At 38.1% G+C, this 127,748-nt stretch overlaps 5 protein-coding genes across 12 annotated transcripts; all 5 read right to left on the minus strand.

The window, feature by feature from the left end:
- Positions 1 to 2,541: 2,541 nt before the first annotated feature.
- atf7b (activating transcription factor 7b) lies at positions 2,542 to 19,427 on the minus strand. 5 transcript variants are annotated; one of them, XM_038275252.1, is made up of 12 exons: positions 19,314 to 19,427; positions 15,756 to 15,816; positions 13,688 to 13,784; positions 13,446 to 13,573; positions 13,209 to 13,334; positions 12,959 to 13,116; positions 12,717 to 12,813; positions 12,496 to 12,615; positions 9,445 to 9,594; positions 5,321 to 5,494; positions 5,117 to 5,222; positions 2,542 to 4,974 (listed from the first exon to the last, which is right to left on the minus strand). In XM_038275252.1, the coding sequence occupies exons 2-12, from the start codon at positions 15,801 to 15,803 to the stop codon at positions 4,739 to 4,741; spliced, it is 1,440 nt and encodes a 479-aa protein (XP_038131180.1). In that variant the 5' UTR covers positions 15,804 to 15,816; positions 19,314 to 19,427; the 3' UTR covers positions 2,542 to 4,738. The 5 variants fall into 5 exon arrangements, with proteins under 5 accessions (XP_038131180.1, XP_038131179.1, XP_038131182.1 ...); XM_038275251.1 differs by having other exon boundaries at positions 5,321 to 5,509; XM_038275255.1 differs by having other exon boundaries at positions 4,831 to 5,001; positions 5,321 to 5,509; positions 19,314 to 19,426.
- A 342-nt stretch (positions 19,428 to 19,769) lies between these two features.
- On the minus strand, positions 19,770 to 32,144 carry larp4ab (La ribonucleoprotein 4Ab). 3 transcript variants are annotated; one of them, XM_038275250.1, is made up of 15 exons: positions 31,753 to 32,144; positions 29,483 to 29,606; positions 28,978 to 29,206; positions 28,494 to 28,630; positions 27,019 to 27,122; positions 26,642 to 26,752; positions 26,161 to 26,214; positions 24,693 to 24,887; positions 24,348 to 24,451; positions 23,653 to 23,835; positions 23,314 to 23,365; positions 23,067 to 23,228; positions 22,835 to 22,968; positions 22,594 to 22,753; positions 19,770 to 22,415 (listed from the first exon to the last, which is right to left on the minus strand). In XM_038275250.1, exons 1-15 carry the CDS (start codon positions 31,753 to 31,755, stop codon positions 22,047 to 22,049), a joined length of 2,121 nt encoding a protein of 706 aa, XP_038131178.1. In that variant the 5' UTR covers positions 31,756 to 32,144; the 3' UTR covers positions 19,770 to 22,046. The 3 variants fall into 3 exon arrangements, with proteins under 3 accessions (XP_038131178.1, XP_038131177.1, XP_038131176.1); XM_038275249.1 differs by having other exon boundaries at positions 29,468 to 29,606; XM_038275248.1 differs by lacking the exon at positions 31,753 to 32,144 and having other exon boundaries at positions 19,770 to 22,412; positions 29,468 to 29,612.
- Positions 32,145 to 36,355: 4,211 nt separating this feature from the next.
- On the minus strand, positions 36,356 to 39,466 carry pfdn5 (prefoldin 5). Its single transcript, XM_038275256.1, has 6 exons — positions 39,306 to 39,466; positions 39,019 to 39,121; positions 38,845 to 38,876; positions 37,374 to 37,448; positions 37,183 to 37,288; positions 36,356 to 36,609 (listed from the first exon to the last, which is right to left on the minus strand). The coding sequence occupies exons 1-6, from the start codon at positions 39,414 to 39,416 to the stop codon at positions 36,524 to 36,526; spliced, it is 513 nt and encodes a 170-aa protein (XP_038131184.1). The 5' UTR covers positions 39,417 to 39,466; the 3' UTR covers positions 36,356 to 36,523.
- Positions 39,467 to 41,788: 2,322 nt separating this feature from the next.
- Positions 41,789 to 60,065, minus strand: espl1 (extra spindle pole bodies like 1, separase). Of its 2 annotated transcripts, none has more exons than XM_038275223.1 (32): positions 59,904 to 60,065; positions 59,680 to 59,768; positions 59,231 to 59,533; positions 56,654 to 57,409; positions 56,456 to 56,557; positions 55,288 to 55,399; positions 55,037 to 55,164; positions 54,762 to 54,955; positions 53,998 to 54,240; positions 53,750 to 53,894; positions 52,754 to 52,913; positions 52,452 to 52,591; positions 51,943 to 52,077; positions 51,744 to 51,860; positions 51,498 to 51,669; positions 50,774 to 50,902; positions 50,515 to 50,671; positions 50,276 to 50,385; positions 48,147 to 49,279; positions 47,543 to 47,936; positions 47,249 to 47,377; positions 46,874 to 47,087; positions 46,578 to 46,783; positions 46,363 to 46,490; positions 44,861 to 44,983; positions 44,507 to 44,656; positions 44,243 to 44,410; positions 44,058 to 44,162; positions 43,867 to 43,979; positions 43,703 to 43,786; positions 43,229 to 43,393; positions 41,789 to 42,508 (listed from the first exon to the last, which is right to left on the minus strand). In XM_038275223.1, exons 2-32 carry the CDS (start codon positions 59,758 to 59,760, stop codon positions 42,307 to 42,309), a joined length of 6,498 nt encoding a protein of 2,165 aa, XP_038131151.1. In that variant the 5' UTR covers positions 59,761 to 59,768; positions 59,904 to 60,065; the 3' UTR covers positions 41,789 to 42,306. The 2 variants fall into 2 exon arrangements, with proteins under 2 accessions (XP_038131151.1, XP_038131150.1); XM_038275222.1 differs by having other exon boundaries at positions 47,534 to 47,936.
- Positions 60,066 to 61,890: 1,825 nt separating this feature from the next.
- On the minus strand, positions 61,891 to 76,874 carry pfkmb (phosphofructokinase, muscle b). Its single transcript, XM_038275261.1, has 22 exons — positions 76,630 to 76,874; positions 72,519 to 72,592; positions 72,129 to 72,206; positions 71,685 to 71,874; positions 71,426 to 71,591; positions 71,290 to 71,334; positions 68,208 to 68,316; positions 68,037 to 68,132; positions 67,868 to 67,960; positions 67,651 to 67,776; positions 66,883 to 66,947; positions 66,735 to 66,798; positions 66,498 to 66,644; positions 66,203 to 66,273; positions 65,977 to 66,064; positions 64,391 to 64,543; positions 64,120 to 64,284; positions 63,683 to 63,744; positions 63,480 to 63,591; positions 63,297 to 63,396; positions 63,050 to 63,155; positions 61,891 to 62,443 (listed from the first exon to the last, which is right to left on the minus strand). The coding sequence occupies exons 1-22, from the start codon at positions 76,712 to 76,714 to the stop codon at positions 62,302 to 62,304; spliced, it is 2,337 nt and encodes a 778-aa protein (XP_038131189.1). The 5' UTR covers positions 76,715 to 76,874; the 3' UTR covers positions 61,891 to 62,301.
- Between the last annotated feature and the right edge of the window lie 50,874 nt (positions 76,875 to 127,748).

Consider the following 127,748-nt stretch of genomic DNA (forward strand, 5'->3'; position numbering starts at 1 on the left):
AGACATAATTAGTGGCACATACCTTCTCTGTCTTGGTTCTGTGTGAAGCATTACATTACTCATCCTCCTCCAGGCATCAGAGAACTGCATGGCACAAATCAACTTTCTGCCTAGTGATTCACAGCGTGACGAGGAGACTTGCATAACAGTCAGACCCATATTCCCTATATTCCTCCATTAATGTTATTTTCAGTATAGGCCCTCTATATGTGCTGCAGATCCTGAGTAGAGAAGTAAAGATGGATGCTGGATGGGCCACAGCATCATCTGTCCACTCATCATCATCATCATCATCATCATCATCATCATCATCATCACACAGGGCCTCTGGGTTGACAAATGTGACCCACATTCAACAACAAGAGTTAGTAGATGCTCATATAGATTAATGATAATGTGGATTAGAATAAAATCAAGATTGAATTTGTCATTTGTGATCAAAACATAAACTATAGATGATTATCTTTGTGTTTAACTGCACACATAGGAAGGATTGACTGCTTTAAAGGGGGTCGATGTGGGTTTATCAATTGATAAATTCGTGACTAAACCCACTGCATTCACTGGGACTAACCCAGGTGACAGGCTGTCAGCCCCTAAGGGAACATAAACACGCCGAATGTTCTCCAGTTCACATCAAATCCACACCATCTAAAACTCCAGAAGCCTCTGGTCTGCCTGGAAGTCCAGCCTACCTTCGGACAGCTCCAGGTCCAGCTCCGCCAGCTGGTCCCTGACCTCTTTCGGCAGAGCCGACAGATCGACGCTGCGCTCGGTCATCCTTGGAAGCTCGGCAGCCAACAGGATGGATCGGATCGAATCTGGTCGCTCCAACGGCGGAAGGTTTTTATCCAGCTACAGGAGACACTATCAAGATGTGGAAAGGGTGATGTTTACTCCATCTCCACGACTCCCGAACACCGCCATGACTGAGGGAGATGGGAGCAAGTCAGTGGAGAGGAGTCCTTTAGTCACGTGACCCAGTGTAATGGGACCCTGTGGAGGCAGGAAGTGGAGCCACTGCTCCCCCTGGTGGTAGCAGCTGGCCTCTCACAACAAAAGCTTTTTTTTTTTTTTTTTTTTTTTTTTTTTTACAGATCTAATAAATGATCATAGATAATTCCTACATTTTAATAAATTCAAGAAAACTAAGACGTCCTCTGTTCTCATAGGAAATTCAGCAAAAATATTTTTGCTGTCTTTTCTTTTCCCTTAATACAAAGCCCCCTCTCTAAATCAAGAAAACAAGTCGTCTTTCCAGAATGAAGAAAAAATCTATTGATTATTTGAGATGGAACGTGTTACTACAATTCTATTGGATAAAGCTTTAAGTGTAAAACGCTGCTGCCCGGGTTCTCACTAGAGCTAAGAAAGTAGAGCACATCAGTCCTTCCACTGGCTCCCTGTAGCTCAGAGAATAGACTTTAAAATCCTTCTGTTAGTCCATAAATCACTGAATAAATTAACAACTTAATACATTAATAGATTTTTTGTCAGTGTATCAACCTCCCAGACCACTCAGGTCTTCTATTCCAAGCCTTCTCTGTACACCCAGAACTAGAACCAAACATGAAGAAGTATTTTGTTCCTTACTCCACTTATAGTTATGCTTAAAGTTTATATACCCTCCCATTAGAGAACGTTTTAAATTCACAGTAATTCAAATAACATAAAACTGAAAGAAGTAATTATAAATGAAAATGTGCCAAATGATAATTGGGTAAAATATTGAATAAGAAATTTTCTATAAAAAAAAAAAAAAAAAAAAAAAAAAAAAAAACTTTCCCAGAGAAATTAAAGCAATTAAGCAATTTAGATCAGGGGTTTAATAGTAGTCATTGCCTGTCAGCTTCTTTGTTTTCGAAAAAAACAAAAAAATGTATTTATATACATACATATTTTTTTCCCAAAATCAGTGTCATTAAAAAAAAAAAAAAATTATTACTGTTGTGAATTTCAATTTACAAAAGTAATAAGCTTCTTTTTGTTTCTGTCTTTAATGGAAGTTGAAGCTCAGCTGTATCTAGAACAAACTAGAATACTGTAAAAGTGCTTTAAAAGTCAGAGTTCTTTTAAGTCAAAGTTGGAAATTCATTAGTTTAGAACTGCCTTTGACTGTTAAGCTGTTAACTGAGACATTTTTAGTTTAAGTTTGCTTTTATTTAGCTTCTGTTTTATTGTTTCATGTAAAACACTTTGAATTGTCCTTATTATGAATTTAGCTATGCAAATAAATTGCCTTGCCTCTTAGCAGCACTCAAAACTGATCTTAAAAGTGCAAACCTCTCCCAACATGCAGATTAACTGTTTTTGTGGAGTTCAACTTAGTGTTACAATGTTTTTTCTTCATATGAGACAGGGTAACCAAGGTATGTACTTCCTGCACACAAAAAAAAAGTACATTAAAACGAGAAAAGCCCCGAATACATGAACAGAACTATATAAGGAAACTTCAATTTACTTTCAATTCAAAAAGTAGTCTGGTATTTAACCTTTCAAAGTGCTGAGAATCCAGCCAAATAAGAATAAAACAATGTTTTATTTTTTTGTTGCGCATTAATTTATTTCATTTGTCCAAGACAATGTATTTATTAGCCGAGACTATACACAAGTTATTTCCCATCCTGAGGCCTGAGTATTTCTCCACAGATATTTTCAAAATGCTCCCCAACATAGTTCAACCTTAAAACACCAAAATAAAATAAAAACCTCTTAAAAGAAAAAGAACCAATACAATCACACGGAGGATAAAACCGTAACATTCCCACAGAGAAAATAAACTAAAACACATTTTCTAAAATGGTTACAAGAAAAAAAAAAAAGGTGATAGTCTTGTAAGAACATTGCCATAATACAAAGCTGCAGAAGAACATGAAGAGAAGCACCTTGCATGTGTAATTAATCTGGTTAATAATGCAATAATGGTACAAAGCTCTAAATCAGACCATGTGTAACTTTACATGTGTACTGATCCACGATCCATTCACTCAACAATAATCTTCACATTTCCTTTGGTCACCTCGTTACTGTAGCGTTTGTCTGAAATAGCGCAAACCCTGTCAGCAGTCCGACTCTACATGTCCACTCAAAGCAAGAACATTGATATTCAATAGAAAAATATATTGCACTACTCTTTACTCAACTGAAATGCCTGGGTAAAGGATTTAAAACCTGTTACTTTTGATTATCAGTTAAAATTCTAATAGTCCAAAGCTTTCAGGGCCACAAATGAATCCTTAGAGAGCCGGGACAATTTTCACATTTATAGCTGGATGTTAAAAAACAGTGAGAGCATAATGGGCTACGTACAAACAGTGGTATTCTTCAGCCTGAAGTAATCCATGCAGTCAGTTAGGGTTGATACGATTGACTAATATCATGATATCCATTCCAAATGGGTTAAATATTAATAATAAAAAGGGCACACAATCACAGGATTAACTGTGTTCACGTCTACGGTTTGTTGCGAACTCAACCAACATCCACCGAGTGCATTTATAGAGTTGACTCAAAAAAAAAAAAGAGAAACGTGTTTAAAGGGGGGAAAAATAAAAGTTTCTAGAATGCAATCACTGCATTCAAGGAAGGTTTTACACAAAGTAAAAATAAATCATAAACAAAGTTTTACCTGAATATTTTCCAAGTAAACATACATCAAATCGTGTTTTCAGACATGAAACCAACACCAGATGTGAGTAACAATCATCCTAATCCACACACAGAAATCAATGAAACTGAATTTACATGATCAAACTGAATACATTTAGGAAAAGTTAACCAGGTTGGTTTATGCTAACTATATTTCCAGCACAAGACTCTTCAGGTTTGCTGAAGGACATTTAGTGAAAGACTTGAAGTCTTTTCAAAGTATAACCATGAACAGTTTAGGTGATTGCACAGGACAATGCCTGAAAATACAAATTGTGCTGTACCCCATAAACATACAATTCTAAAAAGTGAAGTTTGGAGATGGGAGCATTATAATGTGGTTCTGTTATTCAGAATCTTGCAAAGCTGAATGAAAGGGAAAATGAGGAAAGGGACAAGACAATTATGTCAAAACATTGCCATTTTGAAAGACTTAAAACAGATAAAAATCTTTGGAAAGAACCCAAGATTAAAGTGCAAAGAAGAGGCTTACAGGACTTTGTGTATTATGGCAGACATTACCAATCACGACGGATGAATGTTACCCACATCTGGGGTTATTTGATGCTAAAAACCTCCTATATATTTACTAAGAAAAACACTGGCAAGTTCAACAGGTTGTTTATCCTTGAAACAAAACAAAAAAACAAATGCAGAAGTTATATTTCCTTTTTTTTTTGTACAAAAAAAGATATATTACAGTAAAACCGTTTGCCTGGAAAGAAACAAAACCTCATCACAACCAGTGTGGGAAGAAGTTGGACTGATGCAGCTTTCCAAACTGAAATTAAATTATTCATTGGTTGAAAACCATTTTCATATTTTTCCTGTGAATCTAAAATAATTTCCAACTGTCATAACTGACCCCGAACCCCGCAGAGTAAGTGTTCGACACGTAATTCAATATTTACAAACAGAATGATGAAGCGTTTCTCAAAAGGTACGTCGCCATGTGTTTGTGTGATTACTGTAACTACAGGGGAAGGGGCATCTATGTAGTGAGGGTGGCTTCCCTCTTTACGACGAGCTTTGCATCGGTCTGGCCTCCAAACGCCACTGGAGTTCATTCTGGTTGCCATCAGCCCACACATCATCTCGGGGCTGGCTGTGACTGCGGTGCAATGACGACTCCTCCAGGCTGGCCCGAGCCCATGCCGGCTAACACCGACATGGCCACTGCCTCTGCAGCTCGGACGCTTAGTCCATTTATTGTGGGCCCTGGGCTCGAGGACACGGCAGCGGGTGACGGCACATGCTGAATGACCGCCGCTGGGGAACCGATGTGCTCAGTGGGAGCCTCCCTTGAGGCTTCCTCTCCTCCTGCAGCTACAGACAGACAGAGCAACATTCACCCTTAGAGAGGTGAGCGAATAAAAATGACACATTAGATGGATGAGATGGTGGATGAGTCCTGGCTCAAGAAGTGATCAAACAGGTTGATTGCTAGTCAATGATCTGGAAAGGTTACCTAAAAAAGCGGCCTTCTTCTGCATGACAGTGACAGGACAGTCTTTGTGAGCTAGAAGGAGCTGCTTCAGCTGTGCCACCTCGTTCCTTAGCAGAGTCACTTCGTTCTGATGGCAGCACAAAATAAACAGCACGCCATTCACTCAGTCCTCAGACCAGTCTAAGCATGTTTAAATGTTTCAGACACAATCTGTTGATTACTTACTGTTAAGGAGATGTTCATGTTGGCAAGATCTTCAGCCTTTTTCTCTAAGGAGTTGACCCACAGCTTTCGTTTTTGTCTGCAGCGAGACGCAGCTGCCCGGTTTCTTTCTAGAAAGCGCTGCCTTCTCTCGTCAGGGTCCATCTCTGATGCACGCCGCCGCCGTCCTCCTGTTGGCTGAGCAGGGGACACCTGGAGAATGAGGAGGGGGTAAGGTTGGCCAGTTGCAGACATATATATTCACCAGTAAATCATTACCTTGATGTCATGACATATTTAATACATTTTTTTTATTCATTTCTTTTTACAAATTAAAATGAAATTAAGTGTAATGAGTGAGTGTGATTTTCAGAAAATTTAAAACAACAGCTGTTTTGCAGTTATAGATTTCACTGCAGTTATAGTTCCTTTTCCAATCCCTTTATTTTTCTTGTCTGTCTGTAGCTACCATCAATCGACTTGCCAATAAGCTGCAACCATACAGGAGGTAATGTTACGTTAGCGCTGAAACAATTTGAGCAGCAAAGAGGCTCCTGCTTCTTCATTTTTGATGCTTGTCCACATTAAGGTCAGACATCTCTTAAGAGCATCTTTGATGCTCCTGAAGCTCATTTGGTAACGTGTGTACAGAGGCCACCAGTCTCGCCCATTGAAGGCTGGATATGGGCACCAGCACCCCAGAAGGGATAAGCGTGAGGAAAATGGATGGATGGGTGTACAGAAGCGTCTGATGCTTCTGCTGCTCCTGTGTTCAATGCCAGAGTGGCTTTTAGGGATGGGAATAGAAAAACGGTTCCTGTTCAGAACCGGTTCCGTGTGTACCAATTCCATGGCACCGTTTGGCAGCTCGCTTAACGATTCTTTTAACGGTTCCAGGCAGCACCTGAGCCTAGAGCTGGGCGGCACGACTTATGTGAAGTTTTCTACGAAAGTTACCTCACGTTTTTTACGCAAGTTACGCCACGGCATTCAGTAAGCAAGTATGACGTGACCAGGCGTAAGTCTAGAAAAGCAAAACAAAAAAAATGGCGTCCCATCGGATAAATCGATCGAAAGTTTGGATGTAAAGTGGCAATTACATCCGCGGGAGGAAATACATCCAACATGCAGAAACACCTGCGCACACAGGTGTTTGATTTTAAACACCGTATGATGGAGCCCCACCCAGCACATTATGATGTGTGTGTGTATATATATATATATATATATATATATGATAGACATAGACTGATAGTTTATGACTTTATGACTTTATTTTACATTTCACATACCTACTACACTTTAATGTAACAGTCAATCCACCTGTTTATAAGCCATCCGGATTGTACATATGACATCTCAAATCTCTGTGCTACTCCCTTGTAATTTTTTATTTCTTATTTTTATTTTGTTTTTCATTGTGTGTGATACATGTACACTTGCACCTTAATCCTTATTTATCTTGATATACTGTATATACCTTAATATACTGTATATATATATATATATATATATATATATATATATATATATGTTTTATTCTTAATGCACCTTTTTCCTCCTTGTTTGCACCTTCTTTAATTACTATGCCAATATGTGACCAGTGAATTTCCCCGCTGTGAAATCAATAAAGCTCATCTAATCTAATCTAACATTTCAAAACACGTTTTTGGTTCACACGACTGCTGCTCATCACCACTCCCGCCCGCACCCGCAATTAGCTTTCAATATTTGTCCCTCCCCGCACAGCTTTGTATTGGGTCTCACGAGTCCCGCAGGAGTGCAGGGCTCTACCTCACAGACTCCCACATACTGGTGTAAGCTGTCTCTGGGATTCCACAGTAGTAGCTGCCTTAGTCCAGGTCGCCTCTTGGGTTTCATTTTATTTTCTTTATGTTTTTTTTTTTTTTTTATGTAAACCTAGTAGAATTTTACCCTTATATATATATGCTTCTCTGATTGGTTGATGTGGTTTGTCGAGCTGCAAAAGTTCAAATTTTCAAACTAGCATTTGCTGCTTGTGAAGCGCATCATGCAATGCAGATGTTAGAAAGCTTATGAGGCACTGCTCAGATGTTCAGATTCAAGATGTGCTGCTTCTGCTGCTCGAGATGCACTTCAACCATATACTTTACATGTAAACAGACTACTTCAGTTGCTCAAATTCAGTTTGAACGCAGCATAATGGGATATACATGAGGCTTTGGCTGCAGAAAATTCCTCTACAAAATCTCATTTGCATGTAATGACGATCAGCAACTGCATATTTAGAACTTCTGATAAGGGGCGAAAAAACCTCTGCTCCCCAAATGAGAATTACATCACAAATCACACAACAGGGACAGCCAAAGATAGGCACCTGCCCCACTGTTACCCTGACAAGGACTAAGTGGGAGAAAACGGATCTCACAACATGAAGGATACAAAACAAAAGAGTGTGCTGCTATTATCACAGCTGCTGTGCTATGTAGCAAAACATACACTCTTATTTACAGCTGTAATTTTCCAATGCTGGTCCTTTAGGCAAAGTGTCCTGCAGGTTTTGGTTGATCTGGCTCAAACACAAACAAATGATTCAAAGGAATGAATAACATCAATGGCTTTTCGACAAGTCCTCTTAAGGAACTTTACTGACTCAATTGAGTGTAGGTGTGCTTAAATACCTTAGCATCCAAAACATGCAGGCAGGATGCCCTAAGGACACAGAAGTGGGAAACACTGATACTGAAATTGGGCAATGAGAATCATATTCGAGTCCTTTATATCAACAGCACATTTAGCCAGCTGCATGTAACCATATGTCATTTATAAAGCTGAAATAATTAAAAAATAACTCCTTTACCAAAATGTTTAATCACACTGGGCAATTAATTAGCAATATAATCACAGTTAAACAAAAGGCAATTTTCTAATCCCAAAGCCACTCAATTCTGGTCACATTGCATTTAACAAGAGTGATGCTACGTTCACACTAAATGTGACTTTAGCAGCAGGTTTAAATGCAAAGTCTATGGTTGAAGCACATCAAGGTGCATCAGATGGTACTCCAGCACATCAGGGGCAGCGAGAACTGCGCACCTTGCCACATCTGAAGCAGCGCCTCATGAGCTTTTTAGCGTCTGAGGCACGTGATGTGCTTCAATTAGCAGATGTTGGAGCTGGAAAATTTGAACATTTGAACATGAACAACTGGTGTTAGCAGTTTGTACCATAACAGTAGTGGAAATCCCCCCGAGAGGCTTGTGGCCTAAGGCTGGGCGTGCTGGGGGTGGATTCCCAGTGACAGCGTACCGCCAGTATCTGGGGGTCTGTGCAACTCTGACAGCTAAATAATATTTTAAGGTAGGATAATAAGCTTGATGACCTGACTTCACAGGCAATGTTTTGAGGTGTAATTTCCTGATTAAGAATATACTGAAATTACTTTTAACCAACTTATTACACAAAATATACTAAAGCCTTTGAACACAGGAGCAGCACAAGCATCACATGCATCTGCACACGCTTTACTAAATGCACCCATCATATTACTGCTAAAGATTAGAAGTTATTTTAAAAAAAGAAAAAAAGGCAAAGCCCTACTTCAGAACCAGACTGCTGCATCTCAAACTCTTATATCAGAAATATACTGGGAACTACACTTAAAGCTAAGGAAAATGCAGCAATAAAGTCTGTGGGACGGTTTATATCGATACTAACGAGTCAGTGAGAGGGGACTCTCAGAGCAGGAACTGTGAAGTTTGTTAAAGCCCCTAGGAGAGTCAGCATGAGTCTGACCTTCCTGCTATACATGCACTATGTGACTCCAAACCTAACCGTTTTCCCTTGCCATTGACAGATTTCATTTTGTATTCCCCCCCCCCAAAACAGATGTTTTACTTTGTAAACGTCTCTCTCGCATTGGTTTAAACATGAACCGATTGGGTCTCATACTCATTTACGATAGTCCAGCAGCATTACGGTTCAGTGCAAAGTTATCCATACAAAGCATAAAGTAACTTAATCATACAAAGATTTTCAGCAACATTGTACCATAACTAATTAAAATATAAGTGCCACCGTTGGCATTTTTTGTTAATTTTTTTTTCTACCCTGCTGCTTTGTCTATACGTTTGTGTCGAACCTGTGTGCGTTCCACATTATTGTACCTGAGGTTGTGCAGGCGACGGTGTATCAGAGTTCTGAGTGGGTTGCTGGCTCTGTTCTTGTCGCTGAGGGATAGCAGGGATGGATCCCGATCCACCACCTGCTCCGTCTTGTGCTACTGGGCCTTGATGAGAAAGAGCTGCCTTCAGCCTCTACAGTAACACACAGGCAATCCACCATGTTAGTGTTAACCCCTCTAAGAACAACTGTTTAAATTCCTTTATAAATCACACCTGTACCTTAAGGTTAAGTGTGATTAGGTGGCTCCACCTTATGATTGACCCTCCCACATTCAACCATAAAAAGTCTAGTCTAAAGTCATAACGATGCATAAATGTCTAGGGTAAATGTTATTTATTGGTTACCATTGGCATTTTGTTATTTTTCTAAATATTTTTAATTGTATTTGGACCACAAATTGCTTGTTTTTATTAAACTGTGTTTCTTTAGAACCGTGCAGTCCCCTACACTTCCCATTTTTTCCTACATTGAAGGAGTGTGCACTGATGTTTTCTTGAAAATGTTTGATTATAAGGGAATGGGATGGCATTTGTCTAGCAGGTTGGTTTCTCCAATATTAGACCCATCTGAGCACATTTATCCAAAGCAATAGGGGAGTATCATCTGCTAATAAGAAACATCTTTCCCCCTAATTTTGTTGGCCTAGTGGGTTAGAGCACTGCGCTTGTGCTCTGAGAAAGTTGCAAGTACCCAGTTCCATCCCCACAGCCTGCACTCTGGGTTCCTGAACAAGACCCTTAACCCCACACTGCTCCCCACGAGCCACACAATGGTAGCCCCCTGCCTCCCCCTTTACAAGGCTTCCAGAATAGTCTAAGGATCCACTCTGCTCAATTAGAACAGGCATTTAAGCAATATTTTATTGTTTACTGTAAATAGTGGGGATTCCTGACACCTTCTTACATTTCTAGAAATGTAATGTTGGGCAAAACATTTAAATATTTTTGCAGACTTTGAGATAAAATGTAATCTGCTTTTAAAACTTTTTTTCTTTGTAAGTCAGAAGAAATCTCAGAGAGGAATTATGGTGCAGTATGGTTTAATTTCCCCAACTTACTATCAGAGCCGCCATTTCCTCCTGCCTCTAAAATGTGTGACTCACTCATGGATGGGTCAGAGTAAGCGTGAGGGACTGGGGTCTGCTCCGGGTCTGCCAATGCATCAGCGCTAAGCCACAAAGGTGTCAGAAGCCTCATCAACCTCATCAACCCATGTTTTAGTTTTAAAGCATCAAAAAAAGGATAAAGGTACAGTGTTTAAAGGTTCCTTTAAGAGACTAAAATTAAATGAAAAATGACCGTGATGCTGATGGTCAACTGAAACGCCGGCGACAGCCACTTAGCCACAGTACTATTAGGTACACCAGTATCAGTTAAGTCACATGTGCGACCACAACCCCCATGAAACTGGCTAAAGTGTAGGGAAACTCCAAACACTTGTGCCACAATAACAATAAACACTAATATTTACTTTGTCTCCAACGCCCTGGACCATTTCCCACTGGTGCAAAGTCTTCTTTTCAAAAGAAAGTGGCGGTTTCATTTCATTTGGAAATCAAACTGCAAGAGTCTGAAGAGGAACTAAATCCAGGTTGCTTGAGGTGCAGAAGTTTTTACAGTCAGTGAAAATTTGGGGAAACATGAGAATGTGGTTTATAAAGCCCAAAGTGTTCCTCTTGGGTAATTTAGAGCAGGGATCTTCAAGCCAAGGACCCCCAAACTGATGGTGAGATGGAGCGGGGGACCCCCTAATTATATATATTGTATGAAATTGTGTTATATCAAACTGGTCCTATAGTCACTCTATTACAGATGGAATAATGTGACTAAGTAATTTCACCCTGGGATTATTAAAGTATTTCTGATCCTGATTCCTCATTGATGGGACCGGTGTTGAGAATGAAACGGTGGCCAGCTTTGAAAGAGCTCCTGTTTGTCGCTGAATGTGTGCATTGGTGACTAAAAGACATCATCTGCCATGTATCGTTTACTACAACGTGTTGAATTCATGTTAATGTGTATTTAAAGACATTTCAATTAGTGGAAAAAACGCAAAAAAAAAAAACAAAAACAAAAAAACAGTCTAATCAACCAAAACTTTCAAAACCCCCATGTAGTACCTCCGTGGACCCCCTAGGGGTCACAGACCCCCTGTTGAAGACCTCCGATTTTGAGCATTCCATGCTTCCCTCTACTGACAAGCTGCCCTTACCTGAACTAAAAGACCTATAAAATTTAGTCAAGGTGAAGATGATAACACCAGATCCACGCTGGGTGAGTGTTTATGATCTCACCAGTGTGACGGAAATCAGGGAAGTAAATAATGGAGAGCAACATATAAGGAAGCCACGGCGTAGTAAGTGTGCTTTATTGTTTAGCTCTTTAATCTGTCCAAATCCCTCTCACCAGTGCTGCGCCATGTTTATCGAATGTAAGCGGAGCTGTTTTGGCTTGTTAGATCAGAAGCATCTGGCGCGGTGTGTTGACGTTCTTACGTTGCGTTTAATGGTGTCACGTAATTTAGCGGATCAACACGGCTCTGGTGTTCCCACAGCATGCCGATCAGAGCAGAGGCAAGTTTAAAGCAGGTTGCTCGCCGAGTCGTTTGACACGGCTAGACAAGAATCAGTAAGCCATTCCCACTGCCAACAAAAGTTGATTGTTCCCGGATTTAAACAGGTTTTTTGGCCTGTAGGAATGTGGCATTCATGCATACAGAATCCACACAAAGTACAGAGCATATATTTCACAGTACATTGACACATTGCCAGTAGGTTCAAACCTATCAAGCGTATTTTTATAGTTCCAATTTCATGTTATAATTTTTCCAAATATATATATACATTTTTAGATTTGTATTACCTATAAAACTATCAGAATTACTAGAAATATACAACTCTTTGTGCAGTAGATTTATATAACATAAGTTTCACTTTCTGAATGGAATCACTAAAATGAATTAATTTTCAATCATATTCTTAACCATTGGGGGTGCACTTGATAAATGAGAACAGTAAAAAACACTAATCTTACCATTTTGGTCTCAGAGTGAAGACCATATCCAGATGGGGAGGAGGAACCACTGCTGGCTCCGCCTATAGGAGGTCCTGGGATCCCAGGGATGTTAGGCACTGTGTTTACCGTCCTTGCAAGCTTCCACATAGCAACAAATTTTTACAAACAAAACAAAAAAGGGTAAATAAAATGGAAATTAGAAAAGCATTTTTGGTTTATTCTTCTATATATTCACTTACAGATATAACTGAAGTCATCTGTACAGGGCTGGGCAGAAGAGGGACCGCTTGCCCATTAGAGAGGTGCCTCACCAGTGGATATGCACTTGTGGGAGATCTGTAAAAAAAAAATAAGCATGGTTTTAGCCCATTTGATAGATTTTTTTTGTGCAGATTGTATGAGAGCTTGAACAAACTTTTAGTGTTTATCTACAAATATATCCTCAGCACAATAGAAAGGGGTAAAAGAGCAGGTAATTTACCCAAGCTGCCTGTTGGAAGGTGGAGCCTGTGTGATCACGGATGTTGGAGAAGGCAGAGTTGGGTGGAGCTGGTCATTGGTCAGGTGAAGGGGAAGAGACCCCGGTCGAACAATCGTTGGAGTTGGAGCAGAGCTTACCACGGGCTTATTGAGAAACTCCTGTAAACAATAGATTATGCACTTTATCAGGATGCATTAGCAGTGAATATATAAGGCACTAATTGAGCAGTGCAACCCATGTATCTTCTCACCCGTGAGTCCCTGCTGTTCTCAGACATACTGGAGGAGGAATCTGGACTGTCGGGGGGGGAGGAATCAACTTGTAAGGACGACTCGTCCTCATCTTTTACTTCAGAGGGTGTTTGTGAAGGTGCAGCCTTAAAGAGCAGAAACGCAAAAGGAAACATGTGAATGCTGATAATTCAGGTGAAATAATGAAAAGGCGACTCAACTGAATAAGCTGAAACTGAATAAACCTGTGTACTTACAGGGTGTTTTGTTCTCTGCTCGTCTTCCTGTGTTTTAGCAAACTCCTGATCAAAGGAACCAGCCAGCTCGTTGAATAGACCGACCTCCTCACAGTTCTTCAGGAAACGTGTGGGGGTTGGGGTCTGGTCTGAGACCAAAAATAAAAAAAAGGAAAAGACATTAGTTACATCTTTGTTAGGAGAAAGCATATTCCTTAAGCCACATATTGCATAAAAATATATTAACAAGCTGTAGCACTGACCTGCAATAATAACAGAGTCTGTCCTGGCAGGACCAAATTTTAAAGTCATTTCATGTTTGTGTTTGTGGACTGAGAGGTGATCTTCATTTGTGAATCTCTGCAAGAAGAAAAAATAAGTCAACAGCAGGAAAACAGATGTATAGATAGAAGGAAAGAACAATATTTAATCTTCTACAATTTAAAGATAATTAAGAGCCTCTGCTTAATAAGTAGATGGTTAATAGAAAAATAATGTGAACAGGTGATATGTTACCTATTACTTTCAAAAGTTTCACCAAAATTCCATCCTATTTTATTTCTATTAGCCTTAAATTATAAAATATGCACCCTCGCACACTTTTTAAATATAGAAAGTATAGCAATGATTATGATTTTGAAAAGCAGGTACTTCAAGAAAGATCTCTTTCATATGAAATCAAATGACAATAAAATAGAGGCAACTTATTTTATTCTAAAGTTGCAATTTTATTTGTTTTTTCCAATCATAACGCAGTGATAATATGGTGGTGCATATTTGTGAACGGGATGGAAAGGATACATAGTTTTCAAACCTTTATAACCATATATCTAATAAGTTGTGTTTTGCATTTACTTTGTAGAACTATCTTTTGCTGTATTTTTTAAATTTTTGCTGTAATTTTAAAATGTAGCCAAAAGTCTTTTAGGATATGCCTGTACTAGCTTTGCTCATCTAGTGAAAAAAAAAAGGTTCAAGGTTGGGAGGAGTGCATCTGTGAATATTAGTTTTCATGTCTAGACCTGGTTTTTTAAATTTAATTATCTCTGAACTAAATTTATCTCTGGCTGGGTGATTCTAACAAATGGCCTTGCTCTGGTCTAAACCATTCTTTTATAGCTGTTTAAACTGGATTAAAGCTAATCAAAGGCTAATTCTGGCATGTTATAGGCGTACCGTTGTGGATATGCAACACTCTACTAAATAAATACATTTCAAATTAAAGCTTTGGCTAAATGTTTAGCATCTACAAGGTTTTCTACCAGAAATCTCCTTTGTTCAATTACAAGGCATTTAGGGTGAAATGCAGTGTTACTTTTCCTTTTATAGATTTTTGAAACAAAATCAGAAAAATCTTCTGAAATGAGCGTTGATACTACGTTTTTTTTGTTGGCCGAAGAGAGTGGCACAACATTTAATCCCACGCTTCAACATATAGCCATTGCCAAACAGTTGACAACAATGGCTCTCTTTCAGAAAAAGAAAAAAAAAAAAATTTGTGGCTCTGCTATCATGATGTGTTACAGTCACAACTATGCAACATTTGGTCTTTTATAATTATGTAAATTCTCCTTAAAATGAACAGGATTTTCTGTTGCACTTTGATAGAAAAGGAAAAAGTTTAAGGAGTATTAATACATTTGGAATGGTCTATCAATCATCTTTACTGTTGACAGGCTGCAGCCATATCCCGGAACTTGGTTTCCAGCCGTTTTTGTTGATATTTGCATTTTCCCGTTCTCTAGCTTCCTCTCAGGCTCGAGCATCTGTACGGCTTTACAATAAACCATAAGCAGTTCCGTGCAAACATGAAATTGTTTGTATAAACTTTTTTCTCCTTTTTTTTAAATAAAGCATTTTAAATGCCACGATAATCACATTTAATGAATGTTAATGTCAATTAAGGCCTTAAATTAAAAAAATTATAATTTAATTACTTTTAATAACACCCAGAAACCCCGATGACAGCTAAAGTCTTTTTTTTTCAAGCAGAATTATTATACAGGGTTATTGCACAGGGTTATTTACATGAGTATTTATATAAATGGGTATTTATCTACATAGCTATTGCACTGGATATCAAATATAAAGAAACAGGTTATTGCACAGGGTATTAGATAGTAATTGCAGATTATACATTACAAATGAAATTACATGACAACGCATGGGTTCCAAATGGTTGTAAGAATTGGTAAAGGATTGATTGACCCAGAACGATTCTAGTGTAATGGCATTTAATATAAATGTAATGGAAGGAACCTAAGTTCTTTCTGTAAAGAATTACAGTCAAAAGGATTTAACCAGGGGGGTAGTATGGATGAGAAATTTTACCTGCCCACACCCGGGGGCCGTGCAGACAAAGGGTCGATCATCCCCCATCTCAAACAGAGTTCTGCAAGGAAGTATAAGACACAAAAACATTAGGCTCTAAAGGGAATTTCAGTGAAAACTGTTAATAGGGGACATTTTCTTTTTGAAATAATTGGAAAAGTATAATTTAAAAGGTAAAACGTTAATTATAGAAGATGTCATAGAGGACTACTTCATTTTATTGTTATGACTACATTAAAAGATTAAGTGTTTCTAACATGTCTTTGACACAGAACAAAACAACTGTAAAAACTTGGTTATATGTTGAGGAAACAAAACTGATGTTCCTCACCGCTCACCCACGACTGCCCCTGGGCAGTCGTGGGTAAGGTCAGGGTGAGCGGTTAGGGTGTCAGACTTGGATCCCAAAGGTTACCGGTTCGACTCCTGACCCGCCAGGTTGGTGGGGGGAGTAATTAACCAGCGCTCTCCCCCATCCTCCTCCATGACTGAGGTACCCTGAGCATGTTACCGTCCCGCCACACTGCTCCCTTGGGGCGCCATTGAGGGCTGCCCCCTTGCACGGGTGAGGCATAAATGCAATTTCATGGTGTGCAGTGTTCACTTGTGTGTGCTGTGTCACAATGACAATGGGAGTTGGAGGAGTTTCCCAAAGGGCTTTCACTTTCACTTTCACTTTCACTTAATAATTTCCATAACTTGTCAGATTATTTTAATAAATTATAAAAAGACAAAAAGGACAGTGTAACAGTACACAAACTCACTACAAAGGGCTAGGGGGTATAGACTTAAAATTGTACGATAAAAGTAAGGTTAAAAAAACCTCTACATTATGTATGGAATGCCAAAATAACCATTGCCCGGCACTAACAAAAAATAGGTCTTAAAAAATATACTGATTTAAAATGGGCTTCTTCAGTTCACCAGTTACATAAAGAAGTATGATTTATATCACTAAACATCCCATTGTAAACCCATTTAATCTTAATCTTTAAATATGTCAATGACCCAATGGAGAAAAGAAAGAACCTAAAATAATAAAAATGCATCTATTTTGTGGGGAGCTTTTAAACATCTTTAATTATTTTTATATAGACAATCAATCAAAATGGGAAATTTATCACAATAATTACAAACAATACAATAAATGCCGACCCCTACTCCTTCCATAACTTTGGCTTTCTCTCTCCTTATATTCTGAACTATGCTAATGTAAACTGGAAATCCCTACCATCCTGTTGAATCATCGACTGATGTATGTCGATATACAAACCCAATATAAATTTGGAAATCTCAGTCGTCATTAAATGACAATGTTGAAAATGGTGAATCTGCAATAAAGTGTGTCAATAGTATGACCAAGCATTAAGGTTGAAACAATTAATCGATTACTGAAATAATCGTCAAATAATTTAGTAATTGATTAATTGTTAAATGGAGTTGGAGACTCTAAAACATGCCTTTAGCTGACAGAGGGTCCCACTTAGAGCTGCAATTATATCAAAATTGTAGAAAAATATATAAATCTTTTGTATTTAAGATAAAAAACCAAAAATAAAACGTTTTTGTCTGTCAATATGCTCTACTCAGAACTCCTCAAGTGGAAAAGTTTTAGTTTCACCTGGTTTAATTTCACACAAAAAAATTTGTTGAAGAATCTTTGTCTATCAGATTATTAATAAAAATGAAAGAACCGATAGCTTGATCAATTTGAAAAGTAATCGTTAGTTACAGCCCTACCAAGCATAACAACGGAAAACAATAGGTGAAGCAAATTACCCAATGACTTAATAACAACACCGCTAGTGGTTGGGATACACTGGACAACAAATTAACCTCAAAATGTTAGAAGCTAAGGAAAACAACATGCATCTGGGTTTTAAGAAAGTCTGAAAAGATCCAAATTTTGACAATTTTACATTTCAATAACCAAGTATTTTCAAATTGGATGCTATGGAATGTTCCTGTTCTGCAAGTCAGTAACTCAGCTGAACCGGAAGCAGGGTCGTTGATGTAAATAGGGACCAGGGTTGAGTGGTCAGAAACACAAGAGCTGCTGTAGCTCAAACTGCAAATTACTTTATCTGATAAAACAAATCCAACTTGTGTTTAATCTAAACTGAAACACCAAGCAAAGCAGTACATTTATCAAAATTGGGCTGAAGTGGTATCAATGCCACTGTGGAGAGGCTGCAGATTTGCACCTATTAGGGATGTAATCCACAGTGCATCCCAATTTGATGCAAAGCTACAGACCAGTCGGAGTGCCCACTGTGCTTGTGTCTACAAGTGAAAGAGCCAACATTGCTCTTGTGAACATCTCTGAACTGCATTATAGAGCACACAAAATACAGAGGTAGAGGGAATGGTAGATTATGTTGTGTCATCCAGATGTTTTTATGCACCGCACTCAGATAACAAATGGCACCAAAGACAGTTAAGGTTTGATATTTGTGACGACTCTGCTGCTTTTTCCATGTAGCTGTCATCTTGACTCATTCTATCCACCAGGCTATTGTTGCAAACCACATTCACTCTTTCATTTAAAGAAATGGAGTAGTTTGAAGCAACTTGCAACAAATACGTTTTTTGACAGGTTTGAGGTGATTAATTGGCCTTCAAGTCACCAAATCTGAACTAGTTGACAGTCCCTGCACATTAAAATCTGATCCTTAGAGGAACTTCAGAGAAACTTTTAGTGGCAAATGCCACACCACACATTCAGGGTCTCTTTTTTCCCCATACTTTAACAGGTCGAGGCGTGTGTGATTTTATGTGATCACTTATCAACTTAGTAACACATTTTAACAGTGCTTCTGTCTAGATCAACACGTCAAATCTGATTAAATACAGAAAATTAACCTTGCACCTGTTGAGACCTAAAACCTGCGATTGCACCGGAAATCCAGATCTCATCGGTAAGTTCAATAGCTTGAAGTGGTCAGTCTAAAGGGAGGGACACAGAGGCTAAACACAATCGGCCTAAATGAAGGGTTTGGCTTTGGACTCCGTGGATGATAATCAGGGAAAAAGCTTCGAGGATGAGGCAGCACAACCAATACAAGCTAACGTACAACCCACACTGCAGTGTCATCGAGTCGGTGAGCAGTGGCTGTTCTTACATATTTTCTAAATAAAGGTCTTCATATTCAGACAGCAAACTGATTGTGCGATACAGTGTATAATCTTTGCTTGCCATGACTTTCTGAAATATGTTCTGAAACGTATCATATTCTTACCACGTTTATGTACTTCATTCAAAATAGACGTAGTAATATTAGGAATCTGGCATGGTATGGAAATAATTAGAGGCCGAAATATTTAGAAATATTATTTGGCACCCACACATAAGCTAACTGTCTTCGTGCTAACTGCTAAGCGGAGCTCTATAAGCCCACTAGGGGAAATGTACACTACACGTTAGCAAGCTAATGCTAACGAGAGCTGTGGTTATTAACACCTCCGAAGGAGCAAGAATATAACGTGGTTCTTAAACACCAACCTTATGCTCCAGTTTATTCAAAAACAATACAGGATGTGCAATTCGTCCACACTTACCGGACGTTTAAAGTGCCTTTTTACTCCCCCTCCCTGCACCCGGACAGCGCCGCTGGCTGCGATGCTGCTGCTGCCTGTCCGTTGTTGACACTCTGACACTTGTATTAGCCAAATCTCGCGAGAGTTTAACGTTACGTAACAGGGTTGCTTTCTCGCGAAGCGAATGTGACTTACATTTACCATCCATTAATCTAAGTTAAGTTACATTTTAGAAGTTAAAACTTCAGATTTCATGACAACATAGCATCTTATGCAACAAGGAGTCTATTGGTATATAACGAATGCACCAATAAGTTTTTGTCTCCGGTGGGAAAATGGTCCTTTAAATGTTACATAATTATCAGTTATTTCCGGGAGTTTGTTATGGCAGAATATTATGGTATGTTGCTAGAGCTTTGTAAAAAGCAAGACTTGTGTATTTTAACATGATATACACATACGCAGATTTAGTCTTACTTAAAATGCTTTATTATTACACAATATTAGCTTGATAAACCAGTGTGTATTTCAGTAGAAAAAAAAAAGTTTTTGTTTTGTTAAAAGGAACTTTAAATATTTAATGAAATTGGTAGGGTTAAAAGATAAGTAAAATGAACCAAGATCTATACCTTTTACCTAAAATAAAATCTCCAATAAAGTAATACTTGAGCTTGAAATAATATAAGCACTCCTAATGAAAATACACATTTCCCATAATTGGACAATAAACCAGGCAGGACTTTATAGGACGTAATCAGGGTGCCTAGTGCTGAAAAGGCACAAGGTTTGCAAAAACATGCTGAAATCCACAACCAAAATCATAAAAAAAAGGAATTTGTATCATCTTGTTTTCCACATTTTAAACAATCACATAAAGCAAAATGAAAATCTTACTCTCAATATTTTTCTGAATTTTAAGCATCTTATAAGTGGATTTCATTGACCACCTCCACGGGTATGTGTTCAACACTGAAACATAATCCCACCCATTCGCTGGTTTTAAATAAGATCAGTGCACACAAATTCAAATCAAGTAAAAAAAAAAAAAGAAGCAAAGTATCATGTTAGACTCCATAGCAATGACAGCCCTTAAGACAAATAACTAATATATATTCTAAAATTCTACAAAAGAGGAAGAATGCAACAATAAAAAGCTAGAAGCTGAAGCCCCATAGATGGCATTTACAAAAATTTCCTTTTATTAAAATGCAAACTATTTGGGTGAGTTCAAACATGGCAATTTGTTTAAAACGAGAAAAAAAAGGCTTTAAAATTTGACTTGAGAAAACATCTGAATTGCAAATCCAACTTTTCTTTCAGGTCCATCTAAAAATGTTATTTATATTTTTGTATAACTATATGAAAAAAATAAATCCCAATCGTAGCTTGAGAATCTGACTAAACATGATTTTTTTTTTTTATATATATGCACTGATTAGCCTCTTGTCCCTTTTTTTTGGCAAAAACAAAAAGATCCTTTTAGTCCTTTAGTAGAAAAGAATTCATTAAACCTTGTAAATTTAGTTTAGTTACTTTCCTATTTACAGAGGCAAACCTGTCACCAGATAAACATTCAAATATGATTTAATACAACCATATCTGGTTTTATAAAATATTCTCCAGTTCCAAGACCAAAGGAAGAATAAAGGACTTATAGGAAATTTAGGATTTAAATTTAGTTTCATGCTACATTTTAGGCTAGAGTAGCTTACCACTGACAATTTTTATCTAAAATTGAAATGTTACAATAGTAATGTATTGACACAACACAAACAATATTTACATTCAAAATAATCATCTGGCAATATCTTAAATTTGATCACATGCTGCTTTAAACAAGTGCTTAAGTTCAATCATTTTGACACCTTGTGCACTTTTAGGAAAAAAAAAACATGTTTTGAGTGAATATAGCAATGCTCCACAATTACTGAAGCAGCTAAACTAGTGACCGTATTCCAGCTATAAGAGATACTGAACTAACATTTACATCAAAGAAAAAAAATAAAATAAATGCAGAAAACTTAGTTTTCTATTAAACCAGCACAATTGTACCATGACATGACCATACATTCTAGGGTCCAAAAAAAATTGATGGAAAAAAAAAAGTGACAGAAAATAAAGCAAGCATTACCAAATATCTCCAAACTATGTTAAAACACATTTAAAAAGCAAAATCCAAAAAGGAAAAACTAATTTATTTCCAAATCTCGATTGGAATTCCCCCACAGATGCATCCATCACCATGGAGGAATACATTCAATAATTGCAATCCAAGTAATTTACAATCTGATGCAAAAAAATAAAACTAAACAATTACGGTTTTGAGATCCTCAAATACCAATCCTCTGTTGTTTTATCCCCCCTGTTTAATGCATTTCATTGTCAATAAATACATCTTTACCAAATAAAAACCTGAGCAGTCACCCTAAATTTAATACACCAGGATGCTAAAGAGACCTCCTGCAATGATAAGCACAACTTCCCCCATCAGATGATTAAAAAAAAAAAAATAATAATACCCATAATACATTGTCAGGATATCTGTTTAGAAGTACTGCCATATTAAATTAAATTCAAAATTACACACTTAACATTTAAGCACTGCTAAAATAAAAATTTTCCTTTAAGGAACATTGACTTTTAAGTCACAGTAAATATTTAAACATATTTGACAAAATCTGTCAAAAGAAATAGATCCATCTGTATTTACATATTTACACATTTAAATAAGGTCTGTAAAGTTCTGAAATGCATTTATTTTTGTATGGGTGGGGGTACTTTTTGCTCTTTGCCACTGGATTTTGGTCCTCGCTGTGGGGGGAACTGCTTGCTAGCATTCGAGCCCCTCTGATGTTCCCGGATCTTCATCCCGGAACCTTTTGCTCTGGTATGACCGGAAGCGCCACGGAATGTACGGGACAGCTGTCGAGAAGGTTTATCTCCAACTTTCTCAGCACCTTTTTTGGTGTTCAGCTGAGGCTCCTTAACAGTATTGACCTTGAGTTCTTTCAGAGGGTGGTTGGGGGAAGTGACAGGAGGCAAGGGGGATGGCGTCTCTGCTTGCGGTGGGTCTTTGGCTGGTCTCTGGCACACCTCAGCATAGCTAAGCTTTCTTGACTCCTGCTTAAAAAAAAAAAAAAAAAAAACTGATTAGGCACAATAAATCTGAAACGTAATGATGCACACTGCACTGTAGATGTCTGGTATAATGGTAGATCATGGAAGCCCTTAAACTAACAGAACTGCATGAAGAGTGAACAAGTGTGAAAATGCGAGTGTCACATTTAGAGATCTAGCTTACCCATTCTTGCTCTGATGACTGTTTTTGAGAAACAGTTTTACCGCTCACACTGGGGGGTGTTTCTGGAGTGGTTTTACACTCAGCCTCAGTGGATGGAGCGAGGTCTCCCTGCACAGCAACTGGTTCACCTTCATCTCCTTTGTCTACTGTTAGACATGCACTAAAATTTAAAATAAGGAAAATGAGTCTTTATTATTAATACATTTTATAATAAAAAGTGATTTGATTGCTGATTATTTACCCTGAATCTGGCGGTGTTGCCATTTGCATCTCAGCAACAGCTGGTGTAGTACACGGGGAGGTAGAATCCTGTTTGTTAGCAGGACTTTTAGAGCCTTTTGTGTTAACAGCTAATATATTTTCACGATTTCCTGTCTGAAATGCAATTTAGGAAAGAAAAACCAAATAAAAATTACAATCATGCAGCGAAATCAATCCATTTCAGCATAACTGCTATGAAGAGGGATTGTTACCTTGGCTTGAAGCTTTAGGCCACGGACGACATCAGAGAGGCGTACCTCTGTCACAGTTTCTTCCTGAACAGGGACCACAGACCCTGGCAAAGGAGGGAAGCTAGAGCCTGCCAGGTCAAAATTAGGAGGGGCTGCCTTGGCTTCCATCAACGGGACAGGTTTCTGTTTCATTTAAAGAAAGTTAAAAACAAAGAGAAGCAAAAACATATTTTGGAAAATAGATTTTAAAAGGGGACGGAATGCCTACCGTGGAAAACTCGTCTTCTTTTTTCCTTCTCATGCCTTTGTGGCCATTCCTTCTATGTAAAAAAAGATCAAAAGAGTTGGGGGGGGAAAAAATTAAATGGAAAACCAAACATATAAAGCTTAGGCATTACATATCAAGTAGAAACAATGAGTGTCAAACTCCAATTGATTTTTATTCCCCAGTTAAATACAAAATAACTTTTTAAGAGCGGGAAAAATGACAGATGAAAAAAATAAAATAAAAACATAACTCAAACACTCACTGCATTATATATTGCTGCATTTCGTAGGAAATGCTAACATCTTAAATTTCGTTCTACTAATAAAGACTTTAGCTGACCTGTCTCTTCCTGCACGGCCCTGATCTCCACTGGATGTCGAGAACAATGAGGACGCCTCTCTAAGGTTGAAGGCAGATAAAGCAGACTGTGCCGTTGGACCAGAGATGCCATTCATCATTGTCCCTAAAGCCAAGTTAGATGAAATAGGATCTCCAGGTCTATGATGTCCTTTGACATGGTTCCTAACAAGAAAACAACATGCATTAATAGTGAAAATTAAAAGCTACAGTTAAATGTAAGCAGTTCAAAATGTTTAAGAACAAAGAATAAGCCAATGTATAAATAAAAATGAAATATACAGGCATGTTAAACCCATCTTTACAGCAAGATAGGTACATTGGCAATTCTAAAGGGTCATAACCTAGGACTGCCAACAAAGTAGCAAAGTAGTTTATTTGAGACGAGCACTAAAACAGAGTAGAAGATGTTCAAATTATCTGAAAGTGTTTTAACTTTATAACTCAATTTGATAAAATGATGCAACGTGCATCAGCGCAATTATCTTCATGAAAGACGTCACCCAACTACTTAAGGATGAATCTAAACCTATTTATTGCTTCAGCATGTAAACATTAAGCTCACACTTTAAGTACTGAAGCTTAAAAGGGAAAAGAACCAGCTGGTATTACCCATTTAATTACAAAATCATTCAAAACCAGACATGAAAGAGATCTGTATCATAGTTTGCATGTACCTGTTCCTGCCATTAGGACGATGGCCATTGACCGAGCCAGAAGTTAGTTTGTAGTTCCCAGGACTGTTGTATCCATTCACGAATCCAGCATTGGGGAAAGGGGCCTACAAAGATTGTTTAAAATAAGAAATAAAATTTAAAAAAATCCATCCATACAAAAAACATGTCTGTAGTTTGCTGTTCAGAACTTCAGTAATGTTAAAAAGGAGGCATCTACCTAACTAGGTTTGAGATTTTTTATATATATTTTTTTTTTATCAGGATTCTGTATTGAAGAGGACAAAAACTTTATCTGAAAAGGTACAAAAAAAAAAAAAAAAAAAAAAAACCTTGTACAGTACTCACCAGTGGCGTTTCAAAGTGTGGCACAATCGAGGGGTTCCAGGTAGGAGACACCAAAGGGTAAACAGGATACTCCTGCTGAGGGCTGTACACCGGTGGCATATACACTGGAGGCACATACTGGGCCTGTGGTTGGCCTGGCTGCTGGTACACCCCTCCATTCTTCCCAAAGAATGTATTTATGGCCTTAATGCGAGCCTAAAGAGAAAAAAAGCTGTTGGTTTTTTTTTTTAATGTACAAGAACAGCTCTAGAAACTTTGTGTTGTTGCTTTATTGTCGTTTTATCCCCTCAGATCTCATAATCTCACGGTCATGAGGCCATAAAACACTGCTATAACAAGGGGAGAGGAGAAAAAGAAGGGTAAGGAGAGGAAAGGTTGAAGGGAAAGAGTAGGGCAAGTAAGGGAGGAGGTAAAGCAGAGATCAAGATTTATGTAGAGTAAGTGAAGGTCCTCCTGGATAGACAGTGCATATGGGTCCTTCCAAGCGCGATACTGATCATCACTGGGGACAGGTGAACAGAGGCCTTGCTAAAGGATTATTCACCTTTGACTTGCACGACATTAAAACTTAAGTTTGGATACATTCTTTGGAAATGTGACAGATCAACCAATCAAAGTCATGCATTGTCAAATTGTAAGTCACAGTATTATAAGGAATTGTTTAGTTCCCTGCATGCTTATTCGGACATTTTTACTTAGGGATGTGGTCATTTTACTGTCAACTATTTAGAAATCAAGCCTCTGAGAAAAGTTCACACCGTTATTGATCCGCACACAGAGGATTCTATATTGTACCACAGGGTCTGACCTTCAGTGCTGTCTTATAGAATGACATATTTAAAAAGAATCTGATGTATACTCACTGCTGTAATGTACACTGTGTACTCGTATCAAAACAGTGTGTGGAATTCAGGCAAAAAAACCTGGTTCTGATTTATGTAATTTCTTCACAAACCTTCAAGGCCTTTATAGAACAGCTGGATATCCTAAGATTTAAACAGACTACATGGGCCATCTAAATGATCAAGTCACTGCTTATTTTGGCTTAACTCATCTTATCCTAACAAAATACACCAAAATTTGTGGTTCAATTGTGGAAAAAATATGAAACAGCCCAAAGTATTGAAAGAGCTTTGAGAACTGTAGAACTGACCTTTTTTTACATAATTTATTCTACATACGCAGTTGGCTTTGTTGTGGATAGGTGGGACAAAAAATGGGAAAAGGGATTTACAGTAATCACAATGTGCACAAGAATAAGGTGATGTTGTTAAATGAAACATGACTGGGCATTGTTCATTTTAGACAGACCACCTCTCTTTATAAGGCATTTATCCACCCAAGGTAAAACTAAGGGTAAATCCCACAAGCCTTTACATGATTAATTAACTGGCTTTTCCATGACACCTGAAAATGAAAGTTGATCTTGCATATTTCAATTTAACATCAAATTTTTTTTTTTTTTTACCATAATGGGTTTCCCTTTGAAGACTTTAACTTCCTCTCGTAGGTACCTGTATGCCTGAATGAGAATCAAAAAAGAAAAGGAACAAATTTTCACTCAACAGCTATTTTATTTTAGTTCATTAAAAAAAACTGTCCCCTAAACCGAACTGATGATTATGCTCAAAATGTATTTTTTTCAAAGTCATCATATTTACCTATTTTCTATTGAGAACTACCAAAGCTACCAGTGCTTTAAAAAATGACTAAGAATGAAGGACTAGATTTTAAAAAGATAAAACAATTGTGGCACTATAGGGCAAGTTACCATTTCTTATCACTTACAAACATTATTGAGCATAGTTAACAATTATATTTAGGTTTATAAACAAAAAAAAATGGTATGAAAATGTTGATTTTCAAAATATATCACTTAGTGCCCTATAAAGGGTTAAGTAAAATCTATAAGTATAATAATCAAACTAAAGAAATTAGTTATAGCGTACCTGCAGTGCATCCATATCCGACTGAAAAGTTATGTACCAGTTGCTGTTGTGAGCAAACTCAACACCCAGCAGTTTTGGACAGTTTTCATTCTTGAAAAGAGCCTCTACCTCCTATTGAAAAAAATAAATGCAATATGGATTCAATATCAAAGAATATTACAAACTCAACTATAAAATAGCATATTTATTGAGATGAATTTAAGGCACAAAAGAAACACTAAGCAGGCTTAGATCTGCCATCTCCGATATCTGACTTACAACAAGCTTTCTAAATTAAGTTGCAAGCAGTGGGGGGAAAAAGCACCCATGAGCACTTAGCAGGCTTTACAGTTTATTTACTCAATCCAGAAAACGGCTTAGTATGCAGCAATTTTTACCTCAACTGGTGTAGTCTCTGGCACTTCCCTTAAAATAATGATACAGCGGCTGTGGTTAGGTCGAACTTTCTCACCAGCATCATCAACTTGCACTAAGGGAGAAGCTGTACAAAGAAAAAAGAAGAAGAAAGAAAAAGACACCACTACATAAGCTTTATGTCAATAAGGGTACGCTGGGTTAAAATAAAAGCTGTTAAAACCACTATGCAATTAGATTTCCCCATGTTGCTGAGGATTTTAACTGTTAAAGAAAACATTTCGTTGATTCATTTTATGTCTTTTTATCCTCAAAAGGTAGAGTTAAAATAAAGGTTTATTTATATCAATGTCTACCGTAAAAATTGTGAGCCTGAGGTGTAGATCATAAGGTGTAGCCTGAGGTGTAGATCACAAAAGATTTTAGGACTAAATTATGAAACAAGTTTCTTCAACTACAGAAAATTTAGCAGTTCTACCACTTATTTAATGACTGTTATTGTGAAATAGACAGCCTGCCTGAAATTACTGTAATTATACCATATATTCTGACAATCCTGGTTTTGTGTACTTAGTTGTGATACATACTTGTTTACTGCACCACTTCACGGTTCTCACTTAAAAGGCTTGATAGACAGTTTACTGTGTAGTCCCACACCAAATGCTAACACCAAGCTCCTTTAACAAGCTCGGCCCGCCAGACTAATTCACGCCGCGTACATTAGTCTGGAAAGGAGCTGGTAGACCCTGATTTCAAAGGAGGGACTAACAGATGTGATGCAAAAAAAAAAACTCACAGCAATCAGTTGTTGTAATGTTAACGATATTAAGAGTTCTTTGGGGACATAAAGTACATCATTAAAACATCGGTCCGTTGCAGCTTCAATCTCGACTGTCTACCACTGCAGTTCAGCATAGAATAAAGTTAATGCAGTCTGGGGAAGGTCTGATGATGTTTAAATTGATGTTTCCTCCAACATAATTTTAAATTAAAGCTACAGTACACATGAAATAAAAATGTGTCATTGTGATTTAATTGACCACTTGTAAAATGGCTTTGGGTGTGTTAATATAGTTCCAAGGAGATGCTTTAGCACTCTGCATGCATGCAGTGTCTTTGAAAAGATGGACTTTCACTGCTTTTGAAGCACAAACTTGATAAGTTGACAAAATGCTTTAGTTACCCAAAAGTGGTGGGGAAAATGTCCCAATGAAATAGAATGGGGAATGAAACTGATTTGTCAAATCCATAAACCATACTTTTACTATTCCAAGTGCATTGCAGAGGTTGTGAACGGTAAAAGTTTAGAGACAGAATTCCACTTCCTTCCTCAACTGTCACAAATATAACAGTTAAGACATAGAACAGTTTTTCAGGCTTTGGCGAGGCTTTCAACACAGTTTACGCTTTCTCCAACAAACGTTTACATGAATATGTCAACAGCATCTCCACAAGCATTATTTTATGCCAATTACGACAAGCAAAGTATTGTCAATACCTCTCAATACTTCCAGAATCAGATCCATATCAGTGGTGAGAGCTTTGATGTCCTCCATGCAGGCAATTGTCCAGATAGGAATAAACTGATCACCATCCATCTGGGATATCAGGTAAAGATCCTTAGAAAGGTTCTCTCTGAAAGAAATAGGACATTTTATACAGCATTGTTTTCCACTTCAACTCAAACTCCATTTGAATAATAAATTCTTCCACACCATTTCCAGTTAGAAATCACAAAACTTCCTGTAAATCGTGTTTAAAATTGTCTGACTTAAAACCACGACCTTGCAATGCAGACATGGAGAATTATTTCCTGAAATAATCATGTTTGAATTGATAAGTATGCGTTAAAAAAAAAAAAAAAAAAAAAAAGGTTTCAACACTTTCAGTTGCAACACAGTAATTTTGGTTAGTTTCCCTGTTTTTTTAAGCCATTTCCAAATACATACAAAGCCTTGAGTGAGGCAACAAAGATGATTTACCTAGAAAAGCAGAACTCCAGTCGCTTTTTTAATGACTCTCTTACGCTCTCCTCAGTCACTGCTTCTCCCTCAGACAGTTCAGCGTGTGTAGAGGGATTGTCCTGTTGATCGTAGACCAAATACCCCAAATCTGGAAGCTCCACATCATTGTGTGTGAAGTATTCCTCAGGGCTATTCAGGTAGTCCATAGAGTATCCTTTACTCTCCGGAGAGAACAGCTCTGAGAATCCTAAGGCAGAAAGTCTTTTATATTAATGCTCTGCTTCGATATGTTAATAATCAGCTGAACGAGGGCCGATTTTGCCTCTGCACAGACACTTAAGGCCCAAAAGTCTACTTGTTTCTTCATATTTTTTATTTACTGAGTTAGCAGCAAATATTGTACTCAACCCTCATAAGACACTTTTCAATATCATACAGACATAAGACATTAGATGCTTTATAACAGCATCATGAAAACAAAAAGAACAACTCCCAACAAGACGCATACCATCAGTCATCTCACCAGAGGAAGAGTTTGTGTGCAGCCAGGAGGAACCATCTGATACTTCTGGGATGTCGTTCTGTTGCGCTGGGATCTCCTGCCACACTTTGGCATTAGGGTTAAGATTAGTTCCCTTGGTGGTCACCTGCATGGTAAGGATAGAGATGATGAACATCAGACTGCACACACAACAAATAGCTAAATAAAGTATGCAGCAAAAGCTGGGGAATGTGGAACAGTTTACTACCATCTCAATATAAACTTTAAGCTACAAAAACCATGCAAAAAACAATAAAAAAAATAATAATTTAAGATTTTTATGAAGTTTATTCATTAGAAGCTTGACAAGAACAAAGTGAAAGAGGGCAGGAACCAAACGAGGTGTGTTTGAGTTTAGGACTGTCGCCTCAACACAAACCACATTCTCTGTTTGTTGCTCTAACTGTATGTAGTGATAAATTTAGCACCACAACATTTTTGACATTTGTTTCCATTCCTACAGTACATACTAAAAAAACATTGGTATAAATCTGTACTTAAAGTATAAAGTAACCTATTAAAAAAAAAAATAAAAAAAAAAACAGCCGGATGCCACTGTATGAATTGAAAGCTCAATTTTCAGCTAAGGATGAGGGAGGGAGGTCTTGTTGGTTCTGTACTTCCGATACGCTCTCACCTGTGTCCACCCTTTCAAATATTTCAACATCTTTTTCTGAATACGGAATTGTAGCATAGAATAGACAATTCGCGTTTGCAGTTTGAAAAACACCTGCTTTCTTCTGATGATTTCTTTTAGCTAACCAATGAGTGTTTGAATTATACGACTCATCCAATTACAGTAGTTTTCACTAGATTGGGATGCGTCAATGATCTGCATTGGATGGCGGACATGACGTGAAATAAATATTTATAAACATTAAACCAAAGCCAAGAGAAACGAGTAACATTTGTTTTTAAAATGTAAGGAATAGAAAGTACAGATACTTGTATCAAAAAGTACTTAAGTACAGTATTGACAACTCTGATCATTACACACGTTGATACTGGGTAACAGATTGCCAGTGAGATATATTAAGACATGTACATGAACGTTTAACATCTCAATATTTGCACCAACTTTAAAAACCTCAAGCAAACATAAAGAGTACGGAATAGCAGTGCACCCACATATAAAAGTAAATATCAATAGATTAGATCACGGATATATTTAATTTAGGGTGAAACACAGTTGAAGAAGTTGAACAACCTTGCATTTTGACAGCCTATTGTTCAATCACACAAAAGCATTGGCTAAATTTAATCACATCCAATCCATTGAATGAAGTAACCGTAAATCCAGCTTTACACATTGAAACGCCAAACCCAGAGCTCCTATTGGTTTGCTTCACCCTAGCCCCGCCCCTCTGTCTTCGCATGGATCAGTGCTGAGCGAGTTGATCCGCCTGGAAAGCTCGCATTTCACAACGTTAAGCAACCCGTCATCCCATCAAAAGACATGACTCTTCTGTATTTGCTACGTGTTAAAATGTTGCATGTAAAAAATCCACCTTGTAGACTAACCCTGATTACAAATCCGCAGCTTTGCCTTTTTAATAAACAAAGGAAAACGACTTAGACGTTTGAGAGGAGCACGTGGCGTCGACATACTGCTAAGAGTTTTGGAACTTGCATATACGCCGAAAACCTGTTTATACCACTCGATTTAACCATACATGTTGGTGATAAGCGACAACAAACACGTTGAAACCCAACTAACCCATTTTTAAGGATAAAGTCCCCGTCGACCTTCGGTAGACACGCAGCGGCTAACATTTACCCGATATCACGTGCAGAAGTTACAACACGTGTAAAACCCGAGAAATCACTTCATTTAACATTTGAGCAAAGCATTTTTTCCCAATAATCCCGGAAAGCAATAATGCGTATTAAAAATGACAAGTTGATTCTCAGTAGTGGTGTTTTTTAAAGTACCATATGTTAACTTTATAACATCAACGTCACCGGCGTTTAGCTAACTAGCTAGTGTTTACTACTAGCAAACCAGCTGTAACCGGCCTGACTTTACTTTTCCATCCTAATTTGTTAAAAAGGTTGAATTAAAAGCAGTTCAATGCTGAATCTTCTATTCTCTATTAGTCTCTCGGCGTCTTAAACGTTGACAAAACACACAAGGAGCTGCCGAGTATGAACGACCTTCACGTAGCACAGAGTGAAAGAAGCAGAGAAGACTGAACTGAAACAGGTTGGCAGTCATTAGCCGAGGTGAAAGAGCCTCCAGGCCGCACACTTACCATAATAACTCGATATTCGTCCTCTACGCTGGTTAGTGCTGCTGAATAGAATTTATGCAGACCACTTTCTTTCGTATAAATCTTTAAATATCTTTTTTTTTTTGTATTTGTAGTCCTTTTCTTTGTCGGTTGTAAATGCGGTCTCAGCACGCTGTGGTCCCTCTGTCGCGCGCGTGCTCAACTTTCAGCAGTTAGTCTCGCGCAAAGCAACTTTAACCAGTGACTAGCAGTTAAACGGCACTTTCGCTAAATCTCTAAAGATGTATCCGCCTGTAACATTAGTTGAAGTAATTCTCTATTAATTTCTCATGTCTAACTGAGAGCCACGCAGCGGTTAATGCAGCGTGTGACAGCTGCTGCTCCTTCTGACTGCACCCCGCCCGCTCCCACCTTAAAAACAACGAAACGGCTGCGACGAACCTCCCTGATGAGGAGGCAGTTCCCCGCTGCTGGAGAGGATGTTGATGTAACCATGAGAAACACCGAACTGCCTTGATCTTAGAAGTTTTGCATTTTTACCCAAGGATATGGGAACTGGCAAATTTAAGTCTCCCCCTTATTTCCATTAAGCAAACTTTATGATTCAGCACTTTTTAGAGAAGTTGCTTTCATATGATTTAGAGATGTTTTTATAGGTTAAGAATGCCATGCAGATATTTTAAGACATGGGCGGTTCTAGACAGGCTTCAACGGGGGCCAGTGCCCCTGTAAATTATGTCCTGTCCCCTGTACTGAAAAAATAATACTTAAAAGAAATTCTAATGATGATATGCGCTGGAACAGACATGGGCTGCGTTCACACTGCAGGCCTTGATGCTCAATTCCGATTTTTTTTTTACGTTGCCGTTCATATTTTCAAATATATGCGACTTGTATGTGATCTCCTGTGTGAACTGCAGTCCTACAACGCAAGTGTCCTGCATGCACAGTAGAGGACGCAATGACGTCACAGGCCAGCATGCTTTTATTTTCCAGAAGTAAACATGGATGGTAGTGCCGGTGCGCATCTAGTGGTCTTTTCCAACCATAAAAACACAATATTTTCAATATGGTTAAAGATAAATACTGCTCTCTGATTACACATTTCTTGCCGCGTCTTCATAGCAAGACACAGAATAGTGACCTTTGTTGGGCATTAATGATGTTCAGGTTGGATGAATGTGACCTGGCTGTTTAGACACAGGTCGCATTTGAAAAGATCAGATCCGTATTGGATTCAGGACCACATAGCCAAGTGGCCTGGGTCAGATTGGAAAAAATCGGATTTGTGTTGTTCAGATTGCCATGAAAAGATCAGATCCAGGGCGTATGTGGGCAAAAATAATCGGATTTGGGTAATTTCAGGCTGCAATGTGAACGTAGCCATGGTTACTGATAGGTCCTTTGGATCCATTTCATTTTTTTTCTTTACAAATTATGTTTTAGTGGTGTTGAGATAGGATCCCAGTTTTCATCTGCTAAATTTTTTTTTTTTAAACAAATGAAAAAAAATGTTTACAGCTGCATTATTGAGTGTTTCTTGAGTTCTAATTAAGATTTTATAGAAAATGTTAATTTGATATTAAATTAAGTGAAAATATGTAAAATTCCTAAATTATAAATGTATATTGACCTCATAAATAGAATTTTAAGTAAACCTAATTGAATAGAAATTTCACTTTATGTAGCTCTCGTAATATATTTGAATCCCTTGTCCTGTTTTTTTATTTAATGCTTTTCTGTGCCCCCCATGAAAACACGCTGGCCTCCTCCTGGCCCCCTGGTACATTTGGTCTAGATCCGCAACTGTTTTAAGAATATATATATATATATATATATATATATATATATATATGTAAATAGTTTCAGTAATCCAATTCTTAAAGGGATTTTTATTATATTAATTCATTATAGGTTGCATAGATTCAGCCACACATTTTTTGATTAATGAAGATTAGAGCTAATGAAAAAAGATTTTAGATACTGATTAGTGTCCATTTATCACAATATTATTGTAATAAGCATAGGGATATCCAAAATGCTCTAGAGATATCCCAATAGATGACTGTGCTGAACATGGAACGGACTAAGGGCCGGTTTTATCAAGATCCAATTTTGCGTGCAGTAATTTGCGCTCGCAAACTGGAATTTTGCACAAGGGGCTGAACCATGGTTTGCGGGTGATTTAACAAGAGTGATTGCGTAACTGGTGGCAGGTGCAAAACTGTTGGAGACGCCCTATTTAAATGATGGTTTTGCGGTTTGCGGCAAAGTAGTTTGTACAAACTAGTGCATTAAGAAATTTAAATCTTACAGTGACACCCCCACCCCCTCCAAAAAAAAAAAAAATTAAATATATATATATATATATATATATATATATATATATATATATATATATATATATATATATATCTGCTTCATTTCGATGTCTCCTTCTTGCGACAATAACCGCTGCCATGTGTGCGCAATTACGCATACAGACCATTTGCACCTTCTTTTGAAACACGTTACATATAGAGTCAGATACCGTTAGCAAAATTGCTTTCAGGTTTGATAAATCACTTTGCGAGTGCTAAATTAATATATTTACATGTTCTCTTCCCACAAGACGCAATTTTGCGTGTAAACTCCCCATATTGCATATTCATTGCAGAAAAAGTACTAAATGGATAAGAGGCGCTATTTAGCAAGTTTTAAAGACCAAATCCTTTTAGCACGCTGTTGATAGATCAGTTTGTACATTTTTTAGCGTGCGCAGTGAAATAGCTCAAGTTTTTATACACACAAACCTTTGATAGATCCGGCCCTAAGTAAAGTTGATCAACATCTGCAGATTTCTCTTCAAGCAACAACTCCAGCCACAATCCAACCTCTGCTCTGTTTTACAAATCTCTCAAGGCTGGAGTTATGTCTGTGCACCTTCTTGTATCACATTTTTCCTTCCACCAAACTTTCCATTTTTTGCTTAGATTACTTTGTGATGGTCTGTGATTTGGCTTCCTTATAAACGGTCAGTGACCACCTGCAGCAAGTCCCATTTTAACAAACACCCTTTATTACAACATTTAGTAGAACGAAATAAGTCAAACTGGGGCATACAGAACACTCAAATATAACTGTTCTGTATCTCCTTAAGTGACTCTCCACCAAACCACTTTACAACTTTTGTTTGTGAAGGTGCCTCTCAATTTTTAAACGCAAAATATGCAATGAATTTAATTATTTTGTTGTATTTGTAATCTTCACTAGATCCAAAAATAGTCATCCACCATGTGATTTTGTATTCCCTGAGCTATTAAATCAAAGGGTGTATGGGTAAATTCTAGAATACAATCATGTAATATTAATTTACCCCAATAAAAACTGTTTCAAAATGTTTGACATTATACATTACTAGAATAATTGTTCTAGGCCACAGTGTAGTGATTTGCATACAATTGACTGATGCCATAACTTCTCTCCTGCTACTCCTAAAAACATGCACAGTACACCAAATCCATTCAGCATACATGAGCAATACTTATTGTGATAGTTATTGCAGTAGTGGTACCAACAACTAGTGTTGTTTGCTGTGCCTTCACAGCTTTGCTGTTTAATTCTGAGTTTTACAGTTATAAGAGAGGCTTCAAAGGTTAAACAAGGTCAAAGAATTTTGAAATACTGTTTGACTTTAAAATAGGAAAAGAGTCAAGGAGATTATAAATTAGGAGGTGAAATTGTTTGGATAAATTACTAAATTACAGGCACACCTGTTGATACGGTTTAAGCCCTAATTCAAAACACTGCTGCCTTGAAAGAAAATATGCAAAGATGTCAGGAAGAAAAATGTAGACGTCCACAAGTCTGGTTAATCACTGGAAACAATTTGCAGTTGCCTCAAACATCTGTTCTACTGCAGTATATAAAAAACACAACAAAAGAAGGTCCAGTCATGGTGACATTGAAAAAGGAACGTGCCCCAAAGGCAAACGGGTTTTTGTGTGAACGTGCAACTTAAGAAAAGCTCAAAACAGGTTTAGATGCTAACAGAAGCCTTTAAAAACATCAGCTGAAAGGCCTATACCTAAAAGAAACATAAAACACCAGATAGGAATTTACAAACGCACCCAGGGACAAAGATCTCTTACTTGGAGTCATGCTCTGAGGTCTGAAGAAATTCAAACTAATGTTTGAAGCTTGCAAGCCCATGAAAAAAAAACAATCCAATTGGGAAACAAAGGAGTGGCAGAAATATTTGATCCAAGGCAAACAGTTTAAAAAGGCAAATCTACTAATGATCAGTTATCAAAGATACATGTGGAAACTTCTAAAATTAAAATTTTTGTTTTAAAAACCTTTTATGTTTCTTAAACAATAGGGCACAGGGGTGTTGTCATGAATTATGTATTTATCTAGTGAGGCAAACCTACCTTACTGACCACAGTAACAGAGGAATGCTAGTGCAAAGTTACAAATCTAGTTTTCCCACTATTAAAAAATAACTAGAAAATCGAATCTTTTGACTATCGTGAAGCCTACAGACAAACCAGACACCAAAATAAAAAGTTAAGCAAAGTTTAACAGCTTCACTTGACAGACTTGTTACTTAAAACACCAGTTGGAATAAATAAGCCACAGGAAATATAGTGTGGTAACACCAAATTTATTCAATTGAAATTATTGCAAGTACACAAGAGATCCTCCTAATACTATCACACCAACAATTTAAACTGAATTGTACATTTTACGTCATCTTGTGAGGATAAACTTCAAAATGTCTAATTCCAAATGGCTCAATCATGTCTTCTGATTAGGCCTTAGTGCTTCCAATCATCTGTGACGCCTGTTGGCTCTGTTGTAATTGTTGGATCTTCAGGTTCATTACTTCAATAACAGCTGCAACACAGAAGCATTTGTTGTGAGTTAACAATAATCTTCTCTAAATTGGTGTATGCTATGTTTTAAAACAGGCATCCCCAAACTCGGTCCTCAAGGCCCCCTGTTCTGCAGGTTTAAGAGGTTTCTCTGCTTCAGCACAGCTGGTTATAATGATTGCAGTAGACCAAAAGCCTGTTAATCAGCTTTCAATTAAAATCAGCTGTGCTGGAGCAAGAAAACCTCTAAATCCTGCAGGACAGGGGGGCCATGAGGACCGAGTTTGGGGATGCCTGTTATAAAACATTCAAACAGCATCATGTTTGCCCTTAAATTTTTATTATTTTTTAAATATTGGTCACCTTTTAATCGAATAATTTTTTTCAAAACTCAAATCAATATACCAGAAATAAACACACAAAAAAGTTAAGTTACTCCAAGAAACCTGGCTCTGCATCTGTCCCTTGTTTAATCATATATAAACGGATTTACCACTTTCTTGGCTTCATCTTCAAAAGGTAAAAAAAAAAAATATATCCGAGTGCGACTCCATAAACTCAAGTTTTCTGAGGGAAAACAAGTTCTTCATTTTACCTTGTTTCATAGCGTGTTTCTCCTGAAGAGCTGGCTGGATTTTTTCTATCTGCTTCGAGAGGAAGTCTATTTTACGCTTGAAGAATGCTTTAGAGTCCTCCACATTCTACAAAAAACAAATATGCATGATCAATGTTCATTTTTATTATCAATGGATGTGAATGGTATGCTCTGAAAAGAAAATATGTCACCTTTTCAACATAATATCCGGTCCCCACATCCACTAAGACATGTTCTACGTCATTTAACATTCCAGGGACATACATCTGGGTAGAATCAATGGTGAAGGATCTCTAAAAGCTGCACATCTTTGAACACATAATGACTAGACAGAACAATATGATGACTGTCAGGGGAGGTAAAAAAAAACAAACAACCTCCCATCTGTTAGCAGGTGGGATATATCAAGTAGGCAACTTACAGTTAGCTGCTGAAATCAATGCGATACCTAGAAATCCCACATCCTCCGTAACCACCCCGCTCCATTCCAGACCGCCTGCATAAAGCAAAGCCTACAGCTGTCTTGCTCCACTCCGAAGTGCGCTTCGGAGCGGTATTTCAATCACAGGAGAAAAACCATGCTGTAATGAACACTAGATTTGACATAATTAAAACTCACCATCAGCATCTATTACACAGGTTTTTGCCCAAACCATTAGTTTTTATTTTACGGTCTCTGTATTTGGAATAATCATACAAAATACAAAATCCGTTTGTTCTTTACTTCCAAATCAGCATCTGTTCATCCATGCCTGCGATAAGTTTGTTTTGAAGTTGTGAGATGAGCTATTGGAAGTTGTTATTACTGGAATTTGATGAAACTCTTAAGCCTCTCAGTATAAAATTAATATTTTGATTGAGATCTGCTTTCCGGTATGTTGAAGTACCAATAGTTTGCATCCAATAATGAATTAAACGCCATTAATTTCTGGGAATATATAAGAATGCTCTAATTTGTAGTTACCAATCTGTCGTTACCATATTTCAATTTGACAAATCTGATCTTTTTCCTGTTTGGTGCAATTGCAGATCTTAATCTGGCCGGACCAGAGCAAAAAAAAAATAAAAAATAGCTTGGCTCTGTATATTGACAGTGAATGGAGAAGATGAACGTAGATGTGGAACAGTTCTCATTGAGTAACATGACTTCACAAGTGCTCCACACAACGTATGAGAGCGGGGCGGGAGGATGTGTAATCTGAGGGTTAGAAAGCAGACAAAACAAGCTACAGTAAGGGCTTTTAGAAAATCACCCTTTAATTCATTTACTGCCAGATATAAACAGTTCATGACAATTAAATGCAACAAAATATAACTAAACAATGCCATTTAGAGACAACTGGTGATGTCAGCATTTCTTTTCACCAAGCACTTGTTTTCACGTGTAATTCTGTCCAGGTGATTGTGTAGATCAGGTGTCCAGTCCTCAAGAGCTGCCATGCAGTAACTTTTAGATGCATCTCTTCTCTTACACAGCTGAATCGAAAGGCTTAATCCCCTCATTTAGCTCAGCATAGGCATGGTAAGGAGCCACTCATTTAATTCAGCTGTGATAAAAATGGGATGCATCAAAAAGTAGCAGGATAGTAGCTCTGGAGGACTGGACTGTAGCACCCCTGGTGTAGGAATAGTGAGAGCCAGGAAAGCTGTTCAAAAGGATACAGAACTGGTGAGAGGCACAAGCAACTCTTTTCCTGTTTGGGAAAACAAAGAAAGCATCGTTACAAGTAAATGTTATAAGCAAAAGAGAAACTATAACTCCATGCCAGCTGTACTCCCGAGAATCTAAGCATTGCATTGCATGTTCTCTAGAAGTCCATTTGCTACCTTACGCACCTTTATTGTTTGGGTTCAAGACGTTCAAGCTGTCTTTGGCTTCAACAAACTTGTTCTGGGCAACTTTCAGCTGACTTATAGAAGACGTCAAGAACTCAACCTCCTGAAACAAAACATCACCATAAAGAAATGAGCCCGAGAAAGGCATGGTGCTAACATGCTAACGGGATAACAACGGCATCCAATCCCAGGGCAGTGAGTCGATTTTCTTAAACCCTGGTAAATGCTTCTGTATAGGACGTGTGGAATGTAAATACGCATCTCCAATGACATAAACAAAAAAATACCTGGTCCAGTTGGCTCTTCAGTCCTTCTAATTGAGGAAGGGAGAGGTCTGTGAGATTCACCGCCATATTGGAAGCGTGATGAGTAAAAGGACCGCATTGGGTGCGCACCATTATTTACCCAGAGAGCACCGCGCCGCCGTGGCGGAGTGGGGACACATCTTCAGATGGAGAATAGTATACCAAGAGCTCAGCTTTTAAATATAAAAGGCGCCGAGTTTTTGGTCTCAAGGTGAAAACACACGTGATAATTTTCTTTATTATATATATATATATATATATATATATATATATATATATATATATATATATATATATATATATATATATATATTTTCCGTTGTGATAGTGATAACCGATATAAAACAGAATATGCATCAACCTCTGTCGAATATTTAGTAGCGTAGGCATTTTTTTCTTATATTTCCGTTACAATGTCGTTTAATAAAATGGTTATCACAGATCTGGCGGCTAAATACTTTTTCACCTCTATGAACTCCTCCTTGGCAGCTTTTACCAAAGTCATGCACCGGTTGACTGTTAAGGAGTAGACCCATCACTTGTTCGTCCGAGTAAAAATGGAGCCACAACGATATTTGAAATACTGCCCCCTTGTGGTCAAATTGTATTCGGTAAAAACACATCCCTGAGGTTTTAGAATTGGGTTCAGGTTTGATTTGTTGCTTATCTTACGTAAAGCTGTTGTCTGATCCATATAGATTTGCACAACTTGTAAATGATTTCTAAATCTTGTTATAAATATAAAAATGCACAACACTTAATTAGTAAATGTAATAGCGAAAAAAAAAAAAAACATCCTTTAAAGTTTTCCCACAACACACACTAGGCAAGGTGTAGGATCAAAAAAAAAAAAAAATCCATGGAAAGAAGAAGCTTTGTAACAAATTCTAAATATGCTTTAGTGTTTACAGATTAAAAAAAGTAAATTCTACTTGCATGTATTCACCAAAGCCACTATAATCAATATGTCCTAAAATTTTAATGTGTAAAATAAAAGAAATGTCTGAGCAGGATTACTGAAACCTTTAAATAACAGTGAACCAGTAGACTTCTCGAGGATGAGTTTAAAATATATTTTAATCCAGTAACACCATCTCCTATGTAAATCCAAACAATTAGCTAAAGAAAATGACAATTACATTTGATGGTAAACTATGTTTTACCCATAAGTTTAAACATGCATTTTAAGGATGTTTGTTAAATACAAGATAGAAAATGTTCAAATGAAAGTATAGAAACCTGTACGGTTGAATAAACAGAGTGTGATTGAAAAATAATGTGAAGTTTTGGACTCTTGGATTAAAATGTTATTTCATAAATGCCATTCAACATAAAGGTTAGACCAATTTTCAATTATTTCTAATTTTATCACCCAGTATATTAAAGAAATGGAAAATAACATCTTTAACATGGGAGGAAAAATCTAATCAAACACTCCAGTCCTCTGAATAGCCCTGAGTGTTTGACTGGAACAAGCAGCTGTCATGTCTTTGCAGCTAGAAGTCCATTTACACCGGCTGAGATACCAGAAACTAGCCCCACCTCCTTTAGCTTTTATTTCTTGTTCCAATAATCGCTTACACATAAACCCACAATTCAACATTTCACAAAATGCCAATTTTTAAAAATGTATATGTAAACATTTTAGAAACATATGGTGTCACCCTATAATCAGCTTTATACATTAAAAATATAACTTCAAATATTCATACCTTTTAAATGGCTCTGCTTCCATACAACCGAATCAAATGGCTACATTGCCTCCTCCTCCACATGTAGTCAAGTCATCCAGTTAAACTTCTCAGGGAATTATAGTTCACAAAAACAAATCTATAACATGAAACGTGGAGAAAATTTTGTAACTAAGAAAAACTATAACCAAATGTTTATACCCTTCATTTTTGCTTCTCTTTATTAAAAGCCTTTCAAGCTGATGTGCAATGTTTTTCTCCCCCAAAGGGTTCAGTCAACTGTGATTGAACACATTTTTGAAATCTGTATCCTAATTGTTTATAATACAATTTCAGACTTTTAAATAATTTTTCAAAAAAAAAAAATCCAAATCCAAAATAGGAACAAAAACAAATGAAAACCCAACTTAAAATCTAATATCAAAATAGTTAATAAACTTTACATTATTTAGAAAGGCCTTGTTTATTAACTGAATTAGAGAAAAAAAAAATATATAGTTACAACTCAAAACTAGAATTAAAAATCTAAAATTATAACTTTGCTCATGACCCAAATGTTTGACTTTACTTATCTGAGGGGGCAGGGCATTGAGGACTGGAATCAAAGACCCCTGTTATAAATTTTCAAATAAAATCCTTTTAATTTTACTAATTAGGTTTGTCAGACTGGGGTTTATGTGATAAATTCAGGTCACTGTGAGATTTACTGCCATGCAGAGCAAATAACTTCTTCTGACTAAACTGATTTGAGACACTGCCACCATGTGGCCAAACCAGGTTTTAAATCAGCACTTTATTAAATTAGCAAAATAAATCCTGAACATCATGGTCCAAAGCCACACCTGCAGACCCCAAAACCAGATTAAGATTTAATAAAAATAGCTTCAGATTTTACAAAAAGAAATATTAGCAACCTTTAGTGCATATTTAACCAACCAGCAGCTATTGGTAATTAGAGCATATCCATTACTCTTGCAATAACACATGAAGGGAAGTTTTAATTCCTGACAGTTTAGTGGTCAGCCACAAACAGAATGAGATCACAGCTCACTAAAATGCATAACTGCACGATTCAAAGGGGCTTAAAGCTACATGCATGCCTCCATTCGAAATGGTAAAATTCTCTAAATCAAAAACAATACTTAACATGTGAGTTCATTTATCAAAATGAAAAAAATAAATGCGTGAATTCAGCTTTAAAACATTACTGGAAAATTTAACAATATTTTTTAAAAACGGGTTTGGATAAAAGATAGAGCTCAGGAGCAAAATGTATTTATTGCTTGGTGGTCCTACTGCAGGTTAATTGGCAGCCCATAGACCACAGGTGCTGCTCCGTTGAGGTATTTAAGGTGTGTAGCTTGACGTGAGGCATCAATGAACTCCAGCAGAGGTGCTCCAGGACCTGCACAAAACCAAGACTCCAGCAGGACTTTGGTGAAGCGATCCATGTCCCGATCTGTTACGTCCCACAAGTTGCCCAAAATGAAGGGGCTAGAAAGAAAACAAAGGGAACATTTATGATTCAGGTCACAGCCATCCACTGAGAATTTAAGTTTAAATGTTAATTTTATAGTTCTTTTTGTGAAAGGAAGGGGCTAATTTACAGAGTTCCTTATAAAGAATAAATGCAAAAATTGAATCATTTTCATTTTTCACAAGATGTATAATAAGCAAAACTAAATAAATCAAAATGCATTTATAAGGTAGAAACGGATAAACGGAGGGGTAGGGTTATTTTGAGGTAAGGACCACTGGATGGATGAAGAGCAAAAGTAAAGATGGAAGAATGGATTAAAAACCAGACAAATGAAGGGACAGTAGAATAGAATTTAATATTCTATTGAATAAAGACTACTTTTACACTATTCTCTATACTTGGAAGATGCTTCAAGTAAATGTAACTCCTCTAAAGCTTCCCAGAGACCCTGGAGTACCAACTAATGGTTTTATGATATAAAGAAACCATCCATCCTTTATACCAGTCTGTCTTTGCAGGGTCATCATTTGTTAGAGTGGGTACACCTTGGACAGATCACCAGTCCACTAACACATAAACAAAACAGCCATACAGACACTACAAAACGGCAAACTAGAGAGAAAAATAGCTTAAAAGAGGATACCAGAAAACCAGTAGAAAACCAACACATGTACAGGTAGAACCCTGTTAATCACACTGCATGAAAATAGAAGTATAAGAAGCTGCAGTCTCACCATCCTGATATGAGGTAGTTCAGAATGATGCCCTGTCCCTCCTGATTGCCTCTAACAGCCAGAGCGGCGCTGCTGCAGCCAAAAAGCAGCGAGGCTGCTCTCATCTGCTGCTTGAGGACCGCCTGGCTGTCCAGGAACCTCACTCCAGCGCCATGTCCCACATAGCTAAAAGCAAGAACAGGAAAATATCAGATTATGAAAAACAAACCCAAACCAATCAACCAGAAACGCCCATGTTTATTTAATGAGCAGCATCTGCATGATTTCTACCTCCTGAGTTTCATCAATTTTCTACAGATTTAGCTTAATGACTCTTCTTAATCTACTTTCTTAGAAATATTAAATCTAAGGCTGAAAAAACAAGCAGCAGTCCTTTGTTTTTCTTCCCTACAGTTAACTTGGGCTTGAAAACTGTATCCAATAGTTTTGGTTTTGTATCTAAAGAAAATAAACATGACTTCCTCTCAAACCCACATGTAGAGGTCCTTCGAGGAAACAGCTTCTTCTAGCTGTCTTGATTCAGGAGCGACGCCGCACACACCCTGCCAGTCGGGTTTACTTCAAAAACAAAAGGTTATTAGAATTACGAGTTAAAGGACAGAACATTTAAGCAAAAACTTCTTCAATGTTTGTCTCACCTTGCAAACCACTCCTTGAAATGCTCCTGAGCATTTTTTAAATTGGCATCAGGATCCAGCACGTAAAATACCTTCTGCAGATCCACTCCGCTTTTCAAGATAGAAGAATCCATCTGAGGAAGGAAATTAGCTGCGTTAAATCATAAATGTTGATCCAGGAAGGGGATCAGCACAGATAATCTCAACCTCACCTCCCTCTGAAGGTTCAGCCTGATCAGAGAATGCAGTGAAGGCATCCGGCTAACAGAGCGAGACTTTAGGAAGGACATGCTCTCCCATGGCAGCTTTTGAAGGTACTGCGATACACACAGGTCGGCAAGCATTAAACACGTTCGATGTCTGAGCAGCATAAAGCCGGTCTTGTGTTCAAACTCACCTTGTCCAAAATAAGAACCACATGGCCTCTGGTGTCATTTCTCTCAGAGAGCTGAGACGCTGCTTTGTGAAAAAGATGGTCACAGTCTGTGTCCCAATTAGGAGCAAATCCTGATCCAAATCTTCTAAGGTCTTCTTCAGAAAGGGACAAAGAGGCTGAAAGCACAACCTTAAAAAAAAAAAAGAAAAAAAAAGCATACATTTTTTTTAAACAATTGCTTTTAAACCAACAAGATGGTACAACAAAAAACAAACTAAAACATACCTTCAACATCTCCTCACTAACAGTGACTCCTCTCTTCAATAAAGCCTTGCTGAGCTCCTTCGCCTGTTTCGAGAGCCCTGGATCCAGTGAAGGTGGTAAAAATAGGCTCTTCCAGCATCCGAGCAAACTCTCCATTTCTTTTAACAGTTGCTGAAAGATTGCAGAGCACTTTAACTTCATGTGAAATCAATTGATCAAGAAGAACCTTACAGTTGCATTTGGTTATGGAGACTAATATCTGCTAAATAAATCTCTAATCTAATGATTGCATTTGGCATCAGGGATGAAGTCACCTCAATGAATAGATTGGGTGAATGGGTGAATGAGCAGCACCTCTCAGTGGTAATCCCTTACCTGAACTCGACAGTCAAGAGCTCGGCGGCCATCCCACCACTTTGCTTTGTCGAGGACGCAGCTCACAACATTTTGTTCTGCCAAGATGTTTTCCATCTCCTCCACCAGGCATCTAATGTTCAGCTACACACACACACACAAAAAAAATGAAATCAAATAGAAAACTTCCTACAAATGAATCACTATAGCAGGCAGAGAGATCTGAATGGATGTGATGCCATGGAGTTAAAGTGAAGAGTTTCTGATAATGGCCAAAAACAGCAACAGGGAGTCTTATGTTACCAGAGGAAAGCTCAGGATATACTTTAAAAGTAATAAACAGAGACCTTATAGAAAAGGCGTTCCCAATCTTTTAAGCTTCCGGTCTCATCACCCAAACTTATGGTTAGAACAATTCTAAAAACCCTGTTAACTAAAATTAAATGAAATGCTAGTAACAAAAACAGCCTCAACAACTAATGTGTATTTGGTTCGGTCCATTTGTCAGTGATGTTTTAATCCCTTTAATTAAACACAAAAAAAGCCTCATGAGTGCCTTTTTTATTATTTAGTTCAACTTCTCTAAAAGGGTCTCGAGAACCCACAATTGTTGATCTGCAACCTCAAATAGGGTCATAACCCCAGCTTTGGGAATCAGTGCTTTAGAATAATGCAGCAAAATTTACAAAAAATTACCATCAGATGGCGTACTAAAACCTTTACCCCAAAATTAAAATCAGGGTTTTAAATGACAAAATGAATTTATTCTTCATAATAAAAGCTTGACAGTTGTTAAAAAAGCTGGTATAAATACAAATGTTCACTTCTAATTAGGTGTGGATATTTAGGAAAACATTATATTGGAAAATCCATCGATACACTATTCATTTTCTCCCCATCTGATTTTGCCATCAGTCCCCTTGAACTTTGATCTTGGCCAAAAGGAACCATAAGTTTTGGTCATAGATGACTGATAAAGTCCATCCAAGCAGCTGAAGACCTTGTTCAAAATTCTTTTTTTTAAATTAAACTGGAAAGGGCATTTTAGAATTTACCAAACAAGTCCTTTGCTATTGCATATTGAACATATCTACACAAGCGTGACTGGGTAAAATTTAAAATAAAAAAACGGTAAAAGTCTTAAAGGCTTCCTATGGAGTAATAAGACTATTTTTTAGCTCATGTTGCCTAAATGTATCTATTCATTTCTCCTCTATCCTATACTGATGAAAATGTTTAAAATATCAATTAATCATCCCTTTGTTTTAAAAAGCACCAATTATCCAAGGACTGTTCGGTAGATTCTAAAATGTCCTTTACAGTGTAATAAAATCTGCTTGGAACATATGTTTATAATTAAAACATTTTCTGTTTGTGTCCAATATTTCTGTATTAACAACTTGGAAAGATTTTAAACGAAATAAGTAATTTTTCTTTTTCTTTTTAACTGCTCTTACTTTTAAAACAGTTATAATGACAAAATAATGATTATGATAAAAAGCGAATCATATGACCAGACAAACCTGTTGTCTAGAAGTGGAGATATGAAGTGTGATTGGGGCAGAGTCCTTCTCCAGACGTGACAGCATTATGCTTTCCCCCATTTCCCCAGGTTTCACTCCAAGCACAGACATCAAACACACAGTTACACCTGTACATGAACAGCAGAAAAGTAGGAGACCTGTAAATATTCTCTGAACTCTAGCAGAATAGATATCAGAGCTTAAACTGTTTCTACCTGCTGGAAGCTGTTGAATTTGTTCGATAAACTCTTGGCACAGGTTCTGGGGGAAAGAACCAAGATCTGCAGTGGGGAAGGAAAATATTTCCTCCATCTGTGACAGCATCTGTTCAGTAGAAGTGAAGGACGCAGTCCCACTAGGCTCATTTACAGTCAGAGCCTCCATTTGTTCTGTTAAATCACTGGATGCCTTCTTCAGTTTACTATAAGAAAAACAAATAATGTTAAATTCTTTCCTTAAAATAACTAGAAAGTTTAAATGTTAAAGTTAAATCAATCTAAAATCGACTTACTGGCGAGAATTGTATATATGGCGGATTGTACGATGACGATTGGTGACTCCCAAAGACTGGGCGTGCAATAAGGCTGTACTTATAGGGTCACTCTGACCCGTGGTCAAGGCGAGGAGAGCACAGAGGTTTGAGTAGACTATTGGACAGGGGAAGTGCTGCAGAGTCAGCAGTGCTGAGCGCAGCAGAGACTGAACATCCTCAAAGGAGAGATCGTCTGAGGAACAGGAATAAGAAAAACTAAATAAAGCGCTCCAATATTCTCAACAGTGACATTTCTATCACACCACCTTTATTCTAATAGTCAAAAATTCTTGTTGAGTTTCCTTTTCTAAGCGTTAAAGCAGTGTAATAAAAAAGCATATCAGAGTCCCCTACCTGGTCCGTTGTCTGTGTGAGAGATGCTAGTTGGTAGCTCTTGTATTAGGTGGTCAATGTGCCTCTTTTCAAACACCCCTTCTTTCCCAAAACAGAATATATCCCTCCGCAGCGCCTCGCAGTCAAAGTCTGAGGACAGAAATTTGGTTCAAGACACGATTCCAACAAATAAGCTCTGCTGAAAACAATTTAAACCTGAATAAATGAAAAAGTTTAAAGTGGGGTCAGAGATGGCAGAAAAAAGAAGCATGAAATGGTCTCAAATGATGAAAACTAAATACATACTGTCTTTACTTGCTGCTGCATTTCCTTCTTCCTCAGCATCTGATGTCCTGAGCTGCTCAATGCTTATATCGAGAACTTCCCCAGTTTCTTCCACAATGGTCCTCATGGAGTCAGGCTCTTCCAGGGTGTCCTCGGTCTTAGATGGCTGTTTTCTGCTTCTTCCTCTTCTGCCAGATGCTGCTGGCTTACAGAGCAAAGCCTCGTCTTCAGATGAGGTCAGAGAGGGCACAGTGACGTTCCTTTTTGCATTGCTCTGCCTTTTGGGGGCGGCCTTCTCTGCAGGTGGATTCACGGTTTTTTTAGCATTAGCTCTTCTACTGCTTTGCTTTTTAGGGACTTCATCAGGCCCTTTGCACTGTGCTTGGGGAGCTGCTTCTGAGTCACTTTCATCACTGAATTCTACCTGTGATGGGATTTACAGACAGCTTTTAATGAAACAAAGCTTTTATTTCGTTTACTTTGACAGATACAGCAAACAAGACAAAGGTTGCTTAGAGTATGCAAGTGTAATAAAGACCAATATGACTATGAATGTTTTAAAAAGGTTGAGAGATTCTAAAGTGAAAAATAAACTTAATTTTATCAAGACTATTTAAGACCTCTTTTTGTTTACCTTGTAGCGTGCCTTCCTTGTTCGTTTGGGAGCAGCAGGCACTGGCGGGACCTTATCCGACACTTCTTCATACACTTGAAACTGCACTTTGGCAGGAGCTCTTGGTAACTTCTGCACTGAAGCAGGACATTTGACCTTCTGAACAGGAGTGAAAGCCAAAGTAGGAACAGCTGTGTTGAAATCAAAAACTCCAGAAGCAGTCTTGGACTTGGCAGTTACAGGTGTCATGGGAACATGGACCTTTCCTTTAGTTGAGGAGCTAGTAACTTGAATTTTGGGTTTGACGGCATTGACTTTTTTTGATTCCTGCTTTTGCTCTGCAATATCGGGTTGTTTTAAAGAAGCTTTGGGCTTTTTTATTTTGGAGGGTGGAGCTGATTTCTGCTCTGACTTGATTCCCTTGTGCTCCTTTGGTGTATTCCACACCCAGGTGTTTGAAAATAGTTCCTCGGGTCGGCAGCCTTTTTTTGCAGCCAAAACCATAAGTGATGCCATGGCTTTGGTTGCCATCAAATGCGCTCTTACAGGTCTAAGGTCAGGAGAGACTGTGGAATCAAGGAAGGCAAAGGCAGCTTCTAGTATTTTCCATAAGCCACAGACCTTGTTGGCCTTTGCTTGGAGTTCAGTCTGAGCCATACTCAGGTATACACGACCCTCCACGTCCTGCATCAGGGAGGGTTTGGAGCTGCTTCTTGCAGGGTCAGGGAAGAGCTGAGCCAGCTTCTCTTGAAGTTGTCTTGTTACATTTTTACAGCGAACTAAGGCTGCCCAGTGAAGTTTTGAAGGAATGCTGAGGTTGTTTGGATCAAGCTGAATAGAAAGGTCTGCCCGTGTGGCTGCCCAGCGAGCAGAGGCGTGACCTAAACACGGCTCTGAGCAGCAGGGCAATTGACAACCCAGTTCATGGGACAGGGAGGAGAGCCAGCGCAGAGTTGGGGCTTTCAATGGAGGGGAAGAGCCCACGCTCTTCAATACAACTTCTTTAACAGTCCACCTGGTCTTCAAGAAGTCCTTTAGATCATCTTCCTTCAGATTATCTTCCATGAATGGAACTGGGGACTGAGGTCTTTGAGCAGGACGACCTTTTCTTGGTTTAATTTTAACATCTGTCCTTTTGACCTGATCTGACAAATCTAAGGGAAAAAGGAAAGAAAATAATTTTCAATGTGAACTAAAAATACACCTAAAACTTGGGGCAGGTCAAATATGAATTCATAGAAAGATTTTGTAAGAACCAAGGACATGCTATAGCACTATATGTGGCATTTTCTATCTTTACATTTCACTCTGAACCACTAGTTGACACAAGGAAGAGTAGCCAGGGAAAAATCTTTTTGATGTGGAGTATGTGGAACTTTAACGGAAACTAAGATTTAACTTTTCAGCAACAATCACGCTTTCCCTCTCGGTAGCTGGTACAGAGTTGCACATATACATTTATTTAATTTTCTTTAAGTGGAGAGGGTGTGTCTTTTCAAAAATTCACAAAAATCCTTGAAATCTCTTTAAAAGAAGACAGATTCAGGATTATATTGAGATTTAAACCACTAGAAAACAATAAGTGTTAAAATGCATAAGAACTTTACAAAAGTAATGTAAAGGTTTCTTGCTTCACTACAGGCCTTTATTTGACAATAATTGGATTGGAAACACTGCAGAGACAGAGGTAGAAGAAACATTTCATCCCTGCTGACCGACAGAGAGTGGTGCTGAAAGCCCTGAACGTTCCCTTTGCCAAAGCATAGTTCTAGTAATTTTATCAACAGAATCACACCTGTGACGCATCCAGGGCTGTTCCTCACATGCCATCGTTTATGGCATCAGCTTTTTGGATCATAGTTCCCTGTTGCCTACTAGCTGGAACTGCAGAAATTTCACCTTCCTAGGGCTGCAACAGGTTGATCTTCTTATTTACCGACAGGCTTAATTTTTGTTTTGTTTATTAATTTAAGCCATAGTCAAACATAAAAGAAACGAAGGCTGGAACAACTTAATTCTGTGTAATGGACCTAGATCATGAATTTTCATTCTGAAATGTGTGACAGAAAGAAAACTTCCTCACAACATTCCAATTATTTTAGGTTTGGCATAATCTCTATTTGAACTGGTGCATTGGTGCTTTCACATACCCGTGTCTTGCTCCAGAATGGTTTTGACAAAATCCAGATTGGATCGACTTTCTTCTGCTTCTCCCTGCATCAGTTCCAATTCTGCTTTAACCACCAAGAGCTCAACACAGCTTAAAAAACAAAACAAAGAACAAAAAAATGAAACTTATTTGCATTAAGAATTTACTGCATTACTTGTACCTAATAAAACTAAGATAGAAGGTTATATCAGAGCATGGTGTATAAACCCATCTACATACTGGTTGAGTGCTTGTAGTTTGATGGCTAGCTTTAGGGCTTCTAAACACTGGAGTCTGGCATCGTTAATAGCCCCAGAGCTGCGTCTCACAGCGACCAGCTTTGCAGAGCAGCTCAGGAGTTGTGAGAGCAGCTGCCACTTCACCACAAGGTTGTCTCCTAGTTAAGAACAAGAAAGCTTGGGAGGGGGCTGTTCTTAACAAAGGACAAACACAAACAGGAGGAGAGTCCTAATGTGGAGAAACAAAATTTAAATCATACCTTGATGGATGAAGTGCACTTCTGCGTTATTTGATGTGTTCCCATAAAGGCCTTTTCCCACTAAAGTTACCAGCAGGCTACAGAGCAGCTTCAATGCCTCATATAGGGAAGAATCAGGGGAACTTATACCTAAGATAAACATAAATGGGTTTTTTTGGTTTGAAGAAACACATACAAAAAAAAAAAAAAAAAAAATCATACAGCATCAAACATTTGCTTTTTTGGACATTACAGAGTTAGATTAAACTAAACTGTTGCAGTTATGAGGTTGATGGAGAACATATACAGTCGTATGCATACTTGTGCGTACTATCAAAATTCAACCTGCTTTGGATACAGTGGTGAATTGAATATATGCATGCAATGAAATAGTATGTTTGCATAAATCCCCTACAGTATATACTCCAAGTTTATGATTATGGTCACTGTGGAAACTGACCTCTTCCGAGCCTTAGCTCATCAATGTGCTCTTTAACCTAAGGTTTTCTCACTCTGATGACAGAACATTTATGAAAACAATGTCAAATTTTCTGACTCACTTCATTTGAATAAATCAAATGTATCATAAAATCAGAAGAAAACACATTGGTGATTACATTTCTAGAATGAAAAAGTGTAAGTATTTCAATTAATCTTGCATCTAAACATTTATAGAGAAAACTAAAATGTGAGGACATTTAGAGGGAAGAAAAAAAAAAAAAAGGTCATTAATACTTTCACTCACCATGCTGCACAATTAGGCTTCTTTGGGCTTGTGGCAGTTGAACAATGTCTAAATTCAAATAGGAGCTGAGGGCCTGCAGAGTCTGTGCACGCAGCAGGTACCAGCTCTTAGACGGTTTTTGGTTATTTACTTCTTTAAGCACCTGACACAGATAAGGGACTCCCTCACTGATCTAAAACATGAACAAAAACGCTCCATCAGTAACATTAAACTGAGCGATGAAGCGAGTATTCAACAATCACACACTTGTCCTGTGATGTAGAAGTACTGAGCCTTTAACAAGACAACCAGCATGAAAAGGGCTGAAGGACCATCATCGGTGGTTTCAGAAGCAAGTGTTTTCTCAGCTTCCTCTATCTGGGCCTTGAGATTTAAATTAAATAAGATATGGATTAGACGTGTTATATGCAAACTACATTAGGGATGATCATAAAAAGTGAATTACCAGAGCCAGTTCAGGAGTGCCCAAATCCAGGAGAATGCTGGCAGATTGACAGAGAGCGGCAGCATAACTACGGGTATCAGCAAGTTCATGGGAAAATTTTATTCCAAGCTGGTACGCCTCCAAAGCCTTCAGTGGCTTTGATGGTTTCAAAAAAAAAAAAAAAAAGATTTCTATAATCAAAACCATTCATAAATGCAAACAAACTATAAATGCAACCTTAAAATAACATTTCTTTTAAAAGTAGAGATTAAAAATTGAAAGCATGCTGCATAAAGCTGAGATTAATAAACCTAAAAATAAAACAAATACACACTGCCAAAAAACAAGACAATTGATAATGAACATGTATACGTTTTTCACAGTATTTCTATTGTTTTATTTGTTATTCAAATTAATGATCTATATCTAAAAACCTATTTTATGTATGAAGTCATTGTCCTTTTTGTGTTTAATGGAAAATAAGCAAAGGAGACACCAAGCCATATTTTTCATACATTTGCTGTTGTTACCTTTCCAATGAGTCTGAATAGAGCTGCAGCTATAGATAGAGAGCTGCAGGTCTGCTTGGTGTTTCTAACACCAGGCATGGCTTGATTCTTAAAAAGGTCAGTCCAAATGGTCAGAGCCTGCTCCAGTGGCTGACACAGCTCTAAAAGGGAGGGACAGCAGAAATAGATTACATACAAGACATATGTTAGGACAGACAGACTTCTAGGGAAAACGGAAAAGGTTTTAAAAGTATAAACAGACTATTTATGTTCTACAAAGGACAGAAAAAGAAAAATTATCAGATTGATAACAGAAGACTTACTCTTTTCAGCATTTAGATTAAAATTGAGCCCTTCGTACAACAGAGCACTCTCTTGTGTCTTCTTCTTGTTTTCATAATCAAAATCATTGTTGCCCACAGGATCAGTGACACACAGCGTATTTTCTTGGAGCTCTCTCCGTTTTCTATCGCTCTCAATGGCCTAAAAAAAAAAAAAAAAAAGTAAACAGCCACTATGAGAAAGGTTTAAGGAGCATTTAGCCAAAGCTCAAGCCCAAATTGCTGACGGGCCCGTTACTGGCATCAAGGTTTTGAAAGTAACCCTTTTCAGAATAGCTAAAACTTTCTATCATACTGTTTGTTTAGTTTTTAAGTATAGATGAATTACTACCACAGAGCATGCCAATGTTTGACTTTTCCGTTAGCATTTCCCTCTGCACAGCCACCTCGGAGTCAGAAAGTGCTTGATGCATCTTGCAGCACAAAATAGCAAGGCAATGCTGAATGCAATATTTCTGCAAGGTTATACTGTCTTGTTTAATCTTCACAACTCTAAAATGTCTGTCTGTGTCGTGTTTTTTTTTTTTTTTTTAAGAGTAAATCTAGTAAGGGTTTCAATTGTTTTAGGTCAGAAGAATGAGGAAAAAATATCAAGACATTTATAGAAGTAGTATCCTTTTCCAATTTTCAATGCAACTTTGTCCCAAGGGAACTCCTGGTTGTCCATCTTTTCAGCTACAGTTCAGTGTAAGTAGATTGTATTCACATTTTTACCATTTATTAAAGTCAATGTTGATATGTGCATGTGTTTATTCCAATAATAATAAATTCAATGCAAGATGTAATGTATTTATGGTAGAGTTTTTCTTTACTTTAGTTTCTAGGTGAGGGGCTGAGCTCAGCTAAGATTGCTAGGTGAGGCGTGTGCGTTGCCCTCTGAATTTGACGCCATAATCAAGGTAATTAAAACACCAACGAAACATTCATTTCCAGAAAAGTTAAAATATGCCAGGATGACATCCAGAAAGAGTGGATTACCTCCTGCATATTCTTCTCCAAAGTGCAGATATAAAGCCAGAGTAAGGCTTGTGCTTTATCATCTTTCAGCCTGTCAGCATTTTCTGGAGTCTCTGGTTCTTCATCAAGAAGTCGTAAAGCTTCATGGGTAAAATCAACTGCCATGCTGTGTTGACACAAAACAACCGAACAAACAAATCCAGTTTAGTCAATTTGTAAACACAATCCAGTTGTAAATTACATTTTAACATTGTAATAAAAGTAATTACCAGTCAGTTTGCTCGCTGAAGTCCTGGAAACACACCACTTGTGCCATTTCACAGAGGTAGACAGCACGTAGATGGGAATAGGAGCTCTCCTCGTGGCATATCTCCAATAAATCACAGAGAGTGTTGTAACGTTCTTGAGCCATGTCCTTTGTTGATTCCTTATAGGCACGCAACTCTTCATCCAAAAGGCACAGCATGACTTTCTCCTCAGGAATGTCAGGACCAAAACCATCCCGTAACGTCCTTAAGAAAAAACAAGTACACATCGTTTCTTTTTTTATGTTTATACATTTACTGAAAAAAAAAAAAAAAAAGCATAATTTTTTAGTAAATGTATAGCTTTAGCAAACGTTTAACTTTCCTCAAAAGGCTCAGGAGTTGCTGCTTTTCAGGAAAGCAGCAACACCTGAGCCCTTTTCTTCCTTGAGTTACAATTAATGCTTAACAGATGTTTACAATCATTTTTTTGCTTTTCTGTTTCGGACTGAATCTGAGAAATGTAACATTTCTCAGCACTGTGGCAGAGCTACTAGGATCCAGCAACCATTGATCTATGTCTAATGTGAGTTCATCCTACTACTTCAACTGGTACAGAACCTCTTTGTATCGAAGCTATCAGAAAACTACCGTAGAAGTACATAGTTAGATTTTGGACCTGTCAAAATGTTTAACTTTTTTTTTATTAAAGCGATGAATATTCAAAAAATATAAGTAATTGATTTAAAGCTGAGGTTAAGAGAAGCTACTTTAATACTTTTCTGTACCTGAGTCTTAAGTCCTCGTTATTGTTAAGTGCACCATCACCCTTTATTTTGACCCAAAAGGAGACAGGTTCAGCCATGTGAGTGGTGATCTGGTCCCCAAGGGCCTTCAGCCACAGGATGACCCAATCTAGCGCTCGTTCTAGTTGTCCAGCCCGCCGGGAAGTTTGCACAGCCAGCATGAAGGGTAGTTTTAACTGTTTTGCAAACAAACACATTTTTAACCAAATACATGAACACAAGTGTCTAGTAAAACAGATCCCATCCAACAAACTCACCCTGTCAGCAGAAAGTTGGCTTGGGAAATATTTGCACACAGCTCTACAGACAATTTCCACCAGCGTGAAGGCCTGCTCATAGAGGCCTTTCTTGTACATCCCACAAGCCATATTGCTCACAGCAGTCACTATAAAACACAGTATTAACAGCAGCATTGATTAAACATGTACAGCTGGTTACGAATCATGGAACAATTTCAAAGACAGTCACATTGACAAAACCCTTTTAAAAACCTACAAATAAAACCCACCTGATTCGTTCAGAAGGCTTTCATTAGACAACTTGTGAAGTTCATTCATCAGCAACCCAGCTGTTGCTTGGCAGTAGAGCAGAACCCTGTCCAGCGTTTCACTGTCCTCCAACTAGGTACAACAGATCAGATATAAACACAGATCCTGGATTTAACTTTTTTTTTTACCCTTTAATAAGTGTGTCCTAAATTAGCCTAGCCTTATTAAAGCATAGCTGGTGAGGGGAGGAACACTAGTAATTATACCAAAGTCTCCCACGAACCCCCTCGACACAGAAGGTTAAGAGTCTTTGCGCAGTGTTATCAGTTCAAGCTGCTCGCTTCAAGGTACTTTTCTTGCAGTTTAAGGGTATATTCGCACAAGAAAGGTCGTTTGGTCTGCTCATTTTTCCAAACCATGGGAGGAATTATTATTTGTTAGGTTCAGGACATAGTTAAAATGTATATTTTGCAAGTGGACTATAACTCCCAACAAAGCCACGCATTCAGTGCTTCTAATGGCTTAGAAAGAAATACTGCGGGATAGAACACCAAACTGCAAATAAAGGAAAACTACAACGGGAGTCCTTCCTGCAGCACCTCTATTTTGCATATTTATGCTATAATAACAGTACCAAAATAATCTGTTGTCAAAAGCAGCGTGTTTTATATGTACATTACGAGACGTTAACTAGGGACTGTGTCAGCGGATGTGTCGTTTAAGCAGAAGGAGATCCACAGTTTGTTGGCAACAGTCCTGGTTAGCAACAAACAGCAAAATGGGTTTGACTTTGATTCCATGTTTACTACTACGGTGTTTTGCCAAGTCCAAACCGACTTTGAAACTTTCTGTATTTGGGTTAGGCCGAGGCAGGTTATAATTCATACGTAAAGCAAATCGCACCAGGGGACAAATATCAAAGAACTAGTAAGTCTCAAATGTAAGTGTAAAAAGAGGCCAGTGCCTTTAAAATGGAACACCATAGACCGTTTAAATGCAAAAAAGTTGATTTTGGGGCAAGTTAAATTTTAAAGAAGCATCAGCATCAACTAGTCTTTCCTGTCAGAGCTTCTAAAAAAAAAAAAAAAAAAAATGCATTAAAATAGATCAAACACAGTTTACTGCATATATTCCAAAATCTGACGATCAATTAACATTTTTGCCATTTCAAGAAATCCAACAAATTACCTGTGATGTGACCATGCTCCCATTGGCAAACACGAAGCTGTGGTAAAGGCACGAGTAAAGGGACTTTCGCAGCTTGCTGCCCTCAGCCTGATATTCTGAATTCTAAGAAAGCAAATAAATAAAAAATCTTATTTGTGTTCATCTTTTACCAACATTAGGAATACAGTTTTTTTTTAACTTTATACAGGTAGCACTAACCTTGTTAAGCATTTTAATTAACCACTCTTGATGCTCCTCCAGAAAAGAAAACAGAGCAAGCAGCTCTAGTCCACTTAGGCCTTTGCTGCGTCCGCTTCCAACAGCCCATATCACCAGATTACAACCTTCAAGAACTGCGTGACACTCACTGTGGCCCACCTCAGCTGACAGAGCCCTCAGGATTCTAGCACATTCTGTGAAAGCCTGACCACCTTCTTTGCCAGCTGTCAGAGATGAGTGAATCTTTACTCCCCATCTGCCAAGAACCAGCGGTATCCACTGAGAGCCAATGCAGTTCAAAATCTTCTTCTCAATTTCATCTAAGAAGGTGTAGGCTAGACTGTGGTGACCAGCCTTACAAACTGACTTCACCGCAAGCAGCATCGTTTCAGAAATCACATACAAACGTGACATCTCCAAAGCTTTCTTTTCCACCCCTCCTTTACAGGTCTGACTGCAAGCTAAAGCTCTGTTGAAAACTGCTTCTATTTCTTTCAGGAGAAAAGATGCATCCTCTGTGGTCAGCGGGCTGCAGGTACTGTTAAACACAGAAATGGCATCACTCATGTATGCTGAGCTTTTAGAGAAAGCAGGACCTGCAGGTTCAGAGTCAAGCAACAGTAGGAAGCTCCCTGCTTGCAGCTGCAAGTGTAGGTTTTCTTTCAGGCAAGGTAATTTCCTTTCTTTAGCAGCAGAAAGGGCATTCCAAAATACAGAGAAACAGCTCCGTACAAGAACAGTGTAATCCTCTCCAACCTGCAGGTGAGAACAAAAATACCATCAGATCAACAATAAAAACAACTTGGATTTTAGATGCATTGCAGATACAATTATTCAAAAACTGATGCATTGGCAGTAAAAAAAAAAAAAAGCAATCATCACTGCTATGAATGCAAACTTTTGAGTTTTTTTTTTTTTGATGAATTTAACCAGCTTCCTCCTATGTGACGATTACACAATTTGCTGTAGCCGCCTAGAAGCTTCTAGTATAAGGCTAGCTGGATATTTGATATAGGATTGAAGATACACAACATGACATATTTAACAGTTTAGTATGTAAAGCTTTTCTAGCCAGGTTTGGTAGAATTCAACTTTTATCATTTGCGGGAGACCCACATTTAGCAGTCTACAATTTTCCAACATGATTGAGCTCATTCCAGAATCTTAATATTATCCCACGTTGGCTTAAGGCAGTGGTTCCCAAAGTGTGGGGCGCGCCCCCTAGGGGGGGCGCAATGCCATTACAGGGGGGGCGCGGGAAGCGGTATGGATGAATGAAGAAAAAAAAAAAAAAAAAAAAACAGTGCTTGCTTGACTGAGCATAATGGACAGTTGTGACACTGCAACCCAGATTTGAGAAGATCTGCAGCAACAAGCAGGCTCACTACAGCCACTGAAAAGATGGGAGGATTAAAGTACAAAGAAAAAAACTCTCAGGGAGCTGTTCAATGTTTTCACTCCATTTTGCACAGAGGCTTTTTTAATGTATTGATGATAGCAAAGTTAAATATTGTTACAAATAAAAAAAAAGAAATATGTTTAAAATAACACAGACAACAAAGAATCCTCTTCTAATCTACATTATAGAACTATGAAAAAAATACTGTTACACAAAAGTGTTCCACTGTAAAGGTGTAGTTTGTTTTGTTGCAACCTTAAGTGTGAAATAAAGTTCAGTGGAGTTTGAAAACAAAATATGTGTATAGGTTTATTATATCTGGTTAAACAAATTTTTTTGGGGGGGCTGGAAGTTTTATTGTAATCCAAAGGGGGGCCCAAAAGAAAATCTTTGGGAACCACTGGCTTAAGGGCAGATTAGACTTCTGCAACCGCACATATCAAATGTCACTTGCGTCTGGTCGCGAACCAGTTTTGCTGATATGCTTCTGCACCGTCGGTCTGGCATTTCTAGGGAAGCCTATTCGAGAACTTCGGCAGATGGTCACGAGAACTTCGTATTGGCAAAGAACTTGGCATCTTTATATAATTTGTCTGAGGCATCGCACAAGTGGTTGTACTTCCGAAGCTCCTCAGTTTTTAAAAATGGCGCACCACGGCACCTGATCGAGAAGAACGACCAGACAGAGAGCCGGAATGGAATACCAAGGACCAATCACAGGTGCTTTTTGTCTGCACACTTCCGCTTGAGGTCTGCGCCAGTTTGATGCGTCCATTGCGTAGTCAGGATTTTTTTAAGGTGATGGACAGACACACATTTGATGGCTGCAGAGGCTATGTGTCCGAAGCATAAATTGGCCTTTATTCACCATTCTCCACGTTGGAGAAAGGATGTGTGGTTGTGAAATCTGGATCATGACGATATGAATGGGACCCCAGATACAAACGACTGAAGTGACCTTTAGTGGAGAAAGGTCATTTCAGCCGTTCTTCCTTGCTTTTCTTAAGGGTGAAAGGCAAAAAAAAAAAAAAAGAGGAGCCATTTTATCATCAAAAAGTCTACATAACTTGTTGGAGAATAACCTAAACAGGCTAAAAATAAAATGCATCTTTAAAACACTGAACTGTATCAACCATTCAAGTCAAAGATAACTTACAGGCACTGTAGCCCATACATACCTGATGTACCATGGACAATTTATTGTAAAGCAATCCAGCCAAATCACGGGACATACAGTGTGATGCTAGGGACACCAGGTTTTTGACAATATGGAAGAGGATCTTCTCCATATATAATGGACCGCTTTGCGGCACAATCTCAGCAGACTTATAGAAAGCATGAAGAGCCAGCTCAACCAGCCTCACTAACTCGCTGATGTGGTCAAAGTGACAGGATCCAAGCCCAAGCTGGTGGTTACAAGCTCTGAGAATTCTGTCATACATCTGACGTGCATGTTGTCCATGATTACTACTAGTGTATTTCTGGAAAAAAATACAAACAGAGAGTTTAAGAGTCAGAAAAAAGAAGTTACACTCAAACAGAACAGATACTTTTTAAACGTGAGACATAGCTAGGGTCCTTCATTAGAAAAGCTACCAAACTAAAAACATTTGACCGTTATGCCAACCTCCAATTCCTGGTACAACAGCGTCGTCTCTTCAACGGAAGAGGTCCTTTTGATGTACTCTTCCACTTTCAAACACTTCATGTCGACTCCTGTTAAATAGATGAATCAATAGAAGATAACGCATGTCAAACCTTTTTCAAATAATGTGGTAAGCTAATGGCTACGTCGCCAGAATTCATCAACTTCGTTATTGTTCCGGCAGACTACCGTTAACCCGAATTTACCTGAAGCCTTCGATAATGTCGGAAAAAGTTGTCCTCACGACGGAAAGACTTGACATATGCGCCACATAGCAACAGTCTGAAAAGGACTTATCAATATTTTTTCCTGTTGTGTTTGTGTCGCATTACCAAACGGCACCCCGCGCACTGTTTTAAAAGATATTAGCTAACCAATCGCGAAGCAGATCCGGTCTCGTGGTGACGCGTTGAATTATGGGTGTTGAAGTTTTTATTCTAATATATTTTTTTTTTTTTTACGGACCAAACTTATGGAGAAATAAATACATAAATAAATAAATGCTCAATAGATAAATAAGCATAAAATTAATGTCCCCCCAAAATACAATAAACAAATAAATGTAGGTAGAAATTAAATTATACAGTGAGACATAAATGTATATATTTCTTTTAATTAGCTTCTTTATTTATTCGCCTTTGCAAAAAATTACCTTATTTATTTATTTATTTATTTATTGTCCATTACATCTCCCACATCGTCAACTTTATTTATTTATTACTTTTTTTAAAGTATTTATTTATGTGCATGTTATAATATTTTTGTGTTTCTTGTGTTTTGTGTTTTATTCTTCCTTTGTATTTTTTACCCTCTTTTTTTATTTCTTCAACGCTATTTAGTTCTGCTTGTCGTTTTTACATTTCTGTATGCATTTCTGCACGAGTCCGTACTCACGTACTTGTGAATTGAGAAAAGGCCACTGACTTCAGACTCGACTTCAGACTCTCCTCTCCTCCTGTAGATTCGACCGTTGCAGTAAAATGCTAACCCACCAATGAGCAGAAGTTCTCTAAGACACAGCCCTTCCTCATTTGCATGATGAGGCAGAAATGCATACAAAAAATGTAAAAATGACAAGCAGAAATAGTGTTGAAGAAATAAAGAGGTTAAAAAAATACAAAGGAAGAAAAATACAGACAAAAATATTATCACATGCACATAAGTAAATACTTAAAAAAATAAGTTATAAACAAATAAAGTTGAAGATTATAACGGACAATAAATAAATAAGGTAATTATTACAAAGGTCAGTCAGTTCCTACTCCTATTGTAATTGTGTTTTCAAATCTAGATAGTTTGGAATTTAAACAGAATAAAATGCTCATACACTCTTTGAGAAACCCAGAGAGGTCCATAGAAAACCAATATGAACTAAAAATAAAGAGTCCAGCAGGTATCTCTGGCTGATAAACTAGAATCAAAATAAATCATCTTTAACGTGGTTATGAAGCCATAGAAAATAATAAAATATCAAACACCGCAAAAAACATTTATATGTAATGTCATCTGTAGTGTGTACATTAAGTGTAGCTAATCCTAATCCAACCCTCAAACTTCATGAATTTCTGAATGAGTCCTTTGTTACAGATAAAATAAGCAGGTTGACATTTATTTTAAACAAACCAGGAATGCACATGCACTATCCTGGTAGATTATTTGTCTTATTTTAAACACTTAAAAAATGGAAGAATTGATTTAATGTTTCTCTAATTGAATTTATGCTACAACGTCAAACACTATGAAAAGTCTTAAACCATCCCTCCTATGATTATATTTTACTGTAGAGATTGTAATATCCTAATTGATATATCACATGAATGACATACATGAAATTCCAGCAATTTCTATGTAATATTTAGTAATACATAAAAATCACTGGATTATTGAAAAACGGATTTCAGAAAGCATTTATTCAAGGGTCGTTTCGGTGTTCCAACTCTACACTGGTCATGTTGCTCCAATAAGTGATAGAGACCTGGGTAATGTAGGGAACATCCAAACAATTTATTTTCTCAATCTGGGTGCAAAGGCTGCTGCAAACTGTGATGGTTTGGATATAAAAAATACCTGTAAAAATATGATTTTAGCAAAATGTGATAATCAGAACTTTCAAATGCATTTCAAAAACAAAGTGAGTCATCCAAACTGTAAAAGATTAAAGGTGTGTATAATGGAAAAAGCAAAAACAGAGACTTGGAGAATTCAAATTGGTTTTATTTTAACATTTATTTGCATTTAGACAAATGTGAAGGGAGACACACTTTTTATCCCTGAAACTTACTTTAGAAAATCCAAGGGACAAAAGAATTAAATCACCTATTATCATATATGGGAAAACTGTATGAATCTCATATTCACACGGAACCAAATCAGGAGCCAATGAAAAAGATTAAATACCTGAAATTCATACTGGCATTCGAACTATTTAGCAGCTGCATTTCACATTTAATTTATTTAACACTGAGTGTAAATTTTGTAAGGGGTTATGGTTAAACTAAGTCTTTATATTGATTGATTTATTATATTGTACAATCCACAGTTTACAAGGTGCTTTAAAAGGAGTTGAATAACCGACATCCTCTCCAGAGTGGTTGCATAGAAAAGCTACTGAGGAACTAAGCCTCTCTTCTTTATGACGTGTTCCATTGCAGTCCTCTCTGAGGTGTCCAAGTTGATCTTGTACTTGGCCAGGATTTTCAAGAGGGGCCTCAGCCTAAGCCACCACTGGGTCTTTGGAATACGGTGTCTGCAAAGGACAAGCATTGTTCAGTAGAGAAGTGCCAAATGCAAAACATGTAACACATTACAAATGGCAATAAGAGTGCCCTACAAAAGTATTCTTGAACTCTTTTGGATCTTTTTCCTTTTAAACTGCATGCTTTAATTATTATTTTTGTGCATTAATGTGGCAAAATAACATGCATGAAGAGGGAAGGGGGAAAAAAAACTGTAGTTCAACTTCAAAATTGTAACAAGACTTGAAATTTGTTGTTCATATGTGCTCTTTATCCCGTTTGACTGAGCTTAGGCTAATTTGCAAAGAACTGTGCACAAATGGTTGAGTTTTTGAACCAAGATTGTAGAGACCAACCCCAAAAGACTTGTTGATGTACCTAAACCAAAATGTTGCTCAAAAAAGTTATTGAAGAAATACGAATATTACAGATATAAACTTCAGGTTTATATTTCTAAGAGGTTTTGATTTTTTTAAATCTATTATCAATAATGCATCCATCCATAATCAATTAAACAGTGCTTTGCATTAGAATATTACACAGATTTCTGCTAAAACACATTAAGATTTGTGCAACACTAAAAAAAGGAAAATGCAAAGTGGAGTGAACAGTCTTACTCAATATCAGTCTCATCTTTGAGTTCTGCCAAAGGCTGGAACACCAATGCTCTTTTCTTCATTCCCAGCACACAGGCTGAGTCTTTTGAGTTGGCAAAGATGCGACCTAAAGGTTTAATTTAAAAACACCAAATCAACATTTCTGCTAAAAGGCAACAAAATGATCACACACTACTTTATCAAAATACTACAAAAGAACACCAGATGTCAGTCAAATATTGTATGATGTGAAGCACTTAGTTTTCACCATGTCTGTAGCATTCCTTCAGCTTGTCAGTCAACCAAAGGACAGACTTAACTCCCATCTTTGTGCCAAAGTTCCTATCAAAAGGACTGGGCGTTCCACCCTAATTAGAAAAAAAACAAAAACGTAATTTTTTAAAGTGGTTGCTCAGTTATGTGTGCAATAAACAATTAAGAAGTATCAAACCTGCTGCATGTGACCGAGCACATTCTTTCTGCAGTCAAACACGCCCTTCCCCTCCTCTGAATACAGGTTGAAGATGAAATCTGTGGTGTAGTTTGCATTGCATTTCTCATTTCTAAACCAAGAGCAGAATTATAGATTAAATGAAAACCAAATATTCAATAGGAAGGTAAGTAGGATTTTGCATCATTTTAATGTGAATAAACCTCAAAATAAGTCCTCTTTTCACTGTTGTCTTCATCTTTTCCACCAGATGATCCACGTTAATCTATAGACAAACCATTGATTAAACTGATTGAAATACATCTATCTATCTATCTATCTATCTATCTATCTATCTATCTATCTATCTATCTATCTATCTATCTATCTATCTATCTATCTATCTATCTATCTATCTATCTATCTATCTATCTATCTATCTATCTATCTATCTATCTATCTATCTATCTATCTATCTATCTATCTATCTATCTATCTATCTATCTATCTATCTATCTATCTATCTATCTATCTATCTATCTATCTATCTATCTATCTATCTATCTATCTATCTATCTATCTATCTATCTATCTATCTATCTATCTATCTATCTATCTATCTATCATCTATCAATTGTGGATGTTAGTTATTGGGGCAAACCTCCAGGTCATGAATATTAAATGGTTCTTCATAAATGTAGGCTGCATCTGCTCCAGATGCCAACCCAGCCATGGTTGCCAGGTAGCCACAGTATCCCCCCATGGTTTCCACAATAAACACTCTCCTCTTGGTGCCCGCAGCAGACTGCTTGATCCGGTCACAAGTCTGCAGAACACAAAAAGTTAACTGTAAAAAAGCAATTCAGTAAAAAGGCACAATGTTTTGGAAATTATGTTCATATAATCATGTCACTGCTAGGTTTGAAGTTTACCATGGTTATGGTGTTGAGGGCTGTGTCTGCGCCTATGCTGAAGTCCGATCCAGGAACGTTATTAGAGACAGTAGCTGGAACAACAACAAGGGGAATACACAGTTCCTCGTACTTCTCTCTAGCTTCTACCAACTCCAGACCTCCCAGGAATGCCTGTAAAGCAAAAAACCATATTTACAAGGATTACTTTTAGCATGTGCAATACAGGGCAGAAGTTTACACACTCCCTACTATACCCCCCGATACACTGTCATTTCACTTTAACCTGAGTCTTTTATCTAAAACCTTTACAGAACAAACTGGTCTTCTGCAGCCCAAAGGGGATGAAGATTAAATACACTCTCACTAGTATTTAGATACAAAACTTTCAACAAAAACAAATACTTTGTAGCCATTAACAATCTTCTTAAAAAATTATCGTCATGATACCTCACAACTTTTCTTATCACAAATAAACCTCATTTAATTAGTCCTAAGCAACGCAGTGCTGCAAAGGCCTATTGCTATTTGAAAGTTTATTATTATTGTTTCATTAAGAAGACAAGCCATTTTGAAGGTGTAAACACAGATGACCTAATCAGTAGCCTAACATTTTAAAATGTAAGGTTTTCAATAGAAGGACAGCATTAAAACAATATTTGGAATTAGCAACCGTTTAGGTGCCCCTAAAAACAGGAAGTCAATTATTGGCCTAATTACTTCACAGCACCCATTATAATCAATAAAACAATGAGCCCCAAGTGATGCTTTGACTAAGGATTTAGAAGTTTGGCACATAACTTCCCAGGACATACAAACCAAGCCCCATAGAGCCATAGTCCAGACCACACAGGTTGTCGACCATTTTGGATGAAAGCTGCCATTTATGTCTCTTTTACTATCATACCAGCAGCAAAGTCCTACAAGAGCTTTTAAGTTACTGACTTCAAAATGACTCTAGAATAGACTCGAGGCATTGGGGATAAAAAGTTATCAAAACATTTTGGGTGGATCAAATCATTTGTGTGTGGCCATTTCTCAAAATCCTCTTGCCATAAAACCTTATGTTGTAAACATTTCCCCACACAGGGTGGCAACTGTACAAGCCTTCCTGTGTGTCATCTCATACCACCACTCAACACATTATCGAGCTCATTTGCTGACATCACTTTAGCCCCAACCACTAAAAAAATAACATATTTCAGAGATCCTCCTTTTACACTCTCACTCACACTGGTGTCATGATGTGTTTGATGACACAGAACAAGGTGTTGTTTAATATCTGTGAACGGTGACTGTTCGCTGGACAATATGGTGAAGATTAACACATTTTTAGTTGCATGGTTGCCTCTATTTTACATGTGCATGTTCCAATATGAATGATCTTTGGCATTCTACAAACAGCTCATTTAAATGAATTTGGATTTTTACTGAACACAACCCCAGGGATTTTTCAACAGTTATATCTTTCTGATGCATTGTCAGATCTGCAATATATTTTATTTACAGTCTTTTTCCCTCAAAATGTCTGGCCGATTCTGAAGAGAAAGACAAATGACCATTACAGTGACATGCTTCAGAAACAATATGAGTGCAAAGCAGCTTACCTCAAAGCCCCCAATAATGACAAGACCATGGATGTTGAATTTTGTGATATTCAGACTGATCTCCTCCAGGAGATCTTTAGGCAGAGTCCTTCATAACAACAATAACAACATCACAGAAGATCGTTGTGGCCTTAGAAGTGCTTAAGTAAGGCAAACAATGTTTATTTAAGTATAACATTTAGGCTAGTGAAACCTAAATAATCACGTCTGCAGTGAACCAGCTTACCTCTTGGTGCCAAGCATGGAACCACCCTTTCCAGTCCATCCTGCCACTCCAGACCAACCTATTGGCTCAATCTGTGCTCACAGGCAGAACATTTTAACCATAATAAATATAGGCTTTGCACGGTCATGATAAAACAAGATTATGTCTCAATATTATATATAAAACAAAAATATATATACATATTTATATTTTATATATATGTACATATATACATATATATTTTTTGTAGGGTTAAATGCTAGACATTGTTAAAAACATAAAAATGTAGCATTTTGAGCTAAATTTTATACTTTACCATTCCATGTGCCAAGCCATCGAAGCCATCATGCACTGCCAGCATCTGGTGGCCCTGTAGGAGCCCAATCCTGACAGCTGAACGTACAGTAGCATTCATCCCCGCGCATGGAGCACCGATGTTCAGTAAGGCAATGTTGATATTGCTCTGAAATTATATGTATGTAGACATATATAGTTTCTGTGGGAGAATAATAATTTTGACAAAGTTTTCTGACCTACAAATGTATTTTCTAACCTTTGTTTCTGGAGGGTGCACATGGGCTAGCATTTTATAGGTGTTCCAGTTGTTTTCAAAGCTCCTGTTGTCAAATAAGCAAAAAATGAGCATTCATTTGAAACTAAACACATGAGGAGAGAAATGGAAATGGCAGAGCTGGACCTACTTTCCCCTGAGCTTGATAGCATCTTCATACCGCCCCTCATCCATGGCTGTAGTTACATCTTTAGTCTGGTTTGAAAAAAGAATGAATACATTTTGACAAAACAAAACATAGTTTTCCCACACACACACAAAAAAAAAACATTTATAAAGTTTCCAATACCTTTATTTAGTCACATTGCAATGTAAACTTCCTGGCATTTTCTTCAAGATTTTATGATCTAACAACACAAGTTACTGCTTGAATGTGAAGTAAAAAGAAAATAATACATGGTTTAACAACATAAGTTGTTTTATGCTAGTGGAGTGGGCTGTCAACTTTTTTCTTCACTTACTTTTAATGTTCATTATACATTGAGTTAATTTGGGCCTAAACCTAAACTAGACCATTGGAAAACATGGATTTGATGTGAACCATACAAACTATTGTGGTTCTGGCAAAATGTTTAAGATCACTTTCCTACTGGAAGTTAAAACTTTCAAGTGTTTTGCAGCCTTTGACATAAACTTTTCCAGCTTCATCATATATTTGAACCACAGTTCTGTTCCTTTCAAAAACTACCCCACCACTACAGTTCACCATAGATAATTAAGGGCAACACTTAAAGGAAAGAACAATGCACTTCTGGCTCACATTACCTAAAAGTATGTGGTTATAAAATGGCAAAAAGTTAAATGTACTGCCTTTGAATCAGAATCAGAATCAGAAAAGCCTTGTAGAACGCTGATTTCTATCCATTTAGTAATGTATTGCGTTACATATATTACTCACCACTTGTACACATTCCATGAGCGGCAGCCTAACGGCCATGTTACCAGACAAGCTGACCACACAGGCAGGAGTATCTGGTGTGGCTTCAAGCAGAGCCATCACAGACTCCACACCCATCCTGCTTGCCTGAGTTGTAAATATAGAAGAAGAGTGGCTTCAACATAATTGATCAGTGGTATTTAACATGAGTAGATCAACTAGTCTATTGTAGGTTTACCAGAATCCTGTCAAAAGCAGACGGGGTTCCTCCTCTCTGCACATGGCCCAGGATGGTGGTGCGGGTGTCAAAGCCTAGCTGCTTTGATACCAACTGGAAGGAAGCATGGATTATGAATAAGCTGCTTGACATGATTTGTGTCTACATCCTGGTTTGCTGGTGCACTGACCTGTTTTACTGTATCACAGGTGATTGGTTTTCCTTTACGATCTATTGCTCCTTCTGCAACAATGATGATATTCAAACGGGAACCCCGTCCTCTTTGCTAAATTGCAAAATAAAGATTTAGGACTGAAGCCAAATCAAGCATGAATTTCACAACACAGAGCAGGAAATTTACATCTGTCAGTCTTCTACAAAGATGTACTTCCCATCCATCTTCTGGAGGCAGCTCTGGGATGAATACCCAATCAGCACCACAGGCCAGAGCAGTCACCAGGGCAAGATACCTGCAAAACAATTAGGTGGTAATATACTGAGAAGTTACAATGTTGATTGACGTTGTGGTTAGTAGGTAATCATGTCTGCATATCTTCCTCTAAGTATTTTTCACAGTCTGGTTGATGAGCGTAAGTTCTCCAGATTCATTAGGGCAAAGACACTAAATCACCTGCCCTTTCACACAATTCTGTGTCAAAGTTTGCACAGTTTTTTTTTTTAAACACCAACCTTTTGTAGATCAGGGCCACATCATTTTGCATGTAGGTTAAAACAAGTCGTATTTTTGTGATAAATGATTTAATTGAGGAATCCGTCCCAAATTTTGCTTGTCTCCTGCAGTGCTTTAAATAAATTATAGCAGGGGCCGATTTAGGAAATTTGGGGCCCTAGGCAAACACAAGCAGGGAGCCCTCTGAATTGAGAAAACAAAACATAAAACAGACCCTTTATAGAGATACAGAAATATTAATTGAATAGAAATACATTATTTGTTCTATGTTTTATCCCTCTCCTCTTGTCTCTTTTCTTGTTGTTTTCCTTTATATGTTTTGTACTCAGCTGACTTTTCATGCTGTACATAATTAATGTGCACAAATAAGAAATAGTTGTTTTAACCATGTAAACAGAGTTTTGTGAAAGTTAAAATACACTATATTGCCAAAAGTATTTGCTCACCTGCCTTGACTCACATATGAGCTTAAGTGACATCCCGTTCCTAATCCATAGGGTTCAATATGACGTCGGTCCACCCTTTGCAGCTAGAACAGCTTCAACTCTTCTGGGAAGGCTGTCCACAAGGTTTAGGAGTGTGTTTATGGGAATTTTTGACCATTCTTCCAGAAGCGCATTTGTGAGGTCGCACACTGATGTTGGACGAGAAGGCCTGGCTCTCAGTCTCCGCTCTAATTCATCCCAAAGGTGTTCTATCGGGTTGAGGTCAGGACTCTGTGCAGGCCAGTCAAGTTCATCCACACCAGACTCTGTCATCCATGTCTTTATGGACCTTGCTTTGTGCACTGGTGCACAGTCATGTTGGAAGAGGAAGGGGCCAGCTCCAAACTGCTCCCACAAAGTTGGGAGCATGGAATTGTCCAAAATGTCTTGGTATGCTGAAGCATTCAGAGTTCCTTTCACTGGAACTAAGGGGCCAAGCCCAGCTCCTGAAAAACAACCTCACACCATAATCCCCCCTCCACCAAACTTTACACTTGGCACAATGCAGTCAGACAAGTACCGTTCTCCTGGCAACCGCCAAACCCAGACCCGTCCATCAGATTGCCAGATGGAGAAGCGCGATTCGTCACTCCAGAGAACGCGTCTCCACTGCTCTAGAGTCCAGTGGCGGCGTGCTTTACACCACCGCATCCGACGCTTTGCATTGCACTTGGTGATGTATGGCTTGGATGCAGCTGCTCGACCATGGAAACCCATTCCATGAAGCTCTCTGCGCACTGTTCTTGAGCTAATCTGAAGGCCACATGAAGTTTGGAGGTCTGTAGTGATTGACTCTGCAGAAAGTTGGCGACCTCTTCGCACTATGCGCGTCAGCATCCGCTGACCCCGCTCCGTCAGTTTACGTGGCCTACCACTTCGTGGCTGAGTTGCTGTCGTTCCCAAACACTTCCATTTTCTTATAATACAGCTGACAGTTGACTGTGGAATATTTAGGAGCGAGGAAATTTCACGACTGGATTTGTTGCACAGGTGGCATCCTATCACAGTTCCACGCTGGAATTCACTGAGCTCCTGAGAGCGACCCATTCTTTCACAAATGTTTGTAAAAACAGTCTGCATGCCTAGGTGCTTGAATTTATACACCTGTGGCCATGGAAGTGATTGGAACACCTGATTCCAATAATTTGGATGGGTGAGCAAATACTTTTGGCAATATAGTGTACATACAGGTAGGATTTTTCACGCCTTCCGCTTAGCAATGGATTTCTTCTACACACTCTTCTAGAGAAGTCTAATTTTGGGATTGCACTTATATACTGTAAGGTGTCCTATCAACAAATTGTCCTACTTGAGGGGTTTGGATCTTTTCAACCCCTCCAGAGTTATTATTCTTGGTTGCTGCTTATGTGAACATGTTTCTCTCCCATTAGTTTATGTGGACAACCAAAGCTATGTTTGCTATATTTTTTTCATTTTGCAAGGATGGACGAAACAGCACTGCTGGATTTCCCTTTTTGCATTAATAAATTATTTTTTAGATGAATTAATTTTGAATTGAGGAGTTCATGGCTTTATTATTATTATTATTATTATTTTAGTTTAGATGTCTCTATATATCAGGGGTCAATAAAAAAAAAAAACGGTGCAAAGGGGCCCTCAAGGACCACATTAATTTGAAGCAGCCTCAATGATCTGTAATTGTTTTACTTGATATGTTGTTGTTTTTTTTGTACCTGCCATTTAATAATAATAATAAATAATACATTTAATTTATCCTGCACTTTTCACCAAAATTGGATGCCCTAAGCAACTTCTGAAAACAGAACTACTTACCAGTGGTCTGATTTCGAAATATTATTTTATTCTGTTGCTCTTCCTCTTCAATAATTCATAGAGCATTTCATCATATTAATCATGTAGAGCATTTAAGGATATAGAGACTTCAAAATTAAAATATCTAAAAGAAAATTAGAAATTGAGAAAAGAATCAACAAACATATGTTTACTATCTATTTTAGGTGAAGGCTGACCCCTCCAGTTCATAGGTCAATATTGGTAGCGCTTCTTCTGACTTAGTGACCATGAGGTAGTCCTAAAAAGGTTGGTGACCCCTGCGTATCCCTGACCTTTCTGCTTTGTTCCCTGGTCTTAATAATGCTGTTATTCTCTAGCAAACCTTTTTGACCTTCACAGAACAGCTTCACGCACAAACATGTGTTTGTCCATCATATAAAGTATGGCTATGCAGTTGACAAATTGACATTTTACTCCAGTGTTCCTGAAACAAAGAGGATAGCTATACTTACCCACAGTGCCTTCCCATTACCTCCAAGATGAAGGTCCTCTGGTGACTGTACACAAAACATAAACATGTGCCGTCAAAGAATTCAATTTAATCACCTGCTGTTTGTGTGTTTAAATGATTTAAGCCGACATGCATACCTCTGTGCTGTGGTTGTAATGGCATCTACTATTTCAATAATGCGATGCAGGGCACTGTCAGTGCCAATGGTCATATCAGTTCCACAGAAGTCATTGTCAATGGAGCCCACCATGCCAACAATATTGAGGTGGGAAGAGTTCTTTGCTTCAGCTGTTGTGATTTTTCCTGAGATCAGATTAAAAAACATCACATTTTATTTGCATCTTCACAAGATGCTGATGTCACACATTTTTACAACTCTTTGAGGTTAAAGCTCACCTGCTTTAACCAGATCTACCAGCAGGTCTTTCCACTCTGTCCTGAACTGGTTGGCACCTGTGAGACTGCCGTCACCTCCAATAACACACAAGTTGGTGATGCCCAGCTTGACCAAGTTACAGGCCGCCTTGGTGCGACCCTCCTTGGTACGGAAGTCCTGACAGCGGGCACTACCAATCACAGTTCCACCCTGATGTCAGACAGGAAGAAAGGGTTTCAGTCTCAGATGAGAATGACAAGAAGGCACGGAAACAGCTTGGGTGGTAGAATTTGAAACCTGCACGGTCATGTCCCTGAAGTGTTGCTTTCTAATGAACCTTGGCATTTAACTGACTATTTGACCTTCAAAGCTGAACCATGGAGAGTTAAAGCTAAACTGTTAGTATATGTCAGAGACTATATATAGTACACATATTAACATTGCCTGTAAGTGTTTGTTCTTACCAATTGCAGCATCATTGACACACTTTCCCAGGTAGCCGGGCGGATATTGTCTCCCCCGTCAACCAGACCCTGGTAACCCTATCCGGATACAAAACACATCATCATTCAGCAGAGAATTACCTCCTTAAAAGTAGGCTTTTCCTCAGATTTATAGTAGAGGCATGCTTTCATTAAAACAGGTGCTTTAGTCAAACTTATATGAAAGATTTAGACATTGAAGTGATGCCCATGATTAAAAACTATTTCAGACTATTTCCTATTGGTTGTCAGTGTTTTCATAATATTGCACTAAATTGTCTGATTATTTAGATGACTGATTATATCAATTTCAAATTGTTCAGGCCATGGTATTTCTTGTAAGTGACAGAAAAAAAGAAAAGTAGTACACACCTCATGAACAAAGTACACCTTGGCTCCAGTGTACAGACCTACCCGGACAGTTGCTCTCACGGCTGCATTCATTCCTGCATGAACAGAGTGTGTATTATGATTTGAAGGGGTGGATTTAGGAAATTTGGGGCCCTAGGCAAAAACAGGCAGGGGGCCCTCTGAATTGAGAAGACAAAACATAAAACAGACCCATTGTACAGATGCAGAAATTTTAATAGAATAGGCATACATTATTTGTTCTATGTTTTGTCCCTCTCTTCTTTTCCCTTGTTTTACTCTCTATGTTTTGTACTCAGCTGACTTTTCATGCTGTCACAAAAGGAATAAACATTTTTTTCCAAGCACTGAGCTCACTTAGCCAATTGCTCCTTCCTGTGTTTCCAAAAAGGCAGCGGTAAAAGTAAATAACCCAGTCTTTCTTTTCACTGTAGACAAGCCATAATCTGCATATCTGTTCTCCATTTTTCATTTGTATGAAATAATAGCTGCATGAATCATGACAGCAGACAAGATAGAGGAGAGCAGGAGGCGGGGTTATGAATCTACTTGCTCTGGAGTGTAGAGTTCGGTGCTTTTATATGTTGTCACCAAAGTCTCCAGTAGCAGAAAAAAGTCACTAGATTTGGCACTAGGCACTTTTTTGAAATAAAAGTACTAGTGCTGTCAAAATTATCGCGTTATTATCGCGTTAACGCGAGGCCATTTTAACGGCGATAATTTTTTTAACGTGAGATTAACGCTATGTGGTTTTATGGTAAAATTTTCCAAGTACATCCAGCTGCAGCCTGCGGGGAGGCGGGGCTATTTTCCCCCAGTGTATGCATTTCTCATAGGCTTCAAGAGCGGAGCTCCTCAAGGAAAAAAGACGCTCATACACTGGGTGACGCTAGTGCCTTTTCTTTAAGCCCCACCACCAACAAACAAGTTGAGTGTCTGGTAACTAGTAGCAACCTGAAATACGCTGAGAAAACAGATTACTGAGGTGAAATGGAATCTGCTACGGCACTCTTGCTGTCACAGGTCGGTATCGTGTGTGTGTGTGGGTGGGTGTGTCTGTGTGTGGGTGGGTGGGTGCTTGTGTGTGTGTTCTCATTTTTGTTAAGAGTCTGAAAAGTAACTTTCATAGACTACCTCCATCTAGTGATGTCGGTCTATTGATTTTGATGTATTGATTGAAAATTGTTCATTATTATCTTGGTTAATTAACATCTAATGTTAACTGTACTACATTTTATAGCAGTAGGGTAAAATGCTTGTCTTTGTTCAAAAGACTGTATTAACTGTAAAGACTGTCTTTTACATCAGCCTGTTTTCAGGGCCTTTTTTTTGGCTACATATTTGTTATTTTTTGCTACATGCCTCCCCATCTTCTTGCCATATGTTTCTATGGCATAAATCAGTATCTGTGACCTGTTTTCATTTAAAAAAAAGAACATTGGCACAAACCTAGCCTGTATGTATTTTTTGTATGTCATCGAGAGTATTTAAATGATTTTCAATCAGAAAAAAAATTTGCGATTAAAATGCGATTAATCGCGAGTTAACTCAGGCATTGATGCGATTAATCGCGATTAAAAAATTTTAATCGATTGACAGCACTAAAAAGTACTAGAGGGGTCTGAAAAGTTGCTAAATATAGGGACAAAAGCGCTAAGTTCGCAATACTGCATCACTTGTTTTCAAATGGTTTGCTTTGGACTGTTCGGACCTTTTTCCACATGCGTAGCAAATGGACTGATCCAGTGTGGTGGACACTGAAGAGACACAATTAATATTATAAGCGTTCTGATGGCATTTTAGCGAAATTATTATTTTTTTTTATCGAAAACATGATAAAAATGCACAAATAAAGTATAGTTGTATCAACCATACATATAAACAGTTTTATGGGCAACTGCCTAGTATAACCTAATGGTAAATCCCCCCCTGATGATTTGTACTACTCTCTAACAGATCTCTCATTCTTTTGTTAGTCTAAGGTAAACAATTAAAATTATTTTGGTTAAATTCAGTGTGTGTAGTGCTTTGTAAAAGGATTAAACTCATTTGGGGTATGACTACCAGTTCTAACTTTCTGAAAGTTTTGCACATTCTTTGTACAACCCTACTAAAGTTTTGTCACCTTGGAGGAAAAGTACCTGTGGTTTTTAATTTCCAAGACTTAAAATGGCCCATTTTGAAGCCATGGTTGTGTGATTGTTATCCTTATATAGGGTGAACATATTCCCCCATCTTAAGTGTTTAGAAGCTTATCTGGTTCCTATCAAGTTTTTTTTTTATTTTCTGTTCTGCTTTTTTCTGTTCAAGCTTCCCTGTCTTATTTGAAGAAAGTCTCCCACAGCATAATGATGCAACTACTGTGTTTGTCGATATTGAAAAAATGTTCAGGGTGATATGCTGTACTGGATTCTGAATACATTGTGTTTTGGATATAGGCCAAAAACTTCAATATTTGTCTTTCCTGACCAGGGCACCTAGGTGTATGGAAAATTGCAATTATTTCCTTCAAGCACTGAACTGATTATTCACAATTTTTGAAAGGCAACACATTTATGGAGTGCACAATCATTAGTTATCCTGTCACCAGATTCTTCAGCACCTCTTCCAGAGGTTCTATGTACCACTTAGTTGCTCTCTGATTAATGCTCTTCCTGATGACCTTATAATTTTAGCCGCAGTTTGGTTTATTTTGCTGCTGGTTCATGTTGTTTAACAACAGGTCTCATTTTCAAATGATGAGTGGAGCAGAAAAGAGATGTTTAAATGCTTCAATATTGCTTTATAGTCTAAACATACTTCAAATTTCTCCAATAATGACCACTCCATGATTGTTTTTTAGTGGGTTAGGATGATCAAAATATAAATTGCTGTATGTCCTATTTTTCTTCTGCGTCCAAATCATGCACTACATTGTGTTGACACCTCCCAACAAAACACATAAAGGTTTGAAAGATTTTTTAGAGCTTTGAATGTTTCTGTAGCATCAATTTAGATTCCTCATTTTAAAATGTGTGCAAGTAATAAAATGTTCCATGATAAAGTAAAAAAAAACAAAAAAAACATGTTCATTTATGTTCATCTTTAAATCATCATTTTTGTCATTCTCTGTCCTGTAAGCTTCCAAGCTAAGGTTTGAGTTCTCTGGACCTGAGAGTTGTGTTGCACTTGCATGAAATAATTTTAGAATGCTATTTTTAGCTCCTATAAAATGTTTCTGAATACAAAACACAAGATAAAAGCAACAAGTGTCACAAGGCGGTTAGTAACACAACAAGGTGGTGTGAGCCTAAACACAGTTGTCTGAGTGGGGGTTACTTAAAGGACAAGCTCTAGATAGATTAACTTTAAGGGTGCATCTCCTCTTACAGTCAAAGGAGAAGGGGTATAGGAAGGAAGAGCAGATCTGTCTCACAAATGTACACACAGGAACGAAAGGTCGTGCCTCTAAAATTAGCAGTAATGTTTTTTACTTTCCTAGAAAGAAAGAAAATATTTTTCAAGGAAAAATCTGTATTTAAAGAAAAAATGCCATGAAAAAGAGGAGAGGTAAAGGATGTCTGTTCAGATTTTGCATCTTTTATCTCACCGTATTTTTGATTAAGTTCATGTAGTTAACCTAAGATGGAAATCTCAACCTCTCACATGCTCACACATAAGCTGTGAGGGGTCACTGGCAAACCTTTCAAAGGTCATATTGAACATATTCCTCATCAAGTTAAAGGTCAGAAGTCTGCTCTTCACTGTCGTTCTTGCAAATCTTGTCTTTCTTTTACAGTACTTAGCTCTTTGACAGCTGAGAGAAATCGCAAGGGTAATCTATAATAAAAGAGGACCACCTGAACATGGTTATATATTAATTTTTTTGAAGTTCAGTTTATTTTATATATATGTTATTGCTTATTGATATAGAAGCATAAAAGATAAACCAAGATATGACTGACAGATTGAAAATAGTCATATATCGGTAAATGAACTTTAGCTTGGTTGACCACAAGTAATGACATTAGAAGCTCAGCCAAGATCCATTTTCTTACATAACTTAAAATGGGTCAAATGCTCCGGTATCCTGTTTTCCACTCATTTTACCACATTCTGGAAAACCCTCACTTACCCTGGGCATCACCACCAGAAGTCAGCACAGCAATCGCCCGTCCCTCTCCCATCTTAGTGGGGTCGATTTGAACCGTTTGTGCCATGATCCTGGTCCTGGTCTTAGTTCTGGTCCTGGCGTTGGAGCTGGCTGACAGAAAAAGACCCTAACAGTAAATTTCTCTGCAGCCCTGCTGTTCTCTGAAGAGCCCAAGGTGCCTCTGCAGTAACCAGGTCTGCCTGGTATGGAAAGTGAGCACAGTTGCAAAAGTGCCCAGCTTAACTACTCGATTGGCAGACATGTAGGCACACATAGTTGTGACGCATTTAGACACAAACACACATACAGTACAGTACACACTGAGTAAAAGTATTAATCACCTCCACCCTTTCGTATTAAAGTACGAGAGATTTTCTTTTTATTTGAAAAGTTTGTTAACATTAATGGGTACATTTTTACCTCTGAAAAGTTTCAACCTTAAAAATGTTTTTTATAGTACGGTAATGGACGAATTGCATAGATTATTTTTTTTATTTATTTATTTTTTTTTACTATTTCTGGTAAGTTTACTCATTTAGCATTTTGTGCTTTTGCAGATAAATTATTTTACCATTTTGGTATTTAAAAGGATGGCTGTCACAGAACGTCTTGTTCTGACAGTGTGTTGGCTCATACCTGCCCTGTTCAAGTTTTGTATCCTCTCCTATGACATTCAGCTTTCTATATTCTTCTCATGGTCTACTGGAAGGAAACATGATTATAAGACTTTACTACTAATAATAATTTGATCAATAATATTTTTGGTTCACCTCATAAGTTGTACTATTCTGCTCCTTAAGAGTCAAATGGCTAAAATTGCCAGTTAATTAATGTACTACTGTCATATGTACTCCTAATGTAAGATGTATTTGATATTTATTTATGTATTAAATCATTTCATTCTTCTCTACTTTAGAAATATCTTACTGTATTTCATTAACTCATATAATTATCTAATGTCACTCAGCTCCCTTTTTAAAAGTAGCAGACTTGATTGGCAGAAGGTTATTCTTTGATTTAGAAAATTATACATTTTTTATTTTATTTTTTTATTTATTTATCTATTTTTTCTGTAAAGCACATTGGTCAGTTGTGGTTAATTTTAAATATAAAGTATTAATGTATCTGAGGGTTTGATTGTGGTTAGAAACTGCTCTATAAATGAGCAGACAGACAAAACTAAAGTCATATCATTTTCATATCATATTCATATCTTATTATTATTACAGTTGGTTAATTCCTCCATTCTCATTAGATGCCTTTTTTTTTAGAATCTATGGGTCAACAGTTTATTCTTTAAATAGCCTTGAATATATTGCAGTTTCAAACCCTTTTTCTAAAAATTTCAATAATCAGCAAATGGATTTTAAACATATATTTGTCAAAGAGCTTGATTGCAACGGACATTTAAAATTCATAGATCCCAGACACAGATAATGTGTGAGTGGCATCTGATTCAACAAGAAGCTATAGTACGAAAAAGGTCGTGATACTCATTTCTCTATTTAGAAACTGCTTAAAATCCACAGTTGCACATACTTTTATGGTTATTCAGTTCATGTTTTAGTGTGTTGTATTCAGTAGCAAATCTAAGGCATGACCTTCATAATTGTGTGGACAGGCCGTGCACACTTTTTTTTGTGTGTGTGTGCCCCCATGATTATGTAGATCATCTTCTACTGACCAAAACGTGCAAATGTATGTGTGTATTTTATCTTTACAGCTTTATTTTTATTAGTAATATTTTTAAAAAATAAGCCATTGCACTTTTATCTGTAGTCATATTGAGAAAATATCACGATTTTCCTGTATTAGATGTCAGATCTGCAGAGCTGCAAGTTGCTCTTTCTGTGAGAAAACACTGGCCCCACTCTGCCACTCTGTTCAACTACAAACTTCCCGTATTAAGCTCCACCCATTAACCAATCAATTCTGACCTGCTTTCATAGACCTGGTGAAGAAAAGCATCCTGGTACCGCCATGTTTAACTACAGACTAGGGTTAGGATGTAGTTGTTCCAAAAAATAGGGTTCGTTTGGTTTCTTTGTTAGCCTGTATTACCTGAAACTTGTCTATGTCAGATATCGGGTATTACAGGCTAACAAAGAAACCAAACGACCCCCATTCCGAACAGGGCAATTAACCAAAATCAATTAGCACGTTTTCTAAGCCAACAACAAAGCTTTGTTTTTGGTCCACTCTATAAAGCCTCAAACTGAACGCTATTTCTGACATTTTTAATTTGAAAATTTCCTGCGTGGGAAGCGAAACGTCTTTAAACTTGGAAACAAAGTCCAGTGCATTTCTTTTTTTTTTTACTTTTTTGGAATGACTATGATCTGGAATCTACACTAGCATATCTATGAGTTATTATTTTAAATGTCAAAAAAAAATCACTTTTCATCTTATCTCATGAGAACACCTTCATCCACATGTTTGTTACATGCCCTACATGGTCTATGATTAATACTGCTTGACAATAAATTTGATTGAACAGGACAGAGAGGATGTTACATTGAAGAGTCCCTCACACAAAGTTTGTAATTTTTATATGTTTTTATTATTTGCTGGTTTTCACTCTAAATGTTCATATTTTAACCAGAACATTTTTTAATTGTGGGGTGATACATCATTAAAATAATTGGCCTACCACAGTGTTATAGGTCCTTAGTTTTTTTTTTTTTTTTTGAATGGCCTAGTCAAAGTGCAAAAAACTAAGAACCTCTTGTAAGTGGAAAGCTCTGGACATTCTCTATGTGGGGTGACTGTACCTGAGGTATTTTCTGGTCCATGGAGCAAATTGTTGTACAGCAGAGAGAGCAGCAACATAAAATACACATATATAATATACATAAAGTTGCATACATATAAAAGCCTGCATGTATAAAGGAAACAGCTGCTTTGGATGAAGGAAAAGCATAAAATCACTCAAATACAATAATGTATAAAAGCTCCATCTCTATTTGTGCAAAGCTTGTTCAGACATCCACTAAAAGAGCTATAGCTACATACTCACAAGTTCACAAATATTGACTCAATGAAAGCTGGATACAAACACTTGATTCCTCTGAGTTATATTAATAAAACATTTATAAAAATGTTTCTTATTCTCTTGTTTCACATGTGCTAGCTTTGTTTTGGTATATGGCATCAAATGTTATAAAAATGTCAAGCAGAGTGAATACTAGTGCAGGCCATTGTTTTATTTGCAGTCAGAAAGCCCAGACGGCAGTAGATGTCTGTGTCTCGCCTCTTTTAGGCACCTGACCCATCCTGACTGAAATAGACTGTGGCTATCTATAAAACTAAGAGTTGGTCCTCCTCTTCCCCACCACCATCACTATAAAACTGCACAGTCATTCCTGTAACTGAGCATGGTAACATTTACCACATTTGGCTATTTATTATGTCATACCCCAAAATTCCTAATGTATAAAGCATTTTAATAAAAGTAAAACATTTCTTAAATTATTCAGGTAGAAGAAAAAAAAAGATTTTTATTTATTTTATCGATATTTTAAGATAAAGGCATAAAACACATTCATACCAATGACTTACCATGAAATTTATTTCTGAACCATTGCCACAGACCCAACAGCATTGCAAAACAGAGTATTCCCAGGATTGCAGGAGCATCGAGGTGCCTCATCCTCTCAGTGGCTTTCTTGCAGAAAAATTATTGTGGATCTGATCTGTATTAATAGCTTCTATATCACTTCTTCATTGTGGAGTAACAACCCTCATCAGTAAAGCATGCTCAGCATGCAAAAAGAGCCCTTCAGGGTCTGTCACCATCTGCGGGGCTCCGTTTTTTAAACATCAAGTTAAAAAGACAGACAATTTTTTTTTTTTTTTACATTTTAATGAAATTTATGCAGAATGAGACAACATTATACTATGTCTGTTAATACTAATACTGCTAAGGCACAACATTGGTAGGATTTAAAAAAAAACCAAACAAACAAAATTAAACTTAGACAAACAGACATACAACACTTGAACACTTTCTACTATGAATAACTATATATATATATATATATATATATATATATATATATATATATATATATATATATATATATATATATATATATATATATATATATATATATATATATATATATATATATATATATATATATATATATATATATATATTCTGTTTCATCTTCCAGGCTTAAATACTGAATCAGAGCTTATGAGTTTGTGGTTCTCTCCTAGATGAGGCCACAAAAAAAGCTGCTACTGCCATTAATGTTTTGCTTTTCTTTCACACATAAAGTACGCTTGACTTACTAAGTGAGGGTTTTGTGTGTCTGCGCTGTCTTCTGAATCTTCAGTTTGGTTTTGGGATATGACCGCTCACTATGGATGTGGTTAAAGGATTCTTCCTCTCAAAAGTTAGTTTTTCTTTCCAATGCTGGTACATGCAACCTCTATATGAGGTATTGCTAGAAATTCAGTGACAGAATATCATTGATTTTGTAGCAATCTGAGAAATCTGTATTATAGAAGTAACATTGCAAACACCGCAAGATGACCTTTTTTAGCGGTGAATAGCATAAATATATTATAATATGTCGATATAAAGAAGTGGCATATTATGACAATTAGTTTTCATTTATTTCTTAAGGTGTTTCCTGCATTTAAAGTGCTTTGTTTGCTTTCTTCTCTTTTTGACAATTTGAGCTGATGTAACGAGGAAATTTCTCCACTGTGAGACCAATAAAGTTGATCAATAAATCAATTATCTGATTCTTTTTTTCTGTCCAATCACTTGCTTGCATCTGGGATGAACTGCCGATCATTCTTAGAACACATTGTTCAAGAAAATATACTTTGAAAAAAAAGAGAAAAATAAAATAAATAAAAGAGAATTTTTGTTCTTCTTTACCCCATTTGTCATAAATAAAGGTGTGGACACTTCTAATTGACTCCATAAAGTGTTTTTTTTTCTTTCAGTATGTCTAAAGTGTAAATGAACAAATTATTTTTATATAATATTATTTATTGTTTGTCTATTGCTTTCTTTTGTTTCTTTTTTCAGTTTTTTTGTGACAAGTGCTAAAGGACTCACTAAAGGACATTAATCATTGTCATGTTCTTGTTGTATACCTGTAAAAAATCCATAAAAATAAAGTGAAAAAAAAAAAAAGAAAAAAAAGAAATGCTATATTAATCGATGAGCTGAGACAGATCAGTCCTTTTGTTTTAAAACACTTGTTAAATTATTTCTCTTGAAATATATATGCAAGGTTTTCCCTACAGCAATTAAAGGACACACCAACAGATAGCATCATTTTGAAGTTTTTATTTATGAAATAAAGAAGGAACAAACTTACATACAGTTTTCATTGGGGGAATATATTCAAAGTACAGTAGAGGTATCATGTGACGTGTTTGTGTTCATTGGCCTGAGGTGACTCTGCAGCCAGTAGACTGGGAGGTATGCAACAATGTGGCACTGGTGTGACTGCCATGCTAGAAGAGATTAAGATTTAAATTACATAGCACTACTGTACCAGCTTGATTCGGTGAATGTATCTAAATCCGTAAACCGACAGAAGCACACATGTATTGAATAAAAAAAAAAAATTTATTCTGCACTGGTTAGTCATCTTTTAACACCCCCAAAAACTCTGGCTGAATAAACACCACCAATCAGACCTAACAATAAAGGAGCAAAATGACTACTAGACATGGATACATCGCTGAATACGACACTGAATACTCCTCAGGTGGCTTTTGTGCTGCAACCTCTTTCTACACCATCTTTTCTAAAATGTGTGTTTCCTCTGGTGGGGGGTGCTGAGTGACATGTAAGTCTCTCCTGAAACCAAACCAATCAATAGCCCCATTTCCAGGTAATCCCTACTCCTGTCTTTTGGAAGACTGTTAACACTCGGGCGGCCTGTAATAAACCATATGGATCAATAAAACAACAGTTCAACTGAAAACACTTGCAGCTTCAGCTAATGCAGAGCGATATGGAGTGGATCTCAGGCAGTCTGACCTTTCACCAATTATTTTAAATACCCAGTTCATAATCAGATCGTGTTGTTTTTAATTGAAGCAGATGCTTTAATAACAAGTTTTGAAGAAAGCGGTAAAGGTTTGCCTGCAGATAAGGCTCTGACATTTAGAAGGTTGTTGTCTTAACGCTTTTGCATCTTTTGGCTTATAATATGTTGATTATCTTTGACTTTAATTACACATAGATGGTGCACATCTACCATTGCACCATCTCATCCATTTCTAGCTGTTATCTTAATTGGTGGTGGTTCCTGCACGAAGCCAGGAGCCATGGCAAAGCCTCTCCCTTTTCCAACCAATCAAAATAAAGAAAATATTTTGAGTCAGGAATAAAGCAGCACAGTTTTGTATAAAGCAAATCGTGCCCCTAATGTCAACAGCAAATAAAGTGCATGTATTTGACACTTGGATGCACTTATTCCATATTGACTGTACATTTATAAAAGCAACAGAAGTTGTTGATATGGTGCTTATTGTTGGAAGCTGGAGAAGTACCACCTTTCTCCAGCAGAGTCCGCCGTGGATCCTCCTGAGCTGAGCCTCCTTCACAGCTGCAGCTCATTCCATCATCAGAGGATCCACTACTTAAGCTGTCTTCAGAACTTGCCTCAACGCCGCAGTGTTGATCCAGTTGGTCAGCACTAAGCCTAGAACCTTCTGAGAACTTTTGTTGACTTTTGAATCCAAGCTGGATTCTAACCTCTGTCTCTGTTTTCCAGGAAACCAGTCTTTCTCCTGTGAAGCTCTGGAAGAGCTTAACCTGCCTAGCCTGCCCTCTGAGCCAAACCTGAAGCCTGCCTTTGAACTTCCATGCAGCCTTGGATCAATAGCTGGAAACCCTGAGCTTATCTCTGTTCAAACCCAAAGAAGTAAGACGCTGAAGCAGCTGTCGGACTCTGCGAACCAAACTCTCTCCAGTTCCAACAACCTTCCTCTCAAAGCCTTAATCGTGGACCCTCAAGGTACAAGCCAGAAACTATATAAAGACAAATCCCTAAGTGCCTCGCTAACTGAACTGTCTTCCCACGCAGACTCCAGTGAACCCGTGTCCCTGGACCAGAACCAGAACCAGAACTCATTGTGCTTTGTGACAATAAACTCTGTTAAACTTTTACACCTGTTTCCGTCTAGTGGTGTTCTGCATATTTGGGTCTCTTTTGAGAACCCATCATGACACTTATGCTCCCTCTACCCAATACCACCCCGGGTAGCTGCTCAGATAATCTGTATCAAAAATCACCGCCTTTTTACAATGCACACAATAAGGGTTGAGTGCATAAATCCAAAAAAACAGAAGCAATAAATACTGTTTTTTTTTTTTTTTACTATAAGATGATCAAAGCTTCTTGGAACCATTAATTAGTAATCAATGAGTTACGGTTCCATTGGGGGCATAAATGCAATGTCACTCAGAGACTTATTTATACAATTACGCTCTTCATGGAGTGTGCAGGATTCTAAAAAAAAAAAATAAATAAATTAAAGTAATCAAACAAACTCAAAGTTAAAAAACTGCAACAAAGAGCTTCATTGTGGGGCCACCAAGCCCAGTGAATGTTCATAGAGGTGGCCAGGCAGGGATAAATATGCACTGAGGAGTGACAGAAAAGTTAGTGCCAAAACAAGTTCAGGATCAATCTACACTAATTACACTTTACTATCAAAAAAATGAACCGACAATAGATACGAATCTTCTAAATAAAGCTGTGGTTAATAGTTACATGCACACATTTATATATCTATGTTGTCTAAAACATTTATGGTTTTGCATATTAGATAAACTGAATGGGTTGAGTTGTTGTTTCCTTATGTCTAATTTCAAGGAAGACTCCTAGATGACTGTAGAGCCGCATAAATTTCCTTTCGCCCCATAAACAAAGACTAGCTCTGAAACAGAGCATCAATTCTGAATTTGTAATCTTTAATGTCAGTATAATGATTTAAATTAACCATTAATTTTGCTAACAGTTTTTGCTTAACAGAAAAACAACTGAATAATCTAATTATTAAGGACATTCCATCTGAGTTTATTACTGCTACCCCCCTGCGGCTTAGAGGGGCACTGTCAAGTTGGGGGTGGGGGGATTTGGACCCAAATGCAGAGACTAAAGCTGAAGGTGGTTACTTGCAGATTTAATAAGAAAAATGGTGGCAACAGAAGCAAAAATTCAAAACATAAATCAACAAAATCCACAAAAACTAAGAACCATAAATATTCACAACAAAGGGGCAAAGAAATGATGACAGACCAGGCACAGTGACTGAGCAGGGGGTGCGTATATGGGGGAGAGAAACAAAGGCCAGGCTAATCAGCAGATTGGGAGCAGGGGTGAACAGATGAGTCTAGAAAGGAGCTAATAAAAGGAGACTGACACAAGAGGGTAACAGAGGGCAAACAAGAAATACCTAAGAACTCAAATACAATAGAAAATAACTAGAACAACACAAAATGCAAATAAAACCAATAAAAACTCAAAGATAAAACAAACAGAACCAAAACCATGGCACGCACTACTTGTTCACCCCGGGACCCCCTTCTAGCTTCACCCCTGACCAAGCCCCTTTAATAACTACAGCCCAATCATATACAACTCGCCATTTTTTTTTTGGGATGCTAAAAATGATTATCTTTATGGAGGCTTGGTGACCAATCAAAGTAAACATAAAAAAAACTCTTCAAGTCATTTCTAAAGTGATTCATAGGAGGATCAAAAACTGTGCAATTACTAATGTCTCAATATGGGATTTTTAAACATTTAAGTGAAGGATTGTGCTATTCAACCATAATAAATGAAAGGACCTTTGCACAAATTCTTACATTTTGCCAATATGTGTAATTTTCACTTTATAGTATACAAATACAAACAAACACACAGTGGTTGAAAGGGACATATTTGCATCAATAAGGAGACTAACAATAAAACAGGTAAATCTCATATAGTCATTTTGGAGATTATATTTGGTCTTTTATCGTTTACTTCCTTTAGTTAGGTATCATAGAGTTCTATTACCGGTACTCAGCCAAAAGGTGGCAGCATTATCTGATCTTTCTCTTCCTTACTCTTTATCAGTGCTTGTGAAACACATGGATGAAGCACATGGCTAATAAATCATGTACAGAATGTATCAGTGGAAATTTTGCTAGATTTTATTGCAGTTTAATCAGCTCAATGAATGTTTTAATAGGCTGATATTTCAGAGAGCGAGCGGCGATACAGTGATAAATTACGAGGGATGAGTTGCCTGGGCTCTCATGCCCCCCTGCTCTAGTGTGGGTCTCCAAATTCATTCAATTATTTTCCTGTAGAGAATGGATACCTGCAAAGCTATCTGTCCACTTGCTGGTGCAGACGGCTGTAGTATGTCTCAGAAAAATCGCTCAAATCACTTTTTTGAAAGCAGACATGTTTGTTACTCTCACACCTACATTGCAACATATTGTCTCCCTTTTGGCTTTAATTTCATAGTTTGTTTCCTCCTGTTGGTCAAAGTTCATTTTTACTGTTTTACAGGGCTCCCTCTAAGCATCAGGTTCTCATTGCCTGTATTTAACACTTATATTCCCAGTAAGGATAATCTTTTCCTTCCTGTAGTTTCTATCTATACCCTTATTCACATTGAGCATGGATTCAGAGTTTATTCTACTTGCTCCTATTTTTATTTATTTATTTTTTTTATTTGAGCTTTACCTTACCTTAATTGACATTTTTTGTAGACTTTTAGCTCTCAGTTAAGGGCTAGGAGTTGAAATTAAAGACCATTCGAGTGTCCTGTTGCAAAAGTATGAGGGGGAGGCAAAAGCGGCAGCTATCTTCTGCTGTAACAATAAATCAAGCTGCCCCCTTTTCCCCCTCAACACAATATCACTACATGGGATTCAGCTCCCCTTCTTTGCAAAAGCAATTCCGTCATGTCTTGTTAGCTCATTTGTCTTCATCAAGACCAGTGGGAGGTCCAAACCCCATCCTCTCACCCCCACCCCACCCTCATCAGTGCCAAGCACTTTTGGTCAAAGCAGAACCAGCTTTTGCATGGGCATAGGTGCTTCATCGCCTATAGCCAAACCCTAATGCACACACCATACACCCATAGCCCCATTCGACAGCTGGGGAAAGGGACAGGACCTAAACTAATTCTGTCCAGGCCGCTCAGATTCGCTGTAATATTATTAATGAATGCCTGGTTAACACACACAATGCGCCAATGACATTCAGGGCCAATTAAGGGATGACTAATTAATGAGACATTTCCTATAAGGCTTATTGATATGTTAATTTGCAGTGAAATAAATCACAGTCTTAATTGGGTTGACTTAAAATAACAAGATTTTCATTACATGTAATAATGTATTGGTAAGCCAACTTGGTTTTCATAAAAATGCAGCTTATGTTCAAACTTTACAATTAGACATACTATGGTGGATTCTTGTATTTGTATTTGAAATGTTTCTGTGAAGCATTCTGAATACAGTTGTGCTTGAAGACAGGAGGATAGTGTGGGTATTTCTATCTAACCCAGACAGAGCCCCCCGCAATGTATGCTCAATACTTTTAAAAGGGAATTTCCAACATTTTTAATATTATATTTTGAAGCAATGCATACAGGTTATTTGTTATTACAACTCCAATTATAAAGGTTTGAATAATTTGTATTTATAGACACTACTGTTGCATCACCATTAACCTGAAGGTGCTGCCTCTTACCACAGTAATTGCTTTAATTTTTTAATTTTTACATTGTTCTATAGCATTTTAGTTATAAAATGAATTGTCTTTTACATCACCCAGTTTGCCAGATTTTTTTAAAGGAAATATCCTCCCGGAGTTTTATTGTGATTTCCTGTCACATGCAATCTTTAGGCTAAAACTATTAGTAAAGATTTGGAATTTGCACAAAAGATTAGGATCATTTAGATTAAAGGTATAGTGGAAGAATATTTGAAAAAACCCACCCTCTCTACTTGAAAAAAAAATGCACATGCATAACCCTGTACCCTCTCAAGAGAGGGAATGCCTGTTTAACGCGTGTGAGAGTATGCAAGAGCCCATTTCTCCTTGTCCACGCTCTGTTTAAAAGTTGCTCTTTGTATCGCTCATACAAGGTCACTTTCCAAAAGAAGATTTGCAATTTTTCAAATATGTCAGACTCACCACCTGTAAGTGAAAATGGGGGCGAGCACAGATGACCGCCTTACGTAAACATATTACCAAAAAGAATATCCTCGACTATTACTTTACGATTAGAAAGATATAGGAAGAAACTGATATATGGTGTGAAAAGTTTTGAGAAATGAGAATCTGAAAAGTAATTTGGAAAAACTCTTTTAAGTAAAAATTTTTGAGCGCTAAGTTTCAGTGCAGAAACATCTGCAAGTCTTTTACAATATGACTCTACCAGCTTTGCACATACCAAGACAGAGAGGTTTTCCCATTCCTTTTGATAAATTCTCATTCAGGATGTGTGAAGAGGGTTTGCAAACAGTTGTGCTCATCTTGCCAAAGATTCCCATTTGGATTTTGTGTTTGACTTTAGACACAGAACAAGTTACATTTTTTGTTTATGTAATGACCAGATCACATTTTTACACATGTAAAACAATATGCTGCGTTTTCTAAATGCCTTAATGCTAACCTAAAAAAAGCATCTTCTGCCTTTCTGTAAGCTGTTCATTTCTTCTTATCACTCTTCTGTTAAGAAATACAGTTGTTTGGTTGCAGGCTAATAGCTGCCCTGTCTACAATTTGTCCCATCTGAGCTGTAGATCTCTGCAGCTCATCCAGAGTTAAATTAAACCAGGGATCTTCAAGTGCAGTCCTTAAGGTCTGGTGTCCCCGCTTCAACACACCTGAGTCAAATAACCAGTTCTGTAGCAGAGCTCTAGAGAACTTCACTGCCTACTGATAAGGTCATTCAGGCTTTTGGTTCTGGTGTGTGGAGGCAGAGACAGATCTAAAAGGTGCAGGATGCCAGAGCACAAATACTGGAATTGAAAACCCCGGCCATAGACCTTCTGTCTCCATCTCTTATTAATATTCTCCTCGCCAAGCTTGTCAGTTTAAGTATATATCTTGGTAGGTTTACAGCTGCACTATTCTCTTGTCAGATAAATGAATAATAGGTATCTTTGTAGGATTTTTAAATCTCAGAATACAGCATTAAATACACCATCACCCTGCTGTAAACTTTTTCAATAATTTCTGTTTGAGTCCCCATTATGCTCTTGCTTTTTTGTTGGTCTATAACATAAATGCCTACACTGTGATCTAGAAGTAATTTGAAATTAGACAATCGAATAGTTTTTCTTATTATTAAAAATTTTCTTGTTCCGATTTCCATTTTTTGCAGTGTGCTAAAATATGCTGACATTTGTTAGGAAATATTGATGGCAAAAGTAAATGTTTCACTACAAAAAATAACCTTTTAAAGCTTTTGACAGGGTATTTTTTGTAAAGAGACATTTACTTTTGCTATTTAGTGGATTTTTCTTAAAGCGGACCACCACACATGTTGGCATATATCACATCCTGCCAAAAAGAAAAACTTCAAAGTAAAAAAAAAAAAGAAGCCAAATTATGGTGCAAAAGAAATAATACATCTTAGGTCAGGCTTTATTGTACTCATACCTTGGCAGAATAAACCTTTAAATCTGGCATGGCTGCTATACATGAAGGAGTTTGATTTGAAGGTTTAGCCATGAAAGCCAGTTAAGAATAACAATGCAGATAAAAATGGATGCGTCTGTTGCTCTCACATGGACAAGAAGAGACGATCTAAGAAAAATGCAGCGTTTAGGTTGCTCACTGAAAACCATTAGTGTTTTTTGTTTGACTTCCTAACAAATAAAATGAACAAAACGACAAAGCTAAAGTTCAAAAGGGTTTAGATCAATAAACAGTTTTTAGTTTGGACAGCTCTGATATCAAGGGCACACAAACACAGCGACCGTCTGCAGACGGTTCCCTCCCATGTCACAGTACTGCCCAGACATTTGATTGGCAGCCGTCATTCCAGCTGATGACAGCTGACTGAAGGGGTCACCAGTGATACCGGTGGGGATAGCTGTGTCATCAGCAGATGACCAGTTTGGATACGGATGGAAACAGACAAGGTCCACTGTGGTCTAGTGGGGTCTCCTTTGTCTCAGCCAGGGGTGACAAGCAAGTCAATCGATGAGTCATTCAAACCAGCAGACATACGATAACAGCAGGACCTGTTGAAAATTAGACTTAAATATGTCTGAACCCCCTTTTCCATCCACCAGAAGATGGAGAAGGAAAATGATAAGAGGAGACATGCAAATTAAGACAAAGAGGAGAATGCACCTCACGTCCACACTCCTGCCAACTGGATACAAATAAAAGGCAGAGGAGGGGAATTGAAAAAAGACGCATGAAACAAGAGAAAAGCTAAATGGCTGGAGGGAAGCATACAAGTGTGCTTTTTTAATTAAGGCTGTATATTTTGGTCACCATCCCTGCAGTGGTGGAAAGAAGAGAAACAAGGAGGCAAGGAGGGTTTGTAAAGCACCTAGAGAAAGTGTCAAAAACAGACAGCTACAGAGACAAAAGCAGAACGCTGAAAGTATTCACCTTTTTAAAAAAGCAGACAGTCATAGAAAAGATGGCAAGCACTGACAGAAGCTATTAGGAGTCAGATGTTGCACTGAAAGACTGGATAGATGATGCTGTATTCACAATGAAGATGGAAATAGACAAAAAGGAGATGTAATGGAAAAGAAGTCGTGAGGGCTCTTTTGTTTTTTTTTGGTGCATGCAAACCTAAACCTTTTACCGGCTGCAGGTCACACACACTCCCCCCTGAATCAACACACACACAAAGTCACACAGACGCTCAGCAAAAAGATTCATTCCTCCTACAGGCAGTCTGATCCTGCACCTCTAGGGAAGTGTTTGTCAGGAGGAATGTGAGGGGCCATGTTTGGACACCAAAGTCAGGGCAGTAATCATTTTTACCCTCAACACAGACACACCATCATCCCGAAAGCACACACACTCTCACACACACACACCACAAAGCTGTGTATATATTTAGGGTGATATTAAAGGTTAGGATCCTACTAAAGACCCCTCCAAATTAAAATGTTTATTGATTAGGGAAGAATATTTTTTAAATAAGGCATGGGTAGTTAAGATTAGGAATGTTTTCCAAGCTTTTAACATTTTAAAAACCAAAACAGATATTATGTATACAAAATATAATCAGTGTCCAACAACCCTCTAATATCTATTAATTGTAATTAAGCATATCTTTTCTGTTTCCAGTTCTGGTTATTGTCAGACCAGTATATATATATATATATATATATATACATATATATATATATATATATATATATATATATATATATATATATATATATATATATATATATATATATATATATATATATATATATAAAAGATAAATCACATGAATACCGCCTGTCTGACAACATGGAGTATGCTAAAATATACAAAAGAAAAAACATCATTGTCCCAATCAAAAAAAGAAGAAAAAAAAAGGAAAAAAGAACAGATTTTAAAAAATAGTCACTGACATCTACCAGTCCAGAAATTGTTACAAAACCATTACTAAGGCTCTGGGGCTACCTTGAAATGCAATGAGAGCCATTATCCACAAATGGGGAAAACTTTGAACAGTGGTGAACCTTCAGAGGAGGGAAAATATTCCCTGACTATTACTGAACAAAAGTCAAAATAAAAAAGCTTGATAATGTTCAAAAAGTATTTCATGAATGGGCAATAAAATGAGTAACTTTTATATCTGGTTTAAAGCAAATAGAAATTCATAACAAATTATACCCACAGTAAAACACAGGGGTGGTAATATGATGTTCTGATGACAAGCCTTTAGTTTTTTTTTTCTTTTTTGTTTACCAAAAGTACAAGCACACCTCAATTTTACTGAAGCTAAAACACCTAAAGCACACCAGCAAGTACTTCTTTAACTGGGGAAATAAAATAAAATAGTGAATTCAAGCAGTTCTGCAAAAAAGAAAAAAAAAAATTCTCTGAAAGCTTCATCTTTGACAACTTTACATTTTTCCAGGTAAATATGATGTTATGGGGGGGATTACATGTAAAACATATCCGCAAATTAGGTGTATTTCAAAAGGATGAAAACTAAAAGATCCTCCCTTTAAAAAAATAAATACCAACAGTGTTAACATGGAGAGATAAAGCAGTTACAAGGTAGGCATGGAGAGAAAAAAGAATGGGTGTTTGTAGCAAGATCAATACGAAGCTGTGCAGTCACACCATACAGGTGCTGGTCATAAAATTAGAATATCATGAAAAAGTAGATTGATTTCAGTAATTCCATTTAAAAAGTGAAACTTGTATATTATATTCATACATTACATACAAACTCATATATTTCAGATGTTTATTTTGTTTAATTTTGATGATTACAAATGACAACAAATGAAAATCTCAAATTCATCATATCAGAAAATTAGAATATTACTGAAGACCAATAAAAACAAAGGATTTATAGAAATGTTGGCCAACTGAAAAGTATGAACATGAAAAGTATGAGCATGTACAGCACTCAGTATTTAGTTGGGCCTCCTTTGGCCTGTATTACTGCAGCAATGCGGCGTGGCATGGAGTCGATCAGTCTGTGGCACTGCTCAGGTGTTATGATAGCCCAGGTTGCTCTAATAGTGGCTTTTAGCTCTTCTGAATTGTTGGGTCTGGTGTATTGCATCTTCTTCTTCACAATACCCCATAGATTTTCTATGGGGTTATGGTCAGGAGAGTTTGCTGGCCAATTAAGAACAGGGATACCATGGTCCTTCAACCAGGTACTGGTAGCTTTGGCACTGTGTGCAGGTGCCAAGTCCTGTTGGAAAATGAAATCTGCATCTCCAAAAAGTTGGTCAGCTGCAGGAAGCATGAAGTGCTCTAAAACTTCCTGGTATGTGGCTGCGTTGACCCTGGACCTCAGAAAACACAATGGACCAACACCAGCAGATGACATGGCACCCCAAACCATCACTGACTGTGGAAACTTTACACTGGACTTCAAGCAACGTGGATGAAGTGCCTCTCTTCTTTTCCTCCAGACTCTGGGACCTTGATTTCCAAAGGAAATGCAAAATTTACTTTCATCAGAGAACATGACTTTGGACCACTCACCAGCAGTCCAGTCCTGTTTCTCTTTAGACGCTTCTGACGCTGTCTGTGGTTCAAGAGTGGCTTGACACAAGGAATGCGACAGCAGAAACCCATGTCTTTCATACGTCTGTGTGTGGTGGTTCTTGAAGCACTCACTCCAGCTGCAGTCCACTCTTTGTGAATCTCCCCCACATTTTTGAATGGGTTTTGTTTCACAATCCTCTCCAGGGTGCGGTTATCTCTCTTGCTTGTACACTTTTTTCGACCACATCTTTTCCTTCCCTTCGCCTCTCTATTAATGTGCTTGGACACTGAGCTCTGTGAACAGCCAGCCTCTTTAGCGATGACCTTTTGTGTCTTGCCCTCCTTGTGCAAGGTGTCGATGGTCGTCTTTTGGACAACTGTCAAGTCAGCAGTCTTCCCCATGATTGTGTAGCCTATAGAACTAGACTGAAAGACCATTTAAAGGCTTTTGCAGGTGGTTTGAGTTAATTAGCTGATTAGAGTGTGGCACCAGGGGCCATCAATTTTGAACCTTTTCACAATATTCTAATTTTCTGATATGATGAATTTGAGATTTTCATTTGTTGTCATTTGTAATCATCAAAATTAAACAAAATAAACATCTGAAATATATGAGTTTGTATGTAATGTATGAATATAATATACAAGTTTCACTTTTTAAATGGAATTACTGAAATCAATCTACTTTTTCATGATATTCTAATTTTATGACCAGCACCTGTATTCATCCTGGGGGCCTATCAGTGAGAATGTCATCAGCCTCCGGTGAGACAGTCACCATGTCACCATTTTTTTTTTTCTTTTTCACCAATTCATTATGGACGAGCTTGCTGGGTCTTATTAGCAGAGGGCCACACAATGCTGCTTCCACAAACAAAACAAAACGCTCCACCACAGTAATTGCCTTCTTCCTGCGCTTCTCCGCCTCCCTGTTTCCTTCTTCAGCTGAAGTTCAACAGGAAACCAATGACACACAGGGGTGTCTATCGGTGACCATTTCTAAAACATTCAGCCCTACATTGCATAAGATGACCTGAACTAAAAAACAACAGGAAACTTGCTAAATGTATCTTTAGTCTTTACTCATTTATACATTAACTTGTACATGTATTTGTGACGTTTTTGCTTTTTTATCATTAAATAAATTTTTCTTGAAAGGAGTGTAAAGGAGAGCAGAGATAGAGAAGCAGAAACAGCAATAAAAATGGGCAAAACAGACAGAAGGGATGCTCTGCTGCTTGGCTGACACACATGGGGGTCTCAACAGACCAAAAGGGATGCAAGTAGAGGCGAAGGAAAAGAAAGACAGAGTTTTGTGGTAAGCAGCATCCACCCCTCCTCCTTTTGCCCCCCCACACACATACCCACACACACACAGGCGGTGGAACTGTATGCTTGGCTTCTCTCAGTTTCTTTAGCATTCCTCTCCATGCTCTCATAAAGCCTGGGAGAACTGAGGCAGACAGCAGGGCTTGTCATAGTCACAGGCCTGGGTCTAAACTGTGAGAGTGGCTGAGTGTATAAGAGGCCCTTAAAAACACGTAGTGTATCTGATTATGTTTACAAATGTGCTTTATAAATATATTTTTTGTAATTACAGTGTTGCTAATTTGTCTCCTCGTGTCTGTTTAATATTTATATTTACAGATGTTGTTCAAGAACTGTCTTTAATGATAAATGTGAAACCGAACCTTGTAAAATAAATATGCAAAAATATAAAGGAAGAACATCTCATGATTAAATATTGAAAATCCTAATTGTGTGTTATTCCAATTTTAGGTATTAACAATGAATACACCATGTGTAGCAAAAGTATTTATTTATATTTTTGTAATATAACTGGTTTGACTGCAATAAGTTAACTAGTTATTTCAGTAACATGCAAATCAGACTCTGGGTGTATGTCATTTATTAGGATTCACAGGTTGAGTGCAGTTTTGAAATATTTAAGAAGCTTAAGATGTGTTATGTAATAAAATAAATAGGATAAGAAGCTTCAGATTCAATGCAAGAACAACAGATGTTTGTTGAGAAGAAAATATTGTTTTGTCTTTTTGCTGAATAATCCATCCAATCTTTGGGATCGATTTTGATGTAACCAATATATACCTTTATATTTTTATATCTTAAATTGCAAAGTTGGTGGCATAATCAGACAGAAATTAATTCAGTTAACAAAGAAGATCAGCGAAAATAATTGTGTCGCAAATTTTATTAAGTCTTGTAAGAATGAGAAAGAAGAGAAGGTTGACTAGGTTAGTTTAAATTCTGTTTAAATACAGTGGTTAGAAAAGTGTGAGAAGAGGTTTTTTTTTCTGCCCTAATAAAAAAAAAACTCTTAATTTAAAAATTGCATTTATCAAGGTTGTATAACTTCCCAAAATGTTTTTATATATCATATTCATATCAAGTTAGATGAAATTTCTAACTGATTATTCTATCATATGGGATCATCAACCGAGATGTTTCAGGGAATAACACAAAGCATAATTTAATACAAATGTTTTTTTTTTGGTTTTGTTTTTTTGAACAGTTTACCTAACCAAAAATTGTAAACCACTGTAAGAATTACCCAAGCGACAGTTGCATGATTTTATCCTTGTCAGAGAGTCAGATCTATTTAAACATCTAAAATAACTCGCTTTACTGTACCTTTATTATTTGCAATGTTTAAAAATCATCACGATTTGAGATTGAAAACTATTTGATCACATCTACCTTTTTTGTTAGTCCTTTTTGAGCCTAAATACAATGCCAGCGGCGGGGGCATAAACACGTGTGGTGCCATCTGCTGACAGTAGTTCAGAACTATCAGAAAGCTAGATGGCGTCTGCTAAATAGACTGACCTTCCTTCAATATTTCATGGTAAAGACATAGCTCAGAAACATAGAAGATAGGCAGATCTATCTATCTATCTATCTATCTATCTATCTATCTATCTATCTATCTATCTATCTATCTATCTATCTATCTATCTATCTATCTATCTATCTATCTATCTATCTATCTATCTATCTATCTATCTATCTATCTATCTATCTATCTATCTATCTATCTATCTATCTATCTATCTATAAAGTATTATATATATATATATATATATATATATATATATATATATATATATATATATATATATATATATATATATATATATATATATATATATCAGTAAGTGTGTTCAATACTTTTACTTTGTCCATTTCACTTTATTACACTTAACTTAATTTCTGGTCATCTATAGTTTAAATTCTTTGTATGTGTTGATTGCTTGGGTTGTTACGGACATCTGGTGAAAATGTCATGTCAATACAACCTGTAGAAACATATTAACTGTGAGAAATGATGGCGTGTTCAATATTTATTTATGTAATTAGGTTAGATAAACAAAATCCCACCATATTATTTGGGGGCAATTGAGAACATTTCAGAGAGGATTCAGCACCCTAAAATAGGCCTACAGTGACCCCACTGCTGAAAAATAATTTTATATGTGCCGTTTGTAATAGAAAATTATCTTGATTTTTGACATCTTTCACAGCAAATCTAAATTGAGTCTTAGAACTCAGCTCTACTTCCTTTTTTAAACTTTAATTTTAATTCAATATATATAAATTGCTCAGCATACATTCATCAACAACAGGTAGAGTCTAATTAGCAAACACCTGTCAGGGAGATAGTCAGCATGTCTCTGTTTTACATGTGAGCATAAAAGTGCAACAAAAGAGGATGACTGGTGTGATAAATATTTCCATGTTTTTGGGCGATTTTTCTAGAAAAAAAATAGGCTGATTTCTGTTTAATAACTTTAAGTAACTACTTAAGCCTATAGCTAACCTCTGCTTAGAGATTACTTTATACTAATGTCTTAGTAAGTTTTGAAGCTTAATTTTTTATTTTTTTTTACATTAGCTGCTTAAAAGAATACATTTCCCTTGCAGTTTGACATTAAATCTGATAAAGGTTTTTCTGGTTTTCATCAGTTAGGATAACCAAATTCATTATTTTCGTAAATACCAGAATAATTTGAGATAATTGGAGATATTATCTTTTTCCAGACATTTTTGTTAAACACATTACTGTGCCTTTAAACAGTGTGTGAACTCTTAGATGATGACCCCACAGCTCTGCAAATTTCTCATAGATTAATTGACATTATAAACAATTATTCAAAGACACTGCTTCCATGTGTAACATCAAGAAATCACTCAAACTGTCCAAGGGAGAACTTATGAAGTGGTTGATGATTAAACTCACAATACCAACTGTTTTTTATGACTTTGTTGCAGCTTAGTTAATGCAATTCTAACTCACAACATTGTCATACAGTTGTTTGCGACTTCCTGTTATAAATTTATTTAATCTCCTATTCTGGATTACTTCTGTACTTCTTTTGGCCCATTTCATTTTGTTTTGCTTGATAAAGATTTACAATCCTGTTCATTCATTGCAGAACAAGTTTTAGTCTACAACCTTGAGCATAAAATTTATCATTCAATATGAATTTGCACCTGAAAACAAATAAAACATTAATTCTACTGACATGTTTTTATGGGAATTTTATTTTCAGAGCTACATTCGCCTTCACCTCCCCTCAAAGCAAAAGCTAGGAAAGTAATATTTTTGTGAATGAATTGTGTGAGCAACAGATAAATACACACAGCCTTAAAGCAGATAATTTATGTTTTTTAAATCTGCGAAGGCGCTACAATAAAAGTAAATCCATTGAGGGGAAACAAGTCTATTTATGACATATCTAAACATGACAACCAAACAAAAACTAAAACAGATGATCTGTGATCTGATCATCACAAATTGCATTCTTGTCTTTTACCCTCTAAAGGAAAGCTAAGCTGATGGCACAGTTTTCTAACTTAACATGTACGGTATTTTGGCATTTAGAAATCTGCTAAGCTAGTCTAAACCTGAGGAATTACAGGCAATTTTGTCAAACATCAAGCTTGTTGCACAAGCCTCTCTTGGTTTTTCATAGTTGGTTAGCTGATAATCCAGCAGGAACAATTATATTATCAACTAAACATATGTGAAATACCATTCAATTTAGCGATAACTGATAACAGCACTCTGTGCTTATGGTGTTAGCATGGTGAAAGGCCTGTTTTGTGATTGTTCAAATCAGGAGACTTGACCAAAGCACTTTATATTAATCTCTTAAATTAACATTTAGTCATTCATCCAATCACACACTCAAGCCACATTGTAGCCACAGCTGCCCTGGGGCAAACTAACAGAAGTGAGGCTGCCGTACACTGGCGCCACTGGGCCCTCTCACCACCATCAGTAGATAATACAGGTGAGGTGTCGGGGCTTGAACCGTCAACTCATCAGTTGCAGGGTAAAGTCCTGCCTCTGATTCCACTGTCACCCACAGCATATGTGCGGTGGGTAAAGGTGCGAACACAGGAATGCGGAGGAAAGAAAAAAGTACTGCAAATACAAAAATAAGACAAAAAAGAACAAAAAAAGAGAGAAGTTCTGCAAATATAGAAAATGTAAAGCAGATTTTGGTCTATTTTTCAGCTTTTGCAAGACAGAAAAGCTATTTATCCTTTATTTGTTTAAAATGGGTTTTGTGGATTGAAGTACAGCCAACTATGTGGCTGCCTTAAATGTTCAGGTGTTCAGGAAGGCATTTGTATAGCAACGTGAGATTAAGTTAGAGTATTGTGGGGTGATTCATACAATATTTTGCATCGCAAGGATGTTTTTTTTCTCTAGCAGTGTTACATATGTATCGAAGACATCTGAGAAATATGTTACTTACAGGCATGGACATGTAATGAAATTAGCTCCAGGTCATTTACTTTGTTTGCCAATTTGATGAAATATTTCCAAAGTGGAAATAAAAAGATCTCCTGATGCAGATTGGTTCCCTTCAGTAACCAATAAGGTAATTATGTCACAAACAAAACATTTTTTTGTCATGCAGTTGTGACTTTCTTTGTATATCTGCATCAGCTCAGCAACTCTTAGTTAAAAAGAAAATGCTCTAAAGTGGACCCAGTTGGACAGGTTACATTAACTTTGAAAAGACTAATAACCATGTTTTTTTTTAAATCTGTTAACTTTATCCTTGTTTTCTATCAATGCCTCTAAAGCTGTCTGGAGTCTTTTAGCAACACATAGCAAAGCAATCTGACCAAAAGGCAGATGACACAGATACATTAAAATTTCCTCCTCTCTCACCTGTCGACTTTCTCTTTCTCTCCACAACAACCCCCACAACACCTCGTCCTGTCTGTCTTTCTGTTACCTTGGAGTCTGGCCGTCATGCTCTCGTGGCTCCACTTTAAAGGTTACGCTGTGTACCCACCGTCACCACCTGTCATTCCCCTTCGACCGCACAACACACACATACGCACACCCATTGTCTCATCACTCTTAGGTTGTGTCAGTGAAATACTGCCCAAAGAATCACTGACCTAGCAATACAAAGGAACACTAAGGGAGAGTAATGCTGGAAGGCCTTGTTAAAAGCTCTGGTCATGGAGCAGGTGAAAGCTCAGTACTGCTCTGTCAGTCTGTGCAGTATTGAAACCAGGATATGCTAAATCATAATGAGCAGAACTGATCAAAGGGTAATAAAATTTGATTATGACAATGTCTTAGCCGAATGTAATCCAGATTTTTTTCAGTGGGGCACTGTAAAATCGACAATGAATACCCAGCACATGAAATAAGTGAAAACATATCACATATCAACTTTTTTCTCAGTTTCTATATCTCTTAAAGATCAATGATAAAGAGAAGAAATATCCAACTCACATACAGAATTTTTTAAAAAGGGCTATAGTGTGTGAAATTTTTTTTTTTTTAGACGTTTAACTTTTAATTCCTAAAATGTTATTTCACCATCAAATAATATATATAAATGTTACTTGTGGTCATTGGGCACTGTTGCAACAATCTTCAACAATAGCTTGCTCTAATTTTCAGCTCCACCCACATGTCCAAAAAAAAGTCGTTATGATTTTTCTCCTTACAATGAATCACTGTGATGCCCTAATTATCCCATCACCTAAGCGTTGACACATCCGAGAGGTCATAAAAGCCCCTTAAACAAGATCAAAGACCTGAAGGGCTCACGAGAGGGGTCTGGCTGCAGACCTGCACTGTCAGGACCCAGAGCTGCACTGTCAGGACTCGGAGGGGCAATGTTAGTACCCTGGCTTCAGGCCTGCACTGTGGAGTCTCCTGCACTGTGAGAACTGGAAGTTTATTCAAAGAATTTCAAAGTACAAGCAGTCTTTTTAAAGTAAACGTTAGCATCGAAAAACTCCCTGTGAAGCTAGCTTCCTTTCACAAACAAGTGTTGTTATGCTGGAAACGTATGTACATGCACAATTTTACTCCATTTGGTCTATAAGACATTTTCTAAACGACAATGGAGGTTGGTTGTCCTATAAGGATTTTGGCTTACTGTATAATTTAAACTGCTTCTGTGCTCAGTTTCATACTGTCACAAACTCTAATCTGGCAGCAAACATGTGCTGTGCGCTATTCCCGAAGGCTTCAGATACAACTTCCGTAATGAACCTCCAGTCCTGACGGTGCAGGAGACCCCATTTTGCAGGTCTGCAATGAAGGGTCCTGACAGTGCAGGTATAAAGCCAGACTGTCTTGGGGCTTACATGCTTCTGTTAAGGTTAATGCTCATGCTTCAACCATAAGAAAAAAAAAAAAAAAAACATTAGATGACTTGGCAGGAGAAGAACAGTACAGTAAGCAGGAAACATAATAGGGAACATCAGGTCCTGCAACAGAATAATTGAACAGCAAGAAGTCAAGGGGTTAAATATAGTAGTGTGAAAAGAGATGACAAAAAAAAAGCAGATGAGCTAATCAGAGAAAATTAGGTGAGGTAAAGAGGTAAAGGAAAAGGCAAAAAAAATATAAAAGAAGAATACTAATTACACATATATTGAGAACAATATGAGAAAATAACCCTGAAACCTAAGTTTCAAGAATGAAGTATCCAGAAAACATCTCACAAATAATAATAACTAAATATAGTAAGAATGGAATGACATAAATAACCATAAAGCAAATGGTTAGAACACATAAAATGAAAACAATACCCTGATGTCCTGGGATCATAACAGTATGGCATTCATAGTGTTTGTGGGTGTGTGTAATCTTGTAAAGCTGCACTCCGGGGAAACTGAAACATGAAATGAACAAAACCTTCTGGAACAAATCTGTAATTAGGAAGTGATTGACATTTTGAACAGAATGAAATAAGGTTAATCTGATCTCACACACTCCGTACTTTAGAAAAAGTGTAAAATCCAAGAAACAGATGCAGCTGCTCGTCCTAATATCTGTACAATGTTTTCAGCATCTTTAATAAAAAAACAACAACACATAGCTGTGTCTTCTCACTTTTCCTCTCATCCTTCTACCCCCTTCTGTTTCTCCTTCAGTCCTCCTCTCTGTGGGCCATACGTGGAGCGTTCATGCGCTCTGACGACATGCACCACCGAATTCTCAACATCTTGTCTCGTCACGCCAATTACACATACACTCACAACCATACACACATATACACATTCAAAATACCCAGTGCACTCTTTTAAAGCGAACAGTGTAATATATCTCTAATATATCCCTAAAGTTGTACATAAGTATAAAAAAAATATTTTGTGATTCAAATGATGAAAAAAATGCATACCAAAACATGGCTGTATCAAGCAAGTGTTGGAAGAGAAACATAAAGAATAGATTAATTTCAGAGAGATTTGATGGGAGTGAGCAGGTGGTCCGAGAGGCCAGGGAATGGATCGGTCATTGACCCCACCCCACAACTGTGAAAGGATAAGGGTTAATTAACTGCAGACTTTAATCGTCTCTGATGAATGATTCATAGTTTGCAGGTCTATGACTAATATTTAAAACACACAGACGCAGGCAGAGCAGATATGAATTATTCAGATGCAATGATACCAGGCACTACGTTTCACTCACAGTGAGGAACGATGGCTGCGTTTCAGCCTCTCAGCATTCGTGAGCTGAGTAAAATTATAAGATTACAGTTTTTCTTAAAATATTCTCTAAAATAAAGCAGATATGCTTCGCTTTCATTATTCAGTAGAGAAAAAGACAAAGGGAACTGAAGCAACAGACAAAACGAAGGCCTGGCTCTGTACAAAAAAAAGAAAAAAATATATAAATCACCAGAAAAAAGAGAGGGAGTGAATTTGGTCAGCTGAGATTTACTGTCTTGCCTGTGAGGTTGCAGAGAAAAAGTCACAGCCAAGAAGCCTCAATATATTTTAAATCCTGTCTTGTTCGTTTCTCCTCCATCAACTGCGCCCTGCCTCGACAGTTTAAATAGACGTGCATTAAAGAAGGGAAGTTTCATTTGCCTTTATATTCTTGAGCATTACACTAAACTTTTTCTTTGATTTATAAGTGACAGGACTTACCTTTAAAACCATAGATCTAAAAATAACATGCCTGTTGATTTAGTAGCTATTTTGACTTTTTGATCTACAAGCTTTATAGTCTCAGTTCATTAATAATTTTTGGACTGTATAAGCATAAAATTAACTAGTATTTGTACCCTGTCATTTTTTTCCTCATCAATTACTTTACATTCACGATCTATTATGTATTTTATTGTTCTGTTTGGCCTAATCAACTGTGTAGTCATCCACAATGGGCATTTATTAAGTCAGCCAGCAAAACTAGCGGGGAAAACAAGATTGCGTTTAAAAAAAGAGGGAAACCAGGTTGTGTTAAAACTTTCCTCAGAAAAACTTACCAAAGGTTAAATTGCTTCCAATTCGAGCCTGTTTTGCTGTTGCCATGACCACGACGACTGAGAATTTGTACTGACATATAAAACGTATTATTATCAACATGTTTCCAACTTAACAAATGTATCTTTAAATAATTCAATTTTTTTTTCAATAAAATGTTTTACATACAGTACAGCACACTATTGTTTACATTTAGTCCAGGAGGTATTTTTTTTAGCTTTTTAAACTAACTTGACAGTAATATTTATCTTATGTATATCCTATAAGCTGTATTCTACAGTAATGAGACGGCGGATGGCGTCCTGGGGTATCTCCTCCCAGATCTGGACCAGGGCATCACTGAGCTCGTGGACAGTCTGAGGTGCAACCTCGTGGCATCGGATGGATCGAAATATAATGTCCCAGAGGTGTTCTATTGGATTTAGGTCAGGCGAGCATGGGGGCCAATCAATGGTATCAATTCCTTCATCCTATAGGAATTGCCTGCATACTCTCGCCACATGAGGCCAGGCATTATCGTGCACCAGAAGGAACCCAGGACCCACTGCAGAAGCATAGGGTCTGACAATGGGTGCAAGGATTTCATCCCGCTACCTAATGGCAGTCAGGGTGCCGTTGTCTTGCCTTTATAGGTCTGTGCGTCCCTCGATAGATATGCCTCCCCAGACCATCTCAGACCCACCACCAAACCGGTCATACTGAACGATGTTACAGGCAGCATAGTGTTCTCCACGGCTTCTCCAGACCCTTTCACATCTGTCACATGTGCTTAGGGTGAACCTGCTCTCATCTGTGAAAAGCACAGGGCGCCAGTGGCGGACTTGCCAATTCCAGTGTTCTGTGGCAAATGCCAGTCGAGCTCCACGGTGCCTGGCAGTGAGAACAGGGCCCACTAGAGGATGTTGGGCCCTCAGGCCACCCTTGTGAAGTCTGTTTCTGAATGTTTGGTCAGAGACTTTTACACCAGTGGCCTGTTGGAGGTCATTATGTAGGGCTCTGGCAGTGCTCCTCCTGCTCCTCCTTGCGCAAAGGAGCAGATATCGGTCTTGCTGATGGGTTGTAGACCTTGTACGGCCCTGTCCAGCTCTTCTGGAGTAACTGCCTGTCTCCCGGAATCTCTTCCATGCTCTTGAGATTGTGCTGGGAGACACAGCAAACCTTCTGGCAATGGCACGTATTGATGTGCCATTCTGGAGGAGTTGGACTGCCTGTGAAACCTCTGTAGGATCCAGGTAGCACCTCATGCTAACAGTAGTGACAGAGACCCTAGCCAAGTGCAAAACTTGTGAAAAAGAGTCAGAAAAGATGAGGAGGGGAAAAAATGTCAGTGGCCTCCACCTGTGAAACCATGCCTGTTTTAATGGTTTGATGCTATACTCTGATTGCAAAGTGTTCCTTTATTTTTTTTGAGTAGAGTAGAATGGGAAGCAGATCTTCCACGTGTAAGAGTCCTCTCCTGTGAAAAACCAACTACTAGTTTTAGTGCGTGAAGCAGACATCCTGTCTACTATTAAGGCTGTTAAGGATTTAAAAGTTCCTTTTTGATAAAGGTTTTAGTTAGAGTGGCTCAATTTATCATGAGCTATCTCTATAGTTATGCTGCTATAGGCTTAAACTGCTGGAGGGCAAAAAGACCTTTTTAAAACAATGTTGCTCCTTTGTCTTGAGTTAATATTGCACTTGATTTACAAAGCAGGAACAACACTTTCAAGAAAACTTACCAGATGTCCCAGATAATGTAAGTTAAACATACACATTTCTGTCAGGTGATATACAGTGCCTCATGTTTGTTATTTCCATTTTTTTTTTTTACTGAACAAATTGGTTGGATTAAGATGAAAGTTAAGCTTCCTTATGGCGAATAGCTTTATTTAACTTTAATGACTTACAATAATAAAGAGCAGGAGAGTAAGCCTGGAATTGAATGAGCAAATTTCTGCAACAAGGGCACAACTGCTGTAGCTTCTCAAGAAATAAATAAACATTAATTTAAATCTTGGAAACTCTGGTGAAAAGGCATGGTTTTTATTTTCTCCTCTTCCATTTCGTGGATTCTCTCCAGGTACTCCGGCTTCCTTCCACCATCCTGACTGTTGCCCCTTGAGAGTCTGAGCTGTCCAAAGTGCACCTTGCCTTTCGACTTGCAGGAGACAGGCACCAGCTGCCCTTGATCTTGACCCACAAGCTCTACAAAATAAATATATTATTATTGTTCTTCTATTCTATCATCCATAGAGATTAAAAGCTATGAGGATTGTTTTTTTTTTACCTTTTGTTTGATTGATTTCATAAAGAATTAAAGCAGTTCTAAAGGCAAAAGGGGTCTAACTTGGTAGAAACATGCTTTGCCTTAGTAAATTGTTAGTCTGTTCCTCATTTCTAACACAGACAAAAAAAATGTCAGATTTGTAATGTGCCTGATTTAACCTGTTTTAGGTTTACACTATACCAAGAGAATGTTAACAACTAAAACAGATCTCTCTAAAACCACCTCACATAGAAAAACTAAGCATTTTATATTTACCGAGCACAGGCTAAATGAAACGTTAGCCACAAGATAAAAACAAATGAGGCCACTACACTGCTTGGTTGGCAGAGATCAAGACAAAAACAGGAGAGCTGTAGGTATACCTCAAAAAGAGGGAGAACATATTAGACTGTGTGGGAAAATAGAAACTGTGCAGTAGGGGGGGAGATTTATTGCTGTAACTGTGTCCAGAGCACTTGTTTGTCCAGCAGTGAAGGCAAGTAGGGGCATCAGATTAAAGCCGCAGATAGATAGATCAGTTTGAAACATCCAGAGTTTGAGACGGATGGTTTCTTACAGTGACTGCCCATTTATTTTTTCTGAATGATGATGGATGACCTGTTAGTATCAACATGCAATACTGAGTCATATCTCATGGAAAACAGAAAAACGATGTGATGGTTGAATTGATGGTTTAAACATGCAGAGCTTTTTTAATGAATCTACAGTAATGAATCTATTTTTATTGAATATTGATTTATCAATAATCTGCTCATACCTTGACCAAATTTCTTATATGTGAGGGTAAATTGACACTAAATAGATATGACTGTTTCTACCTTAGCTTTGTTGATAGATTGAAATAATTGAATTTTGTCTACGGTTACAAGCAGGTGAAATAATTGTCAAGGCAGATTGTCACTCTGTGACTTTGAATAAAGCCTCCGATCTATGAACAATTGAAAAGTCATCTATCTGTGTCTAAAATGTAGTGATCACTGGTGAGTTTTACGGTTTGATGTACACACCACTGATCTCTATTTATTCACTGGATTGCTGATAGGCCGTTGGTAGTATGGCGTGGAGTGAAGCCATCGGCCGCCATATCTGTACTCCCTAGTTAGACTGGTCACAATGTAAAAAATTCGTGCTCTACAGCATCGAACAACAATGATGTTCTCATTTTCGGGGGGATTTAGACTTTTAAAATAAAGATAAATTTATCACTTGGAAACATACTTGCTGTTCCAGAGCATATGTAGATTGTGTTAACATATGATTAAATTTATAATAATTACATATTACATATAATTTCAAGATTTCACATCAAGACTGAATTACAAGTATATGTCTGTTAATGCTGTAGTATTTCCTTTTTTGCAAATTGTGCATGCATGATGACATCTACTTTTATGATTTGTCTGTGCATTAGCCTTTAAAAATGTTTTTTTGTCATCGATATAACATGCATTATATTTCAGCACATTACTTTTTCTATTAGAAATACAACAAACACTAAAAAAAACGATGTTGTCATCCACTTAATAAATGAATTACTACATTGACATTTCACAGTGAATTACTTTCTATTTACTCTACTTTCTATTTTCTAACGTTAGACACAATGTTGATGGCTAGCTCAGTCAATATCTTCGTGTCAGACCGAGAGAGCCAGACTAATGTTATGCCTCATACTATACTACGGGATACATCGGCGTATAAATTGATTTTTTTGGTTAGTACTTCGACTGACTGTGAAGTAACCTGTAAAATGTCTTCCCGCAGCTGGAGCACTGTTTGATTTTGCATCCAAATGCTACACACCAAGGCATTTTTATGGCGCTTCTTCATGCGAGTGGGGAGTACCAGTATGGCGGCCAGTGGCTTCACTTTTTTCGGGCTAAAAGCAATCCAGTAAATAAATCCAGATCAGTGGTACACACCAGTACAATTTTTTAGTTTTGTTTGTTTAACCTTTAAGTCATCAAACCATAAACTTACTGAGACTCAAAATATATATTTTTAATGAGTCCCAGACAGGACATAAAGTAGCATAGATAAAGATGGCACAGGTTCAATTACTTTATTGTACTTTCATTTATAACGTACAGTACAACAAATATGCTTCCCTAATGGAAGAATAAATATGTGTTATTATAACCAAATACTAGATTTTTGTAATAAAAAGATACAGCCATTATAAATAGTTGTAAAAACATTTTAGTTAGGGCAACTACCAGGAGGCTAACATTTACTAACGTTTACTTGTTATGTTCTATATGTGTCAAAACTGAAATATATTCCTAATCTGTCAGAATAAATAGCTTGAAAAAAAGCTTTTTTATTCTGTGAAGAAGGATCACAGTAGGTCAAAAAATAACCCTGTCACCTGAAGAGGGCTGTGGATGATGGATAATCCCACAATCTGACAGACTCTGAAAAAAATTCAGAATGGGCAAATATCAGAAGTTAAAAACTACTTTTCAGTAACAGCATTACAAAGTGAAACCCATAATAGTGGTTCATAACGTACTTTTTTTTTTACGCCTTTGGATCTTTCAATTGTGATGATGTTGAAACAACTTAAACTTAGACAACTTTGTCATTTTGTATACACATAGTGTATCTAAAACGAAATTTTGTTTTGTACAGCTTTTAGACATTGGTATTTGGGGGTCTGAGAGGCTCTGAAAGCAAAATAATATTTTAGGCAGGATCGTAATCTTGATGAACTGACAGATTATTTTTTAGGCCAATCAAGGCAAGGCAAGGCAAATTTATTTGTATAGCACAATTAAGTACAAAGACAATGCAAAGTGCTTTACATGATTAAAATATAGGAAAATAGGTGGACCTTCTCGCTTAAAAATATATTTAAAATATATTTAAACTACTTTTTACCCACTGACCGCAGCAAATATAGCAAAGCTGCTCTCTGCCATTGAACAAAGGAGCAGCAGAAGCAACAGATGCATCTGGACACATTTTACTTTATATGCTTCAGGAGCATCAAAGATGGTCTTGATGCGGGGCTGAACTTAATGTGGAAAAGCTTCAAGAATGAAGCAGCAGGCACATTTTTTATGCCCTATGCGCATCTGGTGTGAACATAGCAGTCCAAATACAGGGTATTGGTCAAAGGCTTTGCACATTAATAGAACCAGTGTTATTGCACCACTCTAAATTTGCAATTAATACGAAATGAATTGGGCATAGCATGTGTAGGTTTTTAATAAATCAGAAGTTATTTGCAATGTGTTTTAATTGTGTTCCAACCTCTTTACTGACAGGAGCCTAGCATTTTAACAGGGTGGTCCAGAAGTTTTGGAACTTCAGTATGTTCTTAAAATTTTAAAGTAGGTTCTTTATTCCCTTGCAAGCGAGATGAATCATCTGAAGATTTGTAAATTCACAGATTTCTGAGAATATATTGTGCCAGAAGCTGATAGATTAGGGGTGGAACGGTTCACAAAATCCACGGTTCGGTTCGGTTAATGGTTTCGTGGTCACGGTTTTCGGTTCTGTTCGGTATATGTTGATTGTTAGCCTGACATGTTGGTCGTGTTGCTGTTAGCATAAACAAAACGTGTTGCACAATGCTTGCACGCCGTTGCACTTTTATCCACAACTTTCTTTCCGCCGTCATCGTAGGTCACTCTAAATGCAAAGTGGTCCCATACGTTCCATCCCTATGATAGATGTATTAATTAAATTCAGTTTATTTATATAACCCCAATTGACAGCACATTAAACACTCAAAGTTTTCCATCTAAGGCAAACCAGCTGGTTGCATCGACTCATTGACTCGAAGGCAATCTCTCTCAACAAGCATACTTGTAGCGACAGTGGAGAGAAAAACTCCCTTTTAACAGGAGGAAACATCAAGCAGCACCAGACTCAGTGTGAGCGACCATCTGTCGAGGCCAACTGGGGTTCAAGGAGATAGAAGTAGACATAGAAACATTAGCCTCGTTACCTCAATGTTTCAAACCAATGAAATGCATTGATGCGTATGGGGTCAACTAGGAGCGGCAGACTAAAACAGAAATAACATGGCTGCACTGAGGACGTATCTGTAGACTCTGCCATTTAGTCTGTTTTTGCTGGAATATCCTCTATTTCATTTTATAGAAAACAGCTAAATTATATGATTTGTAACTTTGTGGATGTGAAAGGTGTTTGTTAGTTCCTCTCAACTGGATTTGATTCACTTCAGAAGCTGTGAGACAAATCCAGAAAGTGGTAATCATAGCTGCTGGAACTTCCTAAAAACTGAATATGGGTGTCTGGTGCCACTTGGTGATGTACCCAATCGGCTTGAAGAATTGTACTAAATGTCCCTCCCCTTTATGAACACTTTCCACAGGAGCCTCTACAGATGGATACTGTGTAGAATTCAAATTGAACTATCAATCTGGTTTATGCCAGGTTCTGATCTTCCTGCCTAAACCATAACATAACCTATTAAGCTTTCTTTTTAAATTCATACTAATACTTAGACTTTATTGTTCAAAAGATACCAGACCATATTCTTTGCAGGATAATTTTCACTGGTTAAAATGTACATGCTCTTTTTGTGACAAGCTGAGTTCTCCAACAGTCTTTTTTTTTTTTTCATTGATTCAAAGGAAAATCTTTTAACTGTAGAAAAAAACATTGCAGCGAACGTCTTCATTTCAGTGGAGATCTCTGTGAAATCTTAATTTCCCTCTCAATTGTTGCCTGAAAGACAAATGCATGACATTTTTTTATTACTTTTTAAACTTTTCATAATGTTCAATTCAGTAATTTTACCTTTAAAAGTAAAGTTAACAAGCTCAGTTCCTTTAACAGTTTAAGCATAGGTAGATATATAAATGTTAAAAAAGCATACGATGCGCTTTAATTCGAATTTCTCCTTTATATGACCTATGGAGTCTCTCAGAGGTTGTTGCTCCCTCTAGGGTGGTTGAACACCCAGGCTGGGAATCACTCCACTATTAGACAGCATTTCATTAAGGATCTCCACTTATAAAAAAGGTGCAGAATGAGTAAAAAAGCTACTTTAGTCACAGTTTTTATACAATAATTTCCAATCTAATTCCCCAGTAAACTCAGAAATGCACTTTACAGTTACTTGACAATATATCTCTAATGTAATAGCTTTTGAAATCGTTTTCAGTCAATTAAGGCAAAATAAGATGGTCTGTCGGTAACAGAGCCTCTAAGATGAACGTTACAGTATGTATTAACCAGTTCTAATGAAGCACTTTAAATGAAAAATGCATTAGAAAAATGTGTTATCACGCAAAGCTTGGAAAGGAAAACTATGTCTCTATAAGTGGTTGTGTGTATTAGACAGCGATGTCCAGTGTATTAGACAGCCCTGTCATGTCCATGTCACAGCAGCAGGGTATAGGAGGTGTTCTTGTCTCTGAGTGATGCGATGGTATGAACAGCATGGTTTAAAAGCGAAAAGAAGGTCATCGATGTCTCACTTCACTATCCCTCCCTGCTTTTCTCTCCTCTCTCTGTTGCCCCTGTCATCCATACTGGATGATCCCTTGTGCTCTTATCCAACCCGCCTGTCTTTCTGTCCTTCGTCACGGGTTGGTACCCCACCCTCCTCTCCTTGCATCCAGCTTTTTGTTTAACCACACTCTTGAAAAGTGATTTCATCTTTGCTGCATTCACGCTTCACAGTATATAGTATTTTTAAAGTGTGAAAGTAAGAGCTGTGACGTATTTGGTTTGCCGAATGAGATCAGGGTTTTAGTCCAACCTTAGAGAATAAAGCTCACAAAGATCCATATGAATCCAATGCCTGATATTCACTAAATATTTTCATTTTTTTGTGGTGGTCTTTGCTCTCTTAAAGTCCGGTGCTGAATGCTGTTTATTTTTTAAATACATTAAATCCCACTGTATCATCTCAAATGATTTTAGTATTAATCGAATTTTATATTGCACAGCATTGGATGTGTATCAGGCTTATCTAAGATTACCTGGATGCTAAAGTTCTGAATGTGACCCTTTTAATGTTTACCTATAACCAAGGACAGCCAACCAGTAATCAAAAGCCAGTTGAGGTTCTTGCAGGAATGTGCCCTTGGCAAGATCCTGATTGGTCAATTGGTGACAGCTGACCAATCAAAATAGAGGAGGTTATCTAGAAACAAGAATATTATTATGAAACCAAAAAGTATAAGTTATTTCATTAAGTGCACGATGTGTGAGACTAGTCTATGAGATGGGGTGATGATCTGATCGTCAGCAGCTGTGTTTATGTGAATGGGATCTTGCTTGTACTGTTAGTCTCTGAGGAGGGGTGTGTGTGTGTGTAGGTGTCTGTGTGTGTTTGTGAAGATAAAATAGCAGGATGCTAGTGTCTGACTACAGTCGGATATTGCCTTAGCAGTGCTGGGGTACATCTTGATTTAAGTGTCAGAGACAATTTGCAATATTCTAATATGTCTTATTTTGACCAAAGGAAAGATGAGTTTCACCAGATTATAGCTAGAAATGATAATTTCCAACTGTCCTTTATTTAATGCACCTGAATCATTTTTTGCTGGAAGTGGGATAAACGGTTCATAGCCAAAGGGTAGAATCCATGATCAGTACGCATCTGAAAAAGTGCATATGGCCTTATGATCCATTCAGACCGTTGGATGATCAATGGTATGTAAATGTCTAGATGAAATTAGAATAAATCTGATTAAAATGTTAATGTAATGTCTGGACAGAATCTGGAGACCTGACATTTATATCAACACAAAGAGTAAGCATTCAAAGAATTTATTTAAAAGTAAAATGTTATCACAGGAACATGAGCTGACTGGAAAAACTGGGAATGAGAACAGGGTTATTGGGTGAGAACAACTCAGTGGTGTTGAAGGTGCACTGAATGAAGGCCAGCAACCTAATCAGAAGCTGGTAGGCAGTATTGGCTCTGATAATTGATCCCAGTGGCTCAGTTTGGAGGATTTGGATCAAGTGAATGAATGAGCCAAATCTTGGCGGTGCTAGACAGGCCTAAGTCTAGTGGTGGAGTCGTAGTGAGTCTGGGTTCATACACAGAGAAATAGTCCACGTGGCAGAGGTTTACAGTGAATAGGTAAGTGTAAAGTAAAGCGATCTTAATGTAAATACAGGGTTATTGCATAGCAGTTATTACACAAGGTTATTTCACAGTGTTATTGTAAAGTCTGACGGCAGCAAGGATGAATGACCTGCAATAGCACTCCTGGGGTGTATAAGTCTATCACTAAAGGAGCCGTTTAGCTCCTCTACAGTCTGTTGCAGAGGTTGACAGGTGTTGTCCATGATGGATGTGAGCTTGGCCAACCCCCTCCTTTCCACCACCTCCTCCTCAGACACCAGAGTGCCGCCCAGGACAAAAGTGGCCCTCCTGACCAGCTTGTTTAGTCTCTTCGCTCTGTGCTGCCAAGGAGAGAAAAGGCTACTACAGAATCGTCAAATTTCTTAAGCATAGGCCAACTCACATCAAAGGACCTCAGCCTCCTCAGGAGGTCAAGGCGGCTCTGGCCCTTCTTGTAGAAGGCATTGGTGCTATAAGTCCAGTCCAGTTTATTGTTCACATGAACACCCAGCTATCTGAAACTCTTTTCTAACTAGTTTCTATGTCCTGCCCCTGGATGTTCACAGGGGAGTGAGGTGGGGCTCTTCTGTGGTAATGTGGCCTTTTTGTTAAGTTGTTGCATGTTTTCTAATTTTGGATTTTCTTTATTTTTGAACTTGTTTGCTTGTTTTCAATTTTGTGTGTTGCATGTTTTTTTGGATTTTGTTTGGAGGCCACATTGCCACACACACCTGGACACGCCCACAACGGCACAGGTGTTCCCAATCAACTAAGCAGCGTGCCGACTGGGACGCTGATTTAAAAAAGGCAGCTGCTTGGTTGGAGGGACAGACACCGGACATGGGAAGGTTTGGTTGGGGAAGGCCGATCTTGGAGGGAGCCGGACGGAGCGAGTGAGAGGGAAGCAGCGGGAGAGCCTTGGGGACTGACGGCAGGAGGCCCGCCGGAGCGACGCGCACCGGAGAGAGGGACGCGCACCGGAGAGAGGGACGCGCACCGGAGAGGGAGACGCGCGCCGGAGAGGAGCGCGCCGGAGAGAGAGACGCGCACCGGAGAGACGCGCACCGGACAGAGAGACGCGCACCGGAGAGGAGCGCGCCGGAGAGACGCGCACCGGAGCGAGCGAGGTGCAGGGACGCGCACCGGAGCAAGGTGCAAGGACGCACGCCGGAGAGACGCTCACCGGAGCGGGGTGCAGAGAGGCCCGTCATGGAGCGAGGCGCAGAGGCACGCTGGCGAGAGGCGCGTGTTGGAGGAGACCTCGCAGGCCAGCTACGCTGGAGAGGCCCACACGCGCAGCGTGCCGAAACGAGGACCCAGCGCTGGGGTGGACGGTGCCCTCCATTATACCCGCCAAGTGCGCGTCTTTTAACAGACTTCCCCATTGACTCTGCTGCTCTCCACCATCTGGATTTTTATCTTTCTTTTTAATCTTTTCTCTTTTATCTATCTTTTTTTTATCTTTTTCCTTTTAACGTATTTTATTGAACACTTTTAGCGAGCTCGTCTTTTTACGTAAATTATTGAACTTTTAATCTATTAAACTTTTTAAGGCCCTGCTCACAATCGCCGCAGTCTGTTTGGTTTTTATGTTTTTTTAAAGATGATCGCACCTCTCGGGTGCCACAGAATCTGGCGTTGCTGGTAGGACTGCGGGGTTGTGAGCAGTGTTTTTAACGGGTTTTATTTTATTTATTTATTTTTTTAAATCAGATGGGAAGGTGCTCTCCCATAGGACTATGGATCGGCCGGGACGGGCCTTATTAAAGTGTGGGGGGATGTGGTAATGTGGCCTTTTTGTTAAGTTGTTGCATGTTTTCTAATTTTGGATTTTCTTTATTTTTGAACTTGTTTGCTTGTTTTCAATTTTGTGTGTTGCATGTTTTTTTGGATTTTGTTTGGAGGCCACATTGCCACACACACCTGGACACGCCCACAACGGCACAGGTGTTCCCAATCAACTAAGCAGCGTGCCGACTGGGACGCTGATTTAAAAAAGGCAGCTGCTTGGTTGGAGGGACAGACACCGGACATGGGAAGGTTTGGTTGGGGAAGGCCGATCTTGGAGGGAGCCGGACGGAGCGAGTGAGAGGGAAGCAGCGGGAGAGCCTTGGGGACTGACGGCAGGAGGCCCGCCGGAGCGACGCGCACCGGAGAGAGGGACGCGCACCGGAGAGAGAGACGCGCACCGGAGAGAGAGACGCGCACCGGAGAGGGAGACGCGCGCCGGAGAGGAGCGCGCCGGAGAGAGAGACGCGCACCGGAGAGGAGCGCGCCGGAGAGACGCGCACCGGAGCGAGCGAGGTGCAGGGACGCGCACCGGAGCAAGGTGCAAGGACGCACGCCGGAGAGACGCTCACCGGAGCGGGGTGCAGAGAGGCCCGTCATGGAGCGAGGCGCAGAGGCACGCTGGCGAGAGGCGCGTGTTGGAGGAGACCTCGCAGGCCAGCTACGCTGGAGAGGCCCACACGCGCAGCGTGCCGAAACGAGGACCCAGCGCTGGGGTGGACGGTGCCCTCCATTATACCCGCCAAGTGCGCGTCTTTTAACAGACTTCCCCATTGACTCTGCTGCTCTCCACCATCTGGATTTTTATCTTTCTTTTTAATCTTTTCTCTTTTATCTCTTGTTTTTTATCTTTTTCCTTTTAACGTATTTTATTGAACACTTTTAGCGAGCTCGTCTTTTTACGTAAATTATTGAACTTTTAATCTATTAAACTTTTTAAGGCCCTGCTCACAATCGCCGCAGTCTGTTTGGTTTTTATGTTTTTTTTAAAGATGATCGCACCTCTCGGGTGCCACACTTCTCCTAAAGTCGATCACAATCTCCTTGATCTTACTAGTGTTCAGGGTTGCTCTCACAGCTGTCTACAGAGTCCGACTGTTCATTGACTGGTACTCCTACTCATTCTGCTCAGACACATATCCCATGATGGCTGAGTCCTTATAGAATTTCTGGAGCGGCCAGCTGTCCCTGATGTAGGTGAAGTCTCAGGTGTAGAGTTTGAAGAGAAATGTATATAACACCGTGCCCTGTGTTGCAGTCTACCATGTCTGGCTGACAGCCATAAAGCCTCATGTACTGAGAGTGGACAGGGCAGTAGTTAATGGTCCAGAGAGCCCCATGTTCATCCACTCCAGTGTCTTCCAACTTTCCCCACAACAGTATCGTGTGGTGGTGTTGAAAGTGCTGGAGAAGTTAAAGAACATGACTCTTACAGCTCTCCTGGTGGTCTCCTGGTGGGTGAACGCCATTGCAGCAGGTACATGACGGGGTCTTCTACTCCAATGTTGGGTGCAGGGTGGGGCTCACCACAGTGCAGAGGTGGGCAAGGACAAGGCGCTCCATGGTCTGCATCAGGTGAGAGCTCAGGGTGACTGGTCTGAAGTCAGCCTTTTCCTTGGTTGACAGCATTTTGGGAACCAAGAACACACTGTAGGGCTTCCCCAGGGTGGGAACCATCCCAAGGCTGAGGTTCAGGTTGTAGATATAGCTGAGGACCTCATAGAGCTTGTCTGCAATAGTCCTTAGCTGCGTTGGGGATCCAGTCCGGGACAGAGGGGGGGTTGGAGCTGAGCAGCATTTCTATGGGTTGGGCTGAAGGTGTGAATGGTTTGGGGGTTGGTGAGAGTGGGCCAGGGGAGGGGGGGGAGGTGTCTGGTGGGCTGGGGGTTGGAGACATGGGAAGAGGGGAGGGCAGGGAGGGGGCAAGTGGGGAGAGAGTCAAATCTGTTGAAGTAACCATTTATTCTGTAAAAGCTTAGAAAAAATGATCCACTTGACTTGGTTTTCAAGGTTTGAAGACGCTTCGCTCCCTCTCTAGAAAGCTTTCTCAATTCAAATGTCTGGGTCGGTAGTGAGTTGAGGCTTTATATGGACAAGGCCTTGTATTGCTTGGAGACATGCAAATTGAACCGATGAGCGGGTCGTTTGGTTCCATTGTTGGCCTGTATTACCTGAAACCTCTCTATGATTCTGAAGGTCGGTCGTTAAAGGGGGGGATAATCGTGTAAATCATAGGCCCCGTCCACACGAAGACGAACCCTGGCCTAAACGCACAAATTTTTCACCAAACCAGCCTCTCATCCACACGAAGCCGGCGTTTCGGGGGTCTGTAAACGATCATTTTTTTATTCACCCTTCAGAGTGGGAAGATTCTGAAACGCCGTTTTCGCGTTTCCATCTTTACACCCTAACCGCTTTTTTTTTTTTACACGCATGCGTCATAGCGTCGCCTCTAAACACGCAAGCGCGACACATCACAACAACAATGGCGCCGTTGCTGCTAATGCTACTCACCCTGCTGTCGGGCTGGTCGGGTTTACAACAGAATCTTCTTCTTCTGGAATATCTCCAGGAAGAACAGAGCAATATCGACCACATAGTTCAGCACCTGAATTTGACTTAACCACGAAAATAGACCCGCAGGGCAACCATGTATAAATATTAGTGCGCATGCCCTACATTTCGTTGCTTATTTTTGCTTTGGCACCACAGCGCCACTTACAGGCCTGGCATACATTTTGCAGCGTTTTCATGCATTCGTGTGGACGCTCACATTTATTTTACGTCTCCGTCTTTACGGCAAACGTTTTGGAAAATATCAGCGTTTCGTGTTCGTTTTGACTTCGTGTGGACGGGGCCATAGACAGGTTTCAGGTATTACAGGAGGCAATCACCCCTTTAACGACTACCCCCCCTTAACCGACCGACCTTCAGAATCATAGACAGGTTTCAGGTATCACAGGCCAACAATTGAACCAAAGGACCCGCTCATCGGTTCAATTTGCATGTCTCCGAGCAATAGGGCTTGGTCGTCATGACGTAAGCACTTTGCGTTGCCGCCATATTGACGGCCTCTTACATCGGCTCAGACTACAGCCTATGACTACCGCATACTGTACTCCTTATCAGCCTGATTAATTTCACCTTAACTTGATTTCAACCATGGTAAACCGTTGCTGTATTGTAGGCTGTAACAGCTCAACACATGATCGCCATGGGAACAACATAGAAAATGGGTTAACTTTCCACCGCTTTCCTGCCTGGAGGCGTAACCATGGAGACCAAGCGTCAGAGATAAAGAGTCGTCGGCTAGCTTGGATCGCGACTGTAAGACGACCGAACATAACTTTCCACAGTATTCCAATGTCATTGAGAGTGTGTTCCCTGCATTTTCATTCTGGTAAGTTAAAGATGCAAGGTTTTATTTTATAGCCTACAGTGTTTCTTTCCTTCAAAGTTGGGATCTTTTACGGGAAAAAAAAAAAAAACGACCGCGGGAAAAGGCTCAAATACGTGAGAAACCCGGAGGGTTGGCAGTCAACGTTACTAACTACACCTTTGAAACAAATAGCAGCTAGTCAAAAGTACATTACATGCGTGAGTAGTTGTTAGCATTAGCGGTTAGCAGTTGCTAAACTAGCAGGTTCCAGAGCCCGTCTGATCACAGCTTACCTTCGTACGGATTACTGTGTTCCCACTGTTTGCTGGCTTTATGATCTGCAGCTCCTGAACTTATCCATTCATGAACTGTACAACAGACTCCAAGGACTTGTAGCTTCAGAACTGTTTTGAAGTATAGGCGCTCATTCATCGGTGCTCCACTCATTGTTTGGAACTTCATATGGATCCAAATTATTAATAATGCTGATTTTGTCAACATACCGGTCCGTGGCTTCTCTATTTAATGTGTCCTGGTAAATTCCAGATCTTTTTCGGGATTTTAACATCTTTTTTCTCTCTACTTCTACGTCTCTTCTTTCAACAACAACGTTGTATCAGAGCTATGTTTACGTTTGCGTAGCCGTCAATATGTCCGCGACGTCCCACAATGCAACGTGGATCCCGAGCCCTATACAAGGCCTTGTCCATATAAAGCCTCAACTCACTGCCGACCCAGACATTTGAATTGAAAAAGCTTCCTGGAGAGAGAGCGAAACATCTTCAAACCTTGAAAACCAAGTCCAGTGGATCGTCTAAACTTTTACAGAATGACTATGACCTGGATGACTGAGAATCTTCATCAGCACAAGTAACCATTTAACTCTTCAACAAACTTATGCCCTTTTCCCACTGGCCGAAAAACCCATTTTAACACTGGAAGAATTGGCTTTTAGTCTCAGTGGGGAACAGCTCACTTAACAGTTTCTACCCAGGTCAAACGACTTGACAGGAAACGCGTGATAAAATTGCTTTGACCCTAATCGGCATGCAGTCGGAACACCAGAGCCGGGTTGACCAGCTAATTAAGTGACACCATTGAACGCTGCATACAGACGTCAACAACAAAGGCAGATGCTTCTGATCTAACACGCCAAAACAACTCTACTTTCATTCAATAAACATGGAGCAGCACTGTTAAGTGGGATTCAGACAGATAAAAGAGTGAAACAATAAAGCACACTTACTACACCCTGGCCTCCTTATATGCTGCTCTCCATTGTTTACTTTCCTGATGTCTGTCGCACTGGTGACACACAGCGGCAGGGACAGAGTCGATGCAGCTTTCTAATCCCTTTAGGGCAGGGGTGTCAAACTGGTTCCAGAAAGGGCCGAGTGGCTGCAGGTTTTCTTTCCAACCAAGCAATAGCACACCAGACTCCAGTCATTTCATCAAGTCATCATGTTCAGATTGAACTCACTTGATGAGATGAATGGAGTCTGGTGTTCTATTGCTGGTTGGAAAGAAAACCTGCAGCCACTCGGCCCTTTCTGGAACCAGTTTGACACCCCTGCTTTAGGGATTAGACACAGCACCCATGTTTGAAAAAGAAACACGTTAACTACCAATGTTCAGTGGGAATACGGCTTTTGTGTCACGATCTGCAGTCCTGCTGGTCCTCGCATAAAACCAGAGATTTTCTGGAGACCTCTCCACAAATCCTGAACATTGTTCTGTGCCAGCCACTCCTCCATCTTCTTCCCATAATTCATCTTGTCTGCCCTGATGCTCCATTAGAGCTCCTGTTGAACTCTACGCTGCTTCTCTCTGTCCCGTCTTGTTGAATTTGCATTGAATTGCATTTTTTCCATTTAATTAAAATGGCAATATTGAAAAAGTACTTCAATTTTCATTTGGTATTTTTTTTTATATCTTAAACAATAGTCAGTGCTTTATTTTTTGTAACTTAAGTTATTAAGAAAAATTGTGAAAGATCTCAAGATCCCCTTGGCAGGTGCAGAACTGCAGATTTGAGAACTGTGGTCACTTGCCACAGTTTACAACAATATCAGAGAAATTTTTCAGGGTCACCTAAAGAGGGCTTTATGACAAATTTCCAATGTAGATTAAGCAAATATTGCAAAATTAAGATATGGCATGCTGGCAAAGATATTACAACAATTCATGATGGTTTTATTGCTTCACATCACTCAAACATAACATTTTAGTTTAGGTTTACAAGTATCAAACAACAAACTACAATACAAACAAAAAAACAAAACAGAGAAAAGTTAAAAAGTCACCAAGTCACCTAAATTCATGCACAAACTTCACAAAAACCAACAGAAATTGACTCATGGAAGCAATACATGAAGATATGTAAAGAGAAAATCCATGTAACCAACACATCTTAATGCCATCAAAAATGTCAGTGTTTCATAAAAAAGAACAAATCTAAACTATTAAGTAGTGCTGTCAAAATTATCGCGTTATTATCGCGTTAACGCGAGGCCATTTTAACGGCGATAATTTTTTTAACGTGAGATTAACGCTATGTGAAAAAAAGACGCTCCTACACTGGTTGACGCTAGTGCCTTTTCTTTAAGCCCCACCACCAACAAACAAGTTGAGTGTCTGGTAACTAGTAGCAACCTGAAATACGCTGAGAAAACAGATTACTGAGGTGAAATGGAATCTGCTACGGCACTCTTGCTGTCTGTGTACACCACAGGTCAGTATCGTGTGTGTGGGTGGGTGTGTCTGTGTGTGGGTGGGTGGGTGTGTGTGTGTTCTCATTTTTGTTAAGAGGCTAAAAAGTAACTTTCTAGAGCATAGATTACCTCCATCTAGTGATGTCAGTCTATTGATTTTGATGTATTGATTGAAAATTGTTCATTATTACCTTGGTTAATTAACATCTAATGTTAACTGTACTGCATTTTATAGCAGTAGGGTAAAATGCTTGTCTTTGTTCAAAAGACTGTATTAACTGTAAAGACTGTCTTTTACATCAGCCTGTTTTCAGGGCCTTTTTTTTGGCTACATATTTGTTATTTTTTGCTACATGCCTCCCCATCTTCTTGCCATATGTTTCTATGGCATAAATCAGTGTCTGTGACCTGTTTTCATTTTAAAAAAAGAACATTGGCACAAACCTAGCTTGTATGTATTTTTTGTATGTCATCGAGAGTATTTAAATGATTTTCAATCAGAAAAAAAATGTGCGATTAAAATGCGATTAATCGCGAGTTAACTCAGGCATTGATGCGATTAATCGCGATTAAAAAAATTTAATCGATTGACAGCACTACTATTAAGCAAAGAAACCCAGAGATCAGTTTAAGCATTGTTCAAAAAACATGTCTGTCTCCCTTTATATGTCTGTGTGGGTGTGTGTGCATCTTTTAACCAGTGTAATCTTGCTCTGCGTTTGCCATGTTGGAGAGATCCAGAAAACAGATTTCCTGATGGGAACAGCAGGTTCTGGGACAGACACGAACTTTAATTAATGCTCAGTGTGGGGTGGAGAATTTCTGACACATCAGCTCAGTAGGAATTCCCCGGAAATGTTTAATCCAGGAGCACAGACTTTTAACCTTATAGTACTATTATTTTCTTATCTCTGTCTGTTAGAGTTCCATTAATAATGGTTTCAACATTCTGCAAGTGCTTTTCAGAAATAATGTCATGGAGTGGCTATAGTTACCAAAATCAATACATCAGAAGTACAGGTTCTCATTTTGTAAATAAACAAAAAAGAATATGAAAAAATAAAGGCATTTTAAGTGTTTTAGATAAATTACCACATCACTTTAACAACATAATGACAAAACAACACATATTGATATAAATTGAAGTCATAAATCATTATTTACCATTGTAAGAGGGCTTACCTAACCTTGGTGTGCTGGCAGAATTAAAATGTGGATTTCGGGGAGGAAACCCACTCTGTATGCTTGGCCATACTGTGGAAGGACACAGATGTGGGAGGGAAGAAATAAGAGTAAAAATTTCAAGGAAGGGAGGACAGGAAAAGGAATCTATACAAAGTAAAAAGGACAAATTCTGGGAAAAACAAACACAGAAACAACTAGTTTTAAGCAGGCAGGTGAGATGACAATGAAGAAGACATTTATTAAAATGATGGGAGAATGGGACAGGAAGGAGAGGGGAGAGTTTTTTATGGGAGGAAGAAACATAAAGGGAGGGAGAGAGGAGGACAAGACGGCGGGTGCGAAGAGAGCGCAAGACAGATGACAAATTGTGATTAATAGATGGGGTCCGGGGCAGCAGTGTGGAGCTCAACTCATTAATAGAGAGAATTAGAGAGGCTGTGCAACTCAATCTGCACACTGTCACTCGCAATCAAGGACCATAATCAGATCTGCACACAGACAGAGGTACATGTCCCAGAGGAGCACGATTCATGCACGTACACACATTTTTCCCAACACTTATCGGGAGCTCTCGCTGCTGCATTCCCCATACTGAAGATTTAATCCTATTCTCGTGATCTGGTATCACAGTTTTAGCAGTAAACTCCAATTTAAGAGCTGGAGGAAGCAGAGAGGGTTCCTAGACATGTTCATTTTACTGAAGTGAACCTTAGTTAGACATTGTTCACAATATAAAGGTATTAAAAATATTTTATAAACATAGCATTTATTAAATCTACCTTTTTATATTCTGTTAAGAAGGCAATTAATCAATAATTCAAACTTAAAAAAATGCAGTTTCTGATACAAAAATCCCTGAAATGTGTGAAAAAAAAACAGGACAAAAGGTTTATAGTTAAGATGACCAGTTAGAACCCCCAGTCACATTAAAGGTATAGTGGAGGAAGTTCTTTTTACATATCAAAATAAATGGTCCTCCAAATTGTCAATCATTCTGGTGATATGTTTATGTAAGGCCGTCCTATGTGCTCGTCCCAATGCCACATCCCCGCGTGGTGAGTCTGACATAGTGAAAAAATTGCAAATCTTCTTTTGGAAAATAAGCTTGCATGAGTGATGCAAACAGCATCTTTTAAACATACCATGCACAAGGAGAAATGGGCTTGTCGCACGTGTTTAACAGGCGTTCCCTCTCGGGAGTGGGTACTGGGTTATGCATGTGATTTCTTCTTTTTTTAAAGTAGAAAGGGCAAGTTTTTTCAAAAATTTGCGATGGTACTCCACTATACCTTTATAGGGAAATATTAAAAAGAGGGAAAAAAATAGTTTTTTTGTTGTAATAGACAGTTTTAAAATATGTTCATTATGCTGCTGTCATGGGTTAAGACTGGCTGAGGATGAGGCCAGGAACGAGTGATGGCACCCCCAAACAAATATAACTGATTGTCAAAGCATAGTGGGCCTCATGTTCAAGATGTTTCCTGTTTTCACATATTTGGTTTGATAATAGCAACTCAAAAAGGCCTGTTTATTGAAGCCAGGTTTACCGTAGCAGGAAAACATCCAAAACATTCAGAGCAGGTTTCTTTGAGAACCAGGGGCTTCATGTATGAACTGTGCACATGTAAAAAAACAAACTTTGTGTGTAAGTGTTCTGTAACACTGTAACACACACAGCACCAACAGTTGACCTGCTGATGACAGCACTCTGTCTTGTACTAGAAGTCTGAGGTCAACAGAGTCGAAAGTAATAGTGAGTATACCGTTCCCTGTGGTGCTCCTGGGATTTTCCAGGGTAATCATTTTGCAGCTCTCCATGGAACAGGCTTCATCGTTAAAAAGTTCACACTATGCCTGACTTTCTTGTAACCGTGGTACTCCAGAGGGAGCTGGCTCACAGGTCGGGTATTTTACAGTCATCCCCGATCGCTGCCATGGCAGCAGGGGAATTGAGCTTGAGACATCAGGTAACAACTTTGGGCATCTACAAACTGAAAATGTTGCTATTTCTACTTTATAAAATAGCTCAATCTCAGTAGGACTGGATTGAGAGCATCTAATAGGATTTTGTTTTGGGGTTGATAGGACCATTCCAAGAAACAAACATGGTTCAATGTGGGCTGTTGCACTGTAGCTCTAACAGTTTTGTTTTTTTTACTCCTATATTTAGCTAAATTTGTCTCCCATTTAAGTCTGATCAACTTCTATGTTCCATAAGAAGAAAATAGACCCCAGAGCATGATGCTGTCACCACCATATCTCACTCTCGAAATCATGTACTCAGGGTAATGTGCAGTATAACGTTCTACATAGTGATTTTCATGTTGAAAAAAAAATCAGTTTTGGTTTCATGAGACCAAAACTCCTTTACCAAAGATATACTGTGTGTCTACCACATATCTGAAAATTAGACATCTTGTAGCTTCCTTCCAAAAAGTACGATTTCTGCATCACCTTCAAGTTATTGCCATAAAACTCTCGGCTACTTCCCTGCCTATTGCTCTTCTTGCAAAACTCTCTTTGAGTGTCACACGGTCTTCACCTATGTTTTCAACTATATCCATGGATTGAAAACAAGCAAAACATGTTTGTAAGGCAAAAAAAAAAATATTCTTCTTCTCAATTTTAAAAAATAAATGTAAACTTATTCTACAAGCCAGAAAGTTAGCGAGTAAAAAAAAACCCATACATATATACGTAAAAACATTACATTATTGTATGTCCGAACTGGGCGGTGATATTCTTACTTATCTGTGGTTTTCTGTCAGTTAAGACAGGCTTTGAGTCAGTAGATCGATGGGTTAACTGGCAGCAGCCTTGTTGAACCTGAGATCTATCTTGTAACTCACATTCCTCCAGCCCCCCTTGTGATAATCATATTTCTGCAGCTCAGACACCTGAAGGTCAGAAAGCCGAAGGATGGATATCAGTGGCAAGGGTAAAAAACCTTACAAAACATGCAACTGGCTTATTAAACAAAGATTTATTAATTTATTTCAGTTGAAATTCAGACTATTTCAGTGATACTCAGCATGTTCCTCCTGTAAATCTGATTAAACAAAAAAGACAGGAAGATCAGGGAAACTGAGCTGGGGACAGACATTATCCCTTCACAGCTTATACATTCATGCGCTTAGTTAATATTTTATAACGCTCTAAAAAACTCATTCTCTCTAAATTGTCCTTCCTCTTGAGCAATTATGATTTAAATTCAGGGAACCTCTTAGTGTTTAACCACCATATCTAAGCCACATGCATAGTATATGTGTATAAGAGTGCCTAAGGAGGCAAAGACAAACCCAGACACATATCCATATTTTCAAGCAGAGGGTTAACTTGAAGAATGTCATACTCATGAGTACAATACATCTTGCACCTTATATAGGTTTCATTTTCTAGTTTTGTAAAATAAATAGAGAATAAATAAAAGAAACAGGGACCACACAGTTTCCCTCTTTCTGAAAAGCAGTAGTTATTTTCTATCTCCAAATGCAAATGTGACCAGAGGCTTGGCATCTGCCTGAGGGCTCGGTCGGCTGACAGTATGCATCCTGGGGAGTGATCTATTGATCCATATTCAATATCTGCTGCACTCTCCAGCTCAGTAAAGTTGAAAGATGAATAAGTAAGGAGCAGAACTGACAGAGCATACACGTATGCTACAACTAAATGTTTTGCTGGTTTCTTTTTGTGTAAATGACCAATATTTACACCTAGGAAGTAAGATTTAGCTAAGCAGTTGTATTTTATGTAATATTTATGGGGTTTATAAAAAAACTATTTATACCTTCAAAACGTTTGCAATTTCTCTGATGCTAAGATCTCAAATTGTTGTACTTTCATTTGGGTTGTGGATTTAATGCATTATAAATCCCAAGCATTTGGAGAGTTATAACGTGAAACAGAAACACAATTATGAATTGTTTCCCTTTTTATTCAGATATATAACTCTAATAACCCCAAATAAAGTTAAATGCAACCAACCTCCTTTAATTATCACCTATTTGTTAAACATGTTTGTTAAACATGTTCACGAATTGTTTGTTAGAGAACAATGGTGAACAAAGAGCATCATAAAGACCAAGATACACAGTGAATAGAGCAGCTGACAGCTCTGGAGGAGCTGCAAATATTCATTGCTCAGGCAAAAGAATCAGAATCAATTTATTGGTCCTGGTCCACAAGTACAGAGCAATGAAATGGCAGTTGGCTGCCTTTGTGCGGCGCCCGGGTTTCATGGTTACAGGTTGAAAAATATGAATAGATCTAAAAGGGAGAAATATTTCTACAAGGTAGTTTTTATTAGCTGTGTACACACTGATAAAACATAAACCACAGATTGCATGCCACAGTTACCAAAAGGACAACATGGAACAATGTCCACTCTGAGGATTAATTATTGTAGAACTAAATGTAACATCAGGCAGAGGGAGAAAATAAGAAAGAGACCATGTAGAGGGATGGAGAAGAAGAGGAGGAGGAGGAGTTGCCACTATTGATATATCTTTCTTCCTAAATGAGGTCTGAAACCTAAAAAACACTGAAATTGATGGCATATCTTAAAAACAACAACTCCTTTCTTTTTGTCATGTCTTCACCTGCTTGCACGTAAACCAGCTTTGTGCATCTCAGTATTTTCCCATGTGCTGATCTTTATCTCCACTACCACCTGCACTTTAACTTTACTGGATTCTTTTAAGCTAATCAAGATTTAAATAAATTATCATCTGCAGGGTGAACTGAAGGAGCCTACATGCTGATCTTTAGAAAAAAAAGAAAAAATCAAACCTTAACTGTTTGAAAATGTTAGATTTAAACAGTCTTAATATAGTTGACCAATGCTTTGCATAAAAAAATACCAACGTTGAGATCGTATATATATAGCCTGTTCATTTTTTTTACTTTCATTTATAGTGAATACTAGAATAGAGGCTCAAAAAGCTGCTTTCTTGCATTTAATATCAAAAATATTTACATCCCTGGTAGATAAAGATCCAAAGAAATCTTTTATTTTAACCAACAAGATTTTTCTGAACTGAAATAAAAGCAATATTTTAAAGTGACAAAGCCACAGTCCTTAATTGGATTTGTTAATTATCTGCAGAGGGAGCTATTTTAGGACGATGACAAGGAGGCCTTCTAACCTGAAGCTCATTGCATGTGATAAAATGAAGGGTTTGATTGTTAAAATGCGAAAGAAATAATATACTTTACCCTTGTATGCCTTTAATGTAATGTAAATATCAACTTCTTCTTGGGTTACTTCAGAATGAATACATGAAGAAATCAGCAGGTAAATGAAAAAAAATAATGTTTGTTGATAGACAACATATTCTTTTAGAACAAATTGTGTTTAGCGAGTAACACATTGGGATTTCTTTATTTTTTTAGGCAGTAGATGACTGGAAGACCCAAACAGATTGTGTTGAAAATTTTTTTTAAATGAAATACAGGTGCTGGTCATAAAATTAGAATATCATGAAAAAGTAGATTGATTTCAGTAATTCCATTTAAAAAGTGAAACGTGTATATTATATTCATACATTACATACAAACTCATATATTTCAGGTGTTTATTTTGTTTAATTTTGATGATTACAAATGACAACAAATGAAAATCTCAAATTCATCATATCAGAAAATTAGAATATTACTGAAGACCAATAAAAACAAAGGATTTATAGAAATGTTGGCCAACTGAAAAGTATGAACATGAAAAGTATGAGCATGTACAGCACTCAGTATTTAGTTGGGCCTCCTTTGGCCTGTATTACTGCAGCAATGCGGCGTGGCATGGAGTCGATCAGTCTGTGGCACTGCTCAGGTGTTATGATAGCCCAGGTTGCTCTAATAGGGGCTTTTAGCTCTTCTGAATTGTTGGGTCTGGTGTATTGCATCTTCTTCTTCACAATACCCCATAGATTTTCTATGGGGTTAAGGTCAGGAGAGTTTGCTGGCCAATTAAGAACAGGGATACCATGGTCCTTCAACCAGGTACTGGTAGCTTTGGCACTGTGTGCAGGTGCCAAGTCCTGTTGGAAAATGAAATCTGCATCTCCAAAAAGTTGGTCAGCTGCAGGAAGCATGAAGTGCTCTAAAACTTCCTGGTATGTGGCTGCGTTGACCCTGGACCTCAGAAAACACAATGGACCAACACCAGCAGATGACATGGCACCCCAAACCATCACTGACTGTGGAAACTTTACACTGGACTTCAAGCAACGTGGATGAAGTGCCTCTCTTCTTTTCCTCCAGACTCTGGGACCTTGATTTCCAAAGGAAATGCAAAATTTACTTTCATCAGAGAACATGACTTTGGACCACTCACCAGCAGTCCAGTCCTGTTTCTCTTTAGCCCAGGCAAGACGCTTCTGACGCTGTCTGTGGTTCAAGAGTGGCTTGACACAAGGAATGCGACAGCAGAAACCCATGTCTTTCATACGTCTGTGTGTGGTGGTTCTTGAAGCACTCACTCCAGCTGCAGTCCACTCTTTGTGAATCTCCCCCACATTTTTGAAGGGGTTTTGTTTCACAATCCTCTCCAGGGTGCGGTTATCTCTCTTGCTTGTACACTTTTTTCGACCACATCTTTTCCTTCCCTTCGCCTCTCTATTAATGTGCTTGGACACTGAGCTCTGTGAACAGCCAGCCTCTTTAGCGATGACCTTTTGTGTCTTGCCCTCCTTGTGCAAGGTGTCGATGGTCGTCTTTTGGACAACTGTCAAGTCAG

Source organism: Cyprinodon tularosa, unplaced genomic scaffold (genome assembly GCF_016077235.1).
Source record: "Cyprinodon tularosa strain WSP-4 unplaced genomic scaffold, ASM1607723v1 ctg95, whole genome shotgun sequence".
Classification (NCBI taxonomy): Eukaryota; Metazoa; Chordata; class Actinopteri; order Cyprinodontiformes; family Cyprinodontidae; genus Cyprinodon; species Cyprinodon tularosa.

Bases quoted from the DNA above. Each gene is read 5' to 3' on its own strand.
- atf7b (XM_038275251.1), bottom strand. From the start codon at position 15,803: ATGGGGGATGATCGACCCTTTGTCTGCACGGCCCCCGGGTGTGGGCAG. The intron at 5,223-5,320 runs GTAAGTAATCAA...TGCTGCCATCAG, and splicing joins ACATGAACATCTCCTTAACA to AACGAAGTGACTCTGCTAAG. The intron at 4,975-5,116 runs GTAACCTTTCCA...GTCTGTCTGTAG, and splicing joins GAAGAAGGCCGCTTTTTTAG to CTGCAGGAGGAGAGGAAGCC.
- pfkmb (XM_038275261.1), bottom strand. From the start codon at position 76,714: ATGGCACAAACGGTTCAAATCGACCCCACTAAGATGGGAGAGGGACGG. The intron at 66,645-66,734 runs GTTAGAAAATAC...ATATAATTTCAG, and splicing joins TGCACCCTCCAGAAACAAAG to AGCAATATCAACATTGCCTT. The intron at 63,397-63,479 runs GTTTGATACTTC...TTTTCTAATTAG, and splicing joins TGCTCGGTCACATGCAGCAG to GGTGGAACGCCCAGTCCTTT.
- pfdn5 (XM_038275256.1), bottom strand. From the start codon at position 39,416: ATGGTGCGCACCCAATGCGGTCCTTTTACTCATCACGCTTCCAATATG. The intron at 39,122-39,305 runs GTATTTTTTTGT...GTTTTGTTTCAG, and splicing joins TGAAGAGCCAACTGGACCAG to GAGGTTGAGTTCTTGACGTC. The intron at 37,449-38,844 runs GTATCCTTTTGA...GATTCTACCCAG, and splicing joins TTGTGCCTCTCACCAGTTCT to ATGTATGTCCCTGGAATGTT.
- larp4ab (XM_038275249.1), bottom strand. The intron at 26,753-27,018 runs GTAAAAATTGCT...TTTTTTCAATAG, and splicing joins CAGAGACTACACCAGTTGAG to GAGGTAGAGGCTCTTTTCAA. The intron at 23,836-24,347 runs GTACATGCAAAC...TTTTCTTGTTAG, and splicing joins CGTCCTAATGGCAGGAACAG to GAACCATGTCAAAGGACATC.
- espl1 (XM_038275222.1), bottom strand. From the start codon at position 59,760: ATGAAGTGTTTGAAAGTGGAAGAGTACATCAAAAGGACCTCTTCCGTT. The intron at 51,670-51,743 runs GTGTGTGATTGT...TTCATGTTTTAG, and splicing joins ACTTCTACATCACAGGACAA to ATCAGTGAGGGAGTCCCTTA. The intron at 47,937-48,146 runs GTAAACAAAAAG...ATCCCATCACAG, and splicing joins CAAGGAAGGCACGCTACAAG to GTAGAATTCAGTGATGAAAG.